Source organism: Eschrichtius robustus, chromosome 2, assembly GCF_028021215.1.
Source record: "Eschrichtius robustus isolate mEscRob2 chromosome 2, mEscRob2.pri, whole genome shotgun sequence".
In the NCBI taxonomy this organism is placed as follows: domain Eukaryota; kingdom Metazoa; phylum Chordata; class Mammalia; order Artiodactyla; family Eschrichtiidae; genus Eschrichtius; species Eschrichtius robustus.
This window is the reverse complement of record NC_090825.1, coordinates 102,030,620-102,174,798: the sequence shown is the minus strand read 5'-3', so window position 1 is coordinate 102,174,798 and position 144,179 is coordinate 102,030,620. Positions and strand designations below refer to the sequence as shown.

At 36.9% G+C, this 144,179-nt stretch overlaps 1 protein-coding gene across 1 annotated transcript; it reads left to right on the top strand.

Annotated features, from left to right (window-relative positions):
• Positions 1-55,465: 55,465 nt before the first annotated feature.
• CEP120 (centrosomal protein 120) lies at positions 55,466-132,840 on the top strand. Its single transcript, XM_068535771.1, has 21 exons — positions 55,466-55,582; positions 55,832-55,909; positions 59,574-59,730; positions 61,390-61,504; positions 64,408-64,549; positions 74,259-74,407; positions 82,051-82,248; positions 83,911-84,138; positions 85,110-85,326; positions 86,793-86,970; positions 90,097-90,246; positions 91,006-91,188; positions 93,011-93,107; positions 93,212-93,364; positions 93,918-94,007; positions 97,516-97,608; positions 98,687-98,848; positions 102,312-102,434; positions 109,669-109,767; positions 126,981-127,126; positions 130,978-132,840. The coding sequence occupies exons 2-21, from the start codon at positions 55,861-55,863 to the stop codon at positions 131,210-131,212; spliced, it is 2,964 nt and encodes a 987-aa protein (XP_068391872.1). The 5' UTR covers positions 55,466-55,582; positions 55,832-55,860; the 3' UTR covers positions 131,213-132,840.
• Positions 132,841-144,179: the final 11,339 nt, after the last annotated feature.

Sequence of the window (144,179 nt, the reverse complement as noted above, 5' to 3'; positions counted from 1 at the left end):
CCAGTCAGAATCTTCAGTCAGAGGAGAAGTGGCTGAGAGTCTCCAAGTCTGGATGGAATCACATCCCCACAGCTACAAAATCTATTCAAAGTGTATGCCCTACTGACTGCCAGTCAATAGCATTATCTGAGTACACGAGGAGAAGCAGAATCTCATTTAAATTTAAAAGGAATTGATCAAATTGGAGAAATTTTTAAATTATCGTGCATTAAAGCACAAACCATTAACGAAGCCCTGGGGAAATTCATTCCAGAAGTGGAGCACAATAATTTCTTACAAAATTGAACATGTTGAGGCCGATGTTGAGTAATCTACAGATAAAGATCAAAGCCCAAAGTTTTAACTGGGAAAACTGGATTCAAAATAAAGGAACATCAAATCACAGAGTTTTACTTGTTAAGTATAATTCCAGTAGTCTTGAGGATTCGATAAAAATGACTTTCAAAGAACAAATCTATGCTTTCCTGATCTTACAGTATTGTTTTTTCATCATCATTAATCAAATCTAAGAGTCACACACACAAAACAAACAAACCTGGTACAAGATGAACTGTGCCTGCCTCTAAATCACAAGAGTAGTTGTAAGACACCTTTTTCTAAATATTTTTTTCTTCAGCTTCTTTTCTAAATTATATTTTTGGGGAATATTTACTATCTAACAAAACTTACATCCAAAAGAAGGTAACAATTATTTGGCATCAAAGGTAGAAAGACAGGTCATATGAATAACTGTCAAAAGACTTTTCAAAATAGTAATATGAAGGATCATTTAATTTTCAGGATTGCAGTATTTGGGACATGAGTCACGTTTATTTTCACAAAGCAAAACTTCTTGTAGCCACATAGGAAATGTATACCTCGTTGCAAATTGTAGAGAGTCCCACAGTGGGAAAGGCGTGAAATCCAACTTGGCATGTAAGGGGTGTAATCTGTGTCTAAAAGGAGAGAGTCAACAGCACCACAGCCAAACTGAAATCTGCAGTGTCCGTGTGGGTGGTTCTCTTTATCCCAGCATGCTCACACTCTTGTCAAGCGCCTCTTCTCAGGATCTTCCAGACTGGTGGCCGAGTGATTTCCTGAACTACGCCTACACTGATTTCCTTCTGCTGAAGCTTGGAATAAGCATGGAGCAGCTCTTCTCCCTTCAGCTCACCACTCTTGCGAGCAGGAAGAAAAAAAACAGAAAAAAAAATCCTAAACTTTGTAAGCATACACATTTTCATGAATTCCTATACCTATCCTTTTCTATCACTGAGTGATATATAATTATTCAGGTGTTTTTCCAAGCTGGCGTTCTATAAACTTATAGAATGGAACTGGGAACTCCTATATGGTTCACCCAATCCAACTCTCGATTTATTGATGAGACAAAATTCTGTCCTAGTGCCAGAGGATTCGTCCTGATTCCCCTCTCCAAATCATGAAAATGATCACTTTTTGCCACAGTTGCCATTCCATTGGGATTGTTCTTTATTCTCTTGTTCCACACACTGGAATCACTCATTTATTCTGGGTGATGAAAGACTTGTGTATTAGCTCTGCAAAATACACAAATACGCTGCCTTGACTAAAACACCCATTTAAAGGACTGAGTAGTATGTGCTCATTAATGTAGAAAGCAAATGCTTAGTGTAAATTTTTTTGAATAGGCTATACAGCCCATTAGAACACATGATCAATTAGATGTCCAAAATATAACTGGAGGAGAGCTGTTATGCTGTCTTTGTGGTGATCTGATGTTGGTATCAGATTCTACTGAGCATACATCAGATCTTCCAGATGCTCCAGAACATGCCATCCTAGGAAGCCAACAGTTACCTAGTGGGAATCCAGATGGCCCAACACTCTCTGTTAGGTATCGATTGATACTAAGAACCCTGACTGATAAGAAATTGGTAAGATGAGTGAGTATAGGGAAACTTTGAGAACAGCCCCTGATGGAAATGCAAAGAATCTGGGATTGGTTATCTGGTATGCTTGGACTTAAAGACAATAAAATTAAGTTAATATTAAGGCACGCTACTCTGTCAGCCTATTCATTCAGATTTAATCAAATTATCATCTAGAATGAAATATCTATTGAAGAAAGGACTTTGAGCAACCTCACGGCTAATGCCATAAGACAATCTAAAGAGCATGACTAGAGTGATTATATGTCCAGTTTCTCCTGGATATTTGATGTCTATTGTCCCAGCACAGTTTTCTTTTCTTTTTTTAAAATTTATTTTGTTGAAGTACAGTTAATTTACAACATTGTATTAATTTCTGCTGTACAGCAAAGTGATTCAGTTGTACATACATACACATTCTTTTCCATTATGATTTATCTCAGGATGTTAAATATAGTTCCCTGTGCTATACAGTAGGACCTTGCTGTTTATACACTCTATATATAATTGTTTGCATCTGCTAATCCCAAACTCCCTGTCCATCCCTCCTTCACCACCCATCCCCCTTGGCAACCACAAGTCTGTTCTCTATGTCTGTGAGTCTGTTTTGTAGATAAGTTCATTTGTGTCATATTTTAGATTCCACATATAAGTGATGTCATGTGGTATTTGTCTTTCTCTTTCTGACTTATTTCACTTAGTATGATAATCTCTCGGTCCATCCATGTTGCTGCAATGGCATTATTTTGTTCTTTTTTATGGCTGAGTTATATTCCATCGTATATATGTACCACATCTTCTTTATCCATTCATCCATTCATCATGGACATTTAGGTTGTTTCCATGTCTTGGCTATTAGTCCTAGAATAATTTTCATTAGCATACCATCCCCTTTCACTCTCCAAACTGTCCTGGTGTGGATGATAAACCCTATGTTCACCCTAAGATGAAAAGATCAAGGAAAGCTGGATGGAGTAGTTGCTTTGGTTGGTTCCAGAGAGTTGAAGTTTATAAATGACAACAGACTTCTATAGCAGTGCTTTAAAAAAAACAAGCAAATAAACATACAAAACCTGTTATCCTTGAAGTTACTGAGCTAAAATGGCAAAAAAAAAAAAAAGAAACCTCACAATTTGACCCAAATTGTTGTTGAATACTGTCAATAAAATCCACAACATTTCCCAGTCTTGTGTATGAAAATTAGAGCAGTTATTGAAAAAGTTGATCTGTAAGAATAGGAATAGGGATATTTGGAAGGAATAGAATGTCTCAAAGGGTAGTCTCTTCTCCCTTTGGGGATAGGGCTATAACTGCCTTGCTTGAAGACCCTGTAATAATCTTACCTGAGGAAGTTATCAAACAAAGGAAATCCAAGTCCATGTGTCTGACCTCCACTGACCCCAGTTGCCTCCAGGCCTATAATTAGAGTCCCTAGAGAAGAGCCACCAGAGGTCCTGTTTGATTTTTAGAACAACAACAAGACCTCTCTAGACTTGGAGAGGCCTGCCCTCAGCTATCACAACAGAGTCACAGCTTTTCACCTAATTCTCAGACCTGAGTCCCTACACAGACATCCCTAGATCTTTGAGATGATGCAGGATGCATTTAAGAAAGGACCTTGTAATACTTCGTAAATATATTCTGTGATTTTCCTTCCTAGCTTTCCACAAAGGAAATTTTTCACTTACCAGTGTAACTCTGCCCTGGGAAAAGGGAACTACCCAGACCTTTCAGGGATATTTGGACATTGGCTCTGAGCTAACACTAATTCCAAGAAACGGCGTTGACTCTCAATGTGGTTCACTATTTGGAATGAAGACCAAGAGAGTTCAGGTAATGAATATAGTTGTGAAAAAAATCCAGATCGTGGAGGCCCAGTGCATTCCTGAATCTATTTGATGGTCATTTTTCTGGTTTTTAAATGCAGTATCAGTATAGATAACCTCAGCAAATGGCCAAATCCCCACACTGGATTCCTGGTCCCTGAAGTATCAGTTTGTATCTGTTTTTCTGGAATAATTATTAGTAATACTCCTTTTCGCTATCAAAAGTAAACTGGTTTTGATGATCAATTATATGGTCACTCTAGCTATCATGGTAGGGAGGATCAGAGAAAACTCTTAGAACTCCCCATCCCTGTCAGAATGTAAATCAAAAGCCATACCATATCCTTGGGAGGAGGCTGGGAGAGGTGGGAGCGGAGATACAAAGTTAAATGCTACCTTCAAAGACTTAAAAGGTTCAGGAGTAGCTTGTTTGGCCTATGCAGAAATCACCTAGGACACCAAAATATTTCATAAACATTCTCATCCAGTTGATTATCATAAAGCTAATCTGTTTTTCAAATCATAGTGGCCAGTCCAGACTTAGTTTCTTTACTGGAGCAAATAAAAGCAGGTTTTGGTTTGCATCTATTGATGTGGCAAATGTTTTTTCAATAAACAGAGAATCTCAGAAATTTATTTTCACTTGGCAGGAGCAGTAGTATACTTATCTTGTCTCAGGATTGCAACAGCTTTTGAACTCTGTGTCACAGTTTGGACCATAGCGTACCTGATTGTCTCACCATTTTGTAGGGCCTCATGCTAGTCTAATACAGTATTGCTTCATGCTGAAAATACCCAGAATAGATGGTAGTGGTGACTTTAGATGGGCCTCCCACTTGTTTGAAGCACATAGGAATATCCTTGTCAATATGAAGGACAAGTTAATACACTTTGCATCTGATACCTCTACAGAGAGAGGCATAACACTTGATAGGCCTCACTGGATTTTGGAAGCAACTTAGAGAAGAGGTGTGCTTCTTTGATTCAAAGCTCCAAGCTTTGAGTGGGACTTGGGACCTGTGAAGGCTAGAGAGTTCAAGCTTCACTGCAGGCAGCTCTGCTACTTGGCATTTATGACCTAGTGAATCCCACAGGGCTCAAAATTTCTGTAGCGGATTAGAATTCTCTCTAAACTCTATGAAAACTTTAATGTACAATCACAGCATAGGCCTGTAGGGTGTTTGAGCATGAGCACATTCTCTTGGCCAAGTAATAATTCTCCTAGCTAGCTTTGACTAGCTATTGGGTCCTAGTAGAGATTGAACACCTGTCTTTAGGACTCCATTCACAAACTTACCCTCATAAATAAGACATTTGCAATAAAACTGGACATTCCCTGAGACACTCTGTTCTTTCTTGATGAGCACGTAAACAAAGTGGTCACACTGAGACAAATAGAACCTATGCATGCACTTGCCCTCACCAAGGCTGGCCTGACTATTGCCACCACTGAAAGTCCAACTTGACATTTGTAGTAACTAGACATGAGCCTCCAATGTGGTCCCCAACTCCAGGCAGACCAGACAGGCAGTTGGTGTCAGGCAGAGTACATTTCTTCATGAAGGGGCAGCTTTTGTCTTCATTGGAATGGATATTTATTTTGGATTTGAATTTGCCTTTCCTGACAAATATACATCTGCAAGCAGCACAATCTATGGATTTAATGAACGCTTTATTCATTAGCAACTTCTCTTTCAAATGTTACTTTTAATAAGTCTACTTTTTAGTGAAATAAGGCAATAGCCTGATGCCCGAGGGATCGCAGGTCTCATATGTGCCATCACTTGAAAGTAGTTTGCCTTATAGAGTAGCCTATTGAATTTGTTGATTAAATATTCAGTTTTGTAGCTTAGGGAACCTGTCTGGGGTGCTATTCTGTAGATGCAGTATGTACTCTGAACCAAAGACAGATATTTGGTGCTTTTCCACTACAACAATAATATATGGATCCAAGAACCAGTGGGTGGCATTGGGAGTGGCACCTCTCACTATTAAACCTAATGACCTACTTGTCCTTCCTTGTTGGGGCTCTGCTGATTTAGCATTCTTAGTACTCAAAGTTTTCTTTCACCAGATTAACAATTATGGTTTCAGTGAACTGGAAGCAACAACCTTGATCTAGCCATTTGGGGGTCCTCATGCCACTGGAAAACAAGCTAAGAGAGGAGTATAGTCATGTCTGTGACATAAAAGATATGCTGTTTACATTACGGAATCTTGTATACAAGTTATGTCAATTTGGGGGGCTTAAGGTATTAAAGTGTCTTGTTCTAATAAAATCAGTAAATTGTAACAATTTTCTGATAGATGTCAGTGAAGTGTCTTGAAGAAGGAGTGTCTTTTCCTAATTTCCACAAAGGCACCACATAGCCTATAGAAGTCCCAGGTTACAGTGAAGTGTAGGCAAATTGAACCTATCAAAAACAAATGTAGTTGCTACCATGCAGGAGGGTAAAGAGGTGTTTAGATGCACACAGGAGATAGCTGGGATGCTTTCTAGTCATGCAAATCTTTTGTTGTATTGGACTTTTCCTTCTGTGTACACCCTTATAATCTCTCCAAAGGATTCTAAAACTTGAATCTCTTCACAAGTCTGGAGAAATAAGTTTAAAGAGGATGGCACAGGAGGAAAATTGCCTTCCTCCTTTAAGATAAACCCCTCAGATAAATCGCCATAAATGATTTTCAGATGTCCCCACATTTCTCAAGAAAAATTTCTGATGAACAGAGTCTTGGTCACATGCCTGAGTGTAAGCCTCCAGGAGCATGAAGATGGAATATTTGACTACCGTGGTTTCTGTAACAGGTGATATTGCAAATTGGGGATTCTGCACAAATAAAAAGGGGACTGATGCTAGAACCCCTCCCCCACTGCCACAAAAAGGCAATAAAAAGGTCAACAATCTTATATCACTGTAATTACTATGTGGTATATTTATAAAAATAAGTCAATCTACAAGTAAAATAAACAGGAAGATCTTTTTAAAAAATCCATGAGTCTATGAATGCAATTGTTTGAAACAATTCTTTGAAAGCCTTGTTTCAAGACAACACAATTCCAATATTGCAAAAGAATTTTGACAACCCCTTACAATTTAGTGAAATGGTATTTAACTTTTGGGGACAGAATATCCTATGATGCTGACAAATGACAGTGATAGTTTGTCACATTTCCTTGAGATACTGGAAGTGACTAATGATATAATTTCTTGGATGCAGCCTCCTGAAATCTCCTGTTTACTTGTCTAGGCTCCATTGGAAGGATCAGGAAGGGTACACTGCAAGGTGTTGCCTGCAGAAGCCTGAAAGGAGGTAAAGGCCAAGCAGGTCAAGGTGAAGTGTTTCCCTAAGCAGCCGGAAGCAGCAGCATCAAGGAGATGAGTATAAATCATGATGGAGGAAGGACGTCAACAACAAAGAAAAAGTTATGAATGAGGTCAGACGTTGAGAAAGCAGGAATAAATCTGAAAGTGGAAGGGTCAGGGGAAAAGCTTTCTGCGTAGAGTTCCCACAAGATGCCAAAGTACCAGCTGTGTGGTATGTGAACAGCCCAGAAAATGTTGAGGCCATGCAGGACCAGGCACCAGTCAGAAATCGTCTGGGTCAGAGGAAGGAGGCTGAGTCACAGGTAGCTGCTTAGCATGTGAAAGCCTCTTGATTTCTGCCCAGGACTCACTGATTATCAAACCTAGTCATCCCTATAATCAGGCAGGCTTTCGCCTGCACCTATGCCCATAGCATAGTTGCTGGCAGGCAGAGCTCTGCAACTGGGGGATGCCTCCCATTTCTGTTTCTGGGTCACTGGGCTACCTTTGCCTGTGAAAAAGAAAGGTGATCCCCTCTGCCTCATCGAGTTACGAGAGGATTCTCTGCACCTCTTCCACTTTTATTTGGAGCAAGAACTGGGCTGCTTACATGCAAAGGGGTTCCTCAAAAACCAAGCAATTTGTCGTCCTCTTCCATGTTTGAGAGATTAGAAATTGCTCTATGACACATGATAGACTACCATCGGCTTTACATGGTTGCAATATCTTCAAAAATCTCAAGAAAAAGAAGGGTAATAGTTCTCGTGAGCAATGCTGTTTACAGTGTATCAGTGCAAAATTCCAACAAATCAGAAGAGAAGAAAAAGGAACCAAACCTTAGATCTGTTAAGCAAATATATAATAACTTGAAACAATTGAGTGTTATTGTTTGGAAGCTTCTAAACAAAAGAATTTAAACAAAATGCAGAAATAGATTTATATAAATGCTATCATACCTTAAAGCCAAGTTATTTTCTATAAAGTGATTGCTGAATTCTCAAACAGCTTGTATTCTTCTAGACCTTTGAGTCTCAACCATTTAATATTTGATAAATTTGAAAATATTATGTTTGATTCCATATTTCCATGGTCTGATTTTTATCTTTTGCTGACATATTCTTGTTAAATAGTTACGTGGAGTTGAAGGTAACAAGTAGGCCAAAATAAAAATAAAGGAATCATTTACTGAAATTTCATTACATACAAAATGAAAGACATCACCTACTTCCAAACGTAATATAAATTGCAAAGGACAAAAATTTTTTTTTCAACATAACCATAACTGATATCTTATATAGTCAGTCAGTCCATGCCTTCTATCAATGAAAATAAAGATGCAAAAATTCTTGCCCTCTTATATTATGAAACTTATATTATGGACATCTCTGACATCTTCCTTCCCCATATGCTTAATATTTACAAGCTATCAAATCTTGTCAATCTAATTTCTTCATGATTTCTCAAATTTATTGTTTTCTTTCAGATCCCTTAACCACTGTGCTAATTTAGACTTTCATTACTGCTTTTAATGCTTATTTACTTGTAACCAGTTAATCCATGCACATTTATTATTTTTAAATATAATTAAATACTAAATACTTAAAAATATTCAAACAGTGAAAAATGTCTCTCTCCCACACCTGTTTGTCCTCCCTTCCTTTTCTCAGAGGCAACCACTCTTATCAATTTTTTGTATCTGGACAGATATTCAATGCCTATGTAAGTGTTTATTAGTATTTTATACAAATGATAACATACTATACACTGCGTTCGGTATCTTGCTTTTTAACATTAATATATTTGGAGGATCTTTCTATATCAACACATATTAGCCTCATTTTTTAAAATAGCTGCGTGATTAATGGATGTATCACCACTCAGAATTTGATTAAATAGTTCCCTACTGTATTAGTCAGGATAGACCAGGTTATGTTACAGAAACAAATAAACCCACAAATCTCAGTGGTTTATTTCTTACTTACAAAATGTCTGGGCAGCTGTCCAGGGCAAATGCCTTCCATATGGCTACTCAGTGATCATTAGTTAACAGTTCCACCATCCTAAAGCTTTACCATCTGGAACAAGTGGCCTCCTTAGTTGATGCAGCAGAAGAAGAGAGAGCTTTTGCCCAGAAGTAAACCTACATTGCTTCAGCCTGAAAGAGACACACATTCAACTTGCAACCATTCATCAGAACTAGTCCTGTGGCCTCTCCTAACTGCAGGGATAGTAGGGAAGTAAAAATTGTCCCACGTGCCTGAAGGATAGGAGAGCTGGCCTTGTAATTAATTAGAAATCCTTCAAAAAACCTTATTTGAAAGCCATATTATTAGTCTGAACCCCCTTAGGGAAGTCCTCCACATACCTTTGCATATTTAATAAGCATATGTTAGCTAGCTAGAATTTATAGAGTACTCATATCCACGGACAGCAGAGTCGATGAATAGCATTTTACAAGCATAAAACAGCTTAGTCAAGAAGCACCATCACAAAGGTGGATCTGAGTTATCATTACCTTTTTTAGAAAAAGCAAAGATAGAAGATAAATGGCAAATATTTGAGGAATTATTTTAGTGCTAGTTTGGTTTGTAAAGGAGTAAGTTATAAAGCCTTTCAGAGGCTGGCAGCAACAAGAAATGTGAGTAAGTACACCCATGTTTATAGCAGCATCATTCACAGTAGCAAAAATGTGGAAGCAACCCAAGTGCTATCAGCAGGTGAATGGACAAACAAGATGTGGTCTATACATACAATGGGATATTATTCAGCCTTATAAAGGAAGGAAATTCTGACACATCCCACAACATGGATGAACCTTGAGGACATTATGCTAAGTGAAATAAGTCAGTCACAAAAAGACGACTACTGTGTGATTCCACTTATATGAAGTATCTGGAATAATCAAATTCACAGAGACAGAAAGTAGAATGGTGGTTGCCAGGGGCTGGAGGTGGGGGAGGTGGAGGGAACAGGGAGTTAGTGTTTAATGAGTACAGAGTTTCAGTTTTGCAAGATGAAAAGAGTTCTGGAGATGGATGGTTGCACAGTAATGTAGTATACGTAATGCCACTGAATTGTACACGTCAAAGTGATGAAGACGGTCAGTTTTATGTTATACAACATAAAAAAGGAAGACAGGGGCTTCCCTGGTGGCGCAGTGGTTGAGAATCTGCCTGCTAATGCAGGGGACACGGGTTCGAGCCCTGGTCTGGGAAGATCCCACATGCCGCGTAGCAACTGGGCCCGTGAGCCACAGCTACTGAGCCTGCGCCTCTGGAGCCTGTGCTCGGCAACAAGAGAGGCCGCGATAGTGAGAGGCCCGCGCACCGCGATGAAGAGTGGCCCCCACTTGCCACAACTAGAGAAAGCCCTCGCACAGAAACGAAGAACCAACACAGCCATAAATAAATAAATAAAAATTTAAAAAAAAAAAAAAAAAAAAAAAAAAAAAAAAAAAAGGAAGACAAATAACTAAAAATCTTTAGGAAATGACTGCAAAAGTCTGTGAGAAAATTCTGAATTGCTCTGATTCCTTTAAGGCACTTAAGGAGCAGTTGAGGTACTTCCCTGGTGATCCAGTGGTTAAGACTCCACGCTCCCAATTCAGGGGGTCGGGTTAGATCCCTGGTCAGAACTAGATCCCACATGCCACAACTAAAAAGGATCCCACATGCTGCAACTAAGACCCCGTGCAGCCAAATTAATTAATTAATTAATTAATTTTAAAAAAAGAAGCAATTGACATGAGAGGAGGGCACTAGTGAGCTAGGAAGGGAAAGGTTGTAGTCAGAGAACAAGAAATATGAGTTAATGATTTGGAATGTAAAACAATTTCAGGTGGTGGTGACAAGATCTAGGATATGGCCATGGGAGCAGTGGGCTGGGGTGGAGCAAAGGAAAAGTTAGTAGAAAATGTGCATGTGAAAGGGCGAGGAGGCCAGAATGTTAGGTGGGACATCCGTACGGATGTTGACATCACCCATGGGGATGGCAGAGTCTGGGATAAAGAGGAAAACTGTGAGCAAGGGGTCAAATTCTATGAATGAGTAAAAGAGTTAGGAGATTTCATCGTGTTTGATCAGCATCCCTAGACTGTATTTCATCTCGAACTCTCCAGCGTAGACCGGATAAGCTCATAGAAGATGGCTTGTGTAAATGAGAATGACAGCCAGCTGAGAAGAGAAATGTAGCTATCCCATGGACTTTTGGAGTCTGCAAGAGCAGCACATTCCCTCCCTGTAGGAAATCTGTGTGGGGAAGCACATTACAGTCAGAAGCTATTTAGTGAACATGGAATCAGAGAATGTGGTGGTGGTTGAGAGGGGAGCAAGGACAATTGTAATATTTAAATGCCTAGCGGCATGACCCTGTAATGACCTGATTTATCGGCCTCTAAACTAGGGTGACCTACCACAGGGACAAGGTAGAGGGGTTGTAGACTAGAGCATCCGCCCTCCACTGGAGACACTGAGTTGGTATTGTGAAGTTTTCTCTCTGGCGTCTCCTTTTTTCTAAGCAGTCATACTGACTACCCAACTTTCATTGTTTTTTCTTTATAAAAACAATGGCAATGATTAATATGTAACCAATAATAATATGATTAAGGAGATATTCTGCCTCCATAAGATGTGTTGGCATTTGCCATGGACTGAATGTTTGTGTGTCCCCCCCCCCCTCGCCCCCGCCCCCAAATTTATATGTTGTAGTTCTAGTCTCCATTGTAATGGTGTTTGGAGGTGGGGCCTTTGGGAGGTAATTAGGTCTAGATGAGATCATGAGGGTGGAGCTCCCATGATGTGATTAATGCCCTTAACATAAAGAGGGAGACACAAGATCTCCCTCTGTCTGCATGCATGTACCAAGGAAAGACCATGGGAGGACATAACCAAAAAGAGGGCCCTCACCAAGAACCTGACCATACTAGCACCCTGATTTCAGATTTCTGGCCTCCAGAACTGTGAGAAATAAACGTTTGTCATTTAAGCCACACGTCTATGGTATTTGTTATAACAGCCGAAACTGACGGAGACAGCATTTTCTGATATCATTCATTGGTGTCACTTTTAGCAGTGATGAATTTGCCTTCCCTTATAGCAACTATTATTTTTTTACTACTATTATTGTTATTATTTATATTATTATTTTGTCACATTCAGCTTCTCAAAATTTCTGATTCACAGACTGTCCTGTTGGCCATGTAACTATATATTTAATTATTCTTTCATTAATTCATTCATTTCAGAGAAGCTTCTAAGTGAAAGGCATTTTCATAGGTGCATTATGCATTAAGATCTCAAGAATCCTAAACTAAGCTGTGTTCATCATGGAGAGACTGAAATTTCTAAAAGAATGATCCCTAATCTGGACCAAGGACCTAATGGAAATGGGTTCTTAGTCTCAACTCTGGAGAAGGCTGTCACTAATTGGATTTTACTAGGGCATCCATCCAGTTTTGAAAGACCATTTTTATTTGCTGCATCTTACTTTTTGTTGGGTAATTAGAGAGGTGTGTTAATGCTTTAAAGTCTCTAGAGAACCTTTTAGCATAGTATCACATTAAGAAAAAAAAGTCTGTGGTGTCATAAGCATGAAATGGCTTTTCATTTACTTATTCCAGCTCCAAATTTTCTATTTATTTTCCCTTTTTTCGTGAATAGGCCATTAAACACGCTGATGGATTGGAATGTTGATAAGTATGTATTATCCCAAATTATGTGTATTTAGATTTTTAAGCTAAAACCCATTTTCTTTATAACAATCTTTATCAATTACCAAATAATTAAAAAACACAAGAGAATATAAGCAAGCAAAAGTAAACTTGACAACAACCATAATCCCAAATTTTTCCAAAATAATTTGTTTGCCTGTGGTTGTGTCTCTTTTAAGTCTTCTATTATGTATAAGTAAATAGTTTTTCATAAATGTGATCGTATATACCAAATATATTCAATAACTCGTTATATTTTGCCGTATTGTGAACATCTTTCCATGTTGATGCATATAGATTGGTATCTCTGGGTTTGTTTTTTAAAAAAAAATCCCCATGGTATTTCCTTGTACAGATATATCATATTTTAATTCTTACTCAAAAAATGGACACACGGCTTGTTTCCAAATTGTTCACCTTTATAAATAACTCTGTCATGAACATCCTCATACCTATACTTTTTGCAGTTCTTTCCTTGGAATAAATTTCTAGAAATGGAATTTATCCCAAGGAAATAATTTCATTACTTATTGCCAGACTGTACAAAGTTTGTTCTGATTCACTCTCTGACTACAAAAATACGAGAGGGCTGATTTTCCCACACCCTCCTCGTTATGAGGCCTTGTTATTCTCCTTTCTTTCTGCCAACTCGCAGACAAAAACAGATAATAATTTGAACCTATGCTTGAACGTGTGGAGATTTGCCATTTGGGGAAATTTTAAGAGAAAATAAGCCACAAAATGGAGACTGAGTTTGGTAGCTTCTGGATGTTGGCCAATTTCTCCCTTTCACCCCTTGCTCTACATTTCCTGATTCTCATTCCCTGCTTCGTTAGAGGGAGGAAGAAGATCATCTCTGATGAGACTGAAGCAGAGACTGATGATGAGACTGAAGCAGAGCACGAGCTCTTTCATTTTCAAAATTAATACCACCAACTCACACACATCTAGGTTTCCTTTAGTTTTAATTGTCTATACAGTATTGGCCTAATCACAAAGTGAAACAGACTCTTTTCTTCAAATGCCTCTTGCATCTAACTCGCCATCACTGTAGTTCAGGACGTCTTTATTCTACCCATTTTTCAAGGCTCAGTGTATATACCACATCCTCCCTAATTCCCCCACCCAATCTCTCTCACACTAAACTAGATAATTTATTATATGTGCCATATTGTGAAGTGTTCTTCCCAGTATAAGGAGGGATCTTTTCAAGCGTGCATATACCTAATTACAGTATAAGCTCCCCGCAGAAGTCCAGTTTTTTAGGTTCCTCTGAATCTTTGCAAATGCAACACCTTCACTCTTGCCCTCTCTGTAATATCTGTACTCAAATGTGTCACAAATGAAAGCAAATCCCCCTATGATTTCACATCCTTCTGCAGTGACCACCTCTTCCTTTGTAACCAAATTAGAAAGATAAATATGCTCTTGCTAATCCATTTCCTTGTTCTCACACTCACTCCTCAGTACAATTCAATCCAGCTTCTGCTCTACCTACTTCAACTGCCCCCCACCCAATTTTGAACAATCTTTTTTCAATGTCAGATTTAGGGTTTTTTTTTTTTTTTTAAAAAATAAAACAAAGCAGAAACAAATCAATCATACTCCCCTGCTTAAATGTCCCTCTGTTGTTAGAAAAATGCTGAAATCCTTAGCCTTCAATCTCATCGCATACTTGTTTCTCTGAGCTCCTGACTCATCAACCATTTCTCACTTCCTTGGACATGATGTACTCTTATCCATGTTCTTGGCTGAAACTCCTTCTATATATATACACCTTTGCCTGAACAACTCCTACTTGGCTTTAAGTCTTACTTGAAATATAGGTCAGGTCCCCCTGTCCTATGATCTTGTAGCATCCTGTTTTCATGATAGTGCTTATCACAAATATAATTAATTTTTAGTATAATTCTTTAATGGATCTCTTCTCCACCAAACTATGAGCTCCACGAGGTAAGAGACTGTATCTGTCATATGCTTCTTTGTATTCCCAGCACCCAGCACAGTGCCTGGCACACAGCAGATACTCAGTAAATATTTGTTAAGATGGAAGAAGGAAAGAGTGGATGAAGGTGTAGGTAAGCTTGTAGGTCTTAAAATGACAAATTGAGGAAATTCTCACTTGTGGTTATCCTCTTCTCAGTAAAGTAGGAGATGAGAAAATCTGGGCATGACTAAGAATTTGAAGGTGGAAGAGAGAGTATCAGAGTTTTGAGGATAATTAGAAACGTTTTGTAATAATTATGGTGAAGAATTGGAGACTTGGCTAAGTAACATAAATATATGTTTTGGCACTGTGAGGATTAAGGCTAATAGTCATGAATATATGGCCATATTAACCTGCCTAGTGTAGAATTTTCTCCAGCAATGTGTTGGAACCTGAGTGAGCTTGGTGATGAGGTAGGATGGAAGAACAACTGGACCAAGGAGTTTAGGATATTGGGAAGAAAATATTGAAGTGTTGGATTATAGTAGCTAAAGTGTGTAAGAAAGAAAGTTGAAGTGTTGATTGAAGAGATTGAAGAGAAAGATAAAGGGTCAAAGAACTGGAGATCTACCATGGCTTTTGAAAAACTGTAGTGAGAAAATAGTTCAAGAAGAAACTGGAAAAAGAGAAGCTTTGTCAGAGCATAGAATACTTGAATTAGTCATTCTGACAGTGGAATATTTTCAGTTGATTATAAGTTCCATGGAGCGGCCATGGGGGTGTGTGTCCGAAATGGGATGGCAGAGGTCTTGGAAGATGTGTGAGGCAGGTGTTGAACCACCAGGATATTGAATCACCCAGAATGAAAGCCTAGCTTGGGGTGGAGAGGATGAGTGAGCAAGGTGCCAAAAGTTTCAGAGAATGGGAGGGGAAATAACCAGGAGGTAGGAAATATGGTTCTGGAAGTTGCAGTAGTTGAAACTATGAAAGTATGTAAGATTGCCCAAAGGAGAGCTCAGAGCACAAGAAAATGAAAGGTCACCAATATTTACAGAGCAAGGAAAGAACACCAGGTACATTAAAAGGATGGGAAATCATGACCAGATAGGGAAGAGGGAAACCACTGTAACGTATTGAAAATAAAGAAAGTGACAGCAATTGGAGTGTGCCTAGAACAGAGCCTTGCATATATTGAAACTGAAAAAAAAGGAGGTCAGTGAATAAGAGGGTTTAAAAGAGATGATTATAATTGGGGATCAACACGTTCTTCCTGCTTATTGGTAGTTGTAGTGTAAATATAGGGCATCAAATCCAATATTTAAATTTTACCCTTCTTTCAGATCTTCTGAGAAATACTCAGTTACTTGGCATTGGAAGAGAGGTCTTTTTTTTCACGTTAAAGCACCTGTCATCCTTATAATTATGCATTGGTTTTAAAATTTCTTAGAAGACCCCATCTCCTCTGTATAGGCTACTGATTTGTTCTGTCCTAGTCTCTGTTCCCCCTTTTTTAAAGCTTAGGTTATTCTTATGGGAGCATTGCAATTCAACTGCTTTCCCATTGAGAAATAGTCTCAAATTTAAAAGATAGGGTACTATAAATTTGGAAAATCCACTACAGCATTATCAATATTTAGACAGATGTCTTTTGCTGGATATCTACACTTCACTCTATTGATATTTTGCTGTGTGAGTGTGATCTGGCTTGGAATATGTACTATGTTGTGAAATATTTACTTGAAGATTTATGAAATACATGCATTTTTTCAAACTAGAAGCGGAGCAAGGTGTCAATCATTTATTACCTGAGATAATATTTCAAATTGTGTGTAATAAGGATTTTTATTTGAAAACACATGCTATATGCACTGTATAGTACTATTTTTTGGAAGCAAAAAATATATCTATAAAATGCATAGAAAACAGTTATCTTTCCATTGCCAATATTTGTTGAATGCCTGCTATGAGTCACATACTGCACTAGGATCTCTGGTTATGACATTGCCTAAGGAAGGCAGAGACAGTGCTGCTTCCAGAAGATTGCAGTCTTTAGGAAAAAGCAAACATTAAACTAATATTATAATTATGAGGACTAATATAAAGGGGAAAATTCCTGGTGCTATGGGCATGTGTAATATGGGACTGGAAAGACAGCCCAAAATGTTAGTAGATGTTATTTCTGAAAATCAAAAAGATTGCAAGGGATTTTATGTTTTTTCCCTTGTTCTTTTTTATTTTCCATTCTTTCTGTTTAGAATAAAACATTTATTACTAGAAAAGACATAATGTTCATTGGGTGAAAACATCAAGCAAGGCAATTTTGGCTCTGCATCTTCTCTTGCAATTGTAATCAACAACTTCAGAAATTTAAAGCTTATTTTAAAACACACTAAAATGTAAACTAAGACACATTACATGTTCTTTTCCTGGATTACTCAGCTAGAGTTGACTTTTATCCAATCCTGGACATCCTAATAGCATTTGGATTAAAGAATAGATTTGTGGTAAATCTAGCAAAATAAGCACTAATTAAGAAACCCAAAGATGCAAGGCCAAGTTTCATGCTCTGCTTACATAGAATCATGAACACTTTGTGCCTCAGTTCCTCCAAAGGAAGAAAGCAGAGACTGAGACTGACCACCAGAGCGTGTGAGTAGGTTGGGAATCTTATTTAAAGGCTCTGCAATCTATGATCACATTTATTGCCATCAAACGACACAACTAAAGGGTAGTTGGTAGAAAATTCAGTATCAAATGGTCTCTGGTGATAATTGGAGAGAAATAACTTTCACAACTATGTACTATAACGTTTTTATCTGGATTCCGAAATAACTTACCTAACTTTCTCAGACAAAAAAAATAAAATTTAAATGAGAACAGAGCAGATACCTAGAGTGGGTAATGACAACTTTGTGCACGCAGGGCAGGCACTCTAAGAAGAGACTAATGACAATTAACAGTTAAAAATACAGACTAGGTTAGAACATCTATAAACACATGCATTACCTTTCAAAAGGGATTAGCAATTACATGCACTCAACGCTAAAAATACACTGGCCATAATATAATATTTGGGATCTTGTAAGCTCTTTGAGTTCATCATTATAGACATCATTTACTGTAGATATTTGGAAGTGCCAGAGGATAGAATGCTGGGTAGACATGCTTTTGCGATACTTACACTATAAATGTATGGTACAAACTATAAATCAGGGTGACTCCTCATTTTTCAAATAAGAGTAAATTATCTCTTTAGCTTGGTAACTGTTATTTTATGTGAACTAGTTGGTTTTAAAAACTAAAAAGGGAATATTTAAAGATACATGCATATATGATGTTACATTTTGAGCTTCCTTTAAGCCAAACTTCAAACTTTAAATATGCTGAATTAAGGCACTACTATAAATAGAGCATAATAGAATTGTATTTATTTGATCTTTAGAAGGATATCAGTGATCAGTGAAGGCTGGGCAAAACGGCAAGTGTTTAAGTGGAAAACAGTGTGACAGGGACTATGGCAGGATGATGGCATTGGCAATTAGCTAATGTCAATGACGCACTTAAGAAACACTGTGCAAGAAGGCTAATAAATCACAGCCAATCATCATTAGTAATCCATGACAGAAGGGAAAAGAGAAAGAAAGGAGGAGAGAAAGGTAGGAGAGAGGGCTCAGTAACAAGTAAAGCATACTGTCCTATAATTAGAATAATTTATATTGCTGCAGGACCCAGGAAAGTCTTTCTAGGAAATAGTTCAACAAATAATTAGGGGGGTTGATAACCATTTTGTCAGAATATGAGTTTTTCACTTATTTCATTTCATTTTAACTCTGTGTGTATGTGTGTGTGTGCCTTTTAAGGGCACATGGCACTATACCAGGTAGGCGTAGTGGTATTGAGTTTCAACTTCCTATCTGTTCTGAAGGATATAATAATTCCACACGAAAAAAGAGCTAATATATTGCTATCTAGTCTCTGCTGGAAATTCTTAACTAGACAATTTCCCTATGGTGATGTGTGATAATAACCATGACTTTCAGGTCACCTATATATGAAGAACTGAAAACTCTTCTAATATCCATTTGATGTTTCCAGTCAATGTTATTGTCTTACCAGTGATGCCAGAGTTCATTGTGAAAAGTGCACCATCATAATCTTTAAGCACTGACTAGGCGATTAAAGTGCAATTACAATATGGTGTGTTAAGTGGAATGATAGGGAAAGTAGATGGTGGTATTTTCAAGGTGGTGACTTTGGAAGACAGGGAAAGTTTCCCGAAGGAAGTGACCTATATTATGAGACCTAAAGAACTCAGACAGGCAAAGATAGAGGAGGAGTGAGATGGAGAACGTGATTCAAACAGAGGGATTATCACGTGCAAATCTGAAAAGAGAGGGAGCGTGGCAATCTGGAAAACGGAAAGCAATTTCTTCTATACTGAGTGTAGATTTTGAGGTAGTTTTGAGGTATGAAGTGGTGATAGGTAAGCCTGGAGAGATAAGCAGAGATCTGATTAATCATAGAGGTCTAAGGCCAATGGACAGGCAGGAGAGTTTAAGCAGGGGAATGGCATGATCAAGTCTGGAGCAATTGCAGTGATCCAGCACAGGATGACGACGAGCTTGAGAAGTAGTTGTAGTTGTATCAGATGATGGGTAAACGGAGTTGTTGAAGGGGCTGGAAAGTTGGTGGAGGCAGAATTGACAATATTTAGCGTTGATTTTTCTCAAATTACAAATTCCTAGAGGAATTTCTGATTATTGTTTGATCCCACATTAGGTAGCACAGAGTAAATACTCAATAAATATCTGCAGAATAAATGAATGAATGAAACAAATTCAACCAAATTTATTCTCCTTTTCAACCTAACTTGGGAGAGGAGTTTTCACCTCTGTTTCTTATATCGAATTTTTTTCTCCCACATGTTTGTCTCTGCTTATTACGTTTTATTTGACTCCTTCAGGTCTGGAAAACAGGCTTTTCCCACCACTTTTAACGTTGGTGCTGCCTGGAGTGTTTGTTTTCATCAAACTGTCCTAACTGTGAAAGAGAAGTTATTTTCTCAAAGTTTTATTATGACAATTTGCAAAAAATATAGAAAAGTTGAAAGAATATTGCAATAAATAACCAAATACCCACCACCTTGTTAATTATTTGCACTATTTCCTGTATTTATACATGTGTATATCATTTTAAAGTTACAGACATCACACCTCACCCTGAAGTATTTCAGCTGCAACTTCTAAGAATAAGGATAGTTTCATGTAAAACTATGATAGCATTATTGCCCCTAAGAAAATTAATATTAATTCTCTAATATAGTCATTTTCAAATTTCTCCAATTATCCAAAAATGTCTTTTATATATATTTTTTCAAATCAGGATCCAATCAGGTTTCACAGATGTCATTGATTGTTAGGTCTCTGAAAATGAGAGCTTTTTCAGTGAAGAATAAAAGTGATAGAATTATTTAACCTGGAACAAAAGTGCTGAGGATGACTTAATATTCAAAAGAAAGTACAGGGCAACCAGGTTTGTTTCCTAATTGGAAATGCTTTCTTTTTCTTTGGCCAGTGAGTTCAGTTGGCAGTGCATTGTATTTATGAGTCCTAGGTCAAGGGTTCAGTCTCTATGTGGGTCTCCTCCCACTCCATGGGGAATAATCTGTGTCCATGTGATCATACATTGTACTCCATGCTCCAGGTAATCACCTGGTAAAAGATTGGACTTTGTCACCAGCAGGAACTGAATGAGTGTATATAAATGGTTAGGTGAAAGTCTATTATTCCTTTAGAGGGAAAAAAAAACCCTCAATAAATAATAAATTATTCATTTGGTGGGACATCTTCATATACCAAATAGTCTTTGATTTAAGGTGCTTACATCATGGCGTGATTTGCACGGTGCTTCCAGTTGAGGGTGTGTCTGGGGACAAATGATAAGCTGAGAGAAATGCTGAACAAAGTTGGGCATTTGTCTCTTCCACTGCACCTGCCAAATCATCAAAGCATTGATAATATTAAGAGCAAGTAAGTGAGCCTACTTTTAAGGGCTAAGTTTTTGTCCTCCTTTAATTTCCCTTTCCCTCCCCTCCCACTTCTCTCTCTTTAATGGAAATGCCAATAGGAATTTAACAGTGGTGGACAGCCTAGTGGCACCTTAACGAAGTTTGCAGGTCTGGTCCAGCATCTCTCTTCTAACTGCACAAGACTGAAAAATGATTATAATCTGCATCCTTTGCCTATATTCCGATGCAGTATGGTATTCTAGAGTGATGACTGTCTCTTCTAAAACTGTGAAACTTCCAGCTGTTTGTTAGCTCTGTCGTTCTGAAGAGGCTAAGCGAATGTTGGTTTATGTGCTCTAGTCTGTAGCAATAGAAAGGCTACTTGAATCTTTCAGTACTCCCTGTGAGCTGGATTAGAAAGGATAGATGACCAAAACAGAAACATTTGCATTCTCTGAATGACTGGGGTAGTTCCTTTATGGGCTTTATCCTTTCTTTTAAAATTTATAAATAATATATACTTTACTACATTATAAAATCTAGTTTTACGTTAAAACAAGCATCCTGATTTTTCTATGCAGATTACTTTTTAAACATAAATGTTTGTAAGGTGATATTAGTGACAATGATGATAGCGCAGTCATAGTGGTTTTGAAAAGTTTGTACATGAACAGTGGTCCTTTGCAGTTGTACAAATCAATATTTCAGGCTTCCACTGCTACCTGTAGAGCCTGGTCTTCATGGTATACAGCAGTGTCTACTCTTAATATCTTTCCTTAGCCTTTGCTTCATGGAAGCTGCCTAGTCTTCAATTGCTCCATAGCAGACTAATCCAACCTCTTGTCTTATAGTACAGTTGAATGGCACCAAAAGGCTGCTATAATGCGTATTTTAGACAATCTCTATGTAAGGCATTCTTTCAATATTCCAAGGTCACTGGAGTCAAATAAAACTGTACATTCTTGAAATACAGAGGTAAATAGGGTTCCAGAACCAAGTTATTAGAAATGCTTCCAGACACTGGCATTTTCTATTAAAGTTGCTTCAGAGATAAAACTCACAAAACTGGAAACACCGCCAGATGGGAAATCACCTGGAGGTTAGATATACTTCAAGATACATTAGCAACTGCAATCACAAATTGTATGGCAGTATGTTCATAGTAGAAAGGATTAATGGTGGAACCAGGGATTCCTAATCACGAGTGTGTGGCAGATTAGTGGGAAATGAGGAGTGGGGCTTACAGGTAGCCTTTACATTCTTGTGTACAACCTGTAACCAACTGTACTTCTGCTAAGCTTATAGAAACAGTGGGTATATATACTTGTGCATATAAACATTATCCATCAGGAAAACCTTGCAGAAAGATATAGTTTGCCACTCTCCATTACCATGAAAAACTTCATGTTTTCCCCAGAGCTTAATGCACATTAATTTCCTTCTCTATCTGCCATTCTGAACCTCAAAGAAAATGCCTTGTAGGTAACATTAAATCAGTTGATTACCTCAACTGATATAACATTGAACTGAGAACATTGTTAATAGTTGATATTATGGAGAAATTTCGTACTCCTGATGGAAAGTTGTTTAAGGAAGTAGACAGATGTGGCACTATCTTACCAGCAGCAAATAGTTCAGGCTCTTATGGTACTCACATAGGGGCATGCTGAAAATCACAAAAGCATATGGAAAGCTTTACTTTGCTTAGAAAATATATTTACTGGAAATAGTACAGGAATGTACAATTGCCCAAAAGGGAGCACTGAAAAGAGTCTCTCTCCACTGGTTGCTCAAAGAAGGTGTCAGGATTTCACTAGCATCTTTGCATAACCAAGTACGGAGAATCAGTGTCCTGGGTTGAAGCTGGGGTAAGATTCGAGCCCACCCAAGCATGTCTGAGAAGCTGCTGGGCAGGACTTTCCTGAGCCAATTTTCAGGAGAATTACTCATGGAAGAGTAGAAAGGGAGTAGCAAGGACAAGGGGTTTTTGTCCTCAGATATCACTGTTCCCCCACCCAGGGCTTCAAGTGTGGAGCTTATGGGAAAATGGAAGGCAGAAGGGCATGAGGGACAGAAGTCAATTTCCTGAGGCACACAAAGGGTAAAACCAGACATCAGGAGATAGGAGGAGATATATTCCTTTCACTTCCAGGTGGAACAGACTTTGGCTTTGGTGCAGTGGGAATCTGAAAGCAACTAGAGATGGCATCTTTGGTATGGTAGGACATTAGCCTTGTTACAGGCCAGAAGCAGGGGAGTCAAAAGATGCCCTTGGGTGGCTTAGGCCAAGACAGAAGAATATGAGTTTTTTGTGAACTCACGAGAACCATAATTGGAAAATTCTAGAAGTAAATTGGTGAAACTTTAAATAGAGGCTGAATTCCTGCAATAATAGGCAGAGGAATGAACCAGTGTTCTCCCATGAATATTAGCTCATGTGTAATAATGACCATAAATAACATTTCTTTTCAGCAGCCTACATGTCCAAAATCATCAATCTATTACTACCCCCATTTTTTTTAACATGAGAAAACTGAGGCACAAAGAAATTAAGTAATTTGCCTAAGATCACACAGTTAATTAATGGTAGAGCCCCAAATCAGACCCACCTAGGCAGTCTGACTCCAGAGCCCACTCTTTACCCCTGTATTACACTGTCTTGTCATAGGTCATCCCATGGGTCTAACAACAATCAGCTTACATATGTGATGTTCTATTTTATTTTAGGAACATCATCTAGCCCTTGTAAATCTAAGTAAAAATTAGAGACTGCTTATATTACTATAAATGAGTTAATATTGAAAGATTTCTAAGTATAGTTTGATTTGAAAGATAAATGGCTCTTTAACTTAGGGGTGGCTAATCAGTATATAAAAAAGCTGGAATTGTTTATTTCTTAATTTGAGCCCTCTAGCTAAATACTCATGAATAACTATCAAATAAGTGAAGCAAAATTAAAAATATAGAGAGGTCAGTTGAGGTAACTTGATGTATGGAATGGACAAGAAGGGAGAAAAAACAAGTTCCATGTTGGTACCTTTGGCCACACTTTTTACCTTAATCATTTGAATTTCCTATGTGAGAGGTTCTGGTAGATGACAAGAAAGGAAAGAACTTCAAAAACCTCCAGAAATGTCAATTTATAGCACAGGAACTCAGTACTCTGTAATGGCCTATATGAGAAAAGAATCTAAAAAGGAGTGGATATATGTATATGTATAACTGATTCACTTTGCTGTACACCTGAAACTAACACAACACTGTAAATCAACTATACTCATAAAAATTTAAAAAAAAACGAAAATCAGAAACATGCAAGCACCATTTCATAGTAGTAAGCTAGTTAAGGAATGATGGTGAGAAAGTAGAATAATACCAAACTCTGGGAAATAGGAAGGGCAGCCTTCCTCTCATTTAGTTATTCTACCTTCGGAAAGTAGATGCGTTACAACTTGACGATGGTATCTGCATCTGATGAGAGAAATTTCTGCCTGATCATTAAAAGTGCTAGAGATGTTTTTTGGATGTAGTATTTTATTTTCTTTAAGTTCTCATTTTGAGAATTTAGACTAGGGGTTAAGACTTTTTTTATTCAGTCTTATCTGGGCCACTTCTGTGTGTATGTGTGTGGTAAGAACACTTAACATGAGATCCATTCTCTTAACAAATTTTGAGGTGCACAATACCATATTGTAAACCGTAAGGACTATGTTGTACAGCCGATCTCTAGAATTTATTTATCTAGTATAAATGAAACTTTATACCCATTGAATAATGGCTCCTCATTTCCCCAACCCTCCAGCCTCTAGCAACCACTATTATAGTTTCTGCTTCCATGAGTTTGACTCCTTTAGATAACTCATGTAAGTGGGATCAGGCAGTATTTGTCCTTCTGTGACTGCCTTATATTTCACTTAATGTCCTCCAGGTTCGTCCACATTGTCACAAATGGCAGGATTCCCTCCTTTTTTCTAAAGGCGAAATCATATTCCATTGTATGTATATATCACATTTTCTTTATCCATTTATCTGTCAAGAAAACGTATGCTACCAGCATAAAAACAGACATATAGACCAACAGAACAGACGAGAGAGCCCAGAAATAAACCTACATATATATGGTCAACTGATCCTTGACAAGGGTTCCAAGAACACACAATGGGCTGCATTCTGTTTAAATTTTATTCTAGGCTTAAGAAACAGACGCAAAAGTGAATTTACTTTTCTTTCTGGCTTCCCATGATAGACAAAAAGGAAGGGATTCAGGGCCCCATAACATTGCCCAGGTCTAAAAGCTGCCTTAAGCTTGAGCGCCAGCTCACAGGACCTTAGACAAGGGCAGAGATCAGAAGGGGGATAAATCCCAATGACTCGAGTGTATTGATCGGTTACCATATGTGAGGTGCCAAACTTCTGAGTCTTGGTGTCTCACCTATAAAATGACAATAGCATTATATATTCTACTTACTATATTGTATTATTATTATTATATATTCTACTTACAGAGTTTTTTGATAATTAAATAAGATGATGTGTATGTGAATTCTTAGAAAACTATGAAGATCTTGTTTTTAGTAAGCAGTTATTGAAATGTATGATTTTATATTTACTTGCCATCATTTTTCATTAATAGTCTTGATTATCTTAATATAATAGGGTTCTATATTAGTAGCAAAATCAGGGATTTTACAATGTATTGTAGAAAGCAAAGGTCTTACAACACAACACTCTGTACTCTTATTCAAGCCAAATGACTTTTGCTTTATATACTTTTTATTCTTTCCTATTCTTTTCTTTTCAGTGACTTGAGTTCAGGGAGTATTGGATTTATCTTTATTCTGAAGTTCATGTCACTCAATAAAATATGTGATGCAGATGAATGAAGATGCAACCAATCAGTGATTCATTAATAGTCACCAAGGTGAACATGTGAAGGCAATATGATAGAATTTTCATCAAGTGAAAAGTGTAGATTCTTAAATAAGTTTTGAGAAGACGAAGTTTTGGATTATTTGTTAAATTACTAAATTAAATGTCCTCAGCTCTGGCTTAATGTATTTAGGGATACAAAAATTCTTTCAGGCTAGCAAGGTGCCTTTTAGTTAAATAAAACTCTCATTTGCTAATGGTACCCTAATGACCTTTAAGCATTAATGAAAACTGCCTGATTTATGCCTGAGGCTAACTCACTCATCAAGTGAAGCCCTGCCCAGAGAACAGAGCATAAAGAGAAACAGGGTTAGGCGGCTGCAGGGGCAAGTGAGCACCTGCCCAGTGCCCCAGGAGGCAGGATATTGAAAAACACGTCCCAGAGGGAAGAGATGTGGGCCCCAATCCTGACTCTGCCACCAGCTGGCTGTGTGAGCTTGGCAGATCAAGGCCTGTTCCTTCATCTTGAAATGATCAGTGGCTCTCAACTAAGAAAAGCATACAGGTAGCATAGATGGCACACCTGAATCTTCTGGACATATTCTAAGATGTTATCATAATGGTAGAAAGTACAAAACTTTTCAGAGAAAATTTTGTATTTTGGGCTTTGGTTTTTGCTTTTGTTTTTCCTGTTACGGTGGGACCATAGAGCTTGTAGATTTATCCCACATAGAGTGTGGGGGACCAATGGAACCAGATAATTCCTGATGCATCGTCCAAACCACAGGTCTGTGATTCTAGTCAGTTGCTGGATGAGTGTGTGGAAGGAGACAAAGCTGGCCAAGAGCCAGAGTTGGTTCTGTTATCAAGCCAAAGCCTGCCCCTCCAAATAATGAGCTTTTGAAGAGGCCAAAACTGTTTTTGTTCTTTCAGTGAGCAGCCTGCGTATAATAAAGGGAAAGCAGACTCCAAGTTAAGAGTGTTCCACTGCCTACAAATCTAATATCTACATCAAATGAATCTGCCATAGACAATTATCATTGCAAAATTAGAAATGATTGTCCCTTAGAGTTTAACCATTTATGACAGGGAACATCTTCAAGGTTACCCACTGTATTATAAAGACAACCACTCTCTTATTCTGTGTAAAATGCTAAATGCTTTTTTAAAAAATCAAACGAGATAAAATGATCATTTTCTAAATCTCATTGAGAAAAAGAGAACAAGACAGTATGTTCCAATTAGCATAAACAGACAATAGAGATTTTCTTTTCTACTGCAGTCTCAGATCTCTGATAGGAGACATTATGTCTGGCACAAATTATCAAGGAAGGGTTAGAAGTATTTTGTAGCATGACATAAACAAAAGCTCTGAAAGCAGAAGGGAGAAGAAAACTGTAACCACCATAGTAATAATGAAACAACGTAACAGTTTGGTAACCTTTCAAAATACCCAAGATTGGGGAGTGACTCTAAACTAGTGAGTTGTTTTGCAGGATAAAATCAGAATCTGAACATTTTCTAACAATTCTAAAGGTGAAAAGAACAGAAACCATATAATCATTATGAAAACTTACAGTGATGGAAATAATTGGAAATATCAAGGGGGAAAAGAGTCAGTATTTGAAAGGACATGGCATTTTATGTATATATATATATATATATATATGCCATTTTTACTCTTTATTATAACAAATTTGCCTTTATCTCAAAGTAGACTAGGCTGGCTAATAACTTTTTATCTCTAATTTATATGAAGAAGATTAAGGAAGGACAAGATTTCTAGAAGTAAACCATTAGCCTATTCATTAATGTTTTCAGAACTGAGAAGTTTTGCAATATATACTAGTTGGGAGACAATTCTTTGGAGTCTTTCATATTTCTGTACATATTGTAAGTGAGGCACCGATTGCCCTTTGTTCTGGACAATCTCAAGGATGTTTATAAAATGAACACACTTGCAAAATGGAGAAAGTGTTGCCCTTTGGAGCAAAGGGCAGGTTTACTTACAGCCTTGAAAGATAGGGACAGTATCAGCCTCCAGAGCAATGGACAGGCATGCTTAATATTTTGTATAGCAAAGATAACATCGCCCTCCAGAGCAAAGCACAGGCATCATCACTGCCCGTTATAAAAGATTCTGGCTCTCTAGGCTCAGGGTTCCTTTACTTTAACACACCAACTGTGGGTTACTGCCGTCCTCTGGCCCTCTTCGTGTTGTCCTGTGGAGATAGGGGTCAGGGAACCAGCACAAAAATGCTGGCACTTTAGCTACTGCTATTGTTGTACTTCATCTCTCATCTGGGGATCTTGTGTTTCCTGCCAGCATCCATGATACTGCTGGCAGGCTAACTTGTGAGCTAGCAGGTAGAGTAAAAAATCTCAGAACCTTCACAGTTCTTGACAATACTTACATTGGTAATTACTTTGGAAACATAGTGGTCTCTTCTCTGGAGTTTTGGTAAGTAGTGAAAAAACTTCATGTATTTAAAATTATTTTTCAGGATGTGTACTATAGAGATATGGATGTGTGTATAGAATCTGACTGACCAATTCATAAGCCCTTAAGGGTACCAGTAGTTGCTGATCCAGAAATTCTATATTGTCTGGGTCCTTAGAGTTGATACAGCTCAGAGGACTAACAAAACTTATATGAGACTGAGATATAGTCCATAGTGGTGGTTTGTTTATTTATATTTAAAAAAAAAACATTTCAAAGCAGATCAGAAGTTTGTCAGAAAAGAAAGGTAAATGCATCTCTCTCCCATATGCAAGTCAGTTGTAATAATCTAAGGGTTAATTAAGTGTTCTCAATGGTTAGTGTCATCAAGTCTGATACATGCATGGCCACTTTAGGTTGTTGAATATTCATACCAGTTAGTCACATTGTTCTCTCTTCTGGATAGTGCCAAATAACTACAAATTTTACCTTGAAGGATTTCCCTTTCCAGAGTCTATATAGACTACTCCTTCTCTGTGAATAGCTTTTTTCTTTCTACAGATTACAATTCAACCAATTAGATTTCACCTCTGTGTCACAATCACTTTTTAGTAATTAAATCTCATTGAAGGTATGACCTTTGTACCTTGGCCAGACTTCATGGTTTCCACATCTTCTCTGTCACACATTTACAGATTAAAAAAAGGACTAGTTTTGTGAGTTGTGTTTACATGGAAAAGATAAGATGTTCTGGTGGCACTTATATGAGGAAACAATGATGCTTACTAAGCAGCCTGTGTTATATTGAAATCTCTCTTACTTTTGTTCTTCATACCAGCAAGAGATAGAGAAACACATGAGTTCCAAAGATACAATGTCTACTTGGGAACTACATGACAAACCATAAACAATTAAATTGACATTCTTCAAAATTGAAAATTACATAGGATACGTGATTATATTAACAAAAAGAGTTTTGTGGCTATTAGAGTTTAATTCATAAAAGTAGATGTGTGAGCTTTATAGATTTTCATTGACACGATCATGCTTCTAAGGATAAAAATGACCATGCGTTAGGGATTGGTCTTTGTATTAGTTCAGATCCTCTCAGAAGCAGATGCCACAGTAGGATTAGACATGCAAGAAATGTACAGGGGAAATGCTTATGAAGGATAAAGGAGAGGAAGTAGGAGTAGGCGTGGAGAGCCATCAGACCACAGTGTAGGTCTAACACCTGTGAAAGGTGAGGGGAAAGCAGAGAGGTTTGGAAAGAAGCCTCAGACTGTAGGGACCTAAGCAAGCTTTGCATTCCAAAGGGAGTACTTGAGCAAAGTTTGCCTTGTAGATGTGCCCTTCTGCTGGCAGCAGTAGGCCTGCACTAGCAAGTTCTCTGTGCTTAGTCACTGGCTGGGAGCAGCCCAGGGGAAGTGTGTCCTCAGCCCAAACCCTGAGGTGAATCCAGAGGGCTGGGCTGTCCATCAGCTATGTACCCTGTAGCAGGAGATCTGAGTGGTGCATTTTCATAGCTATTGGGGTTTTCAAGTGATTTCAAAAACATAAAGGCATAATTATGAAAATACTATATACTCTGTTCAAACTACACAGTTATCAAGACATAGTGGTGTCATACTTCAGATCTTCCAAATCATCTTTCTCATACTTGGAAATTGTTGAAATGAATACAATAAATGGCAGCTAAGACATTTTTAAAGGAATTTAGTACTAAGATTTTTGAAAATATGGTTTGAGACCAGAATGTTCTAATGTATCATGTGATAATTAATATAATAGCTTGTATGTATGCACCCAATGTAATCCTTTTATGATTGAAGAATTGAAGGACATCTGGTTGCTTCCAAGTTTTGGTGATTATGAAAAAAGCTACTATAAATATTCATGTGACACTTTTTAACTCATTTGGGCAAATACCATTCAGTTTAAGTTTTTAACTCATTTGGATAAATACCAAGGAGTGTGGTTGCTGGGTCATACAGTAAGAGTATGTTTAGTTTTGTATGAAACTACCAAACTGTCTTTCAAAGTGGCTGTACCACATTAATGACTTCTTTATAGGAGAGATTATTGTGTGGCCTCTTTAAAAAGCAAAATAATAGCTTTGTGAAATCTTACCAACTTCCCTATTAGGGATGCAAATTTGATTTTCTCTTCAGGTAGTAGAAGGAAATAATACAGCAGGGAGGACAGGTAGAGGTGTTCTCTGCTCAAGACACCCCCAAACCTTTCTAGCACAAAACAAAGATTTAATCATAAGTGGGAATTTCTGAAAAGAACTTAGTGTTTATGTCTGTTTTCATCTTAACCTCAGCTATTAATTAACACCCTACTGGCAAGTAAACTTTGAGACTCTGACCTGAGGCAAATCTTGTATTTCCAAAACTTTGTGAACAGTATTGTTGGTAGTTTCTAAATATATATTCACAGAAAAGAACAGCAGAAGGTAATGCTTCATTGTAGGAAAGGTATTAATTTTCTTCTCCTAGCTTTTCAGTCAGTGAGGATGGATTTTAAATCCTTTTCCATCCTCTTAAAAATAATCTCTACAAAGAGAAACAGATGGAGGTGGAGTCAAGATGGCGGTGTGTGAAGACACGGAGTTAGCATCTCCCCACAACTAGGGCGCTTGCTGGCCACTGGTGGGGGACTCTAACACCCAAGGAGATGGGAGGAACCCCAAAGTGAACTGGCAGCTTGCGGGATCTTGGTTCACAAGCCTGGGGTTGGGCTGAAGCTCCTGCGGTGGGAGCTCTGAGTCCAAACCACTGGACTAACAGAGAACCTCAGACCCCAGGGAATATCCATCAGAGTGAGGTCTCACGGAGTTCCTCATCTCAGCACCAAGACGCAGCTCTACAAATAGCCTACAAACCCCAGTGTTGGAAGCCTCAGGCCAAACAACCAGTAAGACAGGAACACAATCCCACTCATTAAAAAAAAAAAAATGAGACGGCAAAAAAATATGTCACAGATGAAGGAACAAGGTAAAAACTTACAAGACCAAATAAATGAAGAGGAAGTAGGCAATCTACCTGAACAAGAATTCAGAGTAATGATAGTAAAGATGATCCAGAATCTCAGAAATAGAATGGAGGCACAGACTGGGAAAATACAAGAAATATTTAACAAAGATCTAGAAGAACTAAAGAACAAACAGAGATGAACAACACAATAACTGAAATGGAAAATACACTACAAGGAATCAATAACAGGATAACTGAGGCAGAAGAACGAATAAGTGAGCTAGAAGACAGAATGGTGGAAATAACTGCCGAGGAGCAGAATAACGAAAAAAGAATGAAAAGAATTGAAGACAATCTCAGAGACCTCTGGGACAACACTGAACACACCTACATTCGAACATAGGGATTCCAGAAGAAGAAGAGAAAAAGAAAGGGTCTGAGAAAATATTTGAAGAGACTATGGTTGAAAACTTCCCTAACATGGGAAAGGAAATATTCACCCAAGTCCAGGAAGCACAGAGAGTCCCATACGGGGTAAACCCTAGGAAAAACACACCAAGACACATATTAATCAAACTAACAAAAATTAAATTTAAAGAAAACATATTAAAAGCAGCAAGGGAAAAACAAAAAGTGACATACAAAGGAATCCCCATAAGGTTATCAGCTGATTTTTCAACAGAAACTCTGCAGGTCAGAAGGGAGTAGCAGGATATACTTAAAGTGACGAAAGAGAAAAACCTACAACCAAGATTACTCTACCCAGCAAGAATCTCATTCAGATTCAATGAAGTCAAAAGCTTTTCAGACAAGCAAAAGCTAACAGAATTCAGCACCACCAAACCAGCTTTACAACAAATGCTAAAGAAACTTCTCTAAGTGGGAAACACAAGAGAAGAAAAAGACCCACAAAAACAAACCCAAAACAATTAAGAAAATGGTAATAGGAACATATATATCGATAATAACCTTGAATGTAAATGGGTTAAATGCCTCCAACTGAAAGACACAGACTGACTGAATGGATACAAAAACAAGACTCATATATATGCTGTCTACAAGAGACCCACTTCAGACCTAGGGACACATACAGACTGAAAGTGAAGGGATGGAAAAAGATATTCCATGCAAATGGAAATCAAAAGAAAGCTGGAGTAGCAATACTCATATCAGATAAAATAGACTTTAAAATAAAGACTGTTACAAGAGATAAGGAGGGACACTACATAATGATCAAAAGATCAATCCAAAAGAAGATATAACAATTATAAATGTTTATGCACCCAACATAGGAGCAACTCAATACATAAGGCAAATGCTAACAACTGTGAAAGGAGAAATTGACAGCAACACAATAATAGTAGGGGACTTTGACATCTCACTTACACCAATGGACAGATCATCCAAACAGAAAATAAATAAGGAAACAGAAGCTTTAAATGACACCATAGACCAGATAGACCTAATTGATATTTATAGAACATTCCACCCAAAAGTGGCAGACTACACTTTCTTCTCAAGTGCACATGGAACATCCTCCAGGATAGATCACATCTTGGGTCACAAATCAAGCCTCGGAAAATTTAAGAAAATTGAAATTGTATCAAGCATCTTTTCTGACAACAACGCTGTAAGATTGGAAATCAATTACAGGAAAAAACTGTAAGAAACACAAATACATGGAGGCTAAACAGTGCGCTACTAAATAACCAAGAGATCACTGACGAAATCAAAGAAGAAATCAAAAAGTACATAGAAACAAATGACAATGAAAACATGACGACCCAAAACCTATGGGATGCAGCAAAAGCAGTTCTAAGAGTGAAGTTTATAGCAATACAATCCTACCTCAAGAAACAAGAAAAATCTCAAATAAACAATCTAACTGTATACTTAAAACAACTAGAGAGAGAAGAACAAAGAAAACCCAAAGTCTGTAGAAGGAAAGAAATCATAAATAAATAAATGAGCAGAAATAAATGAAATAGAAACAAAGAAAACAGTAGCAAAGATGAATAAAACTAAAAGCTGCTTCTTTGAGAAGATAAACAAAATGGATAAACCCTTAGCCAGACTCATCAAGAAAAAAAGAGAGAAGACTCAACTCTATAAAATTAGAAATGAAAAAGGGGAAATCACAACTGACACTGCAGAAATACAAAGGATTATAAGAGACTACTACAAGCAACTATATGCCAATAAAATGGACAACCATGAAGAAATGGACAAATTCTTCGAAAGGTACAATTTTCCAAGACTGAACCAGGAAGAATTAGAAAATATAAACAGACCTATCACAAGTAATGAAATTGAAACCATAATTAAAAGTCTTCCAACAAACGAAAGTCCAGGACCAGATGGCTTCACAGGCGAATTCTATCAAACATTTAGAGAAGAGCTAACCCCGATGCTTGTCAAACTCTTCCAAAAAATTGCAGAGGGAGAAAAACTCTCAAATTCATTCTATGAAGGCACCATAACCCTGATACAAAAACCAGAAAAAGATATCACAAAAAAAGAAAATTATAGACCAATATCACTGATGAACATAGATGCAAAAATCCTCAACAAACTACTAGCAAACAGAATCCAACAGCATGTGAAAAGGATCATACACCATGATCAAGTGGGATTTATCCCAGGGATGAAAGAATTCTTCAATATACGCAAATCAATCAATGTGATACACCACATTAACAAATTAAGGAATAAAAACCATATGATCATCTCAATAGATGCAGGAAACGTTTTTGACAAAATTCAACACCCATTTATGATAAAAAACTCTCCAGAAAATGGGCATAGAGAGAACCTACTTCAACATAATAAAGGTCATATATGACAAACCCACAGCAAGCATCATACTCAATGGTGAAAAACTGAAAGCATATCCACTAAGATCAGGAACAAGACAAGGATGTCCACTCTCACCACTCTTATTCAACATAGTTTTGGAAGTCCTAGCCACAGCAATCAGAGAAGAAAAAAAAAAATAAATGGAGTACAGATTGGAAAGGAAGAAGTAAAACTGTCACTGTTTGCCGATGACATGATACTATACATAGAAAATCCTAAAGATGCCACCAGAAAACTACTAGAACTAACCAATGAATTTGGTAAGGTTGCAGGATACAAAATTAATGCACAGAAATCTCTGGCATTCCTATACACCAACAACGAAAAATCAAAAAGAGAAATTAAGGAAACACTCCCACTTACAATGGCAACAAAAAGAATAAAATACCTAGGAATAAACCTGCCTAAGGAGGCGAAACACTCAGAAAACTATAAAACACTGATGAAAGAAATCAAAGATGACATAAGCAGATGGAGAAATATACCATGTTCTTGGATTGGAAGAATGAGTATTGTGAAAATGACGATACTATACAAAGCAATCTACAGGTTCAGTGCAATCTCTATCAAACTACCAATGGCATTCTTCACAGAATTAGAACAAAAAATTTTTCAATTCGTATGAAACACAAAAGACCCTGAATAGCCAAAGCAATCTTGAGAAAGAAAAACGGAGTTGGAGGAATCAGGCTCTCCGACATCAAACTATAGTACAAAGCTACAGTAATCAAGACAGTATGGTACAAAAACAGAAATGTAGATCAATGGTACAAGGTAGAATACCCAGAGATAAACCCATGCACATATGGGCACCTAAATTATGACAAAGGAGGCAAGAACATACAATGGCGAAAAGACAGCCTCTTCAATAAGTGGTGCTGGGAAAACTGGACAGCTATATGTAAAAGAATGAAATTAGAACACTCCCTAACACCATACACAAAAATAAACTCCAAATGGATTAAAGACCTAAATATAAGACCAGACACTATAAATCTCTTAGAGGAAAACATAGGAAAAACACTCTTTGACATAAACCACAGCAAGATCTTTTTTGACCCACTTCCTAGAGTAATGGAAATTTAAAAAAAAATAAACAAATGGGACTTAATTAAACTTAAAAGCTTTTGCACAGCAAAGGAAACCATAAACAAGACAAAAACACAACCCTCAGAATGGGAGAAAATATTTGCAAATGAAACAATAGACAAAGGATTAATCTCCAAAATATACAAACAGCTCATGGAGCTCAATATCAAAAAAAACAAACAACCCAGTTAAAAAACGGGCAGAAGACCTAAATAGACATTTCACTGTATGTCAAGGAAGACATACAGTTGGCCAAAAGGCACGTGAAAAGATGCTCAACATCACGAATTATTAGAAAAATAATAATCAAAACTACAGTGAGGTATCACCTCACGCCAGTCAGAATGGCCATTATCAAAAAATCTAGAAACAATAAATGCTGGAAAGGGTGTGGTGAAAAGGGAACCCTCCTGCACTGTTGGTGGAAATGTAAATTGATACAGCCACTATGGAGAACAGTATGGAGGTTCCTTAAAAAACTAAAAATAGAACTACCATGTGACCCAGCAATCCCACTACTGGGCATATACCCTGAGAAAACCATAATTCAAAAAGAGACATGTACCACAATGTTCATTGCAGCACTATTTACAATAGCCAGGACATGGAAGCAACCTAAATGTCCATCGACAGATGAATGGATAAAGAAGATGTGGCACACATATACAATGGAATATTACTCGGCCATAAAAAGAAACGAAATTGAGTTATTTGTAGTGAGGTGGATGGATCCAGAGTCTGTCACACAGAGTGAAGGAAGTCAGAAAGAGAAAAACAAATACTGTATGCTAACACATATCTACAGAATCTAAAAAAAAAAAAAAAAATGGTACTGATGAACCTAGTTGCAGAGCAGGAATAAAGATGTAGACGTAGAGAATGGACTTGAGGACACGGGGTAGGAGGGGGAAGCTGGGGCGAAGTGAGAGTAGCATCAACATATATACACTACCAAATGTAAAACAGTTGGCTGGTGGGAAGCAGCAGCATAGCACAGGGAGATGCTTGGTGCTTTGCGATGACCTAGAGCGGTGGGATAGGGAGGCTGGGAGGGAAGCTCAAGAGGGAGGGGATATGGGGACATGTGTACGCATATGGCTGATTCTGCTTGATGTGCAACAGAAACTAACACAGTATTGTGAAGCGATTATACTCCAATAAAGATCTATTGAAAAAAAAAAAAAAAAAGAGAAACAGATGGTCTACCCCACCCAGCACATCTGTTTTACTGGTTACTCTTAGACAAAGCTTCCAACACAAAAGACTCACGCCGATTTACTAAAAATACTGCATAATTATAATATGCATGTTCCTCTACAAAGTGTAAAGGAACTGAGGTGTTTTCTAGTTTTATTTTACAGTACCATTGTCATCAATTAAAGAAGATTTTACTTCAAAACTGAGGAGAGAGCAACTGCTTTTTCTTCAAACTATAAAAGTAAAGCATGTTGAGTCTAATAATTTTAAGAATGCGGAAAAATATTAAGAATGTGAGAAAAACCACCCCAGATTTCAACACCTAGAAGTAATCACTATTAATATTTTGGGTAACATACTTCCAGGTGTCTTTCAACATATAGGCTTATAAAGTAAGGATAATATTATATAAGTTGTTCAGTAATCTGTTTTTTAAAATCTGTGTTATGTTCTATTCTTCTTTCCATGGTAAATACAGACGTAATTAATCATCATTTTTTATGGTTGCATAGTATTCCATTGACTGTTTATATTATAATTTATTTTATAAATCTCTTATTGATTAACAATTAGCTTATTCTAATTTCTTAGTTTTATATGCAAATGTTATATACCTATAAAAATTTTTTTAGGATTTATTTTATTATCTTCTTCAGATAAATTACTAGCAGTGTAATTATCAAGTTAAACTTGTATAGTGTATTGAGGTTGCCATATTTTGCCATACTGCCCTCCAAAAGATTTGTACCAGCCTAACTCTTACCAACATGAAAGAGTTGGCATTTTCTCAACAACTCACCAACCATGGGCATTTGATAGGTTAAAAAAGTACTTATAGGTGAAAAATTATATTTCAATGATATGCCTACTTACATTTATTTAAATTTGAATTGAAGCATATTTTCATTTGCCTGTTGACCATTTGTTTTAATTTTGTCCTTTGCCCATATTTCTATTAGATAATGTTTTTCTAATTGAATGAAGATCTCACTCTATATTAAACTAAGCAAAATGAGTTTATTGAATTTTTAAAGGAGCTGCTTTTCTTACATTTCAGTTTGGAAGCGTCAAACTTTATATTTTATCCCTAACTGTACAGGCAAATTACTAAAATTCTGCTTTAAAAAATGCATATTGCTAGGACAAAATGATTCAAAAGGCTTTCTTTTCTACTCTCAAAAGAGAGTTCAGATGACAGTTGTAAAAAAATAATTTCTAATAGTCACTTTCTGACAAATTCAGTTATTCACTAGCAGTGAAAATCAAGGCAAACCAAAGAACACAAAACTAATTTATGTATGTATATACACCACTTTCAGTGTATGGTCCCTGTGAATTCTTTTTTGCACTCTAAAATGATAGCATGTAATGGCTACTCTCTGTATCACTTACAGAAAAGAACTGGAACTCAAGAAGTAAATTAGCACGAGAGCATGCTCCCTTTGTGAAAATCACAGAGCCACCTGTGTCCCCAGTTATGCTTAATTAGGTACTCCACATCACCCCCCCGGGAGAGCAATCCCCCCTAAATTAATGCTTCTACATTGTTTCCTGAGGAACATGGTAAATGCAGACATCTACTCAACTAAGTCTCCAGGTTCCACATTATTCCAGAGGCCCTAAAAAATGTGATGTACAGGCAGATGAAAGCTTTTCTTATTCTCTCTGAGCCTAGAAAATAAGTAGGTGCCATCCTCTGAGGTATCTAGAGAAGAGTCAAAAAATAGAGAGCAGAAGTATATCGTATGTGGGTTTGTTGCCACTGGATGGATTTTTTGGTTAGTTTTTCAACCTATCAAGGATGTACTACAATATATGCAGATTTCCTGTCTGTATAGAAATATTGAGTAGAGATTTAGGCTTATATTCTCGGTTATCAAGAAACAGATCTACAACAAAATTTCTTAGCCTTTATTAACTGTAAAGGAACACACCTCATGGAGACAGGAAGCATCTTATTTAATCCGGCTCTGTTTTTCATCGCTTTCCAGTAGAAAAGCTGAGCTCTTTACTCAGTGCATATGCATAGGATCATCCTGCTCTTGAAAAGCATAGGATCATTCATCCTGGTCAAGCCACAAGTAATACAAAATGAAAAATGAAACTGTGAATTTCTTCTTTCTTTAATTGTCTTTTAGAGAAAGGATGTGTGGAGGAGGTGTCAAACGTTTGAATAAAATCAGAAAAAAGAAGTGATTTTTGTGTTTGTGTAAAAGCCTGTCTTATTCATATGATCACTATTGGTTTTATGAGAATATCTTATTTCCCAGTTAGATTGCAAACTCCTCTTGGGCAGCGACTTTATCTCATAATTTTCTTGTATTCTCTCACAGCATATACAATGAGTATTTGCTTATAGATTGCTTTACAAGGCTTTGGGGAAATGAGCTAAACATATCTACAGTTATGTGACAGAATTTATTCATAATAAAATAGTATCTTGAAGAAGATATTATAAACTCTATTAAAGAATTCTACAAGACAGGGTGTATCTCAAAATAATTTAAAAAGACATATTTAATAGTTTTCGCAGACTATAGTGAATCTCCACTGAAAATAGGCCGTTATACATTCTTTGTGTATGTGTGTGTCTGCATGCATTCCCTACCATGGTGTAAAATCAATTTTAATCCCAGACATGATAAATAATTAAGGATAGAAACACAGCATTATATAAGTTTGATTCCTAGGTAAAAATACATTATTGAAAACCTTTATTTTTCCTGCAAAAATAGCAATCAAATAGAAAACTGACCATCAGCTATTTGTTCTTCTATAAAAGGCTGCCATTAGATATATCTCTAAAGCCAAACTGGAATTTCAAGTTTCATTAGCCTCTCTCTTTAACTACAACCCTTTCTATTCAGAGGACCCAAGAGCATTTATGTTCCTGAAATACACACCCACACACCTACACTCGCTTCTAGATAACAGGTGATTAAATGACATTTTACTGCATGCGTTTTTCAAACAGAATTGTTTCATTTAGATGCTTATATAAATCAGTCATAATCTGAAGTTTTCATAATTATTTGCATTAATGTCAGGATCCTATACGGACAATTAATAATGGGTAAAGATGTGGAATGCTCTGTTAAATACATAATAATTTTTAAAATATTTTAATACATTTTTATTCTGTAATAACTACTTTCAATAAATGTCTTCATTAGCCTACATAATGAACTATGAGTCAATTTTGCATAAAATATGTCGACTAGATTTGAACACCAACATTCTAAAATAAAAATAATAGACTATGATTCTTATAACTAGTACAGTATAATATGAGCATTTCCAAACATAAGTTTTGGTGGTCAGGATTTTTTTTTTAAATGGGAATCTACAAGACACACAGAAAAAAAAAAGAGGTAGTAATAATCAATGATTTGTATGATCTGCTTTTGCCCAAACAGTCCATTCTCTGTCAATTAAACAAACAGATTCCGTGTTTCTGTTATCTTAGAATAATTATAATGATATTAGTTTTTACTAGGCACTTATGTGCCAGGTGCTATGCTAGCTCATTGAATCCTTAGAATAACGCTACAAAGTAGGTATTACTATAACTACCTTACAGGTGAAGAAACCGAAGCTTAGGAAGGTTAAATAACTTGCCCAAGGTCACAGAGCTGGTGAATGGGACACCTGAGATTCAAATCTAGTTGCTCTAGCTTCATAGCCTCTGCCCTTAGCTCTTATTTATTACTTCAGAAAATACTTCTTGGGCATATACTATGTGTCAGGCACTCTACCATATACTGAGGATAAAGTAGTCAACTAGAAAATTCCTGATCTCAATGGGGTTTAGCAGGAGAGACAAACAACAAAAAATTTAAAAGACGAATGACTAAAATAATTACATTTGTGTGAAGTGCTGTAGCACAGGCACATATCTCCTGGGAATGAGGCATTGCTGAGTTAGATGGTTCTCCCTAACATAACTAGGACATCTAGTTTATGCAGTAGCAACTCTCTGATATTCTGCTGTCCTGCGCTGTCTCCATTCTCAAGGAGGTTGAAGTAACAGAGTACAGAAGAGTCTTTAATGTGTATTACGCACAAGTCTATCAGTGGCACTACCTCTCCCACCATAAGGGAAATTAGAGGAATATATGCCTGGATGGATGATCCACATATTATATCAGAAGTTTGCTGCCGGCCTCAGGAGTCACGCCACCCCTCAAAGTGGCCAGAGTGGGTCTCAGATCCACCTGGTAGACTGGGTCAGACTTTTTAAGTTGTACACCAGGAGAGATGGCTATCACTCAATGGAGACAACCCAATTACTATCCCATTTATGGCTTATTTTATGATTTCATGGAGGCCTCATTTTGGAATCAGTTCCAGTTGCATCTTGTGGCACTTCTAAGAACACTGTCAGTCAGACTCATGTCTCCGTTTTTACCTGAGACTCTTTCCTCACTTGCAGTACACACCTCATGACATACCAATACACAGGATTGCTTTTAGTCACTTGACTTGAACGGGTCCCTTATATATGTATTACTGGAAGTCTCCTTATGCATAAGTTTCATTAGTAGCCTTAAAAATACCCATTACCACCCAAGGAAGCAAATCCAAATGGTTTCCACATGGGCTCTAGACCTTCGTACCTTTGTGATATTTCAGGAAACAAGTCAAAGCAGTTGTACACAATTCATCTCTTGAATTTTGTACCACTAGGAAGGTGTATTAATTTGCTAAGGCAGTCCTAGCAAAGTAGCACAGACTGGGTATGACAGAAGTTTGTTTCCTTACAGTTCCGGTGGCTAGAAATCTGAGATCAAGGTGTCAGTACAGTTCGTTTCTTCTGAGGTCTCTTTCCTGGCTTGTTGCTGGCTGTCATGCCTCTGTGTCTTCACATGGTTTTCTGTGTGTGTGTGTGTATGTGTCCCAATTTTCTCTTCTTATAAAGACACCAGTTATGTTGGATTAGGGCCCACCCCTAATGACCTCATGTTGACTTAATTACCTCTTTAAAGGCCCTGTCTCCAAATATAGTCACATTCTGAGGTACTGGGAGTTAGGACTTCAACATGTGAACCTGGAGGGAGAGGTGGGCACAAGAGAGCCCATAACAGGAGAGTTTACAAGAAATGAGAGTGAACCCAGTCCAGTCTACCATTCACTTACTGAGTACAGGGGTTTATGGTAACTCCTCAACTCCTAATAGCTCCTAAGTATGGCCTAAGAGCGACACTGGGATCCTCTCCCTACCCCTCTACAGAGGGCAGCTTCCCCTAGCACAGTGCTTGCTAGAGAGGCATGTACACTGCTGGACAGGAAGCTAGGTGGTATAAATAACATTGAATCACTTTGTGAAAGTGATTTCATTCCCTTGCAGTTCTTCTGAAGAAGTCCATGGGCAGTCTGGGTTTGTTGGTCATGTTTTTAACACTTGTTGATTCCTCCCTACCCACTCCCCGCCTTCTTTTCCGTCCACAAACAGAAATCAGGCCTCAGGCTCAAGAGCCTTTGGCAAGCACCAGCATTCTAGCCCTAACTAAATACTGTTTTTGTTGGGTATTTGTTTTCAGTGAATTCATGAGGTCACCCACCATTGCATTTGTGGCAAGTGATTCTGTTTTCCATTTAAAATCGTGATATGTGTTTTATTTAACATAAAGTATTTAAGTTAAAAAAAAGTGAGTCAGTTCAAAGAAAAACATTAATGATAGTACAGGTGGTAGGCAGATATGAAAAAACCATGAAGGTGGTCTACAAGAGAACTGAAGTCTTAGAAATGCGACTCTAACATGTAAGATAAGCAGAGATATTGGTCTCACCGACTCTTGAGTTGTTCACTAAGGGACACTCCTTAGAAAAATGGTACTTCTAGCTCCACCCTGAGCCTCCACTGCCAGTATTGTGGTCAACTCTTGCTGCCAGGGGCCTGGTCCACTTTCCAAAGTGACATGACTTCTCCACCAGAACCCAAGAGGAGACAAGGTGGGACAGAGCTACCTACCTCTTTTTGTCTCCTAGAAACTCCTCCATATCTAGCATCTAATTAATCTCTACCCACAGGACCGAGGTTCACTCTCTGGATCCTTTCCCTTTCACTTTAGTTCCAAACTTGATGTAAAGCCCTCATCTCAATTAACAAGCAGCTAATAACAGAAGTTTAGTGCAGACACATGTAGACAAAGTATTTTTGACTTGGATCTGAAAACTTCCAGGAAATTCCAGTACATATCTGATTCATAATTCTTTCCCATGCTTGTTTCCTCTGTCACACTTTTGTTTTACAATTTGGAGTTTCATTCCTAGCTTTCCATCTGGATTTCTGGTTTAATACTAACTTTAAGACTCAGGTAGTTCATATAGGAGGCTAGGCTTATGTTTGTGTTGGACATTCTAGCTTTGTAAACATTTGTAAAATGTTTTATTTGCAAGAGTAAACTATCTGCCCACTAGAGACTGACTAAATGATCTATCGTGTAACTATATGATGGTTTTAGAAGAATTATTAATACATGGGGGAAGTGTTCATGGTATGATAAACAAAGAAAGCTGGTTACAAAAACAGCATTTCTGGTAAAGTACTACTTTTTAAAAGCATTATATGTACATATTACAATTTATTCATCTATAATTGGAAGACTATGCCATAATGTTATCAATGGTTCTTTAGCTAGAGGGATTATGAGGATTTAAAATTTTGTTCTTTATGTTTCTGTATGTTCTTAGTTTTTTTTTTTGGACTATACTTTTTTTTTGCAATTTTTAAAATTGAGGAATAGTTGATGTACAATATTATGCAAGTTTTAGGTGTATAACATAGTGAGTCACAATTTTTAAAGGTTATACTCCATTTATAGTTATTATAAAATATCAGCTATGTTCCCCATGTTATACAGTATATCCCTGTAGCTTATTTATTTTATACTTAGTAGTTTGTACCTCTTAATACCCTACCCCTCTCTTGCCCCTCCCTTCTTCCCTCTCCCCACTAGTAACCGCTAGTTTGTTCTCTGAATCTGTGAGTTTGTTTCTTTTTTTTTATATTCACTGGTTTTATTTTTTGGATTCCACATCTAAGTAACATCATACAGTATTTGTCTTTCTCTGTCTGACTTATTTCACTTAGCTTAATACCCTCCAAGTCCATCCTTGTTGTAGCAAATAGCAAAATTTCATTCTTTTTTTATGGCTGAGTAGTATTCCATAGTGTGTGTGTGTGTATATCTATATCTATATCTATATATTTATATAGAGATGTAGGTATATATCTCATATTCTTTATCGATTCATCTGTTGATGGACAGTTGGCAACTGTAAATAATGCTGCTATAAACATTGGGGTACACGTATCTTTTCAAATTTGTGTTTTCAATTTTTTCAGATATATACCCAGGAGTGGGATTGCTGGGTCATACGGTAGTTCTATTTTTAGTTTTTTGAGAAACCTCCATACTGTTTTCCACAGTGGCTGCACCAATTTCCATCCCTACCAACAGTCTTTGAAGTTTATATGTTCTCAATTTTCTGTATTGAATTTTTATTTTGTTTAAAATTTGAAAAAGAAATCATTAAATTTTAAATTAGCTCACGTAAAAAAAAATTCCCCTATTCAAATGTTTCCAAGGTGAAGTCTATACAGTGTAAAAAAGGTGACCACTGCTGGTCAGGGCGTTTTGAGAAATTATTTTTGCCTTTTTTTTGAGAAAGGGATGGCAATGCTACAGTTACTCCTGAACCATCCTCTACCAAAGAGACACAGTCTTAGGTGAGATACAGGGTCAACAAAACACAACAAGTTAGGCTGCTTTCCTTATCACTAGGTTAGGTGAAATCTGGTTTTTTACCTTTTTTTTTTTTTTGAAGAGATTTTTTTTTTAAAAACCCAGTAATAGCCTTTATCACAGGATTTGTGGAACCAAAACAGCAAGTGAAAAGAGGCTGACATCAGGATGAAATACGAATAACCAGCTACATTATTTTATTCCTTTACAACCATTTATTTTGGCCCCTCACATTAAAAAGATTTTTCTACAGCCATGGTTCTCAATAATTTTAATGTCTTCATCCATCAGATCCAACAAGGCTCCCAACAGTAACTAATTTTCAATGGGACAAGGAAGAGAGCCTCATACAGGTGCAAATCAGAATAGGGAGGGGAATTTAACTTCAATAAAAATTGTTTTAGATGCTTCTAATATCCCCCTACTTGGATGATTACTGCTTTATATTGTTTTGTTGCCTTTAACTGAATATTTAGTTCAACATCACAGGCAATTACCTATTTTAAAAAAAAGCTTTATTCTGCTAAACATTGTTAGTGCTACTCCATTCTCCATTCTCCCTTCCTAACTGCATCCTATCTTGCTGTCCTGTCCCTGCGAACCATGTGCTTCAGCGAAAGGTGACTTCATCTCCAGCCTCCGGGCTAGGCCTGGCTTGTTTAAAGCTAATCTCAAACTCTTGCAGCAGGGTCTGGTTTAGGAATAGGGTATAGACAAGTCAGCTGTGGCATTCCCCTGGCCATAGGATTGTTCAGAAATGAGCTCGAGGGACGGTGTGAGCCTGTGAGATTCCAGCTGCTTAAAAAGGAATGTCCTTACTGTTAGGAGAAAGGCCCCCCAAAAAGATGCTGTCTCTCTGGAAATCATTCTGTGTTGTTACAGTCTCTCCCCCGTGAGGGATACTGACCTGAGGATGAAGTAACTCAAAATGAAGAGCACAAGTGATGGAATTGTAGGGATTGCACGAACCCTGAAGCTCTCCCTACTTCTAAAGTACCAAGTACAAACATTTCCTTATGCTATAAACCAGTTGGGGTCAAGTTTTCCACTTCTTGAAGCTGAAAGCATACTGATACTTATACAACATATGGAATATTGAAGAATTCCTCAACATATTGTTCTATAATTTTAGTGTGACCTGTTTCACTTCATAGGCTGGAATAATAGGGAAAGAGAAGCCGCTTGAGTCTCTGTAATTATCGATTTAAGTTAATCACTTTAAATAGCATCTGAAATATTAATTCTAAAAGTTTCCATTAAATACAGCATAATAATATGGCTGGTTATAAGAGACGAGGGCTTTTAGCAATCACAAAATGCCAAAGATCTTAAAGCAAATCTCAGTAATAGGATTTGTGCTTAAACTATGTTTTACCTGTAATGTCCTTGAGATCTAATCTTAAAACATCAATGCTGATAAGAAGTGATTAAGATACATCTCTTCCTGAATAATGTATGTACCACATCATCAAATTGAAGAATTACATTGAAGAGGGAGTTCAATAACTATTTATAGTATTGCAAAAGTAATCCTTATGTTTTTCAAAAGTGGTCCCTTTTCAGATCATTCATTCATTCCTTTAACTTTACTGAAATATTTAAAAATAACATCAAAAATACAAAAATAGAAGCAAGTAACCTTTAGAAATGAACTTAACTTTTTCCTTCTTTGGTGAAATTTCATGTTTTGTTCCATAGCTCGGATGTCTAGGAAATCAGTAACTTTAAGGGTATGAGGAGAGGGGGAGGTGATAAAAACAGATGCAAGGTAATCCACATGATTGTTTTCTAGCAGAAAGGTAACTGCATTGAAAGTATATGCTTTTGAAGATTACTTAGGTGCCAAAATAATTGTGGAAAACTTGTGCTATATTTTGATAGAAAATCTTCTGCCCTTCAGAGATGCTTATTTGGGGGTTTCTATGTTCTCTCCATTAAACTCAGCAGTATTTATTCTGCAGACTACACATCCATAGGCTCTTTGGCATCCATCCTCCATTATTTACCTATACTTAATCTGTTGGATTCATAATCCCTACATATTATAATAGCATGTGGCCACAGAGGAAATAAAGTATTCAAGCTAGATAAATACTGATCATCTAGATTTAAATTGATTTCTATTTTGCTGATATAAGAAAGTAGAAAAAAGATAGAGCTTCATCAAAAGAGAAAGTTCTCAAATTAAGGGAAATGTATTAAATTAACTCTCTTCTTTTTTTGTGTTTGGTGGTTCATGTATGAGATTTTAGAATGGAAAGCAGTATCTGATAAGGTACAAACAACTAATATAAGCAGGTTCGTAGGTTCTGTTTCCAAAAACCTGTAACCTTTTAATCCAATGAGATTTTGTTTTGGGGGGAGGACTTGTAAACAAAATGTCCCAATGAGTGAAATTTTGACCAAAGTAAATAACATATCTGGATGTTATTATCTTTGAATATAACCATGGTTGATTTGAGGGGAGGGAGAGAAAAAAATGTATGGAATAATTGCCTCATTACTGGGTATCAGATTAAATTGTTTGATTTAAATGGATATGAAGGTAATGAATACAAGGAACTGCTATGAAGTTCCACCTTTTCTTATCAAAATGATAACATTAAGCACCCATACTCACGAGAACCAGGCTGGGTAGGGAGAAAGCTAATTGATCTAGGCAGAAACCCTTCAGGGGAAAGGACAAGAAGAAAAGAAACCTGGCCACCTGTGTAAGATGAGCACTCCCTGAGCTCTACTCTGAGAAGTGGTAAGTTAACTATTTGGATGGGCTGATAATTGGGTCCATTGCAATGCATTTGTTATACCATTTAATACTTTTTAAATGGAAGCAAATTCAAGCCCTGGAATCTCTGCTCCGTTTTCCTAAAACTTAGAAGCTTACTTTAATTCAAAAAAAAAAAAAATCACCAGTGAACTTGACTGAACATAGATATATGATAAATTTATTCAATTCCTCTGATTAAGTTCAGAGGTAAATTTTCCAAGATAGACGGCAATGTGAATTTGGGTATTTGAAATTTGAAGAAACTCCTGGGGATCTTAGGGTTCTATTTTGGTCAAGGTAAGAAACAGGAGAAAGTCCTTGAAAACTTCTGATTGCTACATTAAAAAAATTGAAGTATAAAAGTTTGACAAAAGTAAGCTACTAGCTAAATATAACAAAATAATATTATAGCATTTTATTTGGAAGAAATGAATATTCCGAGAAAACGTTTAACATTTCGATAAATTTACTTTATAATAGAGGATATTAGTCAAATAGGTCATGTCACGTTAGGTTTAGAGTCCATCTACTGGCTAAAATCCGTTGTAGTTTTGTCCATTCATTCAACAAATATTTATTAAATGCCTACTGTGTGCCAAGCACTATTCTAGACCCTGGGGATAGAAAGTGGAACAAACAAGATCCTGTCTCATGGAACTTAATTAATAGATTGTACTTCATTGGCATGTGTTCTACTAATATAATGACTTGTTAATTTAAACAAGGATTTGGGATGTGCTGTATCAAAACAGTGTTAACATTCCTGACAAGAAAATAATAGCAAACAAGTAGTAAAATATCTTTTTAACTTCTCCCTGCTGAATAGACATCATTTTGGCATGTACATATTCCTTGATAGAGATGACAGAAACCAGTTTGTTAATAAACACTGCTGGATGGTGGACAAAACTATAATATTCCATATCTTGATACAATGCAAATGTTGTTTAACTAAGAATTATTAGAACTGGTTGATAAACACATACTTTTTAAAATGTATTTCGAAAATACGTCTCATTGTGTGTATAACTGTTGGTTTAAATTCTGCAGAAGTCTAGATTTTAAAATAGTTCTTTTTTCTTATTTTAAGTATCCTTCTCACTCCTTAATGGAGTAATCCTCTTTCCTTGTCAGGCTTCTTGAGAACACTAATGAAACATAGAATTTAATATTATATCTTTTTTTCTTTTCTTCAATTTTTCCTCTTTCTCCTCTTAACACGTGTAGAATAATCACTTTTTCAAGGGTAACTCACTCACGCTCATCCCTGACGTCCTTGCAAAATCATCTCTTTATTGTCATCTTAGCCTTTGAGCCTTTCCCAAAGCACCACTGTAGGTCTTTCTTCTCTCCTGTAGTCCAGTAAATCATTTCTTTTCATATTGTTAAAAAGTTGCTGAAACGAAATGGATTACACAGTGTTTTTAATGTATCAGAGAATGGTTGGTACAATCTGATCAAGAAAATTTCACAGCTACATTTCTTGAGCTGCACCGAATTCGAATTATGTATTCACCTCTGTCCTCTGCACATGTACGAATTACATCTCTATTATTCTCTATCACTGATGCAGATATAATTCTATGATTGTTGTAAATTTGGCTTGTTTACTTAATAAGAGTCTATTGAGCCTCTACTACAAATTTACTCAGCACTCTTCCAGGCACTAGCAATAGGACAATGAACAAAATAGACATGTTTTCTAACTTACTGGAATTTACATTAACTGATATTTGGAAGATGGTATATTTCTGGTTACCGTTAGGATAAGCCACTCAACGTTAATGTTGCAGTTTTTAGCCAAAAAAAATTTTTTTAAATCACTGCTTTTTACTTTGTAGTCAGCTCTCATCTGGGACATTAATTATTTTTATGATAAAAAACAATTCACAATTGTGAAAATTAACAAAGTGCACTAATATTCCGTTATCACACTCAACTATCCTAAGAGTACCTCTCAGCTGAAAATGTCCAACCATTTAAATCTGGCGTAACTAGAATATCAAAGTCAACCTTCCTAAGAACTTCATTCACTGCGTTGAAATAAAAACGATTTCAACATATAATTAGGATGACTTTAATCTTCTCTAACCCCATGGAGTGTCATGTGGAAGTAGGATATTACTTCCCCTTGGACATTGTATTTCCTCCTTTCACTATTGCAAACAGCTTTAAAGGTGAATCTAGCTCTAGAATGTAAGTGAGGGGCTTTTCAAAGGGTCCACTAAATTACCCACTAACTGCAGAGGTGGGTTAACATGGACGGAGTCTGGGTGGGGTGAAAGCCGACCGTGTAGTCCAAAACAAACTTCTTTGAAGTGTTATGTTCTATCTTTAAAAATCATGCAAAATGTTTATTGTATCCATATAGTTTCATGCTTGTTTTAATATAAAAAACATGTTTTCATTTCTCACCACTGATTAACATTGTTGCCCCACAATGTGATATAGAAATTTCTACTCCAGAGTTCTGGCACAGTTCCATGTTCTCAGGTCATATGTGTACCCCAGTTTGAGAATCACTAGGGTAGCTTAACAGAAGCACTCAGAGGACCTGACCTCTGATTGTCATCAAATTGTTCAAGTTATCCAACTTCAGATTTTCCTATCTGTTGAAAAGTGGTAAAAACCCTGCTTTATTCTCCATAATGTTGCTGGAAAGATCAGAAGAGTCAGTAGAATATTATTATTATTATTATTATCATCATCATCATCATCATCAAATGACTGGTTTGTTCAACAATCAGAACTTAGGTCAGGGTACAAATATGAAATGGTTCCATTTTTCTCCAGTTACTGCTTTCAACTATGCAGCACTGAGTTTCCTTCTCCCATCCCTTTATGACAGCTTAGTCAGACCCCACAGCTTTCTGATCACTTTCAGCTATTAAAATATCAGTTCAGTCCAATTTATTTCCAATTGAAAATTTTACCTCACATCTGTTTGAAATCTCATCTCCTCCCGCCCTCCCTGTTTCAGTGAAGTTTCCATTTAAGTAATTTAGATTGGGAAAGGAATGGGATCAACTGTTCCATTCCCTTTCCTCTCTTTCTTCCTCTCTTTTCTTTCTCCAAAGAATTGGGATCAAAGATGCAGAAAGACTGCAAGTATCCCTAACTCAGCAGATACAGGTGTGGTCCTCCCTTGTCTGTTGCTCTTTCTTGGTTCAAGATCCATCCATCCCTGATGCCCTCTGAGTGGCTCCCGGCTTAATGCTGAGTTTCTCCTGGGACACATGTGTGAGTTCTTGTTATGCTCACTAGAACCTGCTTGGAAAAGCACACATTTATGCAAATAAAAAGTATTATGTTGGCAGGAGGAACACATGCAAAAATTCGGGAAGTATAGTATTGTGATTTATGCAAAATCGCATGGGATAACAGTTTTGTTGTACCACTCATGAAATGGTGTGATGCAGCTTGCTAGCTGCTGACTAGGGGAGCTGCTTGTGCTACGGCTTAGGGATGTGGGCGAGAAGTTAAGGGAGGCTTCTGTCTTCTCTGAATCCAGGCCATATGTTTAGAGCCTTTCTCTTAATTTAAGTGGGGGGGCTGTAATTATTTTTATGCAACTTGCTGTGGTTGGTTCACTCTAACACAGTGAGGTAGGGAATAGTGTTATACGCTTCAGGTGTACTTGTAACATCGGCATTAAATAGAACTCTTGTGTCAGGGATATCTTTTAGCACAGAAGACTCTGTTACCATTTAGTGGGGTCAGACTTCTATGGGCCAAACACTCACCCAGAAGCCTGGGGAATTTCTCCACCAGACAGCTGAGTAGGCTGGCACCAGCTCTTCCACCAGTATTGGTTTCAGTTTTTCAAAAGGGAGCTTTTTAGAGAAAAACAAACAAACAAAAACAAACCAAAAAAACACGTCAGACATTACATAATAGGTGAAGCAAAGTCCCACAATGTCACATAATGTTTCTCAATGTCAGTGTTACTGTGGCGGGTCTTTCATCCCAGCGCTTACCATCTGTTCTATCCTCTACCACTTAAATGGACCCCTGAAAGTCTGCTGCCCCTAGTATGTGGGCACTCTACTGCTGGCATAGTCTTTGCAAAGCAAAACTGAGCAGCATTTTCTATTGGCCTGCAGCCCTTTCCACAGTTCCAGGAGTGTCTCCAGCTCTTCTGTCTCGAGTAGGGGGCATTCTCCCACCCTCTACTCTATACCTTGCCTCAGAGAGAGCCACTGTGACAACATACCATGACAGGGTGGCTCAAAGCTCATCTCAGCCTAAAGTAACCCCATGAAGCTTACTCCACATAGGAGAGAGTGCCAGAAATGTTGCTTTTCTTTAGACTCTTAACTTCAATCCGAAGCTCCTTCCAACAGCAGAAATTCCATTTCAGTCATCATTGGAGCTCCCCTCATCCACGCACAAAATGTTGTGCAAAGGTGCTAAGGTTCTTACACCGAGTAAATATTGAGGAGGCCTTGAAAATTTTTGCCCTTGCTGGTCATTGCTCAGCTGTCTCTCATCCAAGCCCTTGAAGTCTAGTGAATTTGCTGATTCTATGTGAAATTAGGGGCATAAGAACCTGTGCCAAGGATGATAAATTGGGGCCTAACTCCTCACTTCCCTCCCCATTTCCGTCCCCTCCTGAGGGGTTTGCCAAGAAGCGGAATGTGGGTCCCCACCACGTTCCCCTTCACTCCTCTCCTTCCCAGCCAAAGGCAACCTCTTCTCCTTTCCTTACCACTCTCTTTCCGCTGCCTGTCAGGGACAGCTATTAGAACCACCTTCATGAATTTAGGTTGGGAGTGGGGGATGAAGTGTGGTGTTGGTAACTAACCTGTGGCTGGCAGAAGTTTTGGCTTGGCTCCTGCAGTGGTTTGGTTTTTTTTTTTTTTTTCTTTAAACTGAAATTAGTTACCAGCATTTAAAAATTGAATCGGTTCACGTAAATATCTAAAATGCTAGCTTCTTATGGAAATTTGGAAAACCTGACTTTTACTGCATGACAATAGCCAGCTGGGGCAGAGAAGGGCTGTCCTTGCTTCTGCTCAGGCCAGGCCCAGCCCACTGCACTAGTTAACAGCACCTGCCTGACATGAGGAGTATCTGACTTTGGAAGGTTCTGCTGTGGTCTTTCACAAAAGGCAAGGAGAGGGGTTGTATGGGGGGATATTACCCCTAGAACATAAATATAGGCATAGGTGCGGGGATATAGAGGATCTGGTTATTTCTGAAGAACCAGAAAAGGAACAAATCACAAAATAATAGCAGAATAAATTATCCCTCCACATTCACAATAAAAATAGCTACCATAGTCAGAGATTTCATCACATCCTAGGCCCTTAAAAGAGGCAATGCCATTTAATGCTCACAAAAACCATGTGAGGTGAGGACGACTAACCCTGTTTAACTGATGGGAAAACAGGTTCAGGGCAAAGTGATTTTGGCTAATCCACAAGGTTGATAGGTTGAGAAACTTGGAATGCAGGTATGTATGACTCTTTACTATGGGGCTCCATTGTCTCCACTGCCATAGATGTTAGTGGTCCTTCTTTAAGGGATTAAAGGCACAGAAATTAATGACCAAGTTTAATGAGATCAGACCCTAGATTGGAAGTCACCTTGACACTGAGTACTAGTTACTAAGTCTATTCCTGCTCCCTTTTCTAGAAGGAGGCTATTTTCTAAGCACCTCTTGAAGGTCAGGGTGGCACCATGCTTTTACAAATAGCAGTTATTCAATAGATGTGTTAGTTTTGTTTTTTTTTTTTAGTTTATTTAATTTATTTATTTATGGCTGTGTTGGGTCCTCGTTTCTGTGTGAGGGGTTCCTCTAGTTGTGGCAAGCGGGGGCCACTCTTCATCACGGCGCGCGGGCCTCTCACCACCGCGGCCTTACTTGTTGCAGAGCACAGGCTCCAGACGCGCAGGCTCAGTAACTGTGGCTCACGGGCCCAGCTGCTCTGCGGCATGTGGGATCTTCCCAGACCAGGGCTCGAACCCGTGTCCCCTGCATTGGCAGGCAGACTCTCAACCACTGCGCCACCAGGGAAGCCCTAGATATGTTAGTTTTGTTAGTCCTTGGAGCTTGCCTTAAATTTTACTGTGTGAACGTGTGAGTATGTGGGGAGGGGACAAGAAGAGGCAAGGGGCTGAGGAAGGGGAACACAGCTCATGATCCCTCCTGTGGTGGCCTCAGAACTGTTGATAAGAAATATAGAGACATACTACTAGGAAAGTGGTTTGCTGGGATGTAAAATAGCTACAGAAAAAGAAAGGCTTGAAATGAGTCAAAAATGCTTTGTTTGGTTCTGGGAAATCCCTAGAAATAGAAAGCTACCTAATATGATAAGCTTTTAGGTTGACAAACATGATTTCAGAATCAAGCATTTAATCAAACTTGTTAGTTTGAATTTGCATGTTTACAGTGTAATGAATCTCACATTATGTAATAGACACAAATTTTATATCTTATTAGCACTTATGTATTTTGAAACAGTATTGATACTTTATAAACTTATAACAAAATTTTCTCTCATGAATTTAAGCTAAAATACGATGACTTATGCAAGAACTGAAGTTATTACTGCTAAATATCACATATGAGAGGAAATTAGATTGTAGAATAACAGATACGGAGGCTCTAGATGCTGATAGAATTATAATTCCATTTCTAGGTGGGATAAATGAGAAATTTCATGTCATTAGTTTTGTAGTTGTAAAGACAAAAAAACCATGCCAACTAAGTTGATGACTTTTCATTAGCTGTGATGAGGTGATTTTAGAAGTAATACTGTTGTTTTGGGGGAAAAATCCAGAGAACGAGAACCATGTGAAAATTTTACCACGTGAAAAAGTTTCTTAGTTTATGTCGATGATTTGTCAGATTTTTTTCTGAGCTGAGATTATTCTCTGGCATTCAGTGATGGTTTACAATCCAGGTTTTCAGCCCTGGTAGATATCCTAAAGCAAAACAATGAGGTATATTGATGGCAGTTCCTAGTTCTTTTACAGCTACTATTTAAGGTCTGAGATTGTTCATATAAAAAGGTAACAACTAAATGGCATTTACTACATTTAAGTCCTAAACTAAGGCATCATCTATGCTACCACTGTATAGCTGAAACTGAGGCTAAAACAGATAAAGTGACTTGCTTAAGGTAACCCAGCACGTAAATTGGCAGACGTAGGTCCCAAACTCTGATCTCTTTCCATTGGAGACCCTTAGTCTCATGCTTTGACCTCCCTTTTTCTAGAGTTTAAGGCTAAGTAGTGTTTTACACCACTGATAACCTTGTATTTTGCTTGTTGTTGTTCATCTGTTTGCTAATATTCTTTGAGTATTGTCAATGTGGACATATTTATTAGACTGCTCAACAGAGGATATGTTAAATAACAACACTGGTATTGCATCAACAAAATTTTGACAGTGGTAAACTCTATAAAATTACGTGGCCAGTTTCCTCAATGAAGAGTTTCAAAGAAAAAAAAAGTGGAGGCGAGTACCTATAGATTAAAAGTGGCAAGAGATAGATCAACCAAATACATTGTGTTTTGGAACTTGTCTGGGTCCTGATTTGAGCAAACCAACTGAAAAAAATTATGAGACAATCAGGGAAATTTGAACAGTGTATATTTAATTGTATTAAGGAATTATTGTTAACTTTTAAGGTGTAATAATGCAATTGTGGTTAAGTATCTAATATTTTAAGATATTTTTAAAAAATCTTTATCTTTTAGAGGTACATATTGAATGAGATGAATTGATTTGACCTTAGGGATTTCCTTCAAATCCCTGCTCCTCTGCAACAGATGAAGATGATTGGTCTTTAGTGGACAATTTCTGAAGCTGCGTTCTGAGTACCTGCTGGTTCATTATATTATTCTACCTACTTTTGAGTGTTTGACATTTTCCGCAAGGGAATGTATTGTTCAGTGATGAACCCAAAGTAGATCACTACTTTGATTTTATTTTGCATAATGCTTTATATCAGGGAGGGCTCTGAAGGGGCCTGAAAGGGTCTCAGAAGTAGTCTGGTCTCCACATCTTCCTTTTCTTTGGGGCACAAAGCGGAGGCTGGGGTTGAGGGGGGGTGAAGGAGTGGAAATTGTTCTCTCTTCCTCCTCCCTCCCACCTATCCCGCCCAAGATCCAGTTTCAAACTAGGTGCCCTCCGAAAGATTTCTAATGTTTCCTAAAATAAAGCCTGAAGTTTGTGGGGAGAAGCGGTAGAAAGGGGAAAATGTCGGTTTACAGCTTTTAGCTGCCTTGTTTATTCTGGTCTTGATTTTGCTCATTACTTTGTTGTCAGGGGGTAGAAGAACGTATACCTTTAATTCCCCGGCCCACGTGACAATGTTTTTGTTTTAGGGTAATTTTTACTGGACAGGAAATTCTCAGAGAGCTTACGTCACCGCCAACAGTTTACAGCAATTACCGTATTGACGCTACTTGTTTACAAAGCATGGAAACTTGTGCAGCCGCGCGAGGGCAATTTTAGCTGATTTTAGAGTTCAAACTTAAATCATTATTTTTCTGTGACTTAACTTTTAAGCAGTGTTGACAATGGGGGCTTGAACAGAGCTAGTTTTTTTTTTTTTTTTTTTTGTAATCTCTATTGACATATTTCCCAGGCTATGTCTAGGGCGTGGAGCAGAGAACAAATCCACTTTCGTTTCTGGGGAACTTCCGGAAGCGTTTACTGCAGTGGTGCGCCTGCGCAGTTGGTCTCCACCATATTGCTCGCTTTCCTCCGTCCGGCTAGCAGGGGGCGCTGTGAGGTAATGTCTAGTCTTCTCCTCAGGGCTCTGGAACTTTGCGTAAAAGGGTAGGAGGCGAAGCGGGCTGAGGGGCGTTCTATCCTCGACTGCCCTGGTTTCTATGACCCTTTGTCCTCCAGCCTCGCCCGGGCTGTGGGCCTGCGGGCCTGGTTGCTAGGTGGAAGCGGGGCGCGGCGTAGGCCGCGGCGGCTACCCGGGCGTTTAAAAAGCTACTACGCAGGCGGCAAAAGGTCCTCAGGCGGCGGACTCGCGTCTCCCTGGAAACAGGCTGGGCCGGGTGGCCGAGCGGCTTTTGAGTCGGGGCCGGGTTGCGGGTGGACTGGCGGCCCGGGGCCGGGGAGCCGGGCGCGCTGCAGGCGGACCGCAGAGCGTGGTCCGGGTGTCCCGGGCCGCAGGCGGGTGGCGGGAGCCTCGGCGGGAGTCCAGCCGGGGGTCGCGGGCTGCCAGCCACTCACCCGGGCTCCTCTTCCTCCCAGCAGACCCCGCCTGCGGGCCGCCGACCGCGACCATGGTCTCCAAGTCCGACCAACTGCTCATCGTCGTGTCCATCCTAGAAGGTGAGTGGCCCGGGATTTGGCGTTTGCGACTGCTGCTTCCTGAATTTTAACAGAGTAGTATGGGACCGAGGCTTTGTTAACCTGAAAAGCCCTGTCATCTTTGCTTGTGCCGTCCCCAGAGACTTATTCAAAGTTGGACACAGGTCTGTTGGGCAGTTGATTTAAAAATCCCCCAAGGGAGTATGAGAGCTCTTAGGGATAGGTGATATTTAGCGTGACTAGCCGTAGACCCAGAGAATGTTGGAAAAACGATTTCCATCGGAGGCAGCACGTTGATGTCTTATATTATGAGCCGAAAATGTGCCTGGAAAGCACGTTCTGTTCAGCAACCTCCTGGTAGTACCATTGGTGAGAACTTTGCTTTGACTCAAATACACGTTTCCTGCATTTTCAGAAGTGTTGCGGTGGCTATTCCCTTTACAGCTCTTGACGGGGGACGTAGAGGACTACAGTTGTCGAGAGGGTCTATTACACATGCCTCGAAGTTTGGTTTGTTGAATGAGTGACATTTATTTATTTGGAGACTCACTGAGTGTCAGGCACTGTGCTGGGTGGGAATGGACGAGTAAAATAGTCCTGGTTCTAAAAGCTAAGGGAATAGCATGGAGAACAGTAAATAATTTAAATAATTCATCATGATGTGGAAGAGAGAAGGACCACCTCTGTCTGGGGAAGCTGGGAAGGGTTTCCCAGAGGAAGTGACATTTATTTGGGTCCTAAAGGATGATTAGAAATTTGTCAGGCGAAAAAAAAGGAAGGAAGGGCGTTCCAGGCAAAGGGAAGAGCCAGTGGCATGTTTAAGGTATAGAAAAACAAGGCATGTTCTTTGATTGCTTGACTTCAGTGTGGTTGGAGAGCAGGTTGCAGGAGAGTGGAGGGTATAGGAGTTGACTGGTAAATTGAGGATAGGTTTTGAATAACAGGATACGAAGAAGTCATCTTGAGTGGTGAGAGGAATGGCTGGGGACCCCTGCCCTGCCATGGGAGGTATCTTGTGGAGGCCTGGCATTACAAACCCAAATTTTGAGTTGTGGAAGAGAAGGCTGACCAGAAGCTTTAGTGTTGGGGCAGATTTAACTGTTAGGTTACTGACTGTTTAAAGACATAGGACTGAAATCCCATTGTAATTTGGTGAACATAAGCTTTTGGACTTGGAACTGTGCCCATGCTATGAGGTAACAGAAATGTAAAGCGCTCTCTCCCTTCAAGGTTGTAGGGTTCTGTCTCCTTGGGGAGAGCAAATTAATGTGCAGGACATATGTTGGGATGTAATATAAATAAAATAAAAATAAATGATACGGGCTGTAAACGCAGGTTTTGGAGGTGGGAGAGGATGATGGCTGAAATGCCTTGAGTGGTAGGTAAGCTTTAGATAAGCGAGGATAGAAGAAAGTCATTCCGGAAGATGAGACAACCCAGGCCACTGTGGGATTGAGCATGGTGGGTGGAACAGTGAAGAGGTCAGCAAGGTGACCAGACCCAAGGAAGGTGAATATTCAGGAATATTGTGGTAAGAAATAAGCTTGTACAGATAGAGTGAATAGGCCTTGGAGGATCTTGAAAGCCAAGGAATTTAGATTTAATGTTCTAAAAAATAGGGAGCCAGCATATATATTCCTAAGTAAGAAAAAGTTTTTTTGTAAATGTAGTTTAGTAGCAGCATGCAGGGAAGAGAACCTGGAGTCAGGAAGGTCGGTTAGGTGTTGCTACAAACATATCTAAAACTGGCCCACGGTGCTCCAAACTGTTCCTCCTCTTGTGTTTGTATTTTCATTCATTGTAACCATGCTGTTGCCTCAAGCCGAGACCCTGGGAGTCATCATCTGCCTGCATTCCCTCTCCATCCCCAACTTATAAATGGTCACTGAGTGTTGATTTTATTTTTCAAATAATAGTAGGTGCTTCATATAAACTTTTAAATGAACGAGTTTCCATTGTGGGTGCCTTGCTTTGGGGCCGTCATTATCCACCTAATCTACTGTAGTAATCTTCTCAGTAGTCTGTTTCATGAATGTTTTCTTTTCAGAAAACACTTAGTGTCCACCTTACTGTCTGGGGATAACCCTTCTGAAATGCCAATCTAATTTTCTTAAAATCCTTCGGTGTGCTGAGGGGTAAGGTCTATACTTAAGAGTGGCGTACATGGCCCTTTGTGGTAGACATGTTGCCTACCTTTTCAGCCTCATCTCCCCTCCTGCCATATTTTCATGTGTTCCCAGTCCTTCAACTACATTGAGCTGCTTGCAATTTCTTGACTGCATTTCTAGAAATGCCCTTTATTCAAAATAAAATGATTGGGTTTCTACTATGAGCAAACTTTGGGCTGTTTACTGGATTCCAAGGACGAAAATGACAGGGTCTCTGTTCTCAAGGTATTCATTGTCTTTGGGACGAGGCAGGCACCTGTTTGTTCTATTGCTTATCCTCTGTTTTCAAGCTTATTGGAGGTTGTGGTTAGGATAGTCTGAAAATACAGGGTTTTTTGACATATATGAAATTCATTTGGGAAACTTAGTGATCTTTCAGAGCAGCTGAAAATGAGGTCCAGCGAGAGGCCTTCAATTAGTGCTAATTGGGAGAGCCATGCCATATGTGGTAAGACTCTTAATAGGGAGTTTCAAATGAGAACATCAGGTAGAAACTCACAGGTTTGCAATCAAGCTCTTTCTGGCCAGCTTAATTCCTTACTAAGTGGCTTGTAGCAGGGTGAGTAGCAGCAGGGATATATTTACTTAACAGTGGTTAAAACTCCCCTAACTGAAATCCTCCTCACCGAAATCCCCCTCACCAGACCTGTAAACATGTTGGCTGTAAGATTCTTAGTGCTTCTTTCTTAGTTTTTTAGCTTTCTGTTTTCAGTGTTCTAAGTTTGTCGCTTTCCACTAGACCCTCAATTGCTCAAGAACAAGTATTCTGTTTTACTCTTTTTGCATCCCATTTTCTGGCGTTAATACTCGACTTTGAATATGTCTTCAACAAACAGTAAAGGAATGAGGTCAGGCAGTACAAATGAACAGTAATGTGTAGATAGAATATTTTAATATTTCTTGATAATATACAACGTTGTACTTGAAAATAACATGAATGAATAAATGTGTTTATTTTCCTTTGGCTAATTTGTAAGGTATTCTTAACTGTGTTAGCAGAAAAATGAAGATGCAGGTAAATTTGTTTTTGCTAATTTATTTCTCAACTCTCCAGATGATTTAACTGTTCTATATTAAGTACTGGTATCGTAATATCTAAAATTGGTGTAATCACATTTTTAACTCTTTAATTCTAAATGTTATTAAGATCATTGCTGCTCACAGTGTGAACCAAGGACAACACCATGGACATCTCCTGGGCTCTTGTTAGAAATGCAGACTCTCTGGCCCACCCCAGACCTACTGAACCAGAATCTACATTTTAACAGGGTTCCTGGGTAATTCGTTGCACATTAGTGTTAGAGAAGCACTAATTTATTAATTATAGCTTTCAATTTGATAAATGTTTTTCATGAATCATGAATTTGAGTCTATCTGTGAGTATGTGCTAGTGAGGTAGTTTATGGACTATACAAGTCAACCACTGTTAACATATGTCAGTTTTTAAAACACATGCTAAATGATCATATTTGACTCGTGTACACTTGTGGTTAACCTGTACAGCCTTTTTTTTCTAGGTCGCCATTTCCCCAAACGTCCAAAGCATATGCTTGTAGTAGAAGCAAAGTTTGATGGAGAACAGTTGGCTACTGATCCTGTGGACCATACTGACCAGCCAGAATTTGCTACTGAGTTAGCCTGGGAAATTGACAGGAAAGCCCTTCATCAGCACAGGTGACTGTTATTTTCAATTTGTTTGGCTCTTTTTCAGTCTGTTATAAATAAATACGTATATATCTCTAAGTAGATAACAGTAATATTTGTTGAGTGGTTTTTTAATGTGTCAGGAAATTTGTAAGTACTTTGCAACAGTAATTCATTTAAACATCAGACTAACCCTATGAAGTAGGTATTATTTCCCCCGTATTACAGGTGAGAAAACTGAGGCCTAAGAGGTTAAGTATCTTGCCTTAAGTCAGTCAGCTGGACAGTGGTAGAGCCCAGCAGCCAGTTCAACTCCAGAGCTAAGCTTTTAACCACTACACTTAGCTTGCTTTTTTTCTTTCTTTTTTTGCTAATGTCTGAGAGAATAAATATTCTAGAAGTGCCATCATGATGCCTACCCACTATTAAATGTGGGTTGGAATTCACTGTAATTTTTATTAATAAATTTATTGTATATTTTACCTGGCTTGCCAAGGATATATAGATATATATATATAGTAATTATATAAGGTATTCTTTCTAATTTTACACTTGATTTTAGACCTTTAAATACTTTATTGGTATATAAAACATATTTAAAGTTATAGCTTCTTATTATTTCATGAACTATGATGACCAGAGCAGGCAAGAACACTAATAAATACTTTTATTTTAAAAATAATTGAAAATATGTTTCCTCTGGGGAACATAGAATCTCTTTAATATTTGTTCTTTCTTAGTACTAAATGAAATAAAAGTACCAAGTTAAAAAAATGAAAACAAGGAGAAATTTAATTTCTTCTATTGTTAGATTAGTCCATGGACTTATTTGAAAGGGTATCAAATTCCTAGAGGATATTAGAATTTTGTATTTCATCTCAGTGACTTCTGGAATATCTGCTCAGACAGAGACTTGATATATTAGTGCCTGTCTTGGTGGTTGTGTATCTAATTGTGTTAGTGCAAAATGGTACCACTCTGTATTTGGTAGACTGAGAAAATAACACAGATAAATTAAATATAGAAATGATGATTTTTGTGCCAAGTGCAGGTTTCATAGTCGTTCCATTAGATGACAGTGATGGCAAAATCCAATCAGCTTACTATATGAGTGAGCCAGTATAGGGGTTCCAGACTCAAAAGAAGCCATGTTATACCAGTGAAGGTCATGCTTATATGACCTTATCATGTAGTACATTGAATTGTTGTTAACTTAATTTTAATAATTTGTGATATTATGGCATTTAATTCTTAAGTTTATTTCATTTTTTAGCAACAAAAAGAGCTATAAGCACATACGCGTGTGTATTTGAAGCTTTATGTGTGTGTGACAGTCTAAGAAAGACAATTTAAAATCAATCTTGAGAATTCATGGTAATTTTTGACTTTAAAAGAGTTCTGTATGTTACAGAAGCTTGAGAAACATTGATCTAGATGTTAGCTTCTTCGATGAGAGAGACTAAAATTTTTGACATGTTTTGTATATGACTTTAGTTGGTGTATAGATAAGTAGACATAATTAATAGTTCATGCCAGTTGAAGAGTTTTTCAGAAAGCATAGAATAGATATAGGTTATCCAACAAAATTATAATTGTCTTGATAGTAGTAGGCTGCTTTTTCAAAGCTAATAGAAAGTTCAGTATTAAGCAAAAGCGATTTTATTTATCACATAAATTGTTATGTTGCAGGCTACAGCGTACTCCTATCAAACTCCATTGTTTTGCCTTGGATCCTGTATCTTCATCCAGGGAAACTATAGGTTACATTGTTCTAGACCTAAGAACTGCTCAAGAAACAAAGCAGGTACTGACCTTTTGATGTTTTGTTACTGATTATGTAAACAGTTGGTTATATTCAATAGATAACAGATTGATGGAAAGGACATGGAATATTGGACCTAATAGATCATGGGCTTGAGCCAATATGGTAGTTCTTAGTTCTTATGATGAATTTGATTTAGAAAATCCTGACCTTTAGGTCATTCTTTTGGCCTAGAACCATCTTTCTCAAAGAAACTTCTCTCTGAGTTCAAGTCTGTGTTCAAGTTGCTATTACCTTTAACACGTTCAGCTCCTGCACTTCACCTTCAAAGGTGTGCCTCTTTTAGAGTTCCTTGCTTCAGTGGATGGTCACCACCCTCCTACCAGTTAGGCGAGCTAGAAATATAGAAGTCTTCCTTGACACGTCCCTTTCCTGGCCTCCTTGGCCACCCTTTGCAGTTGGTTTTGCCTCCTGATCTATCTGCTATTCTGCATTTTCACACTGCCATCTCAACTTAAGCCACTCTCTGTCCTTCTTACCTTGGCTGTCTTAATAGTAGCCTTCTAACTGGTTTCCCTGCTTCCCGCTCCTTGAATTCCTTATGTAGTAGTTAGAGGAAGGGAATTTCTTGAAAAACACTTGTTATGTAAATAGTACTCCCACCACAGGAAGGAAGAACAACTCAGGATCTTGATTCCTGTGCTTTTTGTTATTGAAAATGCTTCTTATGTCTTTTAAAATATCTTACAACCTTTTTTGTATGTTATTGACTTTAGAAATTCTAACTTTCAGTTTTTCCTAATGACTTCTTTTGGTCCAACTTTCTTAAGAAAATAAAGTAAAAAAAAAATTCTTCTCTTTTATTTTAAAGTCCTCAATTGATTTGAATCTTAAATTAGGATTCTGTGAAGAAAAATTTACCTGTTACTAACATTTTTGGTACTGATAGCAATGATAGAGGCATACCTTGTTTTATTGCAGTTCACTTTATTGTGCTTCACAGATACTTTTTTTTTTTTTTTTAAACCAATTGAAGGTTTGTGGCAACCCTATGTCAAGCAGATCTGTTGGGGCTGTTTTCCAGCAGCATTTGCTCACATTTTGGTAATTCTTGTAATGTTTCAAACATTTTCATTATTATATTTGTTACAGTGATCTGTGGTCAGTGATCTCTGATGTTACTATTGTAAAAAGATTATGACTCACTGAAGGCTCAGATGATGGTTAGCATTTTTAGCAATAAAGTACCTTTTAAATAAGGTATGTACATTGATTTTTTAGGCATAATGCTACTGCACACTTAATAGACTACAGGATAGTGTAAACATAACTTTTGTATGCACCGGGAAACCAAAAAATTCATGTGACTCACTTTATTGCAATAGTCACTTTATTGTGGTGGTCTGGAACTGAACTTACAATATCTCCAAGGGTATGTGTGTATTTGCAGATGAGCCAGTCAGCCTGGCCCAAATTTGGAATTATTCAAAAGAAACTGAACTGCTTTAAAAGAGGACTTGTTTCTCCTCCATCCTTAGGTACTCATCACCTCTCTGCCCCCAAGTCCTGAAAAAGGTTTTCCTTCTTTAAGCTTAGACCCTGAATACTTCTGCAGTTGCTTTGGTTTAAGAGAAGGTAAATCCTCTTAGGAGGAGGATATCTGAGCTGAGATCATGCCTCTAAATGCTTTTGGTGTTCCTTTTCCCCTTGTCTAGTCCTTTAGGGCAGTTTGTCATCGTATTGGTGAACAAAGTTAAGGAGAAATTTTTTTTAATTATGTTAGTTTTGGGAAAACCAAATATTGTCTTGTTTAATGTCTTCTGTTTGCCAGCAGAAGAAATATTTGAAGTTGGATGGTAGAATATTTTAATTTCAAGGTAAATTGATTCTCTATAAATAAACACAAACAGAAGAGCTTCGATTTCTTTTTCTGAGTTAATAACAAAAATATATCATAAATCCTGTGAACAGCTAAAAATCTTTTTTTCCAGGCTTATACTTAAAATAAGAAAATATCTGTCATAAGACATACAGCAACAAACTGAGTTTTTGCCTTTAAAAATACTTGGTTGTGGATTTTTTTTAAATACCTGTGGGCTAGTTCACTCTGTTTTACTTACAAACATAATTTGAATATAAAACTGCAGTTTTGGGTTTTGATCACTATAAGCACCAGTTCCTATGCCTTTATATTACAGTGGTCAGAGTAAGAATGCTGTTTACAGGTATTGAAATGGTGCCCCTTCACTAATGATACACGTGGTCTTGGGCCATGAGATTTTGATTTCGGTATGAGAATTCTTGAGGTTACCTTGCGGTTTGGGGGAGGAAGTGGCTATTCGGGTAATTTAGGATACCTCATTCTGTGAGAAACCCTTTATATTTCAGTATCAGTCAAATACATGGTTCATAACCCAGAACTCTACCATTAGACCTTACTTAAGTATTTTGTTAGTATTTTTATTAACACTAAGCTTTTCTTTTTCTGATTTGATATAAACAGAACAAAGCAGAAATGTGGCAGGCAGAAAAGGTATAACAGAAAAAGTGAAAAATTAGGGGTTAGGAAATGGAAAATTGATAGTCTTTGTTGTTGTTATAAGGGATGAAGTGAGATTGGGGATATGAGTGAAGATAGAAAGAAATACATGTACTGGGTTTCCTCCTCTTTAATATATTATTACCTGTTGAAGCATAGGAGTAGAAACAAGGAAGGCAATCTAAACTTATACTTAATTTTTTCACGAGGAAATTCAGTTAGTTTCCTAAGCAGGATTAATTTCTTTTGAGGAAAATGTGGGGAAAGAAAATACTTTAAAAGAGGAGAAAGTACTGAGAAACTACAGGCAATATATTTAGAACCTTATAAAACATTTCCCACTACTGTATATTTCCTATTAACAATTAAGGAGTTTTGCTTTTGTTTTGTTTTGTTGTTACTCTAGGCACCAAAATGGTACCAGTTGCTGAGTAATAAATACACCAAGTTCAAGTCTGAGATACAGATAAGCATTGCTTTGGAAACAGATACAAAGGCACCAGTGGATAGTTTTAAAGCAAAGGGAGCCCCTCCTCGAGATGGAAGAGGTTTGTGCATCATCTCTAAGGTTATTCTCTGAGAAGTTATATCTGTGCACTAGAACTTGAGGAAGGGAGGGGAGGAGGTATTATAGGAAGATAAATGCAGGAGTGTAAACTGATCTTACTCTAGAGCAGCAGACAAATGTTGGGACATTGTTACACATGAACACTTGTTGCTCTTACCTCTTGTTTACAAAAATTAGAAATAGGGAAAGATTGTCTTTTCTTTATTTGATATATATAACAGAACAAAGCAGAATTTTATATTGTTTGTATATAAAAATTGCTATTTAGGAAAATTTTCTTCCTAGGATGAGTGCAGGATAGCCAAAAATGCTTATGCTGGTCTCTATTAACTCAGCTGTAGTTTAAGAAAAGCTTCATTTTTTTTTTCCCCTTTATTTTTTAATTAATAAACCTTTTTTTTAGAGCATTTTTAGGCTCACAGCAAAATTGAGTGGGAAGTACTAAGTATTCCCAGATATCCACACACACACACACAGCCCTCCCCACCACTATCAACATCTCCCACCAGAGCGGTACGTTTGTTGAAATCGATGAACCCACATTGACACATCATTATCACCCAGTATCCATAATTAATATTAGGGTTTGTCCTTGGTATTGTACATTGTATAGGTTTTGACAAATGTGTAATGACACATATCCTTGATTGGAGTATCCTACAGAATAGTTTCACTGCCCTGAAGATCCTCTGTGCTCTGCTTGTTGATCCCTCCCGCCCCTCTAACCCTTGGCAACTACTGATCTTTTTACTATCTCCATAGTTTTGTTTTTTTCAGAATCTTGTATTGTTGGAATCATGTAGCATGGAACCTTTTCAGATTGGCTTCTTTCACTTAGTAATATGCATTTAAGTTTCTTCCATGTCTTTTTGTGGCTTGATAGGTCATTTCTTTTTAGAGCTGAATAATAATCCATTGTTTGGATATACCACTGTTTATTTAAACACTCAGCTACTGAAGGATATCTTGGTTGCTTCCAAGTTGGGGCAGTTAGGAATAAAGCTGTTACAGACATCTCTGCAGGCTTTTGAGCAGACCTAAGTTTTCAATTCATTTGGATAAATACCAAGGAGTGTGATTACTGGAGCCTATGGTAAAAGCATGCCTAGTTTTATAAGAAACTGCCAAACTGTAAGAGTATATGGTAAGAATATATTTAATTTTGTAAGAAACCAACAAACTGTCTTCCAAAGTGACTGTACCATTTTGCATTCCCACCAGCAATGAATAAGAGTTCTTGTTGCTCCATGTCCTTGTCAGCATTTGGTGTTGTCACTGTTTTGGATTTTGTTCATTCTAATAGATGTGTAGTGGTGTCTCATTGTTTTAATTTGCGATTCTCTAGTAATAAATGATGTTAACATCTTTTCATGTGCTTACTTGTCATCAATATATCGTCTTAAGTGAGGTGTCTGTTCAGGTCTTTTGCCCATTTTTTAATTGGTTGTGTGTTTTGTTTTGTTGCATTTTAAGAGTTCTTTTTATATTTTGGATAACAGTCCTTTACCAAATGTCTCTTTTGCAAATACTTTTTCCAGTCTGTGACTTGTCTTCTTGTTCTTTTGACATTGTCTTTAGTAGAGCAGAAGTTTTAAAATTTTAATGAAATCCACCTCATCAGTTCTTTCATGCATTGTACCTACAGTGTTACATCTAAAAGGTCATTATCATACCCAAGGTCATCCAGGTTTTTCCTATATTGTCTTTTTAGGATTTAATAAAGTTTTCTACTTTACACTTTGGTCTATGATCCATTTTGAGTTCATTTTTGTGAAGGTTTTAAGGTCTGTGTCTATATTCATTTTTTTACATGTGGATGTCCAGTTGTTCCAGCACCACTTTTTGAAAGAGTATCTTTGCTCCATTGTATCACCTTTGCTACTTTGTCAAAGATCAGTTGACTGTATTTATGTTGGTCTATTTCTAGTCTCTCTATTCTATTTCATTGATCTTTGTGTCTGTTTCACCAGTACTACACTGTCTTGATTACTGTAGCTTTATAGTAAGTCTTGAGGTTGAGTAGTATCAGTCTTCCGACTCTGTTGTTCGTCAACGTTGAGTTGCCTGTTCTGGGTCTTTTGCTTCTCCATGTAAACTTTGGAATCATTTTGTCCATGTCCACAAAATAATTTGCTGGGATTTTGATTGGGATTGCATTGATTGTATAGATCAAGTCAGGAAGGACTGACATCCTGACAATATTGAATTGTCCTATTAGCATAGACTATCTCTCCATTTATTTAGTTCTTCTTTGATTATATTTATCACAGTTTTATAGTTTACCTCATATAGATCTTCTGCATGCTTTGTTAGATTTATTCCTAAGTATTTAATTGTTTTGGGTGCTAATATAAATGGTATTTTATTTTATTTTTTGATGGTACATTTTTAAGAAGTTTTTATTTTATATTGGAGTATATTTGATTTACAGTGTTGTGTAACTTTCAGGTGTAGAGCAAAGTGATTCAGTTATACATATACGTATATCTATTCTTTTTCAAATTCTTTTCCCATTTAGGTTATTACAGAATATTGAGTAGAGTTCCCTGTGCTATACAGTAGTCCTTGTTGGTTATCTATTTTAAATACAGTAGCGTGTATATGTCAGTCCCAAACTCCCAATTTATCCCTCCTCCCCACCTTTCCCCCTTGGTAACCATGAGTCTGTTCTCTAAGTTTGTAAGTCTCTGTTTTGTAAATAAGTTAATTTGTATCATTTTTTTAGTTTCCGCATATAAGTGGTATCATATGATATTAGTCTTTCTCTGCCTGACTTACTTCACTTAGTATGATAATCTCCATCCATATTGCTGCAAATGGCATTATTTCATTCTTTTTAATGACTGAGTAGTATTCCATTGTATATATGTACCACATCTTTTTTATCCATTCATCTGTGGATGGACATTTAGATTGCTTCCATGTCCTGGATATTGTAAATAGTGCTGCAGTGAACGTTGGGGTACATGTGTCTTTTCAAGTTACGGTTTTCTCCAGATATATGCCCAGGAGTGGGATTGCTGGATCATATGGTTGCTCTAGTTTTACTCCATTGGTTTATTTCTGGTTTTATTTCCGTTACTCTAGGAGACGGATTGAAAAAGATATTCCTGCGATTTATGTCAAAGAGTGTTTTTCCTATGATTTCTCTAACAGATTTATAGTATCCGGTCTTACATTTAGGTCTTTAATCCATTTTGAGTTATTTTTGTGTATGGTGTTAGAGAATGTTCTAATTTCAGTCTTTTATATGTAGCTGTCCAGTTTTCCCAGCACCACTTGTTGAAGAGACTGTCTTTTCTCCATTATATATTCTTGTCTCTTTTGTCGAAGATTAATTGACCATAGATGCGTGGGTTTATTTCTGGGCTTTCTATCCTGTTCCATTGATCTATATTTCTGTTTTTGCGCCAGTACCATACTGTTTTGATTACTGTAGCTTTGTACTATAGTCTGAAGTTGGGGAGCCTGATTCCTCCAGCTCTGTTTTTCTTTCTCAGGATTGCTTTGGCTCTTCGGGATCTTTTGTGTCTCCATACAAATTTAAAAATTTTTTGTTCTAGATCTGCAAAAAATGCCATTGGTAATTTGATAGGTGTTGCATTAAATCTGTAGATTGCCTTGGGTAGTATAGTCATTTTGACAATATTGATTCTTCCAATTCAAGAATATGGTATATCTTTCCATCTGTTTGTGACATCTTTGATTTGTTTCATCAGTGTCTTATAGTTTTCAGAGTACAGATCTTTGTCTTCTTAGGTAGGTTTATTCCTAGGTATTTTATTCTTTTTGATGTGATGGTAAATTGGATTGTTTCCTTAATTTCTCTTTCTGATCTTTCATTGTTAGTGTATAGAAATGCAAGAGATTTCTGTATATTAATTTTGTATCCTGCAACTTTACCTAATTCATTGTTGAGCTCTAGTAGTTTTCTGGTAGCATCTTTAGGATGTTCTATGTATAGTATCATGTCATCTGCAAACAGTGACAGTTTTACTTCTTCTCTTCCAATTTGGATTCCTTTTATTTCTTTTTCTTCTCTGATTGCCGTGGCTAGGACTTCCAAAACTATGTTGAATAAAAGTGGTGAGGCGGAATGATTTCAGCTGTTCACAATTGTGAATGGTGTTAGCTGTGGGTTTGTCATATATGGCCCTTATTATGTTGAGGTAACTTCTTTCTGTGCCCACTTTCTGGAGAGGTTTTAATCATAAATGGGTATTGAATTTTGTGAAAAGCTTTTTCTGCATCTCTTGAGATGATCATATGGTTTTTATTCTTTAGTTTGTTAATGTGGTGTATCACACTGATTGATTTGCAGATATTGAAGAATCCTTGCATCCCTGGGGTAAATCCCACTTGATTGTGGTGTATGATCCTTTTAATATATTGTTGGATTTGGTTTGCTAGTTTATTGTTGAGAATTTTTGCATCTGTGTTCATCAGTGATATTGGCCTGTGTTCCTCCGTGGGTTTATCCTGCCTGGGACTCTCTGCACTTCCTGGATTTGAGTGTTTCCTTTCCCATGTTAGGGAAGTTTTCAGCTATGATCTCTTCAGATATTTTCTTGGGCCCTTTCTCTCTCTCTTCTCCTTCTGAGACCCCATGTAATGAGAATGTTGTTGCCTTTAATGTTGTCCCACAGGTCTCTTAGAATGTCCTCATATCTTTCCATTTTTTTTTCCTTTATTCTGTTCTGCAGCAATATATCCACCATCTGTCTTCCAACTCACTTATCCATTCTTCTGCCTCATTTATTTTGCTATTGATTCCTTCTAGTGTATTTTTTGTTTCAGTTCTTGTATCGTTCATCTCTGTTTGCTTGTTCAGTCTCTGCCTTCATTCTTTTTGGAGATCTTGGATCATCTTTACTATCATTACTCTGAATTCTTCTTCATGTAGATTGCATATCTCCACTTCACTTAGTAGTTCTTCTGGGGTTTTATCTTGTTCCTTCATCTGGGACATACCCCTCTGGCATCTCATTTTGTCTAACTTTCTGTGATTGTGGTTTCTGTTGCACAGACTGCAGGGTTGTATTTCTTGCTTCTGCTTTCTGCCCACTGGTGGATGAGGCCCAACTAAGAGGCTTGTGCAGGCTTCCTGGTGGGAGAGACTGTTTCCTGCCCACTAGTGGGTGGACCTGGGTCTTGACCCTCTGGTGGGCAGGGCTGTGTCAAGGGATTTGTTCAGCGGGAAGCTGTGGGCTCAGAAAGACTCAGCCTGTCTGCTGATGGGTGGGGCTGTGTTCCTGCCCTGTTGGTTGTTTGGCCTCAGGTGTCCCAGCATTGGAGCCTACAGGCTGTTGGGTGGGGCCAGATCTTGGGGAGAAAATTGCAGCCTCCAGGACGGCTCACGCCGTACTCCCCAGAAGTACTGCCACCAATGTCTCTGTCCCTGCAGTGAGCCACAGCTGCCCCCTGCCTTTCCCGGAGACCCTCCGATACCAGCAGGTAGGTCTGGCCCAGGCGCCTATGAGATCACTGCTTTTTCACCTGGGTCCTGGTGTTCATGAGACTGTGTGTGCACCCTCCAAGAGTGGAGTTTCTGTTTTTTCCGGTCCTGTGGATTTCCTGCGATCAAACCCCACAGGCCTTCAAAGCCAGTTTGCTCTGGGGGCTCCTCCTTCCCACGCCAGACCTCCAGGCCAGGGAGCCTGACATGGGGCTCAGAACTTTCACTCCTGTGGGAGAACCTCTGTGATATAATTATTTTCCAGTTCGTGGGTCGCCCACCCAGTGGGAATGGGATTTGATTTTACTGAATTTGCGCCCCTCCTACCCTGTCTTTGTGGCTTCTCTGTCTTTGGATGTAGGATATCGTTCTTGGTAGGTTCCAGCATTGTTTTTGTTGATGGTTGTTCATCAGTTAGCTGTGATTTTGGTGTTTTCTTGGGAAGAGGTGAGCTTACATCCCCTACTCTGCCATCTTGTCTCCGTAGTGGTTAATTTTCTGTAAATGGTATTTTAAATTTCAAATGCCACTTGTTTATTATTGGTCTGTAGTGCAGCGATTGGCTTTTGCATATTAACCTTGTCTCCTGCAGCCTTGTTATAATTGCTTATTATTAGTTCCAGTAGTAGGTTTTTTTTGGTTTGTTTTTGTTTTCGGTCTTTCCATAGATGGTCATTCTACAGTTACTTGCAAACAAAGACAGTTTTGTGTCTTTCTTCCCAATCTGCATGACTTTGTTTCTTTTCTTGTGTTCCTGCATTAGCTAGGACTTACAGTGTGCTACTGAAAAGCAGTGGTGAAAGGGGACATCCTTGCCGTACTCCTGATCTTAGTGGGAAAGCTTCTCACCATTAAGTATGATGTTAGCTGTAGATTTTTTGTAGATGTTCTTTATCAGGTGAGGAGGTTACTCTCTATTTCTAGTTTGCAGAGTGTTTTATCATGACTGAGTGTTGGATTTTGTCAAATGCTTTTTCTGCATGTATTGATACAATCATGTGGTTTTTCTTCTTTAGCCTGTTGACGTGATGGATTACATTAATGGCTTTTTGAATGTTGAACCAGTCTTGTGTACCTTGAATAAATCCATTTGGTTGTGGCGTATAGTTCTTTTTACACGTTGTGTTGATTTTATTGGCTAATACTTTGTTGAGGATTTTTACATCTGTGTTTATGAGATATTGGTCTGTTGTTTTCTTCTCTTGTAATGTCTTTGCTTGGATTTCATATTAGGATAATGCTAGTCTCATATAATGAGTTAGGAAGTATTCCCTCTGCTTCTGTCTTGTGGGAAAAAAAATTGTAGAGCATTGGTAATAATTTCTTCCTTGAATGTTAGGTAGAATTCACCAGTGAATCCATCTGGATCTGGTGCTTTCTGTTCTCTGAAGTTGTTGATTCAATTTCATTAAGTGATATAGGCCTATTCAGATTGTTTTCTTCCTGTGTGTGTTTTAGCAGATTGTGTTTTTGAAAGGAATTGTCCATTTCATCTAGGTTATCAAACTTGTGGGCATGAGTTGTTCATAGCATTCCTTTATTAAACTTTTAATGTTCATGGGAATCTGTAGTGATGTCCCCTTTTTCATTTCTGTTAATAGTAATTTGTGTCTTCTTTATTTTCTTAGGCTGGATAGATGCTTATTGATTTTATTGATCTTTTCAAAGAACCAGCTTTTGATTTTGTTAAATTTTTTCTCCATTGATTTCCTGTTTTCAGCTTCATTGATTTTTGCTCTAGTTTTTATTATTTCTCTTCTTCTGCTTACTTTGGATTTAATTTGCTCCTCTTTTTCTATTTTCCTAAGATGGAAGCATAGATTATGGAGTTTTGTGGTTTTTTTGCCTTTTAGTGTGCCTTGTAATTTTTTATTGAAAGATGGACATGATATACTGGGTAAAGGAAAATAGACTTTTAGTAATATAGTGGTAAGGGGGAGGGGAAGCATTCTATAGTCTTGTGATTAGGTTTCAGTCTTGGTGAGGCTGTGTCCCCTGTACTGTTTGGGCTTGTCTGATACTAGATTTTGGTTATGCATCTTTGGCAGGCCTATTAAGATGCTCTGTTCTCATTGCATCTTATCAGGTGGTGCACTATTTTCATTTAGTCTCATTACTGATTATGTTCACTTGATTACTTGATTATGGTGGTGTGTGTCTGTGTTCTCAACTGTAAACTTACTTTTGTTTTCTTTTGTAATTAATAAATATTTTGTGGGGAAGAATTAGAAAAATATTTATTCTTCATTATACCTTCAATTTATTCACTTATTTGTATTGTCTAAGTATGGACTTGACAGTTTTCTCTTTATTTAGTGGGTTATAATCTTTAACCATCATTGTTTGTCCCAGATTTGAGCATTGAGAACCCCTTCAAGCTTCTTCTGTTTCCTTTTTACCATCTCGATAATCCTTTGAGCCTTTTTTTTAAAAGTTTATTTATTTATTTATTTGGCTGTGTTGTGTCTTAGTTGCAGCACGTGGGATCTTCATTGTGGCATGCAGGATTTTTTGTTGTGGCACGCAGGCTCTTCGTTGCGGCTCGCGGGCTTCTCTCTAGTTGTGGTGCGGGCTCTAGAGTGCTCAGGCTCAGTAGTTGCAGCACATGGGCTCTCTAGTTGTGGTGCACGAGCTCTAGAGTGCGCGGACTCAGTAACTGTGGTGTGCAGGTTTAGTTGCCCTGCCGCATGTGGGATCTTAGTTCCCTGATCAGAGATCCAACCCGCGTTCCCTGCATTGGAAGGCGGATTCTTAACCACTGGACCACCAGGGAAGTCCCTTTGAGCTTTTTTTTTTTTTTTCCTGATACAAGAAGATGGTCCAGGTTCATCTTATACTTTTCCTATCTCAGCCCTGGATTCAGCCGTTACTTTAAGGAGCCCTGCTTCTTTTTAGAAAAGAATGATGTTTACAAGTCAAGATCCAGCTGCTAGGTGTGCTGTTGGGGTGTTGTTCCCATGTATGTATACATACACACATATATATGCAGACACATGGATATATATACACAAACACACATATATATACATACATACTTTATATATTGATTTGCCCATATATATACTGAACAACATATATTCACATTGACACGTTCAATCCTTTTAATCCTACACCACAAGATTTATCCTAGTGTCCTCCCTTTCTGATAATGCGAGACCTGTCATAGTTAGTATTTTGACCTCTTAAGCTCTGCTGACCTTACTATTTAATGGCTACCTTTATTAAAGTACTTAATTGTCAGGTACTGTGCTAATAAGTGCTTTTGTTATCTAATTTGATCTTCTCAACAACACTGTAAAAGCTTTGCAGAAGGAAAAATGGAGACTAAAGGAGATCTTATAATTTCCCCATACAACTACTGAATGACAGAACTAGGGTTGGAACTTTGGTCTATGTGAATGTAGTGTCTATACACTTAACCATTAAACTATTTTTAGCCAGTGCTACTGTAAGCACATTTCTTTTGGCTTAACTCCTGAAGGAGTCGAGGATTGCTGGTTTACAGGGTATGCATATATAAAATTTTGATAAGCCCTGATATATTACCCTCCAAAAGGTTGTACTAGTCTGTACCTACCAACATGGAGAGTGCCAACCTGCTGGCAATCTCCCTGACACTGAATATTGTCTATTATTTTAGTTTTGTGTAGTTTTGTTTTTTTCCTTAATCAGTTTTGAAAAACCCTTGTCCCTCTCCAGTCTCTTCATAACGAAGCCTATTTGATTATATCTGTTCTCTTCTCAAAATTGTTTTATTGTTTTCTCTTATTCTTAGAAAACTATCCAAATGTTTCAGCATGGCGTTCAAGGAGGCTCTTTATGATATGGCCTCTCCCCACTTTCTGTACCTGAGTCCTCACTCTATGATCCAGCATGCCACATCTATTTCAGTTCTCTAACCACATGCTTTCTCTTGCTTCTGAGTCTTTGTATATATTGTTTCTTCTGCCTAGAACACCGTTTTCCACTCCCTCATTCTCTGTCTAGTCACCTTGCTCTTTTTAGCCAAGTTTTGCTTATTTTTCAGTTCGCAGTTTAGATTCACTTCTTTCAGGCAACCTGTGATACCTTTTCTACGTGGTTTATTAAATTGAAATCAAAGGAAACCTAGCTGAGATATTAACTGTATCTGTGAAAACTGCCAAGTAAATTAAAAAGCATAACCAGCTTTCAAAATCTTATAATGGTTTATGGCAAACTACAATGTAGTTTAATTGTGTTTTTTTCCATAAAGTACCCGCCAGCCTGTCTGGACTTGACGCAAAGGACATTGTGGCGGTGCTGAATGAGGAGGGAGGCTATCATCAGATCGGACCAGCAGAGTATTGTACTGACTTCTTCGTGATGTCCGTGACCATAGCATTCGCCACCCAGTTGGAGCAGGTGAGATGAGTGATTCGTGAAGAACTTGAAAACATTTTATTTTTAAAATCTGTCTTTTAGGTATTAAAAAGCCTTGCAAGTAGACTTACAAAAATAATTTAGAAAAATGTTTTCTTTCATATCAGAAAGCATTTTTGTTTTAGGAAAAGAATAAATTGGGATGATCTTGGTAGTAAGAGAATAAACTAAATCTCTTAGAATTTAGAAGAAAGACCATAAATAAGCATTGTTTCACAATGTATTGTGTGACATTGTAAAGACTGTTATGAAATGATTTTTTTCTAAGTGTTAAATACTTTACTTTTTGGAGAAATATACAATGTTGGGAACATTGTCTCAGTCAGACCTTAATAGCTGTCAGGTCTGGGATTAGATTTTACCTTATTTACACACTAACAAATTAGCCTAAATGCTGCCAGAAGACAGAAGATTCTTGGGTCAGAGGGAAAGGAGCATATTACTCTCAGCACAGCAAGCAACATGAATATCAGCATATTTCTTTCAGTTCCCCCTATCCCAAGTCCCATGGAGGTGACATAGAGGGGCCCAGGTGGTTGCTCCGCACTCATTGGGAGCGTGTCACAGCTGAGGAACACAGAACTTAGGGAATGTACGACTTCTACTGTAAGTAGTCTAGGTCTTTGTCTGGGAAGACACGTTACTTTATCAAAGTTATGAGCTGCATAAACAGCGCTGGGAGATGGCCTGGGTAAGAGTGGTCAGGGCCTTGCATTCTTGTTACACTCAGCAAGAATGTGCAGGGATGCTCAGGGCCTGTGGCCGATTGCTTCCTCCCAACAATGGCTCAACACAAAAGTAGCTGTTATTTCATTGTCCTTTTCAGGATCGAGTCCAGTTTTTTTGACATTATGTTGATCTACGGCACCTGAAATAAATTACTACTTTAAAATATAGAGAATATGGCTTATGACTTTAAAATTTTTATCAGACTATTCACTTTCTTAGAGGTATACATTTCCCAGATAATCCGCATTCATAAGTGAAATATGAGTTAGTGACCACACTAAATCTTAGTAAGATCTATCAGGTAAAAGATTTTTCTCAGGAAATGTGTTTAGCTCTGTCACCCTGAATGCATGCCCACTACGAAAAGTACTTTTATATATACATATTCTTTGAGCTTTACTCTTTCTCTCCCAATTTGGTACTGTCATTTTCTCACTGACACTATATATATGTGATTTTGTCTCTTTCCGTCAATTTCCTTTTTTTCCTCTCTTCATAAAGCTCTGCTTGTGGATTGCCCCGGCTTAATATGCCATGCTGGTTGGGGTGGGGGGGGGAGTTAGATGTCCACTGTCTGTTCATTAACCACATCAGAACACACATTAGATAGTGAGTCTACTGTGTTTTTACTGTGCTATTAAATACCTGCAAAGTATTTAAAATTGCTACTTTATTTTTAAAAATATTTTTTCAACTCCCTAGGAAGGCATAATTTTACTTGTGTTATATTTTGTGAAATAGGCATGTGTTCACTACTTTGCTAATGTTGTATTTAATCCTAGCACAACTTTAGGGGGTTATTATTTTCACTTTTGAGATGAGGAAACCAAGCTTTGAGAAAGTTTTTTAGCTAGTAAATATCCTAGGAATTTCTGGCCATATGGTCACTCTCCACATTCTCTTGTTCCCATATTTTGCTCTCTTGCCTCTGAAGGGGTTTTGGAGTAAGATCAATTTGAGTTGGAATCTAATTCTCACTACTTACTGGCTTCTTTAACTTAGGCAACCTACTTAACCTTTCTCAGGCTTGAATTTTCTCAGTTGTATGGTGGCAGTAGTACCAGCCTTGTGGGTGTGCATGAGGAATGAGATAAAACTAATGTGCTTAACATGTAGTTTGTATGTGTGAACCTATATTTATATAGTGAAAGCTTGTGGGTAATTGACCTACTGAATCCACAACTAAAACTAATACAGTTCTTGGTAATACAAAGTAACTTTTTAGGAAAAGTCACTCAGTTTAGTTAAAAATAAAAAAACAGATTGATGTCTGGCAAGCTATTTGCTATCTCCGATAAAAATTAAGCCAAGTAGGTTCCTCAAAAGATTAAACAGAATTACCATAGAACCCAGCAGTTTCACTACTGGGTATATATCAAAAGAATTGAAAACAAGGTATTCAAATAAAAACTTGTACGTAAATGTTCATAGCACTATTTACAATATCCCAGAATATCACAGAAATAACCCAGATGTCCATCTATGGATGAATAGATTAACAAAATAAATAAATGAATACACACACACACACACACACACACTCTCTCTGGAGTATTATTTAACTATAAAAGAAATAAAGTACTGATACATGCTACAACAAGGATGAATGTTGTAAACATGCTGAGTGAGATAAGCCAGACACAAAAGGTCACATACTGTTTGAGTCCATTTATATAAAATATCCAGATAGGCAGACCCATAGAGACAAAACGCAGATTTGTGGTCACCAGGGGAGGGAGAAGTTATGGGGGAGCGGCATGGGAGTGGCTGCTCAGTGGTTCTGGTGTTTCTGTTTGGAGTGATGGAAAAGTTCTGGAACTAGGTAGTGGTGATGGTTGCACAACACTGTGAATGTACTTACTGAACTGTACAGTTTTTAATGGTTAAAATGATAAATTTTCTGTTATGTGTATTTTACAATAATTTTTTAAAACACAAAAAATGAAGCCCAATAATTTATTCATCCCTTGATACTGCTTAGTATTACTTGTTTGCTTTTTTCACTCTTTATGGACAAGCCAAGGATTTTAAAAAATAGCAGTTTAGTTTTTTTCTTCTCAAGCTAGTCAAAGGTAGTGTGAGAAAGCATCTAGCGATAAACAAACATACCTTTCGGATGCAAATAAGTGACTTAGAACATTGATACTGTAAAGTAGTAGAATGCAGGAATGAAATTAGAGTAAGAATACTGGATTGTGATAACCTTGCTTCCTTTTTAAATATTGAAATTAGGGCAAAAAACCTGTTTCTAAATCCAAGGATGATAAAGGATTTTTAAAAGCATCTCTTCTCTTAGTGGGAATTACTTAGAATTAAATGTGCTATGAAATATTAAAGGGCTATCTTTTTTTCTTAAAATTTTTATTGCTTTCTGACTATGGAAGAAAGTAAAAGAAAATGAAAGTCTCTTTTAATTAAACTCCTCAGAAATAATCACCCATAAGGGCAGTATATTCTTTTCCTCAGGTATTTTTCCATTCACATAATAGCTGACTATGTGCTAGGCAGACTTGTAGAAGTGAACATGTATTATCTCTTTTAATCCTTCCAAGAACCCTAAGAGAAATGGAAGTTCAGAGTGATTAAGTACTTGTCTAAAGTCTCATAGCAAGCCATTGGTGGAACCAAAGTTGAGGGTCGGGGCTTACTCCAGAATTTGTGCTCTCAACAACTAAAAGTGTATAAGTGCTGGCTCTCAATAAATATAAATCTACATGATTAAAATCCACATGATTAAAATCTAATCAAACAAATACATTTTAAAGTATAGGATTAAAGTAATAACTTGCTTTGTATTTAAAATATATTTAATATAAAATAAATAACTTCATTGACTATTTACTGTGTGCTCAGTACTGGGTTGTTTTAATGTAAGTGGTTAGTACTTTTATTTTCACAAACTTACAGACTTACAAACTGTCCTGTAAGTATTTTTGACCTAAAAATATTTTAGATAACTTTCATGTCACTATATCATTATTTAGGAGCCATATTGTATGATAACTATAATATATTTAAGCCATCTCCTGTTGCAGAACATGTCAATTACTTATAGTTTGTTACTTTTAACAATGTGCTAGCAAACATTAAAGGTCTGTTAGAAGGTATTTTGCATTTTCTGGGACAAGCATCCCATGTCTTCATGTCACGTGGCCAGGAAACTACCAGCTTTGAGAAGTAACACTCCTAGTATGGAAGACATCCTTTTTTTTTTTTTTTTAATTTTGTATTAGACTATAGTTGATTTACAATGTCGTGTTAGTATCAGGTGTACAGCAAAATGATTCAGTTATACATACATATATATATATATATATATATTCTACTTAATTTACTACAGAATATTGAGCAGAGTTCCCTGTGCTATACAGCAGGTCCTTGTTGGTTATCTGTTTTGAATATAGTACTGTGTATATGTCAATCCCAAACTCCCAATTTATCCCTCCCGCCCACCTTTCCCCTTTGCTAACTATAAGTTTATTTTCCATGTCTGCAAATCTGTTTCTGTTTTGTAAATAAGTTCATTTGTATCATTTCCCCCCCCCCGCATATAAGTGATATCATATGATATTTGTATTTCTCTGTCTGACTTACTTCACTTAGTACGATAATCTCTAGGTCCATCCATTTTGCTGCAAATGGCAGTTTCATTTTTTTTTAATGGCTGAGTAATATTCCATTGCATATGTGTACCACATCTTCTTTATCCATTCATCTGTCGATGGACATTTAGGTTGTTTCCATGCCTTGGCTATTGTAAACAGCACTGCAGTGAACATTGTGGTGCATGTATCCTTTCAAACCATGGTTTTCTCTGGATGTATGCCCAGGAGTGGGATTGCTGGATCGTATGGTTGCTCTATTTTTAGGTTTTTAAGGAAACTCCCTACTGTTCCCCTCTGAGCATATTTGTGTGTGGATGATTTACTACCTTTACTTTATGTTTGCCTTTACTGGTGAGCCTTCCCATTTGTAATTTTCTTGTTTCTAGTTGTGTCCTTTTCTTTTCTACCTAGAGAAGTTCCTTTAGGATTTGTTGTAAAGCTGGTTTGGTGGTGCTGAATTCTCTTAGCTTTTGCATGTCTGTAAAGCTTTTGATTTCTCTATCAAATCTGAACAAGAGCCTTACTGGGTAGAGTATTCTTCGTTGCAGGTTTTGCCCTTTCATCACTTGAAATATATTATGCTACTCCCTTCTGGCGTGCAGAGTTTTTGCTGAAAAATCAGCTGATAACCTTATGGGGATTCCCTTGTATGTTATTTGTTGCTTTTCTTTGTTGCTTTTAATATTTTCTCTTTGTCTTTAATTATTGTCAGTTTGATTAACGTGTCTCTGCATGTTCCTCCTTGGGTTTGTCCTGCCTGGGACTCTGCACATCCTGGACTTGGGTGACTATTTCTTTTCCCATGTTAGGGAAATTTTCAGTTATTATCTCTTCAAATATTTTCTCATGTCCTTTCTTTCTTTTTCTGGGACCCCTATACAGTGAGTCCCCTACATACGAATGAGTTCTGTTCTGAGAGTGCGTTTGTTAAGTCCTATTTGTTTGTAAGTCCAACGAAGTTAGCCTAGGTACCCAACTAACACAATCAGCTGTATAGTACTGTACTGTAATAGGTTTATAATACTTTTCACACAAATAATACATAAAAAACAAAAAAGAAAACATTTTTAATCTTACAGTATAGTACCTTGAAATGTATGGTAGTACAGTACAACAGCTGGCATACAGGGGCTGGCATCAAGTGAACAGGCAAGAAGAGTTACTGACTGGAGGAGGGAGAGGAGGTGGGAGATGGTAAATCTGAAGGATTATCAGCAATAGGAGATGGAGGGTAAGCTGCAGTTTCACTCATGCCTGACATTGATGGCACAGGTTCTGGTTCCTTGGTGGAACCAGATGCATGTTCGCATCTTTGAAAGTTCGCAACTTGAAAGTTCGTATGTTAGGGACTTACTGCATTGCGAATGTTGGTGCTCTTAATGTTGTCCCAGAGGCCTCTGAGAGTGTCCACACTTCTTTTCATTCTTTTTTCTTTATTCTGCTCCGTGGTTGTGATTTTCACCATTCTTTCTTCCAGGTCACTTATCTGTTCTTCTGCCTTGTTTATTTTGCTATTGATTCCTACTAGTGTATTTTTCTTTTCAGTTATTTTATTGTTCATCTCTGTTAGCTCTTCAGATCTTCTAGCTCTCTGTTAAACATTTTTTGTATCTTCTCAATCTGTGGCTCCATTCTTTTTCCAAGACCTTGGATCATCTTTCCTATCGTTACTCTGAATTCTTTTTCGTGTAGATTGCCTATCTCCACTTCACTTACTTGTTCTTTTGGGGTTTTATCTTGTTCCTTTGTCTGGGACATATTCCTCTGTCATGTCATTTTGTCTGTCTTTCTGTGATTGCGGTTTCCATTCTGCAGACTGCAGGGCTGTAATTCTTATGGCTTCTGCTCTCTGCCCCCTGGTGGATGAGGCTGGTCTTAGTGGCTTGTGCAGGCTTCCTGGTGGGAAGGACTGGTTCCTACCCACTGGTGGGTGGACTCGGGTCTTGTCCCTCTGGTGGGCAGGGCCATGTCAACGGGTGTGTTTATTGGGAAGTTGTGGGCTCAGGAAGGCTTTAAGCAGCCTGTCTGCTGATGGGTGGGGCTGTGTTGGTTGTTTGGCCTGAGGCATCCCAGTACTGGAGGCTACAGGCTGTTGGATGGGGCCAGGTCTTGGTGAGAAAATGGTGGCTTCTGGGAGGGCTCATGCCAATGGGTACTCCCCAGAAATACAACCACCAGTGTCTTTATCTCAGTAGTGAGCTACAGCCAACCCCTGCCTCTACAAGACCCTCCAATACCAGCAATTAGGTCTGGCCCAGGTTCTTATGAGGTCACTGCTCTTTCCCCTGGTTCCTGGTACACACAAGACCTAGTGTGCACTCTCCAAGAGAGGAGTTTCTGTATCCCCTGGTCCTGTGGATTTCCTGCGATCAAATCCCTCTGGCCTTCAATGCCAGATGCCTTGCGGGCTCTGCCTCCCGATTCCAGACCCCCAGGCTGGGGATTGTGATATGGGGCTCAAAACTTTCACTCCAGTGGGAGAACCTCTGAGATATAATTATTTTGCAGTTTGTGGGTTGCCCACCCAGCAGGTATGGGATTTGATTTTATCGTGATTGTTCCCCTCCTACCATCTCCTTGTGGCTTCTTGTTTGTCTTTGGATGTAGGATATCTTTTTTGGTAGGTTCCATCTTTTTTTTTGTCGATGGTTGTTCAGCAGTTAGTTGTGATTTTGGGTGTTTTCTTGAGAAGAGGTGAGCTCATGTCCTACTCCGCCATCTTGTTCCACCCCCAGTAAACATTTCATTTGTGAAGGGCTCCATCTTCCCCCTGCAGCAGCTCCTTACAGTGGGTGGAAGACAGCCTTTTGTAACTTAATTTATAGGTCTCCAAGTTCTGTAAGAGTAGCTACAAAGCTTTTTTTTTTCCCATCAAAAGAAGTTATAGTAAATAGCTTGGATTAAGGTTTTTTAAAAACCTTCTCTCATTTACGGAGAGGATGGTGGAGTAAGGATATGTGGAAATAAGGAAAGCTCAGTGTAAAGTATTTGACCACTTTCTTCTAAAAGAACTTTTATGGAGTTTTCATCGAGTAGTTGAATGAAACATAAGCTTTAAAACAACATTAATGTATAAAAATATTTTACTCTCTTTGTGCTTGTGTAAGATAAACCTTTAAAAATTAAACTAGTGATTTGGTAGTAATTTGGCAGAGATTTAGAAATTTTGAGTTATTAATTCAAGGCTTGAAATAAATCATTTTAGCAAATATTTTTGGAGTTTCTCAGACATCTTTAAGGATGTTTAGTGGTTTATAAAGTAATAATCCTTTTTTTTTCTTAAATATTTAGTTAATTCCATGTACCATGAAACTTCCAGAAAGACGGCCTGAGTTTTTCTTTTACTATTCTTTACTGGGAAATGATGTTACAAATGAACCCTTCAATGATTTGATCAACCCAGACTTTGAGCCAGAGAGAGCATCTGTTCGAATACGTAGCAGTATAGAAATTCTTCGTGTTTACCTGGCTCTTCAGTCTAAACTACAGGTAGGTACGGCAGAAAATTGTTTCTTATGAGATGATTTTTTAAGCATTAAAGAGGTACCCGAACTCTGTCTTATTTCTGAAGTGGATATCATATTTCTGCCACATCTTTTAATTTTTTAGGAATTATCCTGACTTGTACAGTCACAGCATGACAGTTATTTCAGAATTTTAGGAGATATACCGCCTTACTTTGTTACTGTGGAAAGAGGTAGATCAGTTATCGGTCATTTATAATAAAAAGTTGTACCTGGAGCTTAAAGCTGCGGGCACCAGGCAGGTTTTATTATTGTTAGTGGAGATTAGCTGTCACCACACAGATCACACTCTAGATTTCAGAATTTATACACCTTATTGCTGTTAAAATCAAAGAGATAAAACAACTTTCTAAAACCTGTTCTTGAATTTGGTAGTTTTGTAAACCAATTTTAAATTGGACTTTATTTAAAAGTGAACCTTATCTAGTCCAAAATTACTTTTCTGTTTGTTATGATTAATTTTAACCAGACTGAAATGGGTGGTGAAGTAGGGTGGGGTAGTCATTTTTTTATAGTAAAGTGATCATTCATTAGACTTTGCTTGCGTTTTGAGTGGATAGTGAAAAGAGGCATTAAGAAATTTTAGTGGAACTAAATTTTAGAGGTGGTTCTGCTAAATCCAAGGTATTTAGAAAGTTGAAGGTTATATAAAATGATGAAATGCAGGAAAAAAGCACTTTGAATTTTATCTTATAAAATTCCTTACCAAAACTATTGACTTATTTATTAGTTTGATTCTCATGGACATTTAAGTCATAAAAATCCTTTCTCTCCAGCCCATTAAAAATATCACACCTAATAACATTAGGACTGTTATAGGTCATTGCTGATAGTAGAATTAAAAGTATTTTTATGTAATGACTGCATATTGTTCATATGAATATTAGGTTTGCTGTGGCTTCAATGTAGTAAGGGGAAAAGAATAGTTATGTGACACATATCTGGAGCAGCCTTTCGTTTTTTCTTTTTTTTTTGGTAGTTGCAAAAGGTGGTAATGTTGAAGTTTTGATTAGCTAGCAGTGATTAACGGTACATTCCACCACCCCAGAGGTATTCTCTTTTACCTTTCACTATTAAGCGCTCTGTTTTATATATAAAGTTTGAAAAACAAGAAAAAAGAGAAAGAAACATTCATGGTGTTTTATGGGTGAATAAAACAGAATTATTAAAGGTTCTTTAATTTCCAAATAGGGCTGGACCCACTCACTTATTTTTTAAGAACTGTGTTTAATGTTATAATGGAAATAGAAAAGATGCTTGATGTATTTGTTTTCCGTTTAAATTCATATATTCGTGATATAATTTGCATATGTAAGATAGCATAGTAAAATATTAAAGTAACCATAGCTCACCAAAGAGACAGAAAAGAGAATGTGATAACATAGGAGTGTACAGTAGTGAAAGGAAAAATGAAAAGAATTAATAACTTTATTATTGAGTTCTGGGTAAATTTTGTGCTTTAGCAACAGTTTTAACAATCATGTGTGAGTATCTTAGTCACTGCAGGTCAATAAGGTAATCTGCATCTGCTTTCCTTCTATGGATCATTTTATAACTTTTTAAGTTTGTGTGTTTAGAATAAAGGAGAAAATATAAAGCCTGATTTTGATTTTCCCTGTCATATTAGATCCACCTCTGCTGTGGAGACCAGTCTCTTGGAAGTACAGAAATACCCTTAACCGGACTACTGAAAAAGGGTAGTACAGAAATCAACCATCGCCCAGTCACAGTTGAAGGTGCTTTTACTCTTGACCCTCCAAACCGAGCCAAACAAAAGCTTGCACCTGTTCCTGTGGATTTGGCCCCCACTGTGGGAGTGTCTGTGGCTCTGCAGAGAGAAGGCATAGATGCCCAGGCAAGTAGTGACCCTCCTTCCCCTCCTCCAGCTTCTTCGATGTAGTTCATGATTAGTCACAAAAGTTGAGCTTCAGAAGCATTACCCCACATAAGAAAGTATTTATTACTCTTAGGTAGTGGCCTTCATTATATGATAACCTCCTCTCCAAAAAGACCCTTCTGAGAAGTGCTGTGGCTTCTGCAGCATTTCATAGGTGACACTGTCCAGAGCCCTTCAGTCCAGTCTTTTCATGTAGTGAAAACCATTCCCCACACCCCCAGCTCGTAGTCAGTGACTGTGGCAGAAGAGGGACTACGGTAGAAGAGAATATTTTTAGACCCAGTTTCTGGTAATCTGCGTTAATGGATCCTTTTTGGTTGACTCAGCCTTAGCTAAGATAATGTTTTTGGCTCAGTGTTTTATAGTCCTCATACGGTCTCTAGGCAATAGAGACATTTATTTGAATATATATGTTTTTTGATTATATATAGCCCCAGAATCAACTTTAGTGTCATGTTCTTTTAAAGAACTGATTTTTATGTAGGCTGTGAACTGAAGTGAGAGTTTAAAAAGACATATATGCATGTATTTTTAGAGGATAGTGGAGCAAAGGAAGAAAATCATACTAGACTTCTGGGTTTTTGGTTTTTTGTTTGTTTTTTAGTAATACAGACCTCCTTTGTATTGCTTTGGTAGGAATAACCATTCCCAAGGACACCTACGCCTGACTTCTTTTATTGAATATCCCTTCTTATGCATTAGGATGCATTTTGATGCGGAGCTCTGGATATCGTATTTCCTTCCTGTTCATCTTCCTTTTTCTGGTCCTAGATGCTATAAGAAAATTTGCAAATTATGAAGAGAAATAGACTAGGAATATCCAAACTGGGAAAGGAAGCTAATATTTTTTAAAAACAACATCACGATTTTTGCTTAATTATGAAGGAAAGTTCTTTGCAAATTATACTTTATTTAAAAATTGTTTTTAGTCTTTAATTGAATTAAAGACCCAGAATGAACATGAGCCACACCATTCAAAGAAGACAGTTTTCACCCCCACAAAGGAGAAGACACACACTGGGCCCAAGTCTCCACGCGTGTCCCCTGTTCCACCTCACAGTCAGTCACCTCCAACAAGAGACGACGCAACAGAAAGTGAAGTGGAAAGCTTACAGTATGATAAGGACACAAAACCCAATCCAAAGGGTAAGGTATTCTTTTCACAGATCTGTCTTTTAGGTATAGATTTTTCAGCCATCTAATAAATGATTGTGCGAGTTTTCATGGGTGCTAAGTAAAAATTGTGAGTTTTTTAAAGAGCCAATGTAAAAAAAAGAATCAGATGAAAGTAATTGAAATTTACTTATTAACTTCATAGTAGAATTTGCTAAAAGGTAAGAGAATTTTTCATTTATTTTCATACTAGAAATAGTAGCTTCTTCAAAAGAAATTAAAGAATATAGTTCTTTCTAATAGATTGTTAGCAAACTTTTCAGTATCTCAATTTCACTGGAATTTTAGAGAAAAGAGATACTAACTGCCTTTTACAGTAAACTTAAAATAATCATTTTTGATCCTAAAGTCGAGACAGTCTAAGAATGCATATTTATCTGGTCTTATAAAAATTTTCCATCTGTTACGTAAGAATCTACAGTTAAATTTAGTAGTACAAGTTGTAAGAGCAGTGGTGGATTAGGAGTTAGAAGTTTGGGTGCAAGTTATAGGTCTGTCACTGAGTAGCTATAGGACTTGGGCCATTCATTAAACATCTCTGGTGTATAATAGGATTGGACTAGATACCTCTGTCTTTTCAAGTTTTAGTTTTTTTGTTTGTTTTTAATTTTTGTTGGAATATAGTTGATTTACAAAGTTATGTTAGTTTCAGGTGTACAGCAAAGTAAATCAGTTATACATATACATATATCCACTCTTTTTTAGATTCTTTTCCCATACAGGCCATTACAGAGTATTGAGTAGAGTTCCCTGTGCTATACAGTAGGTCCTTATTAGTTATCTATTTTATATATAGTAGTGTGTCTATGTCAATCCCAATCTCCCAGTTTATCCCTTCCCCTTCCCTTTCCCCCTTGGTGACCGTAAGTTTGTTTTCTACATCTGTGACTCTATTTCTGTTTTGTAAATAAGTTCATTTGTACCATTTTTTTTAGATTCCACGTATAAGCAATATCATATGATATTTGTCTTTCTCTGTCAAGTTTTAGTTTTTTGTTAGACATAGTCTAACAAACTACTTTTTAAACCCTAACCAAACTACTTTTTAAAAAGTGATGTAATTATATCTGCAGTAAGTCTCAAATACAACCCTTCAAATACTAAGCTATATTCACCTGTCTCTTAGAAATATTAGTGCCTGCCAGGCTGCTATCATACATTACTGCATCGGTACTGTATGCTTTTATGTTTTGCAGTATATGTTGAGAGTGAGAGTAAGCTCTTTTTTTTTACACAGTTCTATAATGGGAATTAAAGCCTACATAATATTGGACAAGTCACTTTAAGAAGTTTATGCCTCAATTCATATGTTTATAAAATCAGATAGTCAAGTCTTTGCTTGAAGGTAAATTAGATGATATCTTTAAATTATCTGAATAACTTAAGAGAAATTGTTAGCAAATGGAATTTTTTTTTTAAAATTTTTATGTTCATTTTAGCTGTCAGTTCTTCTGAACCTGCTTTACTGGCCCAGCCAGTGACTACGTCCATTGCTTCAGGAACAGCTTCAGGACAGAAAATTGCTGTTCCTGCAACATCACATCATTTTTGCTTTTCAATAGACTTAAGGAGTATCCGTGATTTGGAAGTTGGTTTTCCAGTCAACTGTATATTAAGGTATGATTTGATTTTGTTTCAATATATTTTCTGAGGAGAAATGCCTTTCCTCTGTTTGGGGTTTGCAGAGGAGAAATGTCACCAAAGAAGTTATGACATTTGTTAAATCAGTGGACTAAAAGGGTGTAAGGCTATTATGTCCTAATGACTTTGAACTTAATCAAAGGTGGCATTGGTAGTATGAGAGGTAACAGTCTTGCTAATAATTGTAGGTATTGATAATAATTTGTTAATGTTCCTTTTTAAAATATAGTGACTCTTGAACTTAAAATGTATCGTTTCCAGAAAAGGTGCCATAGATCAAAATAATGGGAGTATAGTATCTGATTTTTCTATAAAACTGTGTTATAATGGGAGGTTATAGTCTTAATACCTACCTTTTATACCTATGACTCTAAAAACCATACCTAATGAACTGGAAGTGGAATGTGTCCACACTGTTCAATTTAGAGAATTGAAATATATATTTCAGTCAGTTAAATGGCTTTTACATAATGGCTTGTTTTTTTTTTTTTTTAAATTAATTTATTTTTGGCTGCGTTGGGTCTTCGTTGCTGAGCTTGGGCTTTCTCTAGTTGTGGCGAGCAGGGGCTACTCTTTGTCGCGGTGCATGGGCTTCTCATTGTGGTGGCTTCTCTTGTTGCAGAGCACAGGCTCTAGGTGCGTGGGCTTCAGTAGTTGTGGCGCGTGGGCTCAGTAGTTGTGGCTCACGGGCTTTAGAGCACAGGCTCAGTAGTTGTGGCGCACGGGCTTAGTTGCTCTGCGGCATGTGGCATCTTCCCGGACCAGGGATCGAACCCGTGTCCCCTGCATTGGCAGGTGGGAAGTCCAGGACCAGGGAAGTCCCCACAATGGCTTGTTTTTAATAATATTACATTTCCATAGACTTTGTGGCTAATATATATATTAAATATAATATAATTATGTGTTTTAGTTTGGAGTCTTTAGGTCCTCATAAATTACCTTGGAACAAGCATTAGCATTTGTAATAAAATTTTTGGTCTTTATGTGATTAAAATGAGAAAATCAGAAAATCTTCCATCATCTTGGATTGCCATTCCCAGGAATGTCAGCAACTTCTCATTGGTTCCTGCTGTTATTTGAGGCATGTCTGCCTTTCAAATGCATAAATCAACTCCTACTTGTATCTAATTTTTCAGTTGTTTGATTCCTTATCAAGTTGTTTCCAAAGTCCTCTGAGCTTTGGTGTGAATAATGGACAGAACCAAAGGGACCCAGCACTGAGTTCACACGGCAAAGTCATAGAATGGAAGTCTGTCCTCACAGCTTAAGTTCTGCATTTTACCTCATGTTAGAGGCTGAGAATCATGACTAAAATGTTGTTGTTTTAAAAATTGAAAGCCAGGAAAAAGTTTTCTGCTATAGACATAGCTTTTCTCACAGGGTTTATATAACATAGAAGCGTCCCTTTTTCTCTCCTGCTGCTACTGGAGAAACTGATCTTAGGACACTTAGAGATGATGTTGGCCAGAAGCACAGGGATGATCTGAGATTGGATGCTGTGAGGGAGGAGCCTTGAACAAGCCCAGTTAGAAAGCACATATTAGTTTTTGTGTTTCCTGCTTGCCATAGGGCCACTTGTTTAATCATTAAGTGCCTACATTATGCCAACAGTTTGTCTGGTATTAGGGCATGGGGCATATAAACAAAGAGCTCAATCTAGTGAAGAAGACAGAGTCAGAAATATGTCAGTACATGAGGGAGGCTACTAATTCACTTGACAAAGAAAAGGGAAAGAATATACTACCCCGAGGAAAGAGGTATGATCCACTTAATACTCTATAGAAATCACTTGAGGACTACTGCTTCTGTCTTTGATTTATTTTAAGGCTTTTTTTTTTTTTAATGCTGGGCATTTTATGTTTGATAGATTTTATGTTATCATGCTCTGCGTTGATATGAAATTGTAGTGTACAGTTGTCTAATGGAATTTGTGAGATAACTGATATTAGAAAAAGTTTAATGTGTTTGTTTTTTTTTTTCTTTTAAATCACTACATCTGTAGTAGGGGGTTAAATTTCTAGGGGATGAGCTCTCTGAGATGACCTAAATTCAGTTTATGTAATTGTGTAGGAATTGAGTGTATGAGCAGGATTCTTCTTGTAGGAAAAGCAATTTCTACTAGTAGAGTTTAAAGTCTAGTTTTATTAATGAATAACAAATTATAAAATGAAATTTAAGTGAGCATTACGATATCTCTGTATTTGGCTTTACGTACAAAATAAGTTCAGCAATAGTCAGACATTCTTCTATTTAATCTGGTGTGACTTTTATGATGAAAGAAAGAAAGAGTGTTGTGTCACTCTTTGATTCATCTGTAGTATATTTGAGTTGCTTTCATGCTTGATTCTCAGTTCAGAGACAAAATACTATGAATGCATCCTTTTGGAGTTGACTAAGGGTTTTTTTAGCCCATAAAAAATCAGGACATTAGTATATAAAGAAAAAAAGGTTTAGAAATTAAATTTAGCAAGCGTTTCTTGACAGTTTACTATATGACGGAAACTGTTCTGGGAGCGCAAAGATGAAAAAGATAAGACCTGTGCCCTCAGGAACTCTTTCCCCCCCCCCCCCCACATTTAAGTTTTAGTATTTATTTTTTTATAAAAATATTTTTGACATATAACATTGTATGAATGTAATGTGTACAACATGTTAATTTGCTACATTTATATACCTCAGGGAGCTCTTAACAGATGGCAGCTCTTTGTTTAGTGGAGTCATTTTCACTTCTGAATCTTTGTCTTATTTGAAGTGTATCAAAGTGACTGTCTCTTTCTTATTTGGTGTATTGCCTTCAAAATACCAGTGTATACTCCTCCTTCCCCAGACGATCATTGGAAGATTACTTATAAAGGAACTTTGGAAACCAGTGCTGTGCAAATAATGCATTTTCTCTATAATTTCTGTGATTTTTATATCAACACTGAAAATATTTGTATAATTTTAAAGTTGGTGATAGGAGTAAAACCATAATGTATTTGTACCATTTATTTATCTATGAAAAAATTTTATTTAATATTCATATTACACTTTTTTTTTTTTTTTTAACAGACTATAAATCCCATTTGTAAACTATAGGGTTTTGTTTTTCTTAAATTCTAGGTACTCATATCCTTTCTTCGGAAGCGCAGCTCCTATTATGACTAATCCTCCTATAGAAGTTCGGAAAAACATGGAAGTTTTTCTTCCCCAATCTTACTGTGCATTTGATTTTGCAACTATGCCTCATCAGCTGCAGGATACCTTCCTAAGGTAATGTATACATGGTGTGTATGATATTATTTTCTCAAATCAACTCTTGAAAATTTGTATCATATTAACAAGAGGAATTTCTATATTTTTACATCCATAGCTGCTTATGCATTTGCGAATCTAGAAACAAATTTAAAATCTGTGACACTTGTGGTTCCACTATAAAGTTTTATGTGGTTACGAAGGCTCTTTTCAGATTTTCATATCTTGTTTGCCTGAGTTGGGATATTAGAACTTTCTTAAAACAATATATGAATAATGAAGGAACTTTGAAAAGTAATTTTGCTTTTTCCTAATATAATGTGACGATAAATAAACTGTTTAGTTTTTATTATTGATTCACTTAATGACTGTAATGCATTATTTGCTTTTTCTGTTTTTTCATCTATATAAAATGGAAATGTTGATCCAGCTATCTGAAATGGATTTGTGACGAAAAATGAGATCTGTGAAATGTCTTTGTACTTTCTCAGAGTATCACAATTTGAAAAGAATTTTAAAAGAAAGAATGAAGAGTAACTAAACGTTATGTAACCATTTGTGGGAATAGTAGTGTTCGGAAGGGTTTTCTTTATTGCACAGCAAGAGGTGTAAAAAAATGTAATAGTATTTTCTATTTGTTACCTGTGGAATTGAGCCTTTACATTCCAGGTAGCAAAAACATCTTTGGCTACATTAAAGGAATTCAAAAATTTTAGTCCAGAAAAGCCTTAGTTCAGAGTTGATAGGTATGAACATATGTTTCTCTTTTCCTTTTAGGATTCCATTGCTGGTTGAATTATGGCACAAGGATAAAATGAGTAAAGATTTACTCCTGGGAATTGCCAGAATCCAACTTTCTAACATCTTGTCTTCAGAAAAAACTCGCTTTTTAGGTTCTAATGGTGAACAGTGTTGGCGACAAACTTTCAGTGAAAGCGTGCCTATTATAGCAGCACAAGGGTAATGCATTTCCTAGAGCTGGTCTTATTAGCTTTACTTTTTATTCTGTTTAGCTAGCTACAACCTTATCCTTTCATGTCATTTCTTTTTTCTGAGATCTTTTTTCTTTGACCTATGGGGGTTATATCCTAGTTTGCTCTTTAGCTTTCTGATACCTACTATATCCTCACAGAGTGAATCTGTGCTACCGTAATACTGTAATACTTAGAGTGTTGAGTAAGTATTTCTCTCTCCTCTCTTTAGACTGATAATTTTAAGTTCAGGATCAGTTTGTTTTTTGTTTTTTTAGCTTAGTAACTCAGGGTCAAATTTATAATGTATTTTTACATTACTTTGAATTTTTCTACTTGAAAAATATTTAAACTTTTGCCTCAAATATAGTTGGAGAATGTTGCAAATGTTCGACACTTTAAAAAAAGAATATTCTTTTTTTGCCCTGAAATCCACTGCCACGGTGAAAAACTTGAGTTCACATATTTTACACAAAATCATTCAACAAATATGTTATCTTTTTATATTTAACAATAGAAATTTAAATTGACTTTAACCTTACATATCACTATGCCTTTATTTTTAAAGGAATGTAGAAGAAAATCAGGCCCAGTAAAAAGCTGAGGTGTAGAAGTATTATTGGAATTTCTTCCCTTACTTTTCCTCATCCATGCCACTTCCCGAGAGTGAAGGGTTTAGTAAACCTTTATTCACTTGGAGATCTGGGAACAGGTTTTTAGAGAATCAGTTACTCTGGTTAACTGAAAATTCTTTTAAAAATCAGCATTCTTTTCTCTTATTGTAAGTAGAATATAATGAAAATGATTATTACTTGTTGGAAGTTATTTTAATGCTGATTGCTTTGAATAACTTTTATTGCCCTGCTCTGTAGACAGACGTTTTAAGAGATTTACCTAAGTGAAAACTTCAGAGATGATAGCGTTTCATTTTATTTTATTCATTTCTTCTGAAATCTGAGATTAGAAGAAGAAAATGTAAAAGTTGATTAAGAGTTCTAATCGTGTGGGATCCATTCATTAAAGTTTTGTTTGATTTAATAAACAAAGCCACATTTTTTTGTTGCCAGAATTTTATTTTCCTCTAACATTTTGTCCTTTTATTTAATGGTAAATGCTGCATTCAGGTTCTGTGATACAGAAAGGTATTCGTTATAATAAAAAGTAACATAATTATCCCACTTCTAGGATTTAATCCTGAAGCAGTGCTCATATCCAGTAAAAGATTTATGAACAAGGGTGTTCATTCCAGGAAAAGTAGAAAAAGAGTCCAGAATAATCTATATATAATTGAGTAGGGGAATTGTTAAGTTTTTAAAATTTTACTACATAAATTCATTAGTGTGTTTTACAGGCATTGAAAATTATATTTTTTAATTAATGTTTGTCATTACACAGGAGGAAAATGCAGGAGGATAAATGGGGAAAAAAAGGGCAAAACTGTATGATTTTAATGTGCATGAGTACATGTGTATCTACATATCTAAAAAAGAGGAAGGAAATGAAATTTTAGCAGTGATTATCTGTGGGCAGTGAGATTTAAAATTTCTCTTTTATACTGTTCAGTTTTTTCAAATCTGTAACTGTTATAGGTCATTTTGTAGTGAATGTAGGTATGTACTTAATACTGTTTGTGATCAAATAATATCACATGTATAGAAGGTCTTGAAGTCTGCAGAAGCTGCTGCACTTTGAGCAGCAAGTGTCAGGTGCAAGACATGCTGTCTACTCAGTGCTCTAGCATTGGGGAAGTAAAAGGAAATAATATGAAAGTGTTTCCATGAGTTTTAAAATATTTCTGATTTCATTTGTAGGTCAAATAACAGGATAGTAGATCTTTCTTACACAGTGACTTTAGAAGATTACGGACTAGTGAAAATGCGTGAGATTTTTGTGTCTGATTCATCTCAGGTATATGTCATTGAATCTTATGAAATTATTCTTTAAAACAGACCTAATGTGTATATATGCGTGAGTGTGTGTGTTTCAGTATGCTTCTTTCATTCATATCTTAGGGTTTATCTGCTGTACAACAAAAGCCATCTTCTGTTCCTCCAGCACCTTGTCCTTCAGAAGTCCAGACAGAGCCTCGTGAAACCTTAGAATACAAAGCAGCACTTGAGCTAGAAATGTGGAAAGAGATGCAGGAAGACATTTTTGAAAATCAGGTTACTTTTTAAATGTTACTTAAAAAGTTTTTTGTCTATTTAGTAGATTTTCCCTTCTCCATAGTAGGCTTTTCTCTCTTTTCCATGGGTACTCTGTCTAGTCCCTTTGAATTCAAGAATGCCTTACTCTTTAAAAAAACAAAGAATTAAAAAATACTCAAAATATGACAGCTTCACAGAAGCCACCCAGAAAGGATTCTCCTAAACTTTCTCCATGATTTGTGGGCAAAATTAGCACTGAAGGTTAGAATTAAGAGGTTAAGGACTTGAAGGTTTCTTTTAATTTCAAGATCTCATTTAGCATACCCTCCTGGAAGCCAGAATCATCAGTTGTTAAACAAGAGAGGTAGAAAACAGCTATTAACTTTATACTGTCCTGAATTATATGGGTATTACTCACCTCAGGCATCCTCTGTTTTGTTTTAAATAAAATGGAATGTCTGAAAGAAATATATCAGTGATCAGTATTAATTATTTAACTGAAAACAGCTGGTTTATTTATTTGACATATTTAGGGTTTCTCTTTTTTACTTTATTTTTCTTCCTTTGGCAGCTAAAGCAGAAAGAACTGGCTCATATGCAAGCTCTTGCAGAGGAATGGAAGAAAAGGGACCGAGAGAGGGAATCACTAGTAAAGAAAAAGGTAATGACTTTTATAAAGATTGAAGGAGGAAAGAAAGAATATTAATAATAGTATCTTCTATATACATTAAAGAAAATCTCTGGAAGGAATAACTAATTATAGTGGTTATATATTGGCCTGGATAAAGTGAATGAATGGGTCAGGGATAGGAAGAAGGGTTTTCACTGTAAGTTGTTTTGTACTCCTTAGATTTTGAACCCTGCAAATGTGTTACCTGTTCAAAAAGTGAATAAATATAGAAAGTGAATACTTTAGAGAAAAAGCCTATCTCTGTATTTAAAAAGAAAATAGAACATTTAAGTATATATAAATATTACATTATAATCTATTAGTTAATAAAAAGGACCAAAAACTCTTAAGCTGTTTTAAAAGATTGAATCAGGAAATGTTATAAATCACATCTTTTAAAATGATAACGTGAGACCATCTGATCTTATTCCAGAAAGCCAAAATTTAATATTTATCTATTTATACTCAAGTTATTGAGTAAAACAACCCTGAAAATTAGACTTGTCTCAAATATTCCAAATTCAAGTCTGTAAAAATACTCTCATATTAGTGGTTAATGAAATGTCTATAAATGGGAGAAGACAGTGGCAGGATAGTTTGCTATACTAGATCAAGAGACAGGACAGGGTATGGACTAGAAAATTCTTTAAAGTTTTTTCAGGTCTCTGACTTTCGGCCATTTATATTTAATAATTGACGTGCTTGGGTTTAAGTCTACTATCTTGCTCTTGGTTTTCAATTTGTCCCATACATTCTTTGTTTTCTCTCTTTTCCTGCTTTCTTTTGCATTCATTGAATTTTTCTTTTTTTTTTTTATGATTCCATTTTATTTCTACAGTTGCCTTATTAGCAATATCTATTTTTTTTTTTTAGTGATTGCTGTAGGGCTTACAGTATGCATCTTTAACTTATCACAGTAAACCTTCAGATGATACAGCACATTTAGCTTTTAAGACAAGTTAATCTTTGAGCCATTTTTTAATGTGACTGATGGGTTTTTCGGTGTTGATGCTTATATGTAAAAGCAAAATATATGATGAAAATAACAAAGTATGGAAGTGAGGAAATGGACAAACGCTGTTGTAAAGTTTTCATACTATTTTACTAGATTAAGCAGTCACAATCTCTTTCCTAGATAACTACGTTTACTTCTTTATTTTTATTTTATTTTTATTATTATTATTATTTTCAGCCGCACTGTGCGGCATGTGGGATCTTCCCCACCAGGGATCAAACCTGTGCCCCCTGCATTGGGACTGCGGAGTCTCTGCATTTACTTCTTAACTTGGTATCCTGTCCTCCATTACTGACCCCTGTAGCTTGCGATATCAGCCAAGAGTAGAGTAGAGGAAGTCAGATTATGGACTCCTCCTCCTTAAAACACATCATACTCCTCATCACATTTAGAATAAAACTCAAAGTTCTTACCAGGACCTACAAGGCTTTTTGTGATGTGTCCCCTCGCTTCCTCTGTGACCTCATCTTCTGTCAGCCTTCTGTTCACACAGTCTATTCTAACCATCTTGGCCTCTGTGTATTTCCTCAAACATGCTAAGCCACCTCTCTCCTCAGGATCTGTAGACTGCTTTTCTTTCAGAGATACTTTCTGGTTTCTGCTCAGAGTAATGTGAGCGAGGCCTTCTCTGACCACTGTATCCAAAGTACTGCTCTCTTCCCCTGCCCCCAGGCACTAACTGTCTCCTCATTCTGCTTTATTTTCTTCATAGCATTTACCTACTATTACATTAAATATCCATTTCTTTGTTTATAGTTTGTCTTCCCTCAGAGTATAGATTCCACATGACTTTGTTTTGCCCAGCATCTGCTATGTATACAATAAATATTTGTTTAAATTAAAAGGATAATGAATGATTTCAGGTTTTATACAGTTTTGAGTTTGAGATGTATGGGGACTATTGGCATGTTCAGCAGGTATTTGGATTTACAGGTCTGCAACTCTGGAGGGGGGTTTGACTTTGCAATATAAATTTGGGAGTTCTTCGTGTCTGTGATGGTACGTAGATAAGATGTTTGGGTTGCCAGAGGACGAACATATGGTTTGAATACTTCCTCCCCATCCTGTTTACCTGTCTTTCTATAAGGCTTTTTTACATGTGGCACTCAGAATTTGACACACTTATATTAGTGATTTGGTTAAGAATTTAAAGATGAACCAAAAATCAGTGGTAGAGTTAACAGAATTAATAAATAAACGATCTTGCTTGGTTGGTATATTGGGCTAAATCATCAAAATAAAGTTTAATAAGGACAAATGTCAAATTCTGTGTGCCAAATTCTGTTTCGGAGTGAAACATTCACTTGGACAATGGGTATAGTTACTCCAAGTTTAAGAACAAAGACCTTGGGGATTTTCTTTGACGTAACGAACAGCATGACTAGCATCCTCAGATAGCAAATGCAATTTTAGATGGAGTTAAAATTAGGAGACATTTGCTGACCTGTCTTTGGCAGTGCACATTCTTTAGTCTCTGAACTAGTGAGATCACATCTGGGTACCATATTTTTGAAAGGACTTAGTTTAGAATGTAGACTCCAGATTAAATCCAAGATATTAGAGGATGTGGAAACAATAACATGTGAATAATAGTTGACGCTTGTGTTTATCTTGGAGAAAAAAAGACTAGGAGGATGTATGATGGCTATCACTGGAGTCAAATATGTGAAGATACTTTTTTTTTTTCTTCCCAAGGGATAGAAACAGGATTAAAGGGTGGGCTTCTAAGGAGCATCAAACCCAGGCTTGTAGAGAGAAAATCAGGTTGGAGCCTGGGACCTGGAGACTCGTTGGTGAGGAGGATAGAAAATTTGGTTCAGAAAGTCCTAGTAAATAGGATCAGTCTGAACTAAAAGATAGAAAACCATGAGAGAGGATCCTATACAGGCCAAGCAGGTAGACCTCTTATCCTTAATGGGACTCACATCCTTAAAGACAGAGCAGAGCAGGACTTCAGGCTTGTACAAATTGGGGTACTAGGCTAAGGTCCCAAGCAGGAACTGTAGCTTCAGAAGCAATTAAGAACTCAGTTATTTAAACTGTAATAAAGGACTAGATCTCAACAATAGGAGGACTGACTTGAAACTGATTGGTGATAGCTGGCCTATCACCAATATTAGTTCCAGAGAAAGAGCATAAGTGACTAAGAGGGCTTCAGAAGACTACCGGAATATTGAGCAAGGCAGATTTTTAAGGAGCTAGGTTTTTACTAAAACACAAGATTTTACTGGCAGTCTAACTTACCACCCGGTGGGAGAAGGGCTTCCTCAGGAGACTGAATATTACTAGAGATACCCAAGCAGAAGCTAGATTGGCTTCCTTCCTTAGAGTATAGTGGAAAGAGTTTCTGCTTTGAATTGGTATATGTAATTCATGGTTTTCCTAGTCTCAGATCCTCTGTTTCAGTAAAATCATAATATATGCATTTTTGAATTTGTGTTTTGAATTTGGGGAAAGGATAAGGTAACTTTTATTATATTTTAGGTTGCTGAATATACTGTTCTCGAAGGAAAACTTCAAAAAACCCTAGTTGACTTGGAGAAGCGAGAGCAGCAGCTGGCCATTGCAGAATCAGAGGTACTGTATTCATCTATCATGTCTTTATTTCACAGAATCCATATATTAAATTCATACTATTCATTTGTTTTTCCTTTGTACTGTATAAAGCATATTTCATGGAAATAGTCTTTCAGACATTATGGAGAAAACTGCTATTCAACTAGGTGAAGCATGTAGGTGAAACATGTTTTATATGTTAGAAGGTGAGGAATTAGGTAGAAAACTGTTTGTTATTTGAAACGGTTAACTATTATTCAGTCAGCTTTGGCTGACTTCTGCAATAGTGGAGATTTTTGGTTACCTTTGCAATTATGTGGAAGGAATGGATAGTTGCACTACCTAGAGAAAAGAGAAAATGTAGCGTAGGCTCAGGGACCTAGAATCATGATTTTGTATTTCACTAAGAAGGGAATATACCTCTTTCTTGCCTATTAAAGATTAGATCCCAAGAAAGGATAAACTTACATTAGTACCATGCCTAGTTAGCATTTTTGTTAGGTCTTATTAAATTGTACCCTAAATACTTCTTTAAATTACTATAAAGTTCACCTCAAATTATTAGAATTTCTTCCTTGTGAAATTTATATGCCCCTTCCTTACCCAAATGTTCCTTAAAATTTTCTCAGCATATCACCCTAGCCTTATCTTTACACATTTTCGGCAATTTCTAAATTGATTTAGATTGTTAAACCTAAACATAATGTGTATTTGTTCCTAATACTAAGGCTTTGTTATCTTTTATGTGATTAGGTAAAAAATAAGAAGTTTCTAAAGACGTAAAGAAACTTGGGCATATTTGCTTACGTAATAAAATGGGTTTATTCAAATAGGGGTTTTAAGCATTTAGGGCCTTTTCAATTGAATTTATGCATCGTATATGGATTTGGGGATATACTTTGTATTTTAGGAGTAAATGATGATTGAAAATGTATACTTTCAATACACTTAAACATTAACTGTCTAATACATGAAAATGATATAAAAATCACTTCATAAAATATTCTGAACATTTGACCATATATAAGGATAATAGAATATTGAATAGTTTAATGCAGCTAGTAATAGGTCAGCCTCTTAAAGATGTACCTGTTTTAAGCTTCAGAGAGAAAGAAGGGAACTGAAATCAGAACGTGAACGGAACCTGCAAGAACTCCAGGACTCTATCCGTAGGGCCAAAGAAGATTGTGTTCACCAAATAGAGCTAGAAAGGTTGAAGATGAAGCAACTAGAAGAGGATAAACACCGACTTCAGCAACAGGTTGGATGAAAATACCTGTCATCTCTTTAAACTTAGAGTTTATTTGCATTCTAGAAATAATAGAAATCGTTCACTAAGGAGTTCTAAAAATTCCCGGTAATTTGGATTATTAATCACATTTACTACACTGAGATTCAAATGTAAGTTGGATCTTCTTTTCCTGAAAGCTGAGGACTATATTGGAATAATCTTACTTCCCTTATAATTATTTGTATGAGATTGTGCTATATTTTAGTTAACTCTCATCTTAAAATTTTTTTCCAATAAATCTCCTTTGAGCAAATGTAGATATTCTTCATATATCACTGGACCAAGTTCAGTTAAGAACCAAATTTCATGAGAGAATTGTCTGTGCTCCTTTCCATTTTCTCACCTCTCAACCCATCCGCCTCAGCTTTCCATCCCCATTGCCCCAGCCAGCCAGTTGTCAGAGAAGCCACCAGTGGCTCAGTCACTAAGTTCAGTGGGTGTTTTTCATTTCTCATCTTACTCAAACTTATTGACAGCATCAACACTATTGTTCTTGTTTTTATATATTCTCTTCTCTCAACTTCTATAACACCACTCTTCCTGTTTTTCTCTACTTTTCTGGCCATGCCTCAGGTCCGTTGCAGGTTTATTTTCCTTTATCTAGCCATTAAATGTTGGACTTCCTCCAAGCTTCAGACTTAACACTGTGCTAAACAATCTTATTCGTGCCTGTGGTTTCAGAGACAATCTGTATCTCTGAGACTTGTGCATTTATATCTCAAACCTTTCCTTTGCACTCTCAACCCATTTATCTCATTGCCTTTTAGACATCTCTACTTGGGTGTCTTAAAGGCATTTAAAACCCAACATGATCCTCCTATCCATACTTGACCTTGCTGTAAGTATTCTTTATGTCAGTAATGGACCCCTGTAACCTGTTCTTCCTGTCGCAGCCTGAGTGATATTTTTGAAATTTGGAATCATGACACCCTCCTCTAAAACTGTTCAGGGTTGTCTTAATGCTCATAGAATAAAGATCAGAATTATTACCTTGCCCTACCGGCCTTTGCATAGTTTGGACCCAGCCTACCTCTCTCACCTCATCTCCCACTCTTTCACCTTTTCTGTGTGCTCTCCAGCCACACTCGTCCTCTTCAGGTCCTCAGGCATACCATGCATGCTTCACCCTTAGGATCTTTGTGTGTGCTGCTTTTTCTTGGCCTAGTGAACTATATACTAATCCCTCAGTTTCCAGCTGAGGCATCACTTTCCCAGAGAAATCTTCCCTGACCCCTGCTGTCCAAGTCTAGGTCAAGTTTTTGTTATATGTTTTCTTGGGGTATTATTCTCTTATTCTATTTCTTTATGATATGTTATAGCAGTTTGTTTTTATTTTCATTAGTGTGATAATTTGATCAGTGTCAGATTATTAGTTCTATAAAACTGTTTTGGTTTCTGTCTGTATGCCTGGAGCCCAGCCAGTCTTCAGCACATAACAGGGGCTTAATAAATATTTGCTGGAAAAAGGAAGGCTCAAGCTGTTAAAAATGAAGCTTATCTGTCTTGAAACATTTCAGTGTAGATTAGATACGTATGATGAATGCCTCTGAAGTCTTTAGTAAATCCTGGCGTGAAGAATAGTTTCCATAGCAGTTCAGGGTCAGTTAAGATCATATTATTTAGGTGGTTATAAATATAAATTTGATTGTTGTTGTGGTGGTCTCATGTAAATTTATGAAAGATAAAGTTGTAAAAGTGGGCAATTGTGATGGGATTCGCCAGTAATGCTTCTCTTCTGCCACTTATCAGGGAGATTCAGCCATCTAGAACAAAGGCTTCTAACATGTATTAGAATTACCGGGGGAGCTCATGAAAAAATCCACATCTCTACCCTGTCCCAGACCGGTATAATTAGCTTACAACGTTGTGGGAAGAACCTTGGCTTGAAGAACTGGTATTTGGGAAAAATTCCCCGGGGCACTTCTAAAACATAAGCTAAGACATGGGGAAAAAACTGTGGTGGGCAGCAGAAGTTTCTGGGATGCCCAAATTGCTAAGTCCATGACTGTAAACATTTCCCCTTTTATATATAAGAAACCTTTTTAGGCCCTTACTCTGAACCAGGTTACATGTACTATACACACAATTCTAACTGGACAGGTAGAAGGGACAGATAGATATACTATCAGTGCAAGGTGATGAAGATTAAGTATAAATATTCAAATATGTAAAGGCAGTTACCAGAACTGAAAAAAATCAATGTAGTTTATAGACCACTTAGCAAAGGAAAAAGAACCCAGTATGCCTAGTAGCTTGATTAGTCATTCTTAATAGTAGATTGATAATGTCCTGAATGGTCAAAAAAATGCCAAATATTAAGTTTATTAGTTTTTGTTTAAAACAAAAATGTGAGAGAGATTCTTTAGAGAGGTTTCTATTCAACTTTAAACATAAAATTTACATGTTCAAAGAGGTAAACTTCAGTTATACGGAAAATTTCCATGTATGGAATACTCATTACCTAAAGATGCTAGATAATTATCAATAATTCTAATTAGGATTTGTTAGCATAAAACAAGAATTTATTATTGGTAATTTAAGTTCCATTTTTGCCACCAGTTTTCTCAGTATTTCGCATTTAGTTAAGTCTTAGTCTTAAAGAGATAATTGGGTTATCTAAAGATGGCTAGTCATATTGGTGTATGTTTTCAGAAAGCATCTTTAAACAGTGCTTATTTGCATTTGATTAGAAAAATCCCACATTTTAAAAGAATACCTTTATATCTTTTTTTCTTTTTCTTGGTAGTTTTGAAACTGTTCTAAGGGAAATTACAGTGTTTAGTCAAGGCGGTCTCTGTCACTTTTTTTTTTTTTTTTTAATTTAAGGAACTATTCATTAGAGCATCATTCTAGGGGATGAAAAGATCTGAATTCTCTTCATGCGTCTCCTAGTGACTAGCTCTTTGGCACTGCCTCAGTAATTTAGCTCTTTGATCCTCAATTTTCTTACCTATAAATATGAAGGGACTGGACCAAATAATCTGTAAGTTGTAATAGTATTGGAATTACGAAATTACAGTGTCAAATTATAGGCACAATAATACTGCCTTAAAATTAAACTTTCATCAATAATCAGGTATATCTATAATGCTCAATCTTACATGTTGCATTTTTAAAAATTATTTTCAGTATTTTTATAGACTGACTTTTCCATTTGCCATCCAAAATTTAACAAAAATGTTCTCAAGGTACTGGTTTTATAAGAAATTTCATACTCCTAAAAAGTTTTTATATATTGTTAATCAGTTGATTTACTGAATTTTTGAGATTACTAGAGATCTTAATTTTCTTCATTATACTTTATATATTTTCTAAATTTTCTAATATAAACATGCCTTAAAGTAAGAAAAAAATGACACTATTGAATTGAATTCTGTAATACTAAACTTCGCGCACTGCTGTTTTAAAGTGGCTATAATTTTTTTTAATACAGCTCAATGATGCTGAAAATAAGTATAAGATTTTGGAAAAAGAGTTCCATCAGTTCAAGGATCAGCAAAGCAGCAAACCAGAAATTCGGCTACAGTCTGAAATGAATCTTCTCACTTTGGAAAAGGTACCCATGTCAATTTGTGGCAATTTAACTAGCCTTAATGATAAATTTATAAAATAAAATATGATATGTGCATATACAATGTAATAACATTTAACTGTAGTATTCTGATATCAAATAAGAACATATCAGAGAATTTGAGGCACGTGACATTGTCAATACTTGAATTTCATGGCTTTTATCAGTTAGAGCCTATACTAGAGTCCTTGGTTACAGACAACAGAACTGAGTAACTCTTGGACTAAAGGAATTCACAAACCTGTCAGGAAAGCTAAAAAACCTGGGGGAAGCAAGTCATGGGCCCATCCTGTCATGAAACAGTCTACTCGGGATGCTACTGTTGGTTCCATGACTGCCATGTCCCTGGATTCTGTCTCCCCTGATTCTAGTGTTAGGCTGTTGAACTCTCAGTTTTGCAGTAGCCATTGTGAATACCCTCTCTCCATAATACTGCCCTTTAGATTCACTGTCTCAGGTAGGAGCACGCATTTAAATCACAGGTCTGTACTCTACTCTTAATTTGGAAGAAGGGATAGCCATCCTATTTTGCTTTCTGTGGTTGGAAGCCAGGTCCTGACTCTCATTTATATTGGGATTCCCCACAGACAGAATGTTCAAGTTCTAGGCATTAAAAAATGTGTAATACCCAACAGACAATCTAAGTTTGACAATATGAGCTCTTGCATTTTAGAGTTTGATAAACTTTAGGCATTATTAAAAATATATAGCATACTTAAGAAAATAACAGAGTTAATAATAAACAGGAAAATAAGCTTTAGAAGCTTAAGGATTTAATTGTCGTGGTAGCCATTGCCTGTCTGTTCCAACTCAGCATTGTATTGAAGGCTTTCTTGCCCTTTCTCTTCTGTAGATTCAGCCACTAGGGGACGCTAACAGAAGATTGGTAGATAGGAGTTGGGAAGATGCCAGAGTAGTTCTTTCTTCTCTCTCTTTTTGCCTCTCTACTTCCCTTATTTTCTGTGGCAGTAGTTACATCTTTTTATGGTTCCATCTCCCCCAGGCATCCCTTCTCCAGCTTCCTTTAGGCAGTCTCCACTGTGGTTCTAGCCCACTGGACACCCCCAGTTTGTGGGTTGCTTGTATTAAGAACTACTATTTCCTGGTACCTTTTTGTAGTCCCTCCTGCCTAGGAGAGGTGGGGGCTTCTTGCTGTTGCTGATCACTGGGTTGCCTCACCATATCCTCTTTGGCCTTTCTGCTCTTCCTTTATCTGTTGAACCAGTTTCCTGTATTAAATTACTTCTGATTTCTAGATTCCTGGCAGGATGCTGATTGATAGAGTTGGTTTTTCATTATCCAGCAAAGATGTATGCTATTTATGATACCATGCTAAATGCCATTATGAATGATTCAAAAGCGTTCAGGATACCGTCAAGTAAATAACAAGTTACAGAAGGAGACAAGGAACATACCCAAATAATTATAGCAAAAGGCAAACGAGCAGATACCGTCTAACTTTCTCTTACTAAATGCCATGAGTCCAAAGGGAAAACAAAGTCAACTTCTGAAATCAACACACTAAGTATAAAGAAGGAATGAGATTGTATACGGAGCCTAAGAATAGGTGAAACTTTAAATAGGTAGATATGTGGGTGAGGTTATTCCAAAAAGAAGCCCTGAACAAAAGTATAAAAAAGATTAAAAAGTCTATTGCATATTTGGATAGCTGCTTGACTAGAACCTAGAGTCTAATCATTATAGTAGTATGGTTTACCCTTGAACAACATGAGTTTGAACTGTGAGGGTCCACTTATACACAGATTTTTTTCAGAAAATACATTCTACGGTACCACATGACCCGTGGTTGGTTGATTCCTCAGATGCAGTACCACATATTCAGAGGGCCAACTGTAAAGTTGTAGGCATTTTTTTGACAGCATGGAGGATTAGCATGCATACCCCTGCATTGTGCAAATGTCAGCTGTAGTTTTTAAATAAATGTAGGCCTGATAAGAGAATGCTGGAAATAAAGGTAATTTTCAGCCATATGAGGGAAGACCTTAGATGTTTACTTAAAGAATTCATATTTCATCTGGTAAGAAAAGTCAGAGGTTACTTTCAAATTTATAAGATTGGCTTAATGGATGTTAATATTAATAGAAATGAAGATTTTCGATGAACTTTTTTGGAGAGATGGAAGTTGTAGAGAATTCAGATTTTAGACATACTACATTTGAGATGCTAATGCAGTAATCTTAGTAAGGAGTTAACTAAGTGGTTAAAAAATGAGAAAATACAGTAGGAAGAGAAAAGGGCTAGACAAACAGATTTGAGAGTCATTTGAATAAAGTAACAGCTTACAAGTATATGCAATTGCTTAAGGAGTGTTTAGGAAAGCTAATTGATGATAAAACTTAGGGGGATGTTCAGCTTTGAGAACAATCAAGAGTTGGGGAAGGAGGCTAATGAGATTTAGAGAAGTAATAAAAACAGTCTAGTGCTGTGCCCAAAAGGAAAGGAGGGGGAGTTTAAAGAATGAGGAAGTGAAAGTAATCTCTCATGATGGGCAAGTCAAGAGTGGTTGAGGAAAGACCATGTGTTTGGCAGTTAAGAGGTCACTGATTTTTACGAAGCCAAATTGCAGAAGGTTATAGAAAGTTTGACTTTGAAAACAAGAAAAGGGCTTCCCTGGTGGTGCAGTGGTTAAGAATCCACCTGCCAATGCAGGGGACACAGGTTCGAGCCCTGGTCTGGGAAGATCCCACATGCTGAGGAGCAGCTAAGCCTGTGAGCCACAGCTACTGAGCCTGTGTGCTGCAACTACTGAAGCCTGCACACCTAGAGCCCGTGCTCTGCAACAAGAGAAGCCACCGCAGTGAGAAGCCCGCGCACCGCAACAAAGAGTAGCCCCCGCTCACCGCAACTAGAGAAAGCCCACGCACAGCAACGACGACAAAATGCAACCGAAAATTTAAAAAAATAATAAAAAAAATAAATTTCAAAAAACCCTAGAAGACAAGAAAAAATGTAGCCCAAGGGCCTAAAGCTCTTGAGAAAAGCTTATTTAGAGGTAGGAAAATCAGAGAATATTTTTAGATTAAGGACAAGAAATTAACAACAAGGAGAAATTGAAGCTTTAAGAGAGGAGGGGATGGTTGGAGCATAGATATAAAATTTGGCCCTTGATATGACTATTCAAGAGGCAGAAGGGTGCATATAAAATATTTGGAGACAAGAATAAGAGTGGTTAAAAAATATTGAGTTGAAAAGGGTATTAACTGCTTTCTTCTAGTGCTTCTGAATTCATTAAATGTTTCTGCAGCTTGTCAAATGCCATGCCGTTTTTGGTTCCTCTTCTTACCCCGATATCTATTTAATTGCAAAGTCTTGTTGATTCTGCTTCTTACATATCTGGACAATCTCTTCATTCTCCATTTTTGGCCTTCTCATTTCTCTACCAGTGACCTTGAATTTGAATCAAACTGGACATTTCCCACCCCTTTTGATTAAACCAAATATTAAAGTATTTGTTTTTATATTATGAATTATGTGGCCTGCCAGAGATATTTGAAGCATTCAGACAATATCTCATCAATTCTCACAAGTTCTCTTAAGTAGGTGTCAAGAGTATTTCCATTTTATCTTGGGGAAATTCAGGGCCAAATATCTCAAAATTGGAACAGAGTGCTTATCATATTCATCTTTTCTGAATATATACTAGATAGTATCACCATAGAAATAATTGTAAGTGATTTTTAAAAATTTCTTCTTCCAATTACACTTCTACCAAAAGGATAAAAATCACCAAACATATTACAAATATAAACAGCAGCATGAACTTGTTGAGGAAAAAAAAAGTGTAATGGAAGCACCTTTATATCAGACCTAATGAATTCATCCACTGTTTTTAAATGCCTAGCAAAACAAGGCTTCTCAGCTCTTTGAACATTCTTCGTAAGTTTTTTTGGAGCCAGAAGAGGGCAGAATCTTATTTCTTAAGTAACAAAGAGATAAAAGCATAAAAAGGAAGACTTAAGTGAAAAAGTACCTGATTTAGTCTACAACTTCTGGTTATGTCTGATTGAGAGCTTTTTTCTTTTCTGTTTACTCATCTCTTCAATATAACACAAATATTTCCATTTTCACTGAAATCGTCTAAAAATAAGTTAACATTAAGGTACAGTTTTACCAAATGCAATTCTTAAATCCCTTAAGAAGTGAATGATAGTTTGATGTGCTTTTAGCTAGGAAATGACTTTTAGATGGCTTAAAAACAATTGGAACTTTTAAAAAATAAAATAGGGAAAGCATTATAATTTAGTAATGCATACAGAAGATTAAGACAGAAACTAAATTTGTGTATTTAAGAACATTTGGTGCGTATCTACTGTGTCTTAGGACAAAGGGGAAAATGAGAGAAAAGAAAAGAGTAAAAGTATGTTATCCTTTTGGGACCTCACTTTTTTTTTTTTTTTGATGTGGACCATTTTTAAAGTCTTTATTGAATTTGTTACAATATTGCTTTTGTTTTATGTTTTGGTTTTTGGGCTGCGAGGCATGTGGGATCTTAGCTCCCCGACCAGGGATCGAACCCACACCCCCTGCATTGGAAGGCATAGTCTTAACCACTAGACCGCCAGGGAAGTCCCTGGGACCTCACTTCTAAAAGAGTTTGTAATATAATTGGGGAGATGACTCAGAGAACCTTAAATGACCATATATAATCGAATACCAGGGAATGTGATAGGAACTCTTTGCAATTCAGAAAGAAGTCATTTGGTGTTCAGAATATAGTAGTTTCAAGACAGCTCCATGGAGAGGTAGAATTTGAGCTGAATCTGAAGTTTTAAATAAGCAATGAAGAAAAAGAAAGAATCGACAGGCTCAGGAAGTAACTTGGACAAGGTGTATATGTAGGGGAGACAAACCCGGTGGTTGGAGTAGAGGGTTTCCTGTTGAGGAATACCAAGAAAGTAGTAGAACAAGTAGGATGGAAATTATATCTCGGAGTGCTTTAACACCTAGGCAGAGGAGTTTAGGCTCAGTCCTGTAGGCAAGTAGTAGCTGTTGTAGATTTTTTAGTAGAGAGTAAATTGATGTAATAGTGATTTGCAGGATTTGTAGATAGAATACGTTTGAGGCTGAGCAGACAAGAGATGAGATAAGCCTGAGCTTAGGAAATGGTAGAAAGAACATAAAAGAATAAAACTGGAAAACGTTTCAAGGGAGAAATCTATAGGTTTTTGTTACACATTGGAACTGGGGAATAGGAGATTAGAGGCAAAGACAATGCCATGCCTCCAGTAGAGAATTAGAGTTGTGGGTATATCAAGGATAGAAACAGGGACATTGAGAATCAGTGAAAGTCTGTGCTTGATCTTCAGTAGCCTCTGAATTGACTCTAGGTCCTGAGCCAAGTTTTAATTTGAGTCTATAACTTGGCTTATGATTTAAATCAAAAAAGCCTTCCTGAAGTCTCATATCTACCCACAAAAAGGGCTCTTAACTCGAGGTCTTTGAATGCCCTGAAATTGTGTCAAAATTTTGCTTGTGTACCTTTTTTTGGGAATTGGGTCCATATATTTCTTTAGAATCACAGAGGCATCTGTATCCTTAAAAAAAGTTAGGAATCACTGATTTGGTAGTTTGGGATGAATTAGAAAAATGATGTGTAACGTCTCAGATTTGTTAGCTACAGTTTTTTTTTTGTTTGTTAAGAATAAAGACATTATATGTTTTGATTATATATGCATTTTAAATTAGTGTGAACTACTGTGTGAATATCAATGCAAATGTGAGTTATTTTGATAATCATGGTACACATAAACTGATAAAACCTCCCCAGCTTTTTCTGATGGAGTCAGTTCAGTGGGTATAAGTGATCTCTCTAGGTTGTCCTAACCCTCATTCTGAGGCTCGTCCAGGATATTGTACCTTCTCCAAGACCCAGGGACATGATCACTTTTATAATTGAATACTGTTCTTTTATCACACAGTTATAAACAGATTTTTGCTTTTCCTCTGACATATGTCCTCTTGTTAAAATTACCAACTAATACGTATAAGTCTTTAGGGCATAAGTGGAAGAGATCATCTTTGATAATCTCAGAGTATTATTCAACTTAAGATGTATGAGTATAGTTGTGAAATGTCAGCACATTTAAATCCAAGCACTAGGGATTTGTAAAGCAGAAAAGACCTTGACTCCATGAAGTCATATATTACTGCAGAGAACATTCTGGTCTTTTGTGAAGGGATTTTGGCAATGTGCTTTTCCTTTCATTTTATTTCCTTCCGAGCTTTCTGAAGTTTGAATTTTTGGATAGTGTCTTCGATTTTATTTTTCTGCAAAACATTAGGAGTTATGTGTATGGGAAAAATTAGACTTGATATAAAAAAATTAGGCCAGTTTAGATTAACAGTATTTTACTGTAATTCATCCATATTATTACCTTATCACTTAAATAGTAAAACTGTTGGCTACATGAATTTGTTTGGTACTTGGTTTGAAACTTTGAGAGTACATTCCAAAACCTAGCCAAGTTGGCTTCAGTTCATACACAACAGAGTGCCTGCTGCAAGTATAAATAACCGTATTTTAAAAATCAAATCTATTTCGTGTTTTTCTTTATATATTTGAGGAAAAATAGAAAATAAAAGTTAGATGAGTGTTTTTTGGAGCATTATTTTTCTTACTCTTGGGTTTATTTTAACATTCTTAAAATATTTTTGACTTTGTACACTTAGTAAACTGCCTCCTGATAAAACAGTTCACTGTTTTCAGCATTCTATGATTTTTGCCAAAATAGAGTTATAAAAGTATCTCTACAAGCTCTCTTCAATGTAAGACAAAATTCCACATAATGATAGGTCTCCAAAAGGAATAATTTGGTTTCAAGGTTGAGAGTGTCAGCTAAATGGAATGCTAACAACTGCTTTTTGTTATATAAAAAAAAAAAAAAATGTATTTTTTCACTCTATGATCTTTATGTAATATATATGTTTTAAATACATTTATAGTAACTGTCTGGAGGTTAAGACTGATTCAGTTCCTTTTAGTATAGGCTGTTAGGCAGTAAAAATACAACTATATTTTAAACAAGAAAATGTTCATGTGCCATAATATTTACAGTAAATTATATAACAGTTCTAGATGATGTCGTACGTTACACTATATAAACTCTTTTCTTAAGCCAGAGTCTTTGTATATATTATCTTTCAGTGATTGTACACAGTGGTATAGTGTTTCACTTGATATGATTTTAATCACCGTTAGGTTGAACTTGAAAGAAAGTTGGAATCCGCAACTAAGTCTAAGCTGCATTACAAGCAGCAGTGGGGACGAGCTTTGAAAGAACTTGCCAGACTTAAACAGGTATGTAGTTTATAGCTGATGATGGATTATTCTTTTTATGTCTTTCTCCCTTGATTTTTTGTAAGTTTGCATATTTGGCAATATCTGTTAGGTTCAGATGTCTGTATTTAATGTCCAGTTCTGTATTTGAGATTAGGCCCCACCCCCCTTTTTTTTAATGTGTTACATACAAGATCCTCCTTTATAAAAACTAAAACTTCTAGGTCCTTTTTCTTTTCCTTTTTTTTTTTTTTTTTTTTTTTTTTAAAGCCAACTATCCTCTTCCCCACAGCAAGTTGGGAATAATTTCTACTTTCACTTTAAAAACTACCATTCTTTTTCTCCTTTTACTTTCACTTATAAAACTACCATCCTTTTCTCCTTAGTATTAATTTCCTTCTATTGGGACTGCCTTTGGGGGGAGAATTTTAGGAACATATTTTAAAAGTCATTCCTAGGAAGACACAGTAATTTATTCATTAAAAAAAAGGGATCACAGGGGATTTTTGCATAATTTTACAAGAATTTAAAAGTGAGAGTAGTTTCCTAAATTCTTTACATTACTTTTGTTTTTTCCTTCCTGGTACCAGGTAACAAATGCTGTTAGCTTCCTGAGGAATTAACCTTAATTTTGGCTATAATGTCTTCAAATTATTAAGATCAAATAAAATATGAGCAAGATTTTTATTTTGAATCTCATCTATTTGACCTAAACTTTTAAGGATCATTAGTGGTTAGTTTATTCTAAGTTTTGCTTTTCTGAAATGTGTCCATTATATGCTGAATGAAATTTGGTACGTAGGGTCTCTCAGATTTGTATTTTTTTTTTAATGTGTCTCCCAAACCATCAGATGTCATTAAACATCTTTGAGGTATTGTAGTAAATGCTTACCACCTTCATAGAAGAGTATGTACTAGACTGCCTGAGAATAAATAGTGCGGTTTGCCTTAACATAGCTTTTAGATGAATTGGGATTGTAAGCATAAGTATAAAATAATATTACACACACTGAATATGTTTTATAGATGCTCGCAAGACTAAGGATAGATGAATGAATAATCATATATAGTACTGAGGGCCTCCTGTGTTCAAGGCACTGTCCTAGATTTATAGATATAAGTAAAACATAGGTCTTTGCCTCAGGGAGCTTGCAGTTTAGTAATAGGGAAGAAAACTATAAATATAACCTTTACTGCCAAATAGAGCCCTGAAAAGACCAGTACAGAGTACTCAGGAGGGGAAGTACATCTATTTAATAGAACTTAGGAAAGGTGTCATAGAAGATGAGATATTTGAGATGGATCTCTGGAGAATTGGTTGTGATTTAGGAAAGCTGTGGGGAAAATGTTGTATATACAATGAATAGAGTGATTATAGCAAGGAGGCACAAAGTCAGAAAGCATAGACTCTCCATGGAGAACAGAGGAGGTCCCATTTTAGAGGTCATTTCAGGAAATAAGGACTAGGTAGCAGTGGGAACGTGACAAGGAGATTATTTTAAAAGACATGGTTTTGGTAGATTCTATGCAGTACACTATACCTAATCAGAATGCAGAGTGGAAAGTCAAAGATGATGTCAAGGGTTCAAGCCTTAGTGTCTGGAAAGAGAGTTTTCCAGGATTGGAATGATGGTTATTAAGACAAGAAGCTGATTGAGGCATGGGAAGGAGATAGGACTTGCAGATTTGAACATTTTAATTTTTACAGAAAGAAATTCAGCAAGCAGTTAGAAACATGGACTGATGTTGGGAGGATGATTGAGCTTAATAACATGAAGGAATCCTTTTGCAGAGGTGATAATTGAAGATGTGGCAGATAGAACTTAGAATTCTTATGTTTAAGGAGGAAGGAAAGTGATAAGTCCTTGGTATTATGCTAAGCCCTTCATACGTTTTCATTTGATCCTAACCAAGATCCCTATATAGCAGGTAATACTTCATTTTATAGATGAAAGAAACAGACTTAGAGATGTTAAGTAAGTTGCACACGATCACACAGGTACTAAGTGATAGAGCAAGGATTAGACTCATTTGACTGGAGTGCAGTCTCAGGCTCTTCCTGCTTTATAATGTTATGGTTTAATTCCATAGAAGCCACATAATGAAAGAATTTCAAATAGAACAAAGTGAGCTGTGGAAGACATTAGGGATTTCTGACAGAGTGAGTATTGAAGCAGAAGAAGTCATGATTTGGCCTATCATAAGCAAGGAAAATGACATCACTGACAGATAGACTAGCTCTGGTAATGAGAATTAAAGTGACTTTGAAAGAGAATAAGCTAATACAAAGTCATGATGGCAAGATATTTAAGTTACATTTAGTACCACAGGGAGGAGTCCCTGTGGAATTGGGAGCAAGGAAATAATGTGGTGAGAGTGGCTATTAAAAATAACAGGATACAGATTCTACCAGAGGCAGCATACATAGCAGTTTAGAACATGGCCTTGGAGTCAAGAGAGCTGTATTGAATCTTGGCTATACTTCTTAACTACCTTTGTGACTTGGGGAATATAATTTCTCTGATTAGTCTCCTCATTTGGAAAATGAAAAATCTTTCCTCACACGTTGTTCTGAGAGTTAAATGAGCGGTCTGTAAAGCATTTAACACAGTGTTTTGTACATAGTGTATGCTCAATAAATGGTAACTGTTGTTAAAAGGATATGAGCCCTAAAGCTATTGTGTAGTATTCTTGGTTTCAGTCATTGGGGACCTAATCAGATGGTAGCTTTGGAATATTGATGAATAGAACAAATATTAGAAGGATTTACGACTGAGTAGCTGAAAAATGACAGGCACCAACCAAAAATAGAAAATTTTTAAGTCTACAAGATAGGAGAATGTTGTTATATAATAGTAGCAGTGGGGAAGTGAGGTTCAATATAGTTTGAGTAATAACAGTACTTTGTATTTGGATGGTAGATTTAATATAGATGTTCTGTAGAAACTGACATAAGGGGAAAAACTTATGTTCGGGCTAATTGTGCAGATATGCAATACTGTCAGTCAGTAGGTGAACTTCCTAAAGTTAGGTGTAAAGAGATGAGAGTGCATTGAGTCTGAAGAAACATCTATAGTTGTTTTATCTGTTCATTTTTCATTCATCAGGTATTTATCGAGAGCCTACTATGCACCTTGCACAGTGGTAGATGCTCTAGATACAGCAGTTCTCTCCCCACAGGAAACTTAAAGTTCAGCTGGGAGGGCTGATACTTAACAAGAACATGGCAGGGTGGTAAGAAATGCACATGAAGTTAGCAGAAATAATAGAAAATAAGTATGAGAAAAACAAGAGGACAGTGGGTTATCATTGTATTTTGTCATTCAAAGCTGAGGGAGAAATGGTTCAAAAACAGTGTTTCAAATATCAGTATTAGAAAAAGGAATCCAAACTGGAAAAGAAGTAAAACTGTCACTGTTTGCAGATGACACGATACTATACATAGAAAATCCTAAAGATGCTACCAGAAAACTACTAGAGCTCATCAATGAATTCGGTAACACTGCAGGATACAAAATTAGTGCACAGAAATCTCTTGCATTTCTATACACCAACAACAAAAGATCAGAAAGAGAAATTAAGGAAACAGTCCCGTTTACCATCACATTAAAAGGAATAAAATAACTAGGAATAAATCTAGGAATAAACCTACCTAAAGACCTGTACTCTGAAAAGTATAAGACGTTGATGAAAGAAATTGAAGATGACACAAACAGTCGGAAAGATATACCATGTTCTTGAATTGAAAGAATCAATACTGTGAAAATGACTATATTGCCCAAGGCGATCTACAGATTCAGTGCAATCCCTATCATCAAATTGGTAATGGCATTTTTCACAGAACTAGAATAAAACTTTTAAAAATTTCTATGGAAACACAAAAGACCCCAAATAGCCAAAGCAATCTTGAGAAAGAAAAATGGAGCTGGAGAAATCATGCTCCCTGACTTCAGACTATACTACAAAGCTACAATCATCAAAACAGTATGGTATGGGCTTCTCTGGTGGCACAGTCGTTAAGAGTCTGCCTGCCAATGCGGGGGACACAGGTTCAAGCCCTGGTCCGGGAAGATCCCACATGCCATGGAGCAGCTGAGCCCGTGCACCAAAACTACTGAGCCTGAGCTCTAGAGCCCGTGAGCCACAACTGCTGAGCCCGCGCGCCTGGAGCCCATGCTCTGCAACAAGAGGAGCCACCGCAATAAAAAGCCCGCACACTGCAACAAAGACCCAGTGCAGCCAAAAATAAATTAATAATTAATTTTAAAAAAAACAACACAGTATGGTATTGGCACAAAGACAGAAATATAGATCAAAGGAACAGGATAGAAAGCCCAGAGATAAACCCACGCACCCATGGTCACCTAATGTATGACAAAGGAGGCAAGAATATACAGTGCAGAAAAGACAGTCTCTTCAATAAGTGGTGCTGGGAAAACTGGACAGCTACATGTAAAAGAATGAAATTAGAACATTCCCTAACACCATACACAAAAATAAATTCAAAGTGGATTAAACACCTAAATGTAAGGCCAGGTACTGTAAAACTCTTAGAGGTAAAACATAGGCAGAACACTCTTTGACATAAATCACAGCACTATCTTTTTGGATCCACCTCCTAGAGTAATGAAAATGAAAACAAAAATAAACAAATGGGACCTAATCAAACTTAAAAGCTTTTGCACAGCAAAGGAAGCCATAAACTAAATGAAAAGACAACCCACAGAATGGGAGAAAATATTTGCAAACAAAGCAACCGACAAGGGATTAATCTCCAGAATTTACAAACAGCTCATGCAGCTCAATATGAAACAAACAACCCAATCAAAAACTGGGCAGAAGATCTAAATAGTTCTCCAATGAAGACATACAGATAGCCAAAAAGTACATGAAAAGAGGCTCAGCATTACTAGTTATTAGAGAAATGCAAATCAAATCTACAGTGAGATATCACCTCATACCGGTCAGAACGGCCATCATCAAAAAGTCTTCAAATAGTAAATGCTGGAGAGGGTGTGGAGAAATGGGAACCCTACACTGTTGGTGGGAATGTAAATTGGCACAGCCATTATGGAAAACAGTATGGAGATTCCTTAAGAAACTAAAAATGGAGCTACCATATGATCCAGCAGTCCCACTCCTGGGCATATATCTGGAGAAAACCATAATTCAAAAAGATATATGCACCCCAGTGTTCACTGCAGCACTATTTATAATAGCCAGGACATGGAAGCAACCTAAATGTCCATTGACAGAGGAAAGGATAAAGAAGATGTGGTACATATGTGCAATGGAATATTACTCAGCCATAAAAAAGAATGAAATAATGCCATTTGCAGCAATATGGATGGACCTAAAGATTATCATACTATGTGAAGTAAGTCAGAGAGAGACAAATACCATATGATATCACTTATATGTGGAATCTTAAAAAAAGGATACAAATGAACTTATTTACAAAACAGAAAAAGATGCACAGACATAGAAAACAAACTTATGATTACCAAAAGGGAAATGTTGGGGGGAGGGATAAATTAGGAGTTTGGGATTGACTTATACACACTACTATATATAAAATAGATGATCAACAAGAATATAAGCACAGGATTGTATAGCACAGGGAACTCTACTCAATATTATGTAACAACCTAAATGGGAAAAGAATTTGAAAAAGAATGGACATATGTATATGTATAACTGAATCACTTAGTTGTACACCTGAAACTAACACAACATTGTAAATTAACTATACTCCAATATAAAATAAACATTTTTTAAAAATAATAAATATCAGTATTAGATATGAAATCATTTCAAGTTTTAAAATGGAGAGTAGATTGGGAGGAAGTGGAAGACAGTGCCTACCACTGAAGAAATTTATGCAGCTTACGAAGGATAAGAGGCTAATGCAATGGTAATTAATTACAAGGCATTACCAAAATTAGTAATGAAAAGATGGAAGCCTGTGAACTGTTGATCGGGCATTTCTTCTGGAGAAATGAGTGATTAATTATCAGAGCATAATTTCATTATAATTGTTATGTTTCTTTTTAAGAAATAGCCATGCAAAAATTTATTACTTTGAGTAAATTGATTTTTAAGTTATGTTCATATATGTATGTTGACAGACGACGTTGTTTTCACTGTTTGAGGTGGTTTTTCAAATGTAAGAAAATAATCTTCTGAACAAAAACCCCCCAGTTCATGGACTGAGACTCTTAAAAAAAGGTTCAGTTTAAAAGGCTCCCACCCAAGCACCCCTCCTTCCTAACATATGCATTCTCATACACTTTTGCTATCTTCTGGATTTTTCCTTTAATTCATTGTTTTCTATTTACCCTTTATTCCTAAGTGTTTTCTACCTTCTTGCCTAAAAAGCATTGGCAAAGTAATTTTAACTATTTGTGCCTAATAACAGAGGATATCGCAGAAGTTCAGATGCCTCTTTGAAGTTACTGTAAGTGAATTAAGAAGAAAAGAAAACATAGTGTTAAATTCCTGGTTCAACTCCAGACTTCTACTTCATGAAAGAAAATAGTCTCATTCTTTGAGTGCAGTAATCTTCATTGCAGACCACTTCTATTCCTTATCCCATAGACTTTCTGCTTTAGAAACAACACTGTAAACATATTTCAGGGTCACTAGGAATCACTGATGTTCTACAGACCACATTTGAGATGCAACACTTTAAGAAGAAATTTAATAGACCTTGCGATTACCATAGTGAATTGTGTTCTGCCACTGTTTTTGGAAAATTAAAATTAATACCTTCATCAAATAGGCACAATTTATATGTGTGAAAGTTACTTCAGTTTTTTTTTCTAAAGCTTTTTATTAAAAACACATTGTATTTGAATATAAAATTGCTATCCTCTATCTGCTTTTGTTCAGAGGATTGTTTGTGCAACTCCTTGTTTAAATTGGATTAGTACCATGTTAATTTTACATTGCCTCTGGTGAATAGCCACGGGGCTATAATCTCTGCCAGTAATTTGTCACAGCAAAATCCTCTGGAGGGCCATACAAAACATTTGTGTAGTATGGATTAGACGGCGAAAGCCATATCTTAGGTTGTTAATAAATGTTAATGACAAAACCCAGCTGGTAAAGCTTGGAAATAAGACCTAATGCTCCGTGCCTATTGCCAAAAGAATGTTTAAACAGAGATTTCCATTACTCAAAAGGTGACCCAGTATAGTCAATTTGTGAATTTAAAAAATCATAATCTTCCAATTATTTGGAAAAAAATCTTTTCTTCTGATTCACAAGCATAAAAGCCGGTGTTTCCATGTTGTAAACTTTTTTGTTCTTGGGTAAGTGGGTAGGCGACAGCTGTAAAATATAAATAAGTGTAACATAAAATGGGTCCTAACTTAGAAGACAAGGAAACGATATCCATACAGTCTGGATTTGCTATCTTTGGTATGATGTATAACACTGACTTTAAAGAGTTCTGGTTGTTAGACATTTAAGGGGTAATTTAGTTTCTTTTTTTCCCATCTCCAAGTTAAGATTGTTACTTTACTGTGTTCTAAGTACCATATTTATTTTAAAACATTTCTTGACACATTAGAATATAGTTAAGGAGGAAGAATAACAGCCACTACTTTTTAAAAATAAATGAATCATTGTTAAAAGGTATGAATTTGTTGTTCTGGGAAATTTAACATTTTTATCATGTCTGATACATTAAAACTAGGTATGTTTGTTCACAGGACAGGAAACAGAACTAAGATTTTGGGTAGGATGTGAGTCCCTTACCATATTTGTGCACAGTAGATCTGTTTAAAACTAAGCTGATATATTTAGTTAAAACAACACAGACTTCATTGGCTGACATCAGCACTATCTTGTCCAGCCTCCTGCTTATCCACTCAGAGTAATTAATTTGATTAATTTACAAGTAATTTAGCCAAGGATGGGATGTAAATCTTTGTTTAAGAAAACAGTTGGAGGTCCAAGTCTTGGTTAAAAACTGTGTCTTGAAACCATCCAGGCCCTCCTACTGACTTGTCAGCTCTGGGTTATTTTCAGAAAACTTGACTTGAGTTCCTTAGTTTAGCTGTAAGTTTTTTCCCACAGACTTACATGGTATGTGTGAGTGGGAGAGTAAGTAGTGGCCACGTTTTAGCCGCTGTTTAGTCTAGTGTATGCATGTTTACATCTCCTCTCTGGATTTATAGGCAGCCAAGGCAAAATAAAGATTATACTCACTTGATTGAGGAGCCTTTAACCCAGAGCACCTGGCAGCAGAGAGGATTTCTTCCTCTAACCTCTAATTTTTGTGTGTGCATGTGTGATTATTATTAATGATGTATACTTGATTAAAAATTCAAGGCATTTAAAGGCTTATGTTTTAGAATTAAAATGTTTCAAGTTTTATAAAGTTACAGTTTTACAAAATAACCTAAAATTAAATAATTGACCATCTTTTTCCTGTTTGCAATTATATTTGCTTAGTGTAAAAGAAATCCAAATTTTGCAGCATCCTAGCATAGAAAAATAATAGTCACTGGTAACCTTATCACCTCCTCAGCCAGAGATAACAATTTGGTGTATTCTTGTCTGGATTTCTTTTCCTTTCTTTATTTTTTAATAATTACTCTTTAAATGAAATATATCATACATTCCAAAGAGGGGGAAAAAAGAAGATTCTTATGCACTTCAACCCCCACCTTCTAGTGTAAGAAACAGCATTATCAGTGCTCCTTGTGCCTTTTCTAACCTGCATCCTCTCCGCAGGTAACTGCTTAGCTGAATTTGATACTTATTATTCCTTTGCTTTTCTTTATAAGCTTATAAGGTATTAAAAATATCGGTAAACAACAGTTTACTTTTGTATGTTTTTAAACTTTATATACATGGAAATATTCTCTTTGAATCATTCTTCTGTGACTACCTTGTGTGATTTAAAATTTAGCTATTTTGATGCAGTAGCTAAAGTTTATTTTATTGCTTTATAAAACAAACATATGAATATTCTAAGTTTTCTCATAATAAGACAACAGTGAAAAATTTTATACATGTAAGAGTTTCTCTAGTGTTTATATCTAAAAGTAGAACTTCTGGTCATAGAGTTCACTCATTTCTTCTGCTTCACTAAATGTTGTGAAATTACTTTCCAAAGTGGTTGTACAAATCTGCAGTTCCCAAGAACGGTGTGTAATTGTTATTCTTAACACCATGTCTAACACTTGGCTGTTATCAGATGTATTAACTTTTTCCACTTTGGTGGGTCTGAAATCATATCACTCTGTGGCTTAAATTTTCATTTCCCTGATTATTGACTTTGAGCATCTTTTCATTTGTTTATTAGACTTGCATGTGGAATGTCTTATTGTCTTTTGATCAACAGAAATAAATCTACAGATTCTGGAATCACCAGACACAAAGTTAGAGATAACTACTAGAAAATAGGTGATATGATGGAGAAATGTATTAGAGAAGTAGAGCCTTTTCAATCATATAGACATTCTGGAACTGAAAAGTATCACAAATGAATTGTAAGATTCAGTAGATGAATTAACAGCAGAACCAAGGATATGTGAACTGAAGATAAGCCAATAAAAAGTATCCAAACTGGAACAGAAAAAAGGATGGAAAATACAACAAAGAACATAAGTGACATACAGGATAGGGTATATGAGACTGACTACTTTTTGTGTAACCACAGACCCCTGTCTTAGTCTGTTTGGGCTGCTGTAACCAAATAGCACAGACTAGATGGCTTATGTGAGAAACAAATTTCTGTTGTTTATTTCTGAAGGCTGGAAGTCTGAGATCAAAGTGTACACATGGTCAAGTCCTGTGTCTGGAGAGGGCCCACTTCCCAGTTCATAAATGGCCATCTTTCCACTGTCTTCACATAATAGAAGAGCTAGAGAACTCTACTGGGTCTCTTTTATAAATAATTTAAAATAGTCAAACTACTAGAGCTCGTTAATGAATTTGGTAAAGTTGCAGGATACAAAATTAATACACAGAAATCTCTTGCATTCCTATACACTAACAACGAAAGATGAGAAGAGAAATTAAGGAAACAATCCCATTTACCATCGCATCAAAAAGAATAAAATACACAGGAATAAACCTACCTAAGGAGGCAAAAGACCTGTACTGAGAAAACTAAGATACAGATGAAAGAAATCAAAGATGACACAAAGAGATGGAAAGATATACCACATTCTTGGATTGGAAGAATCAGTATTGTCAAAATGACTATACTACCCAAGGCAATCTACAGATTCAGTGCAACCCCTATCAAATTACCAATAGCATTTTTCACCGAATTAGAACAAAAAAATTTACAATTTCTGTGGAAACACAAAAGACCCCAAATAGCCAGAGCAATCTTGAGAAAGAAAAACAGAGCTGGGGGAATCAGATTCCCTGACTTCAGGCTACACTACAAAGCTACAGTCATCAAAACGGTATGGTACTGGCACAAAAACAGAAATATAGATCAGTGGAACAGGATAGAGAGTCCAGAGATAAACACCATGCACCCATGGTCACCTAATCTATAACAAAGGAGGCAAGAATGTACAATAGAGAAAAGACAGCATCTTCAGTAAGTGGTGCTGGGAAAACTGGGCAGCTGCATGTAAAAGAAAGAAATTAGAACATTCTCTAGCACCATACACAAAAATAAACTCAAAATGGATTAAACACCTAAATGTAAGACCGGACACTATAAAACTCTTAGAGGAAAACTTAGGCAGAAACTCTCTGACATAAATTGCAGCAATATCTTTTTGGATCCACCACCTAGAGTAATGAAAATGAAAACAAAAATAAACAAATGGGACCTAATCAAACTTAAAAGCTTTTGCACAGCAAAGGAAACCATAAGTAAAGGGAAAAGACAACCCACAAAATGGGAGAAAATATTTGCAAACGAAGCTACTGACAAGGGATTAATCTCCAAGATATACAAACAGCTCATGCAGCTCAATATGAAAAAAACAAACAACCCAATCAAAAAATGGGCAGAAGATCTGAATAGACAGTTCTCCAAGGAAGACATACACATGGCCAAAAAGTACATGAAAAGAGGCTCAACGTCACTAGTTATTATTAGAGAAATGCAAGTCAAAACTACAATGAAGTATCACCTCACACTGGTCAGAATGGCCATCATAAAAAGGTCTACAAACAGTAAATGCTGGAGAGGGTGTAGAGAAAAGGGAACCCTCCTACACTGTTGGTTGCAGTGTAAATTGGTACAACCACTATGGAAAACAGTATGGAGGTTACTTAAAAAACAGCTACCATGTGATCCAGCAATCCCACTCTTGGGCATATATCTGGAGAAAACCATAATTCGAAAAGATACATGCACCAAGTGTTCACTGCAGCACTATTTACAATAGCCAGGACATGGAAGCAACCTAAATGTCCATTGACAGAGGAAAGGATAAAGAAGATGTGGTACATATGTACAATGGAATATTACTCAGCCATAAAAAAGAATGAAATAATGCCATTTGCAGCAACATGAATGGACTTAGAGATTGTCATACTGAGTGAAGTAAGTCAGAGAAAGAAAAAGATCATATGATATCACTTCTATGTGGAATCTAAGAAAATGGTACAAATGAACTTATTTACAAAACAAATAGAATCACAGATATAGAAAACAAACTTATGGTTACCAGGGGGAAAGGGGGAAGGAGGGGTAAGTTAGAAGTTTGGGATTGACAATATACACACTACTATATATAAAATAGTTAACAAATAAGAACCTACTGTATAGCACAGGGAAGTCTACTCAATACTCTGTAATGACCTATATAGGAGAAGAATCTTAAAAAGAGTGGATATATGTATATGTATAACTGATTCACTTTGCTGTAGAGCAGAAACTAACACAACATTGTAAATCAACTGTACTCCAATAAAAATTAATTAAAAAAAAATAGCCCCAAAGCAAAGAAAATATTTAAAGCCATGGATGAAGAGGGAAACGTTTCCTTCACAGGAGCAACAATGAGATTGACAGATGAACTTTCAACAGTAGTAAAGGAATTCATGAAACAGTGGAATAACATCCTTAAAGTACTCGAAGTAATGGCCCACCTAAATTCAGTATCCAGTGAAAATGTACTTCATTATTGAAAGCGACGTAAGACTTTCAGACTAACAAAAATTGGGAGAAAATAATAATCACAGTATTTGTTGTGTTTAAAGTATATAGAGAATTAAAATTCATGGCAAATAACAGTACGAAAGATATGAAGGGATAAATAGAGTTAAAATGTTTAAAGTATGTTGCATTGTCTGTGAAGTTGTAAAGGTCTTAATTTCTATGTAAAAGAAGAGTAAAAATAAGCTGATAGAAGGGAAAAATAGAATGACATAAAATATTAGATTAATCTAAAAAAGGACAAAAGGAGAGAAGCAGAACATAATAAAATAGGTGGAAGAAGTAGAAAATAGTAATATGTAAAGATTTAAACCCATATATATCACCCATTTCTTTAAATATAAATGGACTCAATACCATTATTAAAGACATATTCAACTAAAAACTGAATTAAAAAAACAACAGTATGTGACTTAAATATAAGGACGCTTTAACTATAAGAGTACAAAATGGTTAAATTTAAAAAGGGGAAATTGTACGTTACGTTAATATTAACCCACAGAGCTTAGACTCTAGGGCAAGAGGCATTACTGTAGATTAAGAGAGTTTTCATAATCATAAAAGGGTCAGTCACCTAGAAGTTGACAACAATTCTACATTGAGTGTTCCTGGTAACAGCCACAAATTTATATAAAGCAAAAATTAATAGAACTAAAAGGAGAAATGGACAAAAGCATAATAATGGTAGATTTTACCATAACTCTCCTGGGAACTGATAGAGCAAACCAACAATGGATAATAAGATTTAGAAGATTTAGATGACCTAACCATTGTTATATGTAGAATACTTCATCAAAAAAGTCCCAGGATACACATCATTTTCTAGTGCACTGGAACATTTAGCTAAATTGCTCATATGCTGAATCGAACAGCAATTCTAAACAAATTTCAGAGAATTGTAATTCAGAATATGTTCTCTGAGCACAATGAGATTATGCTAGAAATTAGTAATAAAAGGATAATAAGTATCCCCCATGATTGAAATAGTACACTTCTTATAACCCATGGCTAAATTGGAGACCACAAATGAAATTAGAAAATGTTTTGAACTAAATAATTAAAATAAAACATATCAAGACATGAGCTTTAATGAAAATTGTGCTTAAGGAGATTTATAGCCTCAGGTTCACTTGAAAAATATCAATAAGAAAAGCATGAAATCTGTTCTCTAAATATCCCTTTCAAACAGTCAATAAGCAAATAGGAAATTAGGAGGAAGGAAATAATCAAAATGAGTAAAAATTGATGAATTATGGGGAAAATGTACAGCAAAATCAACAAAGTTGGCAAAGAGTGTTCAAGGACCAAAACAATAGGCAGTAACTCCCAATATCAAGGTTTAAAAAAAATGGGACAGGGCTACAGATCCACAGACATTTAAGGAGATAAGAGAATGGTATGAAATTTTTATGTGAATATGAGACACAGAACTCACAAAACCAATACAAAAAGAAACAGATAATAGAAGTAGTCATATAGCTATTAGAGAAATTTAATATGTAATGAAAAACCTTCACCAAAAGAAGGCTCCAGACCTAAATGGCTTCACGTTTCAATTTTAGTAAACATTTTAGAAAGAACTAACACTAATCTTACACAGACTGTTTCAGAATCTAGGGAGAGAGAATACCTCTCACTTTTTAAAAAAATGAGACCAGCGTTATCTTGATCCTAAAATCTGACAAGGACATTATAAGAAAATTAATTGGCCAATCTCATGAACATAGATATAAAACTTGTAAGCATCACAACTAAGTTTATTTATTAAACAAAGGGGAAGTTGACTATTTACCCCCTTAAAAAATAAAGGACTTCCCTGGTGGCGCAGTGGTTAAGAATCCACCTGCCAATGCAGGGAACACGGGTTCGAGCTGTGGTCCGGGAAGATCCCACATGCCGTGGAGCAACTAAGCCCGTGTGCCACAACTACTGAGCCCATGTGCCGCAACTACTGAAGCCCGTGCGCCTAGAGCCCGAGCTACGAAACTCGGAGAAGCTACTGCAATGAGAAGCCCACTCACCACAACTAGAGAAAGCCTGCACGCAGCAACAAAGACCCAACAACAAAGACCCAACGCAGCCAAAAATAAATAAATTTATAAAAGAAAAAAAAATAAAGGAGAAGAAATCAAATGCTCCTATCAAAAATGCAGAAAAAGTCAGTACCCAGTCCCAGTAACAATTCTTAGCAAACTAAGAATGTAGGGGAAATTTCTTAATCTAATAAAACCTACCAAAAAATATTTCTTAAAGGTTTTCCTCTGAGATCAGGAATGAGAGAAAAATGCCCTCTATTATCATTTTTTAATATTGTACTAGAGGTTCTATCCAGTGTAACAGGCCGAGAGAGAAAGGGTCTACCATCTGGAAAGGAAAAAATAAAACTGTTGTCATTTGCAGATGACAGTTGTTACGTACATAGAAAACCAGAAAGTATCTACAGATGACCTATTAGAATTAATAAGTGAGTTTAGCAAGTTTGCTGGAAACAAAATGAGTATGTAAATATCAATTTTAATTCTCTATACCAGAGACAGCAGAAATTTTAAAACTCTGCCATTTGCAGTAGCATTTAAAAACTTGAAACTCCTAGGCGCGCACATTCAAAGAAAGATGCTACTCAGTATATAGAAAAGTATAAAATATTGTTAAACAAAATTAAAGAAGACCTGAATAATTGGAGAGGTAAACTATGTTCGCTGTTTGAAGAATTAATATTGTAAAGATAATGGTTTTGGCAAATTGATTTGTAGATTCAGCATAATCATAAGCAGTTCCAGCAGGCCTTTTTTTTTCAACCCTAGAAACTGATATTTATATGAAAATACAGACGTCAAGAATAACTAAAAGAATTTTGAAGACAGAAGACATACTATCAAATATCCAGTTATTGTTACAAAAGTTACAGTAATTAAGACAGTGAAGTTTAATGCAAGGATAGAGAATCCAGAAACAACTCATACATAAAAGGACAGAGGTGATGTATAACAGGTGACACTGCCAAGCAGTGGGGGAAAAGTTATTTTCCAGTAAATGTTGCTAAGTCAATTGGAGCTCTATATGCGGAGAAGAAGACACTTGATCTCACCATACACAAAACCAATTGCATATGAATTTTTGATAAATGAAGCTTCAAGAGGGTGATGTAAAGTAGTGTCTTCAAAACAGGCACGCAGGGACTTCCCTGGTGGCACAGTGGATAAGACCCCAGGCTACCAATGCAGGGGGCCCGGGTTTGATCCCTGGTCAGGGAACTAGATCCCACATGGCATGCCACAACTAAGACCCCATGCAACCAAATAAATAAAAATTAAAAACAAAAAACAAAAAAACAAAAAACTGAGGCAGACAAAAAGACAGACAGATACATTTGGACCATATTAGAATTAAGTAAAAAACACCATTAAAGTAAAAGGCAAGACAAAGACTAGTGGAAAATATTTACAATTTAAATAATTGACAAAGGAGTTATCCAGTATATGTAAAGAACCACACACGTATCAATAAGGAAGGATGGACTGCTAAGTAGAGCAAAGGGCCAAATGGTTGAACAGGAACTTTACAGAATAAGAATGCCATTAAAAATATTAAAACATGTTCAACCTCATTAGTATTTGAAAAAATGCAAAATAAAATCATGAGATACCACTACATAAGTTATCAGAATGGTTTAAATGAAAAAAAAAGAAAAAACTGACATTACCCAGTTTTGGCAAGAGTATAGAGCACTGGAATGCTTACATGGGAGTGTAAATTAGTACTACTACTTTAAAAACAGACCATATTTACTAATATTGAAATTCTTATACCCAATGACCCAGCAGTTTGAATCACAGGTATATACTCAGTAGAAATGCATACAAAAGTCCATGAATGTACAATAATGTTCACATCAGCTTTATAATACAAAACTGGAAACTAACGCAAATGTCCCTCGGCAGTGGAATGAAAAGACTGTATATTCATCCAATAGAATGCTATGTAGTACTGTGAATCATCAACTACACATAATACGAACGGATCTGAAAAAACGTTTAGCGAAAGAAGCCAGACATAAACTTACACTGTACAGTTCCACGTACACAAAGTTCAAAGCAGTGAAAACTTATTCATGGTGTTAGAAATTAGTCCTATCTTTGGTGAAGGATGAGTGGTCAGTGACTTGGGCGGGAACACAGAGGGGCTTCTGGGGTTATGATAATCTCCTGTTTCTTGTTCTGGATGGTGGTTATGTGAGTAGTTCACTTTGTAAAATTTGACCAGAGTGCACCATTATGATTCGGTAGTTTTGTTATTATTCAGTAAATGCTTCTTTTTTAAAAAAGATGATGTTACCTATTGATCCAAGCTTTCCCATTTAGGGGGTCTGTCCTAAAAAAAGAAAAGCACTTGTGGTCCCTAAGGAAATATATAAGAAAGATTCATGAGCTAACTATGTTAGATGACAGGGTGTCTTACTGCAGCATTCCAAAATGCCTGTTATTGAGAGAGTGGTTGACTAAATCATGGAATATCCATTGTGTGGAATGTCACACATTTATATAAAAGAAATTTTATCATGTGCATAGATTTCTATGTGAGCCTGGAGAAAAGAGTGGAAAGGCATACTATTTCTTGAGGTAGGAGTGGAGTTACTAGTACAGGGACAGTTACTGAATCTTTCTTGTTACCTCTTTGTATAATTTGTATTTTGTGTAATTACTTTGTATAATTTACCATTCCTTTCTAAAATTGTAATTTCTTAGATAATTTTGTATAATTAACCATTTCTTAAATACTACTCTTACCATTGGTCCTGGGGCAACTCATTGTGTTGACAGCAGGCTCTTTCTTCCCTCTAACTACTATTAGATCTTACGATATTTAGCTAACCTCAATCACTGATTGGGCCATGAGTGGTTATGGCTTATAACAAGAAGGGAAATCACAGAAGAGTTTGTAAAGAGAACCTGGGCTTTCTAGATAATAGAAAGAATCTGTGGTGTGTGGCTCTATCATGGGTGCTGTCAAGGAGGATTATAATCATAAGTCAAAGTCATATAAATATATTTATTCCTAACATTAGAGATCTGGCTTGTTTCTTTCAAAGCGGGAGCAAGAAAGTCAAATGGCTCGTCTTAAAAAACAGCAAGAAGAGTTGGAACAGATGAGACTACGTTACTTGGCTGCTGAGGAAAAAGATACAGTAAACACCGAGAGACAAGAATTGTTGGATATAAGAAATGAACTGAACAGGTATAATAACTAAAAATTACTTTTTTTTCCATAGAAAAGTTCAAATAGGACAACTTTTTATTTAGTCATTGGTCTAGGGAAAGTACAACATCAGGTCTTTCAAGAATAAGGTACATCATATATAAAATGTAGCTGAGTTATACGATAGAAAATCTTTGCCAAAGACCATTACTCTTGACATTTTTTTTGCCACGAACGTAGCCGTATTTAGCTTTTTTGTTTCCACTCATAGCATTAGTACTTTAAATTTTATTCCTGGGTGTCTATTTTAGGATTATTGCTATTTCAAGGTAATTGATTACACTGAATTTTTAATTACATAAAGTATAAGAAATTTCAAATATTGTTATATTATTAATGTAAGTAATACAGAATATATAGATAGCTCTTAATTATTGCCCTGTGTGTCAGCAGCTATTTTAAATGCCTTATATGCCTACCTCCACTTTTTTTAATCCTCGAAGCAACTTTTTGAGGAAGATATTATCCCCATTTTGAGATGAAGAAACCGAGGATTAAAGAGATTTAAGTACCCTTTCCAAGGTCACACAGCTAGTAAATCAGGGAGCCAGAGTTCTTATCTGATTCCAGAGGTTGTATTTTTAACTACTCTGCAACAATGGGCTTCTCTATAGTGTCATGTTCATCTTAGTTACAATTTCAAGTATGTCATGTTAGAAAAGTAATCATTAGGAAGCAGTATTAGAACAAATTACTGTCTTTTTGAGGGGAGTGTACAGGAAGACTTTCTAACTTAGTTTAGCAAGAGACTAGTATTTTTGTTGCAGCGAAGCATACTGTCTTAGCTCAGGCTGGCATAACAAAATACCATAGATTGGGTGGCTTAAACAACAGAAATTTATTTTCTCACAGTTCTGGAGGCTAAAAGTTCAAGATCAAAGTGCCAGCATGGTTAGTTTCTGGTGAGGACTCTCTTCCTGGCTTGTTAGACAGCTGCCTTACCGCTGTGTCCTCACAAGCTCTACTGTGTCTCTTCTAATAAGTGCATAAATCTCATCATGACACCCCCCCCCCCCCCGCTCATGATCTCATCTAAACCTAATCATCTCCCAAAGGGTCCATCTCCAAATACCATCACATTGTGGGCTGGGGCTTTAAAATATGAATTTGGGGAGGACACAATGTATACATAGGACATACATTTGACAGAATATCCCATGATATATCCCTATATAAATGGGGAAAATTCAGTCACTATATTAGGTGGGTTTGGAGCTGAATTACACCACTGCATTTAGAGTATTAATGTATAAATATCAGTTGGACAAGGTCAAGGTCTATAATGCATGCTACAGGGCTCAATTCACACTGTTATTCTCTTTTTCAGCAAATATTTATTTGGTATCTACTATGTCATAGGTTTGGAAGATGTTACAAATTAATTTTAACATGTCCTTTGCCTTGCAAAATTTTGCTATTATGTATAGCAATTTGTTTTAGTTTAGCAAATACATATTAAGCACCTACTGTTTGCTGAGCACTGTTTTGGTGGTTTAAACGAAGATAGCTATTTGCCGATAGGTCATATAAAATTAAAACTTATTATTAATGTCTTAATACATTAAGATTTAGGGAGAACTGAAACCAACAAGATTAAATACATTAGAAACAAAAGCAGAGTTCTCTGTATAAATTATAAGAAAAATCTCTTAAGTGATGGGCAAGACATAATAAAACAGTTGATGTGAGGAAGCCTAGGGGGGTTTAAGTGACTACTACTAACAATGTGACTTGGCTGCCAAAGAGCCAGTGCAGTTAGGGACATTCATAGAAGGAGTGTTCAGTACACACTGTGGTAAAACCACCTCTGGGTTGTTCTTACCAGTGTGCAACAGACTTTAAGGGAAATCAGCTACCTAGAGAGCTGCCAAAGGAATGTGACCAAAAAGTGGTTAGGAGAGTGAGGGATATTAATTTGTAGAGAAGTCTTGGGCAAAGTATTAGAAAGCTCTCTTCAGGTATCTGGAGGGCTGCCATGTTAAAAATAATTCAGTAGGATTTCCTCTTGAACAGAATCATAGCCAGTTATTGGAAAGTATAAAGGTGCATACTGAGTTCAATATAAGAAGGAACTTTCTAACAGAGCAATTCTAAAAGCAGTAGGTTCCTAGTGACACGAAGCTGGGTGAGTGGAGTCCATACATAGTGTTTGTCAGGGAAGTGAAGTTTCCTTTGATAGCTTTATGGACTTCTTCAGCCACAGGGTTCTAAAATCCTGTTGTGATCATGAATGTTGATTGCATTTTAGTAAAGACTTGATAGGGATAATCTCTCAGTTGTGTAAAAATTTCATTTGTCCTTCATGCATAAACAGATGAACAGGGAAATGGTTGAACTTCCTGGTACATAGTTTGGCACTGTGTGTCATTAATCTCCCAAGAGGACCTCTTCCTCCAAGAGAGCTGTAAGAGTTAGAGTAGGGGAAACAGCTATTCAGAAATCTTCTCTTACTCATCCCCATGTGTTGCTCAGTTTTACTAGTGTCCCATTAATCACTTGATTTCCACCCACCCCAGTCCCAAAGCACAGGGCCCTCACTATTTAGGGTTTTTTTCTTAGAACAGATAGAGGTATTTGGTGTCCTTTTTGGACTGTATACCTCAGTTTCTTGTTCTTTTGTGAGGGATCTTAGGAGTCAGTTCAGGCTTCAGAGAGGTATATGAACAAACAACACTGTACACTCCCAGTGCTCCTGCACCCTTTCCGGGGCCCAGCGCTCCTTGTCTGTCAGGGCAGGGCACTCTCCTCCCAGGCTCTTCCTCCCTCTCCCCCCTCGCCATGTGTAATTGGAGAAGTGGATTTGGTTCTCATTGGCTTACTTACTATGAAGACCATCTAGAAGCAGGGGCTTAGACTCAATTGCTTTTTTATCTTATTTATAAAGACAAAGGGTAGGAGTAGTTGCAAATTAAATATTTTCGTAGCCAGTTACGTAGAGTATCAAGTTATGTCTTAGTTGTAGATTCCAAATTAAAACCTACTCTGTGTCCAAACTTAGTATACTTACTAAGTGATAGTAATGCCAAGTATACTCCCCATTTTCAAGGCAAAGTGATTGATGATATTCCATTGTAAAGACCCAAATCCCAGGCTGGCACCTGCTCCCCTTTCTTCATCTCTTAGATAAGATCATCATGAATATAACTTGAAGCTATCCATACAAACTCAAAATGTGCATGCCCTTTGAACCAGGCATTCACATCTATAGAATATCACTTTCTATGAATACTTAGTAATATAAGCTCCATAATAACGGGAACTTTTCTTCTTGATTCAACTGCAGTATCCCCCAAACCTAGCACTGTTTAGTAAGAGTAAATATTTGTGGGATGAATTTAGAAGAAAATTTTATGTTCAAAAAACATAACAAAGGTTTAATAACAACCTAAAGATCAATAATAATGTATAGGAAGATATTCATTATATTAATAAGTGATACATATAATGTACAGAATTGCATATATAGTTTTCTAAAAAGTTAGCAATACTGTGTTTTAAATACATGCATTTTTAAATTGAGAATACAGAAAATTATTACTCAGATTGGTTATCTCTGGTTAAGATTGTGATGATTTTCTTTTCTACACATTCCCCAAATTTCTACAGTTTTCATGTATTTTATAATTAGAAAAACAAGTATTGTTTTTAAAACTGTCTTTTATAAGTGTGCTAACTCTGGCCAACCAAGTGGTTTTTGTTTTCTTCCTGAAAATATTACTAAAAAAATGTATTTTACCACTAAATCATTTTGTTTTTAAGTGGTGTTGTTAACCAAAAACCAAAAGAGTGTTTGTTGCTTGCTAGAGTGGCATGTGTTCTTGACTTCTCAGGTTAAGGCAACAAGAACAAAAACAGTACCAGGATTCCAGAGAGATTGCAAGTGGAAAAATGGATGGCCCACATGGCAGTGCATTGGAAGAAGGTTTGGATGATTATTTGACTCGCCTCATAGAAGAAAGGGATACCTTGATGAGGACGGGTGTGTATAATCATGAGGATCGAATAATAAGTGAACTTGACCGACAGATCGGAGAGATTTTGGCAAAAAACAATGCCAGTAATTAATAACATTTGGAAAATCTTTACAGAGACTCCAGGTCTAAATTTTAATTTCATAGTAAAGCCCTCAAAAGAAGGGAAAATGGATGTTTTACAATGCAATTTTCAGTTTTTTACAAGCAAAATTTTGTATGTTATTGTATAGTATTTATTCGATTTTATTTACTTTATGCTACCTCTCCCACTCTGGTTTATTTGTAATTGCATTTTATATTCTCATTTTTAATGACTTTTCAGTGTTTCTCATAATTTATAATTTCATGGGTAACTTTCAAAACAGCTTTTCACTAAATTTGTTCTCAGAGAAATGACTGTAGTAATTTCCAGTTACATAATTTTTTATGTTGAGCCAAAAGAGTATATGTTGCACTTTAAAAATGCTGTCCTGTTCATTTGAATAGAGGTATCTTAAAAGTTGAGACCACTTGCAAATGCAACTAGTTTTATTTAATTCATTTTAGATGAGCTGTCTTTTTTAACTTGTAACATTTGCAGGTGACAAGTTCGCACACAGAAAGCAGGATCAGTGCAGAGAAGCCATATGTGATCTATTGAGTGACAAATTAGTCATTTATTTAAATAAAGTTAATACAGATTAAACTTGTTTCAACAGCTATTGAATTTTCAAATTTTTAGTATACTCTTAACTTTTAAGAATATGAAGTAATAGCTTAGTAAGTTTCCTCTGTCAGTCTCCTGCTCAAGATTGCATTGTTTTCTTTTGTTAAAAATAGAGATTTCATTTTCCAGTAATAGTAATACTAGTTGTTAATGTAAACCCTCTGTAATAAAACATGGAAACAGACGCATAAACGCTTTAGCTAAGAAAGTAGAGTGAAAACCTACTATTTTTGACTCCCCCTGAGTTTAATCAGTCTTTTACAAAAGAACATGAGATTAAGTCATTGGATTTATGTAGTGCCATGTCAGTATAAATTTTTAAGAATTCCTTTACATCGTATTCTTCAGAGCCAACATTTGCCCTCAAAGCAACACTTTCCACTTCCTTTTACAGGGTACTAAAAAGGTTTGATTAGCAAATTCACAGATTAGGTGAGCTTTGAAATATATGTAGTTTAAAATTTCTTATTCCCAAATATAATAAATTTTAAGTATATACTTTAGGAAATATATACTATTTACTGATAACTTCCACAAAAGCAGAATAGGCTATTTGGTGACACTAAATTTTCTGTTGTTTTCAAGGTGGTATATTTCTTGTTTGGGAAATTAAAGTCCCTACATGCTTTATATGTTTTTTCCTCCCCCCTTGTTAACAAGTATTAATCTGAAAACAACCCAACAGTAAATAGAGAAATTACTGAGAGAATAATGAATATGTGAATTATAGCAAGAATGTGAAGTATTAATTATGGCTAGACATTTTCTCTCATTGATTTTTGTGCCACATGAATGGAACAGAAGTATTCTGTTTATTTGGGAAGGTTTCGGGTAAATATTGTGACTGTGCCTTCAATTGCACTGTGTGCTGCATGTGACTGTTTTCAAACGCTAGAGGGGGCCTTAGATTTAAAGAAACAAAAGGACGTTTCTAAAATGGATGTGTCGTTTGCCTTCTCTAAAGTAATCTTTTGGCTATGTATTTTATCAAATAAAGATGATACCTGTATGCATCTTTGAGTTTCTGAGCAGCCTGTTACTTTTTTGTTAAACGGACTGGGCAAGTGCTTGGCACTTCCTGTATCAAGTTACTTTGTATTTTTGGTTTTTAAGTGCTTACATTGCAGATAGATACTTTTATATGTTCTAAAATTGATGGGGAGAGTCTGAAATTTTAACACCTCTTTGTGGTCCTGTAGCAACAGACATTTCATTTGTAAGTGGCATTTACTGTATTTATACTGATTGCTCTTACTAAATTATCATCGGTGCCTGGGAGTTGAGTTATGACCATAGTAGAGAGATGAGTGAATGAGCAAGTGAGTAGGTGAGTGAATAAGAAGTTTCCTCAGGACTATATGTAACAGCAGACCTTTCATCAGGTATTTGCATGTGAAACAAAGTTTACCTTTAAAATGTTTGTGATTCCTTTTCACGGAGAAAGCCTAGTTTCCATGTGTAAGGCTAGCACATACTGCGCGGGAGGTGTACTACTACGTCTTCCAGGTGTGTGTGGTGCCATGTCTGTATAAATTGGAAGAGTTCCTTTACAGGTATATCCCAGTGATTTCTATATAGACTTGGGATCCTGTTGCTTCCAGCAGGTGTGGAAGTTTTGAGTATGATTTAAGGATGTATTAAGGCACTGCATGAACAACTTAAGATTACAACAGGCAAGTCTGATCAGATGACTTTCTCATCCACTTACTGCTCTGTCCAGATACGTCCCAGCCCGAATCTGAGTCCTCAGATCGCCCCAGTACATATTGCTTGTCCTCCACCACCTGAGAATGGACTGACTGACCTGGTTCTTACAGTCTGTAAAAAGGGTCCCCTGGTAGCTATGGATGGACTTCGAAAATTTGGCCTCTCACTACCATTGTGTCTGGCTTGACTGAATACCTGACTTGACTTTTTTATTGATATAATTCACATACCATAGGATTCACCATTTTAAAGTATGCACTTCCGTGATTTTTAGTATATTCACACGGTTGTGCAGCCATCACTGCTATCTAATACTGAAGCGTTTTCACCATCCCCCAAAGAAGCACCACACTCATTAGCAATCATTCCCCCTTTACCCCTCTCCCCAGCCCTTGACAGCCACTTACCTACTTTCTGTCTCTGTGGATTTGCCTATTCTGGACATTTCATATAAATGAAATTCCAAATTTGATATTAAAATTGGAAACTTTAAGTATTTTTCTATGCCCAGTTTCTACGGTATATAGCATTTTATCAGATGTTAAATTAAATGAAACAGAGATGCAGAAGGCCCAAATAAGGGCATAATATTTATCGATCAGTTAGTATAGCTCAGCTGTTCTATTATCCATTACCTGGTAAAGCAGTGACCTAAAATAGTGAATGGTAGATAATGTTCTGCCGTAACACCTCTGAGCAGTCCTCTTATGCCGGAAATGGATTACTGATACAGGTCATGTGTCGTGCCACTGGTATCCTATCAAAATTGCACACTTTCCCACATGATTTCTAGAGTGGGGATAAGGAGAAGCATGGTTACCTAGAATAGAAGGTCCATGAGGGCAGAGGTTAGGTCTGTCTTACTTTCTGCCATTTGCCAGGAATAAAATAGTGGCTTCCCCAGGTAGGTACTCAATAGTTGCTGCATTCATGAAGAAATACATGAAGAAAAAATTGTGTATTGTCTGCCAGTCAAAATAGACATAAAAATTAATGACTGAGGTACTGGGAGAATGCGCTTTCCTGGCCTCACCGACCCGGCTCTGTTGAAACTGAGGGATTTGCTTGTTGGATTGTTTGGCTTTTTTAAAGTATGCTTCAATTGCATTGAGACAGAAGGTAGAATAGAGGTTACCTGGGGGAGGGGGTGCAGGAATTGGGGAGTTATTGCTGAATAGGTACAGAGTTTCTGTTTAGGATGATGATGGTGGAAATGGTTGCATTGTGAATATATGTAATGCCACTGAATTGTACACTTAAAATTGTTAAAATTTTGTGTTATGTATATTTTACTACAATTTAAAAAAAAAGTTTGCTTCAAAATCTGCCTACCCAGCGTTTAAATACTAAAAGGGTTTTGCACATGAGCCTCCTGGCAAGCCATTTTTAAAGATACTATCTTTTCATTCCTTGATTGTAGGAGTGGATTAGATACTTCATTATACGTTTGTAGTGCCTTTGTTGGCAAATTCTGAAATCAGTGAAAATTAATGGCTACTTTTTCATCCCAACCTCTAAAGGTAAAATTGGAGCATCCTTGAAACTTGGAATTGTAATGCCTGCATGTATTATAAAATTAAGGTCTTATTATCCTTTTAAAAAGGAATAATGACAAAATCAACACAAAACAAAACAGTACTGGTTATTTAATTTAGCAGATAGTCCAGAACATGGACATAAACTTGAGTGACACAAATTTTTCACAGTGGATTACTAGTTCCCTAAATTAGGCTTAATATCTTTTTGATTGAGGTAGTCTTATTGTTGGTTGGTGGTCTTATTAATTGATGAAATGGTTGGTGTGGGAGTGCTGAATAAAGTCTGGGTGGATAATTTTTAACATGGTATGACTTGAAAATTCAAATCCGTCTTTGATATTTGTGTTTTGGCAACTGGGACAAAGGCCTTGGAACCCAGACTCTCCAGCATGCACTTCTTCTGCCACCTGCCCTAGCACACAATCTTCCTATCTTCCTATCCGATGGGCCCTCGGCTTCTGTGACTTGGCAGACAAAGACATAACTCCTCCATCTTGGTGTAAATGTGGAAGTACAGACGGAAGTGTTTAAGCACCTAAATTTTTCACTGAAACCAAGAGAACCAGAGTGCTCACTGATTTTGTTATATAACCTCTATTTGGCATCAAATTAGAACCCACTATTGTTAGGAATGTAACTGTAGAAAGGCTGCTATATACTTAAATCTCATTTTATTTGCTTCTCTGGGGGTTGTCTTCATGTTTTCATTAGAAATGTTTTTACAGATGTAGGCTCTTCAGATATAAAGTTGCTGAAATAGAGACTCAGAAGTTTAGCTTTCAAATTGAAGGGGGGTGGAAATCTGTTTAGAAAGATTAATTTATAGATAAATAATTTACTGACTCTGATACGTTAATGTACAATAATCCCTAGAGGCTTTTAAAGATGTAGTCATTATATTCTTAGGGTTTCTAAGAATGTTAAACCTGTCATTCATAATAGGAGAGAACTAAAATAGGGTCCATTTATAATTTCTTCTTGGAAACATTTCATCCACAAATTCACAGACAAATATTTTTTCTTTTCCAAATAGCTTATCTAATTAGTTGGACAGCACAACCCTTTTCTTGATTAACATGTTAACTAGTCAAAAGCATGCAGATACATTGGATGAGTGCTGAATTTTCCTCAATATTTTAGATTAAAACTTGGCCAGAGCAAATGAAATATTACTGCAAAATCCTACTTTGACATTACTGTAAATTTTAGTGAATGCCAACCCAATAGTGAGAGAGTCTGTGCCTAGTAGATTTGCTCAGTTTTTTAGCAAATTCTCATATTAATGAATAGATGGAGCAAGATTAAAAGCATTAAAGAACTTTCATTTCTATGACTTCTTTCTGTAATCTGAAAAACTGAGAAAGATTTGGTTACTAAAATTTCCATCTGTTTTCTTGAGAGAAATTCTGAATTTCAAGCAAGGCTATTGTTGCATTACTTGAATTCAGTTCAGATTGTGTGCAAAGATGCCCTGAAAATGGGATGTCAAATCAAGAACTTGAGATATTAATATTCAGCACATATCTTGAGTCATCCTGTTTAGATTGGATGAGATAGTATAGCAGACTGGTGTAGTGCCCGGTTGTTGCCTCAAGGAAGGAACTTTCAATTCCTGATTTAGCTTCATTGTTGGCAGATGAGATTAATGGTCTCTTGAAGGTTTCTGGCAGAAGTTTATTTAGGTAACCAACTGAAAATTTGTAAAATTTGCACAAAGAGAATAAAGGTACCAAATAGGAAAGTTTTATAAATAGTCTTCAGAAGTGATTTAGCCCACAGACTTTTTTCACCAATAAAAACTGTAATAGCCAGCCCACATTTGGCCTACCACCTCTTTCCCTGTTGTCAATCCACACTTCTTTCTCTCTTATCTCCCTATGAATGTGTAAGTGTTTACCAGGAACAAATGACACTCAAAATTTGTCTGTAAAAGGTTCTTTATAAACCCCCCAAAAAAGAAAAGGAAGGAAGGAAGGAAGAAAGAAGGAGAAAGAAAAAAGGGGGAAAGAAAGAGTGGAAAGAAGAGCTCACACCTCAATTTTCCTCTGGTATACCCTTTCTTTTTCTTCCTAAGGTCTATAAAATTGTCAGGTGGGTTCACTGGTTCGATTACTCTTTACCCCTTATATTATCACTAGAACCTCAGTGTCACTGTCCAGATTTATCTGAGTATGTCTATGAATCCAGCAGTGTACGTACACGTGAGAAGTAATTGTCAATCTAGTATGTTCTGGCATGAATCTAAACTTAAAATTTGGAGCACATGTGCAGTATTCATTTCAATGCTCCCTTCAGTGTGTGTACATATTTAGCAATTGCTAGGGGCATGCTGTTCTACCAAGTGAAAGAGAATAATCTGCCTGTTCCACAGAGATCAAACAAATTATAGATTTATATAGATTTATTATATATAATATATATATACACACACACTATATGTAAGTGCTTTATGCAGTATACAGTTCTACATACAGTTGATTATTGAACAATGCATGTGTTAGCAGTGCCAACCCTGGCAGTCAAAAATCCACCTGTAACTTTAGGACGGCCCTCCTACCTGCGGTTCTGCATCTGAAGATTCAACCACAGATCACATAGTTCTATAGTATATATTTGTGTAAGTGGACCCATACAGTTCAAACCCATGTTGTTCAAGGGTCAACTGTAGTTATATATAAAGTATTACTATTGTTCTTCCTAGTATGTTATCTAGGAAAGAGATTATACCCTTCATGGTTATCAGTAAAAACTACAGGTGACAGTGCGCCTCCAATCCTTTCATGTAGTCAACAGCGAAGAATGACCAAAATAGCATTTCTGCATTCTCCTTTTCCTCATCCTTTATCTACACTCACTGTTCTGTTTCTGATAGATTCTGTTACTATAAAGTAGAGTAAGCAAAAAATTTCCAATCACAGCTTTATTTGTAGAAACTTTGCTGATGCATGTTATTTTATATAAAGACTTTTTCTCAGATTTTGTAAGAGTATTTGGATACTAAATTTGATATTAAAAGTGGTATCAAACTTGTTTGAACCAGAGGAACAATTTATGTCATAAACTACATCAGAGTAGTTGCTAGTCACACTAAAACTTCAGAGGTAGGTATAGGGGGAGAATGAGAAAAACAACAACAACAACAACAACAAAACAGTATGTTTATAAGCCTGTGCTCCCAAAACTTAGCTAGCAAAGGGGGGTGTGTATGTAGGCAAACTCAATTGGAATCTAAGATGGCCTTAAAATCCATAGGGTCCAAGGCATTTCCATAGAATGTGTCAATAGCCAATTCTGGGTACAAGTGGTAACAGCGGTCAAGTGAGAAAAAGCATTTGTCAAAATCCAACATCCATTCCTGATAAACACTCCCAGCAAGCTAAGAATATAAGGGAACTTCTTCAACCTGATAAAGGACATCTACAGGACCCTATAGCTAACATACTTAATAGTAAAAGAGTGAGTGCTTTCCCAAAAGATCAAGAACAAAACAGTATCTGCTCTCACTATCTCTGTTCAAGACTGTATGGAAGGTTCATAGCCAGTGAAATAAGGCAGAAAAGAACAAGATAACGGAGTAGGAGATACCAGCCTTCATTCCTCAAGAAAATATAACAAGTATGCAGCTATTCATGAATGAAAACAGCCCTGGGAGGACTCAAGAGTCCAATTAAGAGCCTATAGCAACATAGTGGAACCAAACTGGAGAATAACTGCACAAAACGGATCTCCGGGGAGATCAGCATAGCTGAGGTGTCCAGAGACAGCTAGGAATCAAAAAATAAAAAAGGTGAAGGCTATCAGTATCAGCCACGTGGCAAAGGCCACCACATTCCCCATGGCATGCTCTGTGGAGAATCCCAACAGACTTTGCCACTGAGGGGCTCAACAGCCCCCATGACAGTATGGACTACTCCACTGTGTTTGTTCGTATGAATACCAATGGCCCGCTCCACGGAGAATACAAGCAGATTTCACTACTGAGGTAAGAAACAACCGTTGTCATCATGGACCTCTCAGAGAGGAGATACTGCAACCCCCCAAGAAAGAGTCTGTGGTGTCCTGGGACCAAGGATGCCACCCCTCCCACCAAGCCCCATACTTACCCCAGATCCCAGAGCCACAGCTGCTCTGCATGTCCCAAAACTTCAGACCCTGACTGTGCATGTGCTCTTTGTGTGCCTGTTCTGTGTGTACCCAGATCTTGGGCACTGGAGTCAACACCACTGAGGGCTAGGCAGTGCCCCAGATTCTGGTGTTGCTGTCTCTACAAATGCACCCACTCTCCAGCTCCCAGCTCCTTGGCTGCTCAGCTTTCACCAACATCTCAGATACCAGAGCAACCACCACTGTGGGCAGCCAGTGCCCCAATCCCTGGAGCCGCTGTTGCTCTGTGGACATCCACTCCGGAGCCCAACTTCATAGCTGTTCCGTGGTGCCTATGCATCAGACGCCAATGCCAACTCTACCACCACGGCACTCATGAGCTGGACGTGGATCCAAAAGGGACATCCTTTGCCATGACAACCCCAGCAGGAGAAGAAAGGTCAGGAGTTCCCTAGAAGACTTCACCACCAAAGACCCCATCAGACCCCACCACTGCTTCAGACAGTCATGGCCTGGCCAGTGAAGACCCCGGCAATCGTTGTGAACAGTGACCTCAGCTGATGGAGCTGCATGGAGCAGCACCACCAGGACTTACCTGGAGCCAGAACTGCCACACCCCACTCAGCCACTGCCCTTGTACCACACGCTGATGACCTTTTCCCACCAAAACCTGTGCATAAATTCTGGAAGAGGTGGCTGTTCCATCAAATGCAGAAACATCAACACAAGCCTACGATAAAGGTGAAAAATCAAGGAAACATGACACAACCAAAGAAACGCAGTAATTTTCCAGTAATCAACTCCAAAGAAATAAAAACTATGAATTGACAGAGAATTCAAGATAATTGGTTCAAGGAAGACTAGTGAGCTGTAAGAGAATACATATAGACAATTAAATTAGGAAAACCATACATAAACCAAATGAGAAGCTCAACAGAGTGAGAGAGAGAAATCATTAAAAAAAAACAAAAACAAAACAAAACAAAACAAAAAAACCCAAAAACATATTCTGGAGCTGAAGATTTTAATGGAATGAAAAAAATGCAAGAAGAACATCAACAGCAGACTTTAATGATACAGAAGAAAGAATCTGTGAACTTGAGAACAGGTCATTTGATATTATCCAGTCAGAGGAGAATAAAGAAAAAAGAATGAAAAACAGTGAAGAAATCCTATGTGAATTATGGGATACCGTTAAGTGAAACAATATATGTACTGTGAGAGTACCAAAAGAGAGAAAGGGGGCAGAAAGCTCATGTCAAAAAATAATGACTAGAGAAATCAAGATGGTGGAGTAGGAGGATGCTAAGCTTGTCTCTCCTCCATGAACACATCAAAAAAAAAAAAAAAAAAGAAAATCTACATGTGGAGCAATTCTCACTGAAAACAAACTGGCAGAAAGACTATAAAGTCAATAAAGAAACCAAGGCTATAAAGAAAGATCCACACAAAGTCAGGTAGGAAGGAAAGAGAAGTGATCATGTCAGGACCTGCACCCCTGGGAGGGGACACAGAAGTGGGGGGGGGGGGGTATTACACAGGCCTGGAGGTACTTCCTGGGAAATGAGTGGTTCAACCCACATATGGGATGTGCCAGACCTTGAGTCTAATACCAGGAAGATGAGTGCCCTTGGCTGGTTTGAGGACCAGTAAGACTGGTGGGGGGGCTGTGAGAAACTTGGACTCCACTTGTGAAGTGCAAGCACATCCTTCCTTGTTCCCAAAACAAGGCTGAGTAAGCAGTTTGAGACTGCCTGGGACTCTGGCCAGTTTCCCATGACACCCCACCATGCACCCTGGCCCACACTGAGTGCCCACTCTGGCTCCTCTTGCTCTGTGGGGCAGCATTCCACTAGGATGAAGGTTGCTGCTGCCAGGGGGAATGTGCAGTTGTGGAGGACGGAGCTGGCTTATACCTGGCACTACATCTGAATGGGTTTGGAGTGACCCTTCCTGGCACTCTTGGAGGCAGCAGATCAGGAGTGGTCTGGAACTCTGAATGCTATATGGGACCAACCCAGTACAGGCCCTGGCCTGCACTGGGTGCCTGATCTGGCCCCTCTTGCTCCAACTCTGCTTCCATCTGGAGCTAAGGTGCCAATGCTGGGGGCAGTGAGGAGCACACACTTAGAACAGAACCAGCTTGGATCCAAACCTCAGGGCCTCTTCTTTAGCACCTTGAGACCTGAACCCACCCTCAATAGGGTGGTGTTAGGCACTGAACATAGGAGAAGCCCCAGCTCACACCTGGCTCTGGCTCTAGCTCTGCCATCTCTGTGGCCCACCTCAGTGATAGCTGTCAACATACCCTGGGGGAAGACATGACTCGTGTTCTCCCATCAAAAGCCACTAGACACACACAGACTGCAGATGGACACACCCACATAAGGACACCCCTTCAAGACCAGGATGGGTAACTGTTACATCTAATTTCATAGAAATAGAGAAACTTATGGAAAATGAGAAGACAGGAATTTGTTTCAAATGCAAGAACAAGAAAAATACCTCTGCACACATCCTGAGCTGACGTGTCAGTGCATCCATTTCTCACCAGGATCTCTACCTGAATCATCAGGTAAAAGGCCTCTGCCCACAACACATTATAAACAAGTGAAACTAGACAGAGCACAAAGGAAAACAAAAGCTTTGTAGGGTCTGAGGACAAGAAGGCAGAGTAGAAGGACCTGAGCTCACCTGCTCTCATGAAAACACCAAAAGCACAACTAACTGCTGAACAATCATTGACAAAACAGACTCGAACCTACTGAAAATGATATTCTCCTTCCAAAGACAAAGAAGCCACAACAAGATGGGGGCAGACACCAGAAGCAGGAGGAACTAAATTCCTGCAGCCTGTGGGACTGCAAACACAGAAAGTTAGACAAAATGAGATGGCAGAGGAATATGTTCCAGATGAAGGAACAAGATAAAATCCCAGAAGAACAAGTGAAATGGAGATAGGCAATCCACCTAAAAAAATAATTCAGAGAAATGATAGTAAAGATGATCCAAGATCTCAGAAAAAGAATGGAGGCACAGACCAAGAAGACATAAGAAATGCTTAACAAAGAGCTAGGAGATATAACAAACAAACAAACAGAGTTGAACAATACAATAACTGAAATGAAAAATACACCAGAAGGAATCAGTAGGAGAATAAATGAGGCAGAAAAACAGATAAGTGAGCTGGAAGAAAGAATTGTGGAAATCACTGCCACGGAACAGAATAAAGAAAAAAGAATGAAAAGAAATTAGGACACTTTAAGAGACATCTGGGACAACATTAAATTCACCAACATTCACATTATGGGGGTCCCAGGAGGCGAAGAGAGAGAGAAAGGGCCTGAGAAAATATGTGAAGAGATAATAGCTGAAAACTTCCCTAACATGGGAAAGGAAACAGACACCCAAGTTCAGGAAGCACAGAGAGTCCCAGGCAGGATAAACCCAAGGAGGAACACACCGAGGAACATATTAATCAAATTGACAAAAATTAAAGACAAAGAGAAAATATTAAAGCAACAAGGGAAAAGCAACAAACAACATACAAGGAAATTGCCATAAAGTAATCAGCTGATTTCTCAGCCGAAACTCTGTGGGTCAGAAGGGAGTGGCATGATATATTTCAAGTGATGAAAGGGAAAAGCCTACAACCAAGAATACTCTACACAGCAAGGCTCTCATTCAGATTTGACAAAGAAATCAAAAGCTTTACAGACAAGCAAAAGCTAAGGGAATTCAGCACCACTAGACCAGCTTTGCACCAAATGCTAAAGGAACTTCTCTAGAAGGAAAGGAAAGGTCACAACTAGAAACAAGAAAATTACGAATGGGAAAGCTCACCAATAAAGGCAAACCTAAATGTAGTAGATCATTCACACACAAATATGATATCAAAACCAGCAATTGTGAGAAGACGAGAGTACAAATGCAGGATATTGGATGTGCATTTGAAATTAAGAGACCAGCAACTTAAAACAGTCTTGTATATATACAGACTGCTACATCAAAAACTCATGGTAACCACAAACCAAAAGTCTACAATAGATGTACGCACAAAAAAGAAAAAGCAATACAAACACAACACTAAAGATAGTCATCAAATCACAATAGAAGAGAACAAAAAAGGAAGGGAAGAAAAAAGACCTATGAAAACAAGTCCAAAACAATGAATAAAATGGCAATAAGAACATACATATCAATAATTACCTGAAATGTAAACAGGTTAAACCAAAAACATAGACTGGCTGAATGCATACAAAAACAACACCCGTATATATGCTGTCTAAAAGAGACCCACTTCAGATCTAGGGACACATACAGAATGAAAGTGAGGGGATGGAAAAAGGTATTCCATGCAAATGGAAATCAAAAGAAAGCTGGAGTAGCAATACTCATATCAGACAAAATAGACCTTAAAAAAAGACTGTTACAAGAGACAAAGAAGGACACTACATAATGATCAAGCAATCCATCCAAGAAGAAGATATAGCAATTGTAAATATATATGCACCCAACACAGGAGCACCTCAATATATAAGGCAAATGCTAACAGCCATAAAAGGAGAAATTGACAGTAACACAATATAGTGAGGAGTTTTAATACCCCATTTACATCAAGGGACAGATCATCCAGACAGAAAATCAATAAGGAAACACAGGCCTTAAATGACACATTAGACCAGATGGACTTAATTGATACTTATAGAGCATTCCATCCAAAAGCAGCAGAATACACCTTCTCAAGTGCACATAGACCATTCTCCAGGATAGATCACATGCTGGGCCACAAAGCAAGCCTCAGTAAATTTAAGAAAATTGAAATCATATCTAGCACCTTGCCTGACCACAACACTACGAGATTAGAAGTCAACTACAAGAAAAAAATTGTAAAAAACACAAACATGTGGAGGCTAAACAATATATTACTAAACAACCACTGGATCACTGAAGAAATCAAACAGGAAATAAAAAATACCTAGAGACAAATGAAAATGAAAACA

Bases quoted from the DNA above. Each gene is read 5' to 3' on its own strand.
- CEP120 (XM_068535771.1), top strand. From the start codon at position 55,861: ATGGTCTCCAAGTCCGACCAACTGCTCATCGTCGTGTCCATCCTAGAA. The intron at 102,435-109,668 runs GTACCCATGTCA...AATCACCGTTAG, and splicing joins ATCTTCTCACTTTGGAAAAG to GTTGAACTTGAAAGAAAGTT. The intron at 109,768-126,980 runs GTATGTAGTTTA...TTTCTTTCAAAG, and splicing joins AACTTGCCAGACTTAAACAG to CGGGAGCAAGAAAGTCAAAT.